Source organism: Notolabrus celidotus, chromosome 6 (genome assembly GCF_009762535.1).
Source record: "Notolabrus celidotus isolate fNotCel1 chromosome 6, fNotCel1.pri, whole genome shotgun sequence".
Lineage (NCBI taxonomy): Eukaryota > Metazoa > Chordata > Actinopteri > Labriformes > Labridae > Notolabrus > Notolabrus celidotus.
The window spans coordinates 25,999,400-26,100,821 of record NC_048277.1 but is presented as its reverse complement, the minus strand read 5'-3'; the positions used below and the strand labels follow the sequence as shown (position 1 = coordinate 26,100,821).

At 40.1% G+C, this 101,422-nt stretch overlaps 1 protein-coding gene across 2 annotated transcripts; it reads right to left on the bottom strand.

Annotated features, from left to right (window-relative positions):
* Positions 1-10,183: 10,183 nt before the first annotated feature.
* Positions 10,184-101,178, bottom strand: LOC117813888 (cGMP-inhibited 3',5'-cyclic phosphodiesterase A-like). Of its 2 annotated transcripts, none has more exons than XM_034684938.1 (14): positions 100,252-101,178; positions 55,149-55,199; positions 44,158-44,418; positions 40,174-40,331; positions 28,643-28,716; positions 26,169-26,317; positions 25,883-26,020; positions 25,545-25,656; positions 25,187-25,318; positions 24,434-24,633; positions 23,708-23,911; positions 20,696-20,857; positions 13,058-13,310; positions 10,184-10,911 (listed from the first exon to the last, which is right to left on the bottom strand). In XM_034684938.1, the coding sequence occupies exons 1-14, from the start codon at positions 101,146-101,148 to the stop codon at positions 10,577-10,579; spliced, it is 3,126 nt and encodes a 1,041-aa protein (XP_034540829.1). In that variant the 5' UTR covers positions 101,149-101,178; the 3' UTR covers positions 10,184-10,576. The 2 variants fall into 2 exon arrangements, with proteins under 2 accessions (XP_034540829.1, XP_034540830.1); XM_034684939.1 differs by having other exon boundaries at positions 25,205-25,318.
* Between the last annotated feature and the right edge of the window lie 244 nt (positions 101,179-101,422).

The following is a 101,422-nucleotide window of genomic DNA, read 5'->3' as shown; positions in this document are numbered from 1 at the left end:
TGCTAAATTATATTATGTTATATTACATTACACATTTCTTCACTACAACTCACGGTCATATTACATACCCATATACTGATATCGACCCTCCACCTCCACATCACATCATAAAGAAAAAAAAATTCAAACAGTAAAATAAAATAAACAAAAATCTATGTCATGTAAAACTATTTTATTTAGATTTAGGGCTTTCCTATGTACATTAAAAAAGGTTTTAACATTAATTTTAATGAAAAACGAGTGAGTTATCCTCATTGAACCATGATCTGTAGAGAATTAAAGAACACCGATGAACTAAATCTTGATTTAAATGGTTAGTAATTGAATAAAAAATTAGGTTTTAAAAATGTGTATAGGGATTTTTTGGGGGTTCTGACACTTTTGGATAATTGAATATGCCCCGGGTCAAATTGACCCAGGAACATTATTGCTGTTCCAGAGAAATGAACATAACAGAAGGGTTAAGTACCATAAATGGGACTGACATAAATTTATACCAATAATAATAATAGTAGTAGTAATCATAATAGTAATGATAATATTCATAAAATAAAATTAATATTAATAATAATAATCATACTACTACTAATTATCATTATAATCATAACCATAATAATAATAATAACAATATTATTATTATTATTATTATTAATATTATAATAAAGATGCATTGTGAAATAAGGTCATAATTCCCTCGTTGATACACACCAGACACACCAGGCAGGCAGACCTCATTTCTCAAGTTTCACTGTTGCCATGGGGATAACTGGTCTATACACAGCAGGCCTGCTTGTATGAACGTGGTACACACCTCTTATACAAAGTCAAATGCAGAATGCACCAAGGTGCTGACAGTCATGTTTTAATGTGTTAAAAAGGGCTTAAATCTACATGTCTGATGGGTTTTCCTTCATAATTTGTTTATGAAAGTGTACACTAAAATAAAAACATGGTACTACTGTTTTTCTTCCCATACTTCAACACAAGTGAGGATCTTCTACACTGGATAATTACAGTCTGGGCAACAACTCTGGGCATGCTCAGCGGTAGCTGTTATCATCTTTTGTACCGAACACATGACAGGTCAGATTTCAGTATTGTGATGCATATCAGAGTCATTAGAACAATTCAATGTATAAAAAACAGACCAATATTTACTTTCTCTGTATTTCTTGGAAGTTAAGTCTTTGAAGTATTAACATGCTTGATTTCATCTCAAATATTTGGAACAATCCTGATTCAAGATCAATATTGCCCACAATCATCCGCTGAGAAGGTAACCAAGGTACACAAGGTAGTTTTGCTGGTCATGACATTTCTTAAGACAACAGAAAAAGTTTTTGCCAAACAGTTAAAAATATTTTGGACCTATTACCCAAACTTGGAGTGACACATTTTCCCCAAATAAATGCAGTCATGGCAGAAAATGACCAAGAGTACTTTTGAGTACTGCACTTTGTAAAATCAAGCTGATGACACATAACGCCAAATCCCAACAAAAGTTATGTCAAAACACACAAGTGGAGCAGGTCCAGACTGTACTCTTTGTTTTATATTTACAGTGGCCAGACATTAACTCCAAAAATTAACATTTGGCATCTTTAAAACAACATTCTTATACAGATGCCCGGTGCAGCCCTTCTTTGCCAATTCTGCTGCTTTGTCTCTGCCCTGAGCCACGTTCCCGCTCCCCCAGGCACCTGCATTACTATTCTCCATCAGTCCACTAGATGTTTTCAGACTCACCAGTCCCAGCCACCTGACTCTCACATCCACCTGCTTTTCCTCTCTCCCTCATCAGTAATGCAGTCTGTATATGTACCTGTATATACTTGCCCATTTGCACTCCATCCTACCAGAAGTCAGTGTTGCTGCATGCCTTCCTTTACAGCATATACAGCACTGTAACCTGAATCCTGAACCTTTGTCTGTGCCTGCCCATCCCTTCTTACACCTTACACCTGCCTCATTCTTGATCTCTTTTTTCCTTCTCATATAAACTTCCACCTTAGCAGTAAGCTTAGTTGTATTTACTTATTTCATCCCATTCCCCTTTATGGCCTGACTGTCTGCATTTGGATCCTTTCCCTGGCTCACACTTGCTTCCATGACATGATATTGTGACATGAGAATACCACACTAAAGCAGATAACAGCCCCTCTCTGAGTTTCGAAGATCTCTAGATGATGTTTTCAGTGCTTATTGTTATTTCAAGGTTTCTAGCAGTTTTGCTGTATAATCACTGAGTGGGCAGCAATCCATTCTGCCCCAACCTTGCATCAACATAGAGAGAGAGGGGATGACAATGGAAGCATTTGAATGAAGAACGATTGTAATGTATTATGTATGTGATGCTGAAATAGGTAGGCAAACTGTCTATAGAGTATTCTTGGGCTGTTTATATGTACAGAGTGAAGATACGACCACACATATAATCCTGTGGTTTTAAAATTCTAATCTCATATGACCCACTTCATTAGAGTTTGATCATTGCCAGCACTTTGAATTGTGACATAGTTAACCTCATATTCAAAGTCAAAGTGATGGAAAATTGCAGCAATTTTGGAAACTTTGGCAAGAGTCTGATGAAAATAAAATTAAAATAGACAAAATTATAAACAATATGAATATGATCATTAGGATTTACAGCTCACCTACATCACTTTTCATGTAAAAAAAATCCTCACATATTTGTCTACGTTTATATTTGGGATATGAGTCTATGGGCCTATAGTCTTTTTTACATGTCTTGGTTTTATTACTCCTGGAGATTTTCCTACTTCATTCTGCAAAAAGGGATCAATTAGAGTCATAAACTATACATCATTACCCATTATTGAAAAAAACAAAACCCCTCCTGTTATGTTGCAGGTCAATTTGACCCATTTTAGAGTTCAAAAATTTTAAAAAAAATGTGTTAAAGGTATTTTTTCAGTATGAAACTACTTCTTCTTGGCTTAAGTAGTGTTATCAACATACAAAATAAAAATAGTTAATTTTGCGTATTTGCAACCCCCCTTGAATGTTTATATACTGTTTGGGTTAATTTGACCTGCAGACAAAGTGGAGGCTAAAAAGGGTCAGAAGGGTCAAATACTAATTGTTTTTTGGGGATTGTGGGTAGAGCAACTTCTACTACTCCATAACCTTGGCCCTAATGTCAAAGTGGATGAAAGGCTAGCTGTATTCAGAGGTTGCTGCCCATTTAGGCAACATATGCCCTTCAAACTAGCTAAATACGACATAACTATCTGGGCTTCACTTCATTAAAAAAAAAATCAAAAAAAAAATCTATGTCATGTAAAACTGTTGTATTTATATATAGGTCTTTCTAATGTACATTAAAACAGTTTTTAGCATGAATTCTTTCATGAAAAACAAGTGAATTGTCCTCATTGGATCATTATCTGTGAGAGGTAAAGACCACTGCACTAAATATTGATTGAAATGGTTAGTAATGGAGTTAATAGTGAGATTTAAAAAATGTTTTTTGGGTTCTGACACTTTTGGATAATTAAACATGTGAGAAACGAAAATAACAGGAGGGTTAAGTGTGTCAGAAAGACTTACTTCTGGGTTTGAGTGCGTGCCCCATCTGCAGAGGCCATGGTCCTCATTGCTGCAGTTGCTGGTTAGACTCCGGGCCTTGTCTTCCCACTTTCTGCTCCCAACATTTCCTGTCTCTCTTGAGCTGTCCTATCCAATAAAGGCGAAAAAGGCTCCAAAAAGTATAACTTATAAAACAAAGAAAGACATTCTTCTTTCCACTGTGGCAAAAAGATGCAATTTTTCTCAAGTTAAAACTCCTGCAAGGACTTTTTTTTAAGCTGGTAATAAAACACACTGAAATCAATAGTGATGTAATTTTATGACTTACAAATGCAAACAAGACCATCAGCAGCAAAACTCACCCTTTCTATCTTGTAAACGCTGTAACGGGGTAGTTGTCACACCAGGTGATTGACAGTGGGCTGAAGAATGAGCCTGTTTTATTTTTTCCCCAGCAAATATTCACAGTGAGTTATTCATTTGATTGTTAAAACACATTGGGATGAGATTTTTTATCAAAAAAAAAAAATATTTACAAGACAAGCTCAGTAAAGACATTAGAGGTATCACTTTGCGCACAGGGGGCGCCAAAATCAACAGAAATAGAAGTTCCCCACAGGAGCTTTAAATCTTCACATTTTGAATTATTTAGCATGACATGGAAAGAAAGAACATGTCAGTGCTCAGAATAGGACTTATTGAGTATCTATAGTGTGTTTCTGATCAAGTCAACAAAGGCTAAACGTTTCAGATGTGCTTTAACTTTAAAATTATGATGAAATAGACCAAGTTGGTTTATATCTGATACTTAAACTACAGCACAGAGTTGGTCTTGATGAAGCAGCAGACATTTCATCACGATGACCTTTGTAGTTTTTAATATAAATCAGACTCTAAATATAGATCAAAGAATTAAAAATAAACACACAACAGGCACAGAAGATACCACAGAAATTATAGTCTTGTAATTCAATGTATTCACATTACAACATCCACATGGTTCAGTTTGTGACAACTTCTATTTCTTCTTCAAATATGTTCACTGTATGATACATAATACCAATATAGGCACTTCCAGTAAGTCTGGCAATATTGAAGCTACAGTATAGTGTCTAAATTACAAAATGGTAAAAATAAATAATGTATATCTAAAAGAGTTTTTGTAAGTTTTAAAATTTCTTCACTGTACAGCATATATGTATATTGTACAAAATGGAGCATCAACCTGCAAGTAAATTAATTCTTTGACGTTCACAAATGCTGTGTATTTGGACATATTCTTCTCTGTGTAAGTTTTAGTACATGTGGTATAAGTGCAAGTAACTAGTGAGAAAAAAGTAATATTTGAATCACGTGTCAACTATATAAAAATACTCATCTCATTTTTTTTTTTTTTACATCATAGTAAAGCTCGTTTGGTTCCCGTTGTTACAATTATGCTACAAGTGTGAATAAGAGCGTCAAATGAAACCAAGATGTGAAAAGTACACTAAAAAATTGGATAAACTCTTTTAGCATAAATGCAAGTATTGACTTGAGATTGATGTGACAAGAGGCAAAATGCATGCAGAGTCCACACTATAACAGTGACATCATTAGCATACTGACAGACTCCCAACACCTTTAAAGCTGGGAGACGTCATGTGATGAATTTTCTACTACTGCTGTCAGTGAGGATCTCTGATCTGCAGGATGAGTAGTTCAGATCAAAGAGGAAGCACAAGAAGAAATATGCTATAGGAACGTCTGTGAATATCAATTTCATCTATGAAGGATTGAGTCACTGCATCACTTAACTGATCATTATTTCATCACCTGCACTTGTTAGTTTACATTTACTCCACTCAAGAGGGAGAGTTAACTAAAAACAGGACTGAGTCACATTAGAGAGGCTGATGGAAGAACTTAAATAGACAAACACACTTCCTCACTCTCTCTCTCTCTCTCTCTCTCTCACACACACACACACGCACACACACGCACACACACGCACACACACACACACACGCACACACACACACACACACACACACACACACACACACACACACACACACACACACACACAAACTCTGTTTACTGTATTTATACATTCTTTGGAGAATTTTACGTGATGTTAATATTTAATTCTACAACCTGGAAGCTTAAAACAGAAACCAAAAGTGAAAGTTTTCTCCTTTTTCTTTTTCTAAATCTGGATTATTTTACTGGAAACTATCAGACTATCATCCAATATGCCTCTGGGAGCAACAGACAACTTTTGAGGTGTCCTTTGTAGCCAGGAAATAGATGGATGACTTCCTTCTAAGTTTCTTTTTCTGCTTGTTTACAGTCCAACAAGCAACTTGAGAAGAAAGAATGGAGTTTTTGAGCAGATGTTAGCTTCACTTAAAAGCAGATATCTGTTTGAAAAGCTAGTAAAACTGGGACTACAAATACAAGCCAGAACACAGCATAAAGATTAGAGCTGCATTCAAGAATTCTCTCGTATAAAACAGTGCTATCTCATCAGGTTTTTAGAAAAGCTAAATAAAATGTATCCATTGTGGCATGATTAGAGTTCATTAGGGACAAGCTGTAGGCGTCATATTGAAAGCTGTAGGCATGTTATACAGTACATAGGAAACAATGAGTGAGACAACATGCTAGCCCACAATGGAAGGAATACTTGTTCTGATTCAGTGGCTTCAAACAAGTTTGGTCATATAAAGAGGTTTGGGGGGTAAATGATTCTCTGTGTAATGCCTTTCTAATCAGCGGGTTGACCAATTATCCTCAACTCATGTGGCCTGAGTTGCAGTGTTGTGTTCCTCCTCCCCCTACACTCTATAGCAGAGTCAGGGCAGTGGTAAACAGGCCATTATGGATGTAGTGCACAATTCACAGCACCCTGGGACATTGTGTTGTGATTGAGCATGTTAATGCAAGGTCTGCAAGAAAACAGGGACATGATGTTCTGCACATCCTATCTCCAGACCAACCCGTGTGCGCTTCAGTTTTTTTTTTTAACAGATCAGTTTAAAGAAATGAGATTATGGAGGCGAGCAGGGGTATAGAATAAGATGAGATACCAGCGCTTAAGAGATTTCAGATGTGCATGTAGGTCATGAGAACTGGGCAAGATTAGCGGTGGATAATTCATTACATATTGCCTCACTGCACTCTGTGTGACAGAGAGTCGACTCGCCAAATCCATGTTGAGGACTGAACTAACTCGGTCTACTTATGGTCCCTAAGACACATTTTCTATGTACATGTGAATTATTTAAGCAAAGTGGGACTTTCATGAGGCATATTTTGCATCCTAAACATGCAACTGTGCAGTTGGATATGTAACTAGGTAACCTTATGTCTTTTTGGCTGCAAGCCAGGTTGTCATGTGACTCTTGGTTTTACATAACGATGAAGCTTTCTTTTACATTTTCTTAACAATCCTGCACCCTGACCTTTACGTTGTTATCAGATTATATGAAGAAGGTTTTGTAAATTTGCCTTGTTCAGAAGATACGTTCTAAGTCTGAGGTGAACAAAGACTTTTTTTCATTTTGTTGCATTTGGCAAAAAACAGTAACAACCATTTTAATTTACAACCCTAATCCACAAGAGTTGGCACCCTGAGTAAAATGTTGATAAAAACAGAATTTGATGGTTTGCAAATCATTTCGAGCCTATATCATTAAAAGTTGTGTGAAGACAAAACTACCATCCCCTTGGTTCATCGCTACAGATTCCTAAGTGTTATTGGTATTCGTATTGTTAATGTACGTTATATCGTCAGTATTGGGAATGTTATTATTACTGTCATTATTATCACAATTCTTATTTTATTATATTAATCTTGTTGTATTTTATTTTACTTTATTTATTTTATTTTATTTACTTGTATTCTTTATTTACTTTTCTTGTGGTCCTGTCTCTTGGCTTACATGACTGTTCCTTGAAATGCAATTTTAAAGAGGGGCCTAGTTGATTTATATGACTGAAAAAAAGAAAAGTGATTTTAGAATTGAGATATTTGGATATATATTTTCATTAAAGTAAATTCTCACTAGATGTGTTAATGACACCCTATTATCAGGTTGTTTTTTTTTTTTTTTACTTCATACCTATTTTGTTTTGTTATAAAAGAAAGAAAATGTCATGTTTTTAAGATGTATTGAAATATGTTATAATGACAAGATATGTCAATAAAAAGAGAATTACAAAAAAAAAAAAAAGTTGTGTAAAGACAACATATCAAATGTTGAAACTGAAAAATGTCATTGTTGTATAAAAACGCTGTGCTCATTTTAAATTTGATTTCAACAACACGTTTCAAAACATTTGGGACGGGGGGCATGTTTACCATTGTGCTGCAACACCTCTTCTTTCAACAGCACTCTGTAAACGTTTGGGAACCGAGGAGGCCAGATTCTAGAGCTTTGAAAATGAAATGTAGAGCCAACCATGCAGCATTCATGATTTCAACAAAAGAATGTCAAATTTAATTTGCTGTACCACACACAGAGTTTTCCACTTCACTTCAATCCATCTTAAGTGGGCCCAGAAAGAGCATTTCTGGATCATTTTTGTGTATATATGGTTTATTTTATGCATGGTAAAGTTTTAACCTTCATTTATAGATGTAGAGAGAAACGGTATTCGCACACAATGTTTTTTGGTGTGAATTTGAGCCCATGCATTGATTTCAACTACAGAGTCATGTCTTTTTTTCTGCACTGCTGTGTGTGTGTTGCTGTCAGATTCAGTTAGAATTTTTCATCAGGCAATAAAATGTTTCAGTTTCAACATCTAATATGTTGTATTTGCATTACTTACAATTAAATATAGGCTTTAAATGATTTGCAAACCATCAAATTATTTTTTAAACAACATTTTACACAGAATCTCAGGGTTGTACATTTATCTCTGTATCACCTAAGTGCTGATATCATTTTTATGTGTTGGTTATCATGGTTTCGTGCCACCCTTAGCCAGCTGCACTGTCACTTTAAGATCAGACTTTTTTATTAATGTATACTTATGTGTATAATCATTTATCTATGGGAGATTGTATTACATGGGAAGTAGTGTAATCTAATCTGAATCTCAAATTAACTACACTGACTTCCTTTTTAATTCTATTGTCACTTTGGTGCGAGGCAATAAGAAAGCAATGACCCGAGAGATTGGCATTTTAAGTACAAAATGTCTTCTGACAACATAATAGCATTGTACTTCTTTAGCATTCTTTCAAAAGTGATGGTTTATCAAATTTTATGCTGAATGTGAAGTAAAATTCACATGAACTTATTACCACAGTGACAAATTATTAGCTGATAGGAAATACCAAACAAGAAACCAGATGACTCAAAGCCCGAGAGTGAAACTAATTAAAGAAAGCATATGGCTGCCTACGCTGTCATCTCAGCCATTACTGTAGATGTGACTTGTACAAGGTTGTCAACTGCATCTCCACTTCATTAAAGAAAGAACCAGTTTTCCTACTTTAATAGTGCCGGGGATTACTTTGGCTTTCTCTGGCTTGCAGCTTCACTGGTGACAATTTTTTCAATCTAAGGAAGATACAACCTCACTTATGACTTACTAATTGAAACATTCTGTTGCATAAAAGTAAAAAAAAAAAAGTGAAAGGATTGGATAAAAAGTCTAGCCTTGTTCAAAGTCTGTCATGAATTCATTCTGAACAAACTTTCTGTCCCTGCACATTTGTGATGCCTTTCCTCACAGGTGATCACATTTACTTTGCATTTCTACAGGTGATGATTTCCTGAGGGTTAAAGGTCAGAATCATTTGTAGTTTTTTAAAAATAAAAAAACCCAGTAAGTCTAGGGTATAACAAAGCACACTGACAAGACCAAGGACACTGTACTGGTTAGTTCACCCACAGATTGCACAGTACACCAATCACTTTGAAGTGATTGTTTAACCGATTATTCTTTCTGGTCCTTCATAATGTTTCAATATATATAATGGCCGTTTGTGTTGTTGTTTTCTTTTATTTAACACTTGCAATGTCAATGTTAGTATATGTTTAGTTTACCATATTTTTCCTTTTGGTTTTGTTTTCAGCACAGATTCATTTCTATCAACACACAGTTGCTTTCTCAGTGCAAACCTTTGGATGTCAACACCTTGGATGGTTGACCCTGAATGACTAAATTTATCATGGTACTGAAGACCAGAGATGGCACAAACACAGACAAACTGCTTCATTTATGTGTTTCGTTCTCTAAAGAACTGTGTTAAACCAGCAGACACACACACACATACACACACACATACACACACACATACACACACACACCCACACCCACACATACACATACACATACACATATACATACACATACACAGTGTCAGTAGCCTCAACTGTCCTTACTTAAACCAACACTTAAGGTACTAAAAACTTAGTTTGGCAACACATATTGAACAAAAAATGTCTGAATATTTGATTTTGTACGTGTGGGTGATAACTAATTTTGGCAGACGTTGAAATGAAAAAAATGTTCCCTCATGTGATTGGCTCCGTTTGTAATCCATATTTATATATTTATATATAAAAAACATATTACGGCCCAAGTGAGACCTCAAAAACTCTTGCTAAAATTGAAACACAAGTACTAGTAACTGTGGTGTTTATATATATAATTGCATTCAGAAAATAATTATATATAAATTGGCAGCAAATTTCTGCAGTCCTGTGTTACCACATTGGGTTGAGGTCTGTGCAACCAGTCTTTCTCTTCTCTTGACAGTAGCAAAAGAGTCTGTTTCCCAAAGTACACAAATTATAATCCTGTATTGCAATATGGAAAACTCCTTTAAATGTTTGGTGCAACCAGATACTCAGATAAAATGTGTAAAGCACAATTTTTCCCACCCTGTTTTTCTCTGTATAGGCACACATTTCCCAAACATCTACAGTGTTGTGTCTAAGTGACGTGCTGGCAAAAACAGGATTCATTTGATAGGATAAGAAAACAAGAAATACATCTTCAGGTCCAATATTTCCCAAGAGCCGTTTCACTGTGGGTCCTCCTCCTCCTCCTCCTCCTCCTCCTCCTCTAGTTCCTCTGGGGGTTTAGAGTCTTCCTGCGGGGACACAGGCCACTCCGGTTCCTCCTCTCCCTCCTCGGGATCCTCTCCCTCCACCAGCTCCTCTCTGCTGCCCGGCTCCTCCTCCTCCTCATGAATAGCCAAGATGGGCTCAGCTACATTGTTTAAATGGACGGACTCCGCTCCCTGGCCCTGTTTCTGGGCCTCCTCTGCGATCACCTTCTTCCACATCTCGTGGTTATCCAGCAGGTGCTGTGTGATCTGGCAGAAGACTTTCCTCCTCTTCTTAGGAGCTGCTTTCTCTGGAAAATAAAAACAGAGAAATTAATTGAGCAACCTAAATTAGTGTCTGAAAAGTGACACAAAAAAACTATTTTACTTTCATTCTGCTATTTTAGGATACTTTTAAAGATTTGTTTTGTCTTTCTTTCAGATGACCACTTAGCTAGCATGTGCAAACTTGAGTTTTAGCTCGTTTCCTGTATCCCTTCCCTTGTATATTTTATCTCGTGTTTTATAAAATTAGATTTTATTTGCTTTCATTTGACTGTGTAGCACTCTGGGAACAGTGTCTGTGAAAAGTGATTTATAAATACATTTTGTTTGCTTGCTAATTGGTCTCTCTGTCAGACTTAGTGGTCAGACTTTATGACAGCACAAATACACAAGAGCATTCCTAATGCCTCAAACACCGTGACTCTACATAAATAAGTACATAAATAAATACTCAAAAACAAAACTTTGCATAAGAACCCATGTTGTTTTGTTTGCTTTCAAAAGTGACTACTTCTATGAAATATACCATTGTCTCTTCTTTAGGAATCTTATTCCCTTTACCTGTGATGAAATTGCTAGATAAGTGCTCATGTATTTGCTTTTATATCCACTATGTATCTTTAATTTTGACTTAATGTTAAAAAGACAGTGACGATTAGAGGTAAATATGATGAAGTGAGATTGGGTTTGACATGCAGCACAGGACCAAAGGTGGACTTGAACTTAGAAGGACTGTGTGGATGTCTGTACCCTGTTTAGGGGCTCCAGCTCTACTAACTGAGCTAAACCCTTCTATCCCAGCCAAGCGGCAACCTCCAGTTTCAAACTATGAAGCCCATGCGGAAGTTTTATAAACTGCAGTTCATCTAGAATCTGCTTGAGGCTGGCTGCAGAAACACCGGAAACCACATAGACACCAATTCAAAAAAGACCATCTTTGCAGCATTAATAAACATGTTTACAGCCTGGTTCAAAAAACGTCTTGGCTCTACGTAGCTAATTTCTCTATCAGCACACAATGTATGGGGGGTGAATTTTTTTATAACGTGACGGTTCTCAAACCCCGCCCCTTTACGTCACACTATGCCTGGTTGAGTTGCGCATTTTCAATATGGCTGCCGCCGTTGATTGGCTTCAAAACAGCGCTCAGGAACAGATGATTGACGCCACGGATAATACGTCCATTATTTATACAGTCTATGATCCCAGCAGACTTTGGACAGAAGGCAAGGTACACCCTGGATAGGTCGCCAACCTATCACAGGGCCCTTCAATTATATGTTAAACTGTATTTGTTTGTATCATGATGTATGAATTTTGAATAAAATCTGTTACGTCATCAGTATTACTTATCAAACATTGCACCTTTTAGTTGTTCTCAATACATAAAGTGTGACCTGATCAGGAGCTTTGTAAACTCATGTTGAACTTAAACTTTTCATAAAAGATCAATTCAATTAATTTATGGTGCAGATTAAAAAAAACTGAAGTATCAAAGAGGTCAGCTTTTACCTTTCCTAATAGCCATCAGATGCTAGGAAATATGTTACCAATGCAAATTTTTATGATAAGTAGATTCTTGTATAAACACAATGTTGCATTTAATGCCTTTGTTTTATACGGTTTAACTCCCCTTAATCCCGTCTACTTCAACAGCCTTCATTAAAGCTCTTAATAAAGGCTACGCTGCAAAAACTCAGATCTTAATGAGTGTGTTTGTCTCGTTGCTGGTCAAAATATGTCATCACACTTAGTATAAGCCACACTGACCTGGCAAGTCCAGACATAACTCTTGTATCAAGATATCACAAGCCAGAAATGAGGACTGATCTAATGAGTATAAATGGCTGCCAACACAATAAGTAGCCTACAAATAAAAGAATCAAATGAAGCCTTGAAATATATAATACATCATATTTTGAATTTCTTTTTTCATATTCATGTTAACTCTTGGAATAACTAGCAGGGGGGAATGGGGCTGTAAAGGTACAGCTTCTGCTCATTGACTGAACAGATCTATGATAAAAAAGGAAACCCTCTGAACTACTGTATAATCAAATCTTCAGAATGAAAACAGGTTGTCAACAGGTTGCTGTATGTTTCTCATCACTTCTGTTAAAGCTTGCACAGCTGCTCTAGGTTTATTACTTTGTTTTAGATCGCTGTGCTTACGTGATTCTTCTGAACTAGTTGATGCATCTTCCTCTGCAGTGTCCTCCTCCTCCTCTTCTTCTTCATTCTCTGGCTCCTCAGCCTCTGGGCTGGGTTCTACCCATCGTCCGGGTAAGAGGTAGGCTGAGTCGTACGAGTTGCACAGAGGCCCCACGATGTGTGTGATGAACGACTCCTGGAGTTTGGCCAGCTGTGGTGCAGCTCGGTCCATGAAGGGGCTGATGGGTAGGCCTTGGCTGGACTCCTCGTCACCCTGCACATACCATGAGACGCATTAGTGTAAAATCATTGTTGGCTAATCTCAGTCAGACAACTCACATTTTAATCAATCAATCAATCAAGCTTTATTTATATAGCACCTTTCATACAAATCAAATGCAACCCAAAGTGCTGTATAGCAGTTGAAAAACAAGAAAGAAGCAGAAATAAAACAATGGCAAGACATATAAGGGGAAAATAATAATAATGATAAAAATAAAAATAGTACTAATAAAAATAAAAATATAATAAAATAAAATAGAGAATAATGCATGCCAACAATAAAATATGTGTAATTAAAACAAGTTAAAGCATCAAAATTAAGAATACAAATACTTAAAATAAATAGATTTAAACTTTAAGGATAAGAAATAAAACTAAGGCTAAAAATATCAATAAAACTGAGTAGATAAATAAAATAAACAAGTTAATGAATAAATAAATAAATAAAAATAGAATAAGATAACAGTTAAATTTACAAAAATAATAAAGCAGCATTTAATCAATATTACAGTAAAATGTAAGTAATACAATTGTATTAAACCCTACATAAAAGCCAGACTGAATAAATGTGTTTTTAGTTTATGTTTAACAATGAATTTAAATGTTTATTGCAGTAGCAGAACGCTGTTTGTGTTTGGAGTCCAGTCTCCCACCTCTTTAGTCCTCACAGTTTTATCTCACGTGCAGAAATTTGAGGAGAGGTGAGATAATATATAAACCCTCTAGTCAGATCCTGCAGGTGGATGCTATAAGGTTAAATACACTATTGGTGAAGGGTAGTGGTGGAAATGACAGGGTAGAGAGAGATCAGACACTTTGCAGCAAATAAAGCCTGCACATGTTGGAGAACACGGTTGTCAGGTGATTTCGAGAACGACACATGTCAAGTGTGAAATTACCGCAGTTTGAGTTGTGTGCCTACACCAGCTCACAGGCGTCGCTCCACTGAATGCATGATTCATATTTCAACACACTTAATACTCACAAAGAACCGAGTCAATCAGGCCAGAGTGTATAGGTGCCACTGTCAAGCCCTCTTATTTGGAATGAGAAATTATTAGGTAAAAAATGTGGAGTTTGTCGCCCACCAGATCAAAGAAAATGCCATTCACCTCTTAAAATATGCAGAAGAATGGGTTGAAAAGTGAGGGAGGCTTACAGCTGGGCATAAACCAGTAGTTTCCCATGTCAGTCAGTGTACTGACAGACTATGTTAAACCTCAGAAGAAGGACAGGATGAAGCCCTTTCTACCAGAGGATGGATTGCTGAGCCCTGTCATCCTACATGCAGCATATACCTGCCTGTTCTTTTTGAAAGTATGTATAAAAACTCAGGTTTTTCTCTGGGACATTGTTGTAAAGCTATACAGTACTGTGCAAAGCAACATTGTTCCCAGATTATAAAACATTATGTTTTCTAAGGCACCGTGGCTTCACTGTAATTATAGCAGTATGAGAAACCAGGGACAGTGATGGCCTGCTTGATAACAAAAAATACTTAATTACACAAACTAGTATATATATATAGATATATGTATATATCTATATTTATATATCTATATCTATATATATAGATATATATGGTTTTTTTTAACATGTTTGCTTGCACAGCAATCTTTTTAAACAAGTCAGGACAGCATTTTATTGGGATCAATTCAAGTTTGCTCAAAGAATGTTCAGCCAAGAAAAGGGAGGACCACTCAGAGTATTAAAATAAGAAGTAGAGGAACATTCAAAAAAGAACCGGGATCCGGGAGGTAAAGAGGAATCACCTTTCCTCCTGTCATTTCCCCATTGTGAGAAATACAGTTCACTACAGATATTAGGCCACCCATGTGGAAGGAGGTAGAGGTTGTAGCAAGGGAAGCAAAGACTTCTCCAGCACCAGAACCAAATGGAGGCCTCAATCCAGGATTATAAAAGTGGCCCAGATGTGCTTGGATTCCAGTAGAGTATTACTTAGAATTGTTTGGTATAAACAAATTATACCAAGAGTTTGGCCTAGAGTAGGGCGAATCCTAATTCCAAAGGAGAAAAAGCCCTTAGGTTTAGGATTGTACCCCAACTGATTAAGAGAGCAAAAACAGGAGGGTGGGAATTGGCGGCTGGGGGTACTGTATCTTGACATAACTGTTTCAATGGAATCCTGATACCTGACTTTTTATCCATCATTTATGCAAATTAATTGTTGGAAGATGCTCCCTCATGTGTTATTTTTTTCAACATCGCACATGTTTTTAAATTTTGGTTATCTCTGTCCCAACTTTTTTTGAAACATATTTCTGGCATCAAATTTAAAATTAGCATATATTTATCATAAAAGAATAAAATTATTGAGTTGCTACGTCTGATATGATGTCTTTGCACGTTTTTGTAATAATATTAATATCAATATAAATATTAATATAATAATAATAATAATAATAATAATAATAATAATAATAATAATAATAATAATAATAATAATAATAATAATGATATTAATATTAATATTAATAATTCATTTTATTTATAGGTGCCTTTCTGGACACTCAAGGTCACCTTACAACATAACAATAAAAGCAACACTCAACAGAAATAAATACATAAATACAACAGAATAAAGATACGATATTAGAAAAATGAAAGGGGAGGGGAAGTCATTCCAGTCCCAAAGAGACAGAGTAGAGTGAGTATGCTTGGCAGAAAAGGTGAGTTTTTAGGCGGGATTTGAAGGTGGTGGGAGAGTTGGAATTTTGTGCGTCCAGGGGGCGTATATATGTTAAATACAGGTTTTAAAGTTATATTTTTGGGGCTTTTTGCCTTTATTCCATAGGACAGCTGAAGAGAGACAGGAAGTATGGGGAGTGGAGAGTTGGGGAGGACATGCGGGAAATGGTCGACCGGTCGGGAATCGAGCCAGTGACCCATGCGACGAGGACTGTAGCCTCTGTATGTGGGGCGCTTAGACCGCTAGGCCACCAGCGCCCCTTAAATACAGTTTTTAAATTATTTGAAAAGCATCAAACTTACACAACATCCAAACTACTTTGGAAATGGGTTATATTATTGGAAACTGAATTCCCAAAAGTATCTTACCTAAAGACAAAGAGATGACAAACACTTTTTTTAGTTTTCTGGCTGATTAGTTGTGCACTGACCAAAAGCATGGATATGTTCATCTATGAACTACAACAACGTACGGATTGTCCTTGTATATAGGATACTACTCAACCATCCTTTTTATATAAGTTATTGACTGTACAACTCAGCAGCATGTGTGCTTCACATGATGCCTGTATGCAAGCGAACAAACACTATAGCAAGGTTTTCTGGTTGCCTTGACAACTAACCCAAGGGTAATCCCATACTCCATACAGTAGAAAGTCTTTGTTCGTGCAGAGCAGAGAGCAGCTAATGTTAGAGCACAAAGAGAGTCATCAAAGAATTGGATATCAGAGGGACTCGAGACTTGGTTGAATTTCCTGACAGGTGAGCAGACACGAATGGGTGGAATACATATGGAGGGGGTGTGACATGGGAATCCAGCTGCCACCATTAAAACATCCTACACAGATGAGGATTGTAAGGTGTAGGTGTTGTATGGTCAAAGGCACTCTGATTAAGACATCCAAATAAGTACAAGGGGAATATATGAATATACAAATATTCCTGTGTCAGTGTGATTTACAATAGTTTTAAAGCATCAGCATTTTAATCCCAGAGATTAATCCTGTATTATCATACTGATTTAACACACCCACATCCTGGTTCACACATCATAATTAAGGTTTAAAAAGCTTCTCATGCAGCATGGTGAATAAATCTAATCCTCAGGGCTATGTCGACATGTTTCCTGATCCATGACAAAGTGTATATGAGCATTATGGGCTGTATTCTTTATATACATGTCTGAACATATTCTGTATCGAGCACACCAACAATTTTGAAAAAAGCAGCAAAGTGATATTTCTTTGCTGCTTTTTTCAAGGCTGTTGGTCTCTCACAGCTGTAATCAGGAGCTGCTGCTGCTGCTGCTGCTGAATGACAGTTGCCGGGGCAGCCTGCATGCGTCACCACATCCAGCAGCAGCAGTAGTATGAAGACTTTTGTAATTGAAGAGCATTTCTCCCGCATTCTGTATTACGATGGTTTGTAACAAGGTGGTTGTGTCCCCCAGTTAAAGGACCAGGCTACATAAAGGCTCAGAGTTTGACCTCAAGGCAATTAGCTGAGATTGGCAGTAAGTCAGAACCAAGAGGACGTATTGTTACACAGGTCACTGAGGGTGGCATTACAGGCTGAATGCTCCACTAGATCCTGTTGTTATAGCACAACTGTACACTCAGTGGCACTTAAGTACTAGGACAATCTAATTTGAATCAATACAATTATTCTGCCATAAAGTTCGCTTTTATGGTGGCTATAATAATGTCTTTATTTTTTAAAGTGTTATACAGAGGTTCATTCAACTCCATGTTTTAGCATTCAGGTCATGATTAATGTTGGGGCTTTCTGCACTGAACTTTCCCAGTTGTGTTTCCAACAGGGGCAATTCTAGGATCGGATGTTTAGGGGTGCTGAGCCGGGCAAGATACATTTCATTGTTTTGTATATTTTAATGTAATTTCATTCCCACATTTGTGAAAGAAAAGTACAACACTTTTTGGGAAAGTCTGTAACTAAACCATCACATCTGATAAAGGCTATTTAAATGCTGAGCCACAGCTAAAGATAAATGGATTGGAATCATATGGTAACCCTAATTTCAGGGGAAAGACAACTCATTTTGATACAGCAGCTCCTCAACATATATACATAAACAGTATGCATGTTTCTGGAGTAAACCAGCCTCCTATAGTGAGTACCAAAAATACCAAAACTGGACATTGGAGGTTTTTTTTGGACTTTCATTTGAAATGCACAACATTTAAAACGCGGTGGAGCTGCTGTATTTTTGTTATTAAAATATTACATTTCAACCAAGTACTGTACAGTTTTGACACTTTTCTATGCTTGTTAAAAAGGACATACATTAAAAAAATATATATATCTCAAATTTTAGGGGGCTGGGAATCAATTTAGAGGAGCTTCAGCACCCCCAAAAATGGGCAAGAAATGCCTATGGTTTCTAATATTTAGAAAGCTTCCTGTATGAAAGGATGACTGAAAAGATTATGAAATTCCCCTGACTAAAATGTTGTCGAGCACTAACACTGAATACAATAACACACATATACGCAAATAGTTACAATTTAAGTGTACGGGCAGAATTAATAGCAGAGCTGTTGTGCAGGATTCAGTGTTTTAGTTGAGTCACCAAATCTCGAGCCTGAGTCCAATCTCAAGTCCAAGCCACAAAAGAAAAATCCACTGAACAAGTTGAGTCTTAATTGAGTCTCCAATACAAACATTGATTTGTGGTGCCGCTTTAGACATCCTGGAAGCAACTGCTGCTAAACAAGACTGGATTTCTTACAGTAAAGTCTTCTGCTCATATGACATCTATTTACATGTAGATTTATAGTATAAATAAAGAATACATTAGCCTGCAGATGCAAAAATCCTGTCAGGATTGAAAGCTACGACAGCTTCTCAGTAAACAGCTCCAACAAGAAGAACTTCCTTTATTATCTCAATATGTCTGTGAGATTAAGGTACAGATGTAGTAAAGCTCATGTAATCCCCCAAGCTGCAATGCAAGGACCGCATGAAGGGAGAACAAATAGGGGAGGCTTGTTTTTATTACATGTACTATAGTCTCTATAGGTTTGAATATACCATGGATTTGTCCAGAACATACAACATGATACCATGAGCTCTCCAGCTCCTCTGTTCTCAAGTGATTTTAAAGAAACAATGTGAGAAATCCAAGCACAGTGAGCTGAAGTATATCTCCTTTCAATGTGGGCGTCAAAAGTGTGGTCAGCAGGACATTTTTCATTGAGGAACTTAAATGTAATTAATCTGCAGGCTCAAAGGTTTGATTATTGAAATAATTGAATAATGGTTATTTTTAGTCTGTGGTTGTGGATGCAAGATTAAGATTACTCATAAAGGAGAGAAGCTGTAAGTGTACTTCTGTTTTATGGTTTTATGCTACTTTCTGTCTAAAATATCAAAACAGGAAATGTACCAGTGTGTTTTGAGTTTGCGCGATCATCGCTAATTGACACTATTATATATTTTAAATATCTCAAATAGGAGTAAACTGTGAGTTTCTTGTGGACAATATTATCAATTAATGTTGTTACTTTTATTTCATTGCATTATCTCATTAATTCAAAGATTCCTCACAAGCAGTTACACAAGAATGCGCTTCCACTGACTCTTTAAATATTCCAGTATCGTCTGCCTGTGTTTTGTCCATAACAAATACTATATATATATATATATGTGTGTATGTGTGTGTGTGTGTGTGTGTGTGTGAGTGTGTGTGTGTGTGCGTGTGCGCGCGTGAGATAAATATTTATCAGATCATGTTGTCTGCAATGCTTTAGTCAGGCCTTCATATTGCCTTTCATTTACATCCTTTGAAATTCTTCTTGTTCACTGAACCAAAAAGACTTGCAAATAAAATAGGTCAAAAGTCAGATCTTGATCATGTTAAATAATTTTTTGCCAAAGCTTCTATAACACCCAGGTTGAAGTTTGGGTCACTAGAGGGAGAGTTAATAATGATGTGCAGTATATCAATTTAACCCCCCTGTTATGTTCGTTTCTCTGGAACAGCAATAATGTTCCTGGGTCAATTTGACCCGGGGCATATTCAATTATCAAAAAGTGTCAGAACCCCCAAAAAATCCCAATACACATTTTTCTAAATGTAATTTTAAACTCCATTATTAACCATTTAAATCAAGATTTTGTCCATTGGTGTTCTTATTTCTCACAGATCATGGTTCAATGAGGATAACTCACTCATTTTTCATTAAAATTAATGTTAAAACTTTTTTTAATGTACATTGGAAAGCCCTAAATATAAATACAATAGTTTTACATGACATAGATTTTTGATTATTTTATTTTACAACTTAAATTTTTTATATTTTTGTGAAGTGATGTTGATAAATTAACACGACACCTCTTCTGTCACATGCTGCCCAGATTTTTATGCTGCATTTAGCTGGTTTGGAAGGCATATATTGCCTAAAATAGACTTTAGAAAGGGTCAATTTGACCCGCAAAATAACAGGAGGGTTAATAATGTGTAACATAAACTTAAAAAGATTAAATAAATTCTTCAACATTTATAAAACTGACTCAGTTAGCGTGTAGGACTGTGGTGTGTTACACAGTGCAGGTGTTCCTCCTTGCCTGCAGACATGACAGCACACTGATCTCCAGTTTAACAGATACAAATGGGGTCTAAGTTCCCATCAGACATGCTTCACACACCTGCTCATAGAACTCGTTCACAATGCCCTCTGTCCACTGCAGGTGCAGGTCCTTACACTTCAGAGGCCCATTGATGTCAGCCAGTTTAATGCACATCTGGCACACCAGCAGCCTGTCGTTCTCATTCGACCAATCAATACCCGTGGATGGGTCATCACCAACCTGGGGGATTAACAAACAGACATATTGATAGATGGCACATTCAAACGTGATGGCAGTAACAGCGTGGTAGATATGTAGATATTATGTTAATGTTATTCACTTGATCTGCTGTTCATAGATTGTAGATTCATGGTAATGCCCGAAATGTTTATTAATCAGGAAGAGGGAATACAACAGCACTTAACTGCTGCATGAGACACAAGACATATGATGCTAGTAGTAAGTCTATTTGTATTTTAGGGTCATTAACAGACTCTCTTCTCCATGAAATCTGCTACATTTCACACCACAGGGAGTGTAATATTTAAATAGGATGTGATTTGATTAAATGGTGGCTGCTTAGAGAACTAGTTATGTATTTTTCATTACTTGAAAAATGGCTTAGTTCTATGCTTCATCAAACACAAGAAGTTAAAGCTTGCATTAACCTCAACGCCATTTAAATGAATTTGCTATTTCTACTTACACTTAATCAGCTTCAGATCTAGTGAAGGAGGAATACTCACTCCCAGGGTCTTATCATTCTCACTTAATAACTCAGGAAGCTGAAGAGATCAAGTGCAAAACTAGATGGGCACTTCACAGAAATCTAATTTCCTTCCAGGAAGAGCAGAGCAGGGTTAGCTGCAGTCAGACACTCTGCTGTTACTTTTGCTGCCAAACTAATGAGAGCAATGCTGGCTGACAGGCCCTGACCATGGGGCCATGTAGCCCAACCACTGTACTAATAATCACAATGAAAAAAAACCTCAAAAAACAAGACCCTCCAATCCAAAGCCAACATCCTGTCTGTACTTAAATGAGTTTATGAAGAGCTGCAGGGTGCTTTGTGTTGTTTCACCTGACAGGAACATACTACAAGTGCTGCAGTGTTCTCAGCACACGGACCTGCTCCTAGAAAACCTCCAGACATTTCGCTTTCAACAAAAGCCTACAGAATCCATGTGACACTAAAAGCTGGTATGTTGGCATTGACCCAAAATCTCCTATTCTAAATTGCCTTGGGTTCCCATGCGACTAAATTAAAGCTCCTGCGAGGAACTTTACGTTTGCAACTGATTTGGCGCCCCTCCAGTGGACAGAGCAGCGCCTCTGACCTCTCTACTGATTTTGTTGTCTCCATGTGTAAGTTGTGTTTTCTGTTTAAGAGTCTGATTCTGCTTTCTTTGTACTGTTAATTATATCACTCACTGTGGATATGGAAAATCTGAGGTTGCTTCAGCAGGAAGCTCACTTGTGAGTTACTCGCTTCAGTATCTCACTTTACCTGACACCTTCCAGCGGCAGCAGTTACAGATAATAAACTAAGTTTAGATAATGATCAGGTTTTGTCACGCATGGTTTTGCTTGCCTTTAGAGGTCATATGGAGGTATAGGTATTTATTTAAGTCTGTTTTAAATCAAACTAAAAACTTCTCACAGGAGCTTTAAATAAATGCATATATACATTTATCACATAGGCTTTGCATTGATTTTCACCTCTACATCGGTATGTGGCACAACAATTTAAAATGTCTCTTTCTAGGTAATCCTACAAGAACTTGTTAGGTAAATCATTTATACGGAAACTTGATGACATGTTGTCAACTGACTGTTTGTACACAACGATGACGTACTAAGATTTGCTATTGCAATGGAAGTCTAGCAGAACAAAATATTTGTCAGGATACCCAAAGGGATAAACCACCAAACATCATGATTGCCAACTAAACAAACTGACTTTGACAAATGGTAAATGACTTTCACAGATCAGTATGATATCAGTGAGTGGATAGAAGACTGGCAAGTGGACAAATATTAACTGGCACAACGTTTTTGGTGGAGAAACCAAGTGTGTACACCAGGGAGAAACTAAAGACACAAGTCACTCAATGCTCATGCTCACATCTTCTGTCCCGTCAATAAGAAATCCTTCAAAGACTAGAAAACCAAACTACTATGTGTGAGACCCGGGTCTAATGAACAGGTCAGAGAACTACATCTCATTACCAAACTACACTGGCATATCAGGGTGAGAATCATTTTGTGTTTTTGGCTTGCTCGCTAGTGTAGTTGTTTGTATGATGATATAGTTGTAATTTATTGATAATCAAAGCTTAAAAACAACTGTTTTATTAACTATGCACAGTGGCAATTGGGTACGAATTTCAGGAGTTAATACTTTTTATTATCAGTCAAAACCTGATTGAACTGAGGTTGGAAACAATCAACACCTCACACACACCGCGGGTGTTTTGGTTCAAAGAGTGACCCTGTTAAGTTGCGACTTCCTGCAGGATATGTCTCTCAGATTTGCTTCTATTTTTTTATTCACGACATATCTAGTGAGTATATTTTGACATGATAATAAAAAAGAAACTAGGATGCATTACAAGGACTCTTTCCATGTTCCAACAGCTGTTGTAACCATGACAACCACTGACAGGCCTGCTGAGAGTCACAAGTTAACAGGGTCACTCTTTAAAGTGAAACACCGGCGGCTCTGAAACACTCGTTATTAATGTCCTTCGCACATATCAAAAGAACTAACAAGGTAGCATGGAGTTATTGGTCAGCAGTTTGTCTTTGAATTTTCTCACACTCTTTAAAGACTAATTCCTATCTGCTACAAGTTATTTGCATCTTCATACTTTGAACATCTAAGCTTGTGGATTCAATCAGAGCCAGACTATCCATTCTATGAGAACTTCAAGATACAGGTAAGCCTCCATAAACAATCTGGGAAGTTTTACACTCAATCTGGTCAAACTGACATTAACAAAGGAAATATTCACAATATCTATACTCTTGTATTCTAACATGTCATGTTTCTTTCCATGTGTAGTGACATTTTAAGTTCTTTAAAACTACCTTGGCATTAAACTCAGCCAGGAAGTCAAAGTGCTTCTTCAGATCAGTTGCGAGTATGGCCTCAATGACCAGGAATCGGAATCGCTTGAACTCTACGTGGTCCAGGTTGACAAGGAAGTTGTACTCCGGCTGCGACATGAAGAGGTTCCATGCTGAGGCGGCATGGTGGTTTTCCAGGACGGATCGATCGTTGTAGAGGACTGCCTGCAAACACACAGAAACTTTACAGGAACGAGTACATAACTGTGCACATGCATTGCAAAAAATAGATACAAAAAGTAAGACTGGGTGATGTGAATGACACAAAAGTTTTGAAGGAAAGCTACGAGAAAGCTATTAGATAAGCCACTACATGACTCTGATGTCTTAGAATACAAAAAGTATTGAAGCCAATATTCTACATTGCTTTTCTCTGATAGGTGAGCAAACTATGTGCTCCATCATAGTTTTTTTAATGGGTCGGGACAGAAAGTACAGTACGTCTACAAAACTGTATGAAAGCCTGTCCCGACAAGAAAGGAGGGATTACTTAAACTGGGACACAAACAGATGATTCCCTTCAGCTTAGTGAAGCAGTTTGGCAGAGACAAAAATCAGAGAAAATTCCTAATGAAATGGTCATCTTGTAGAATACAAAGAAGAGATGAGTCAGTAACTGTAAACCTCTTCAAACAATGGTCCTGATCAGATACTGTGCGGTAGCTATTGCTGTCATAGCCTCAGTACCTGCGGGGCGCTGGTGGCCACGAGGAAAGCGTTGGTCCGCCCGGGGTGGTCATAATCGTGCATGGCGGCGGCCACATAGAGGGCCATGAGCTCCAGGGCAGGTATGAGTCCTGACAGGCAGCCGTAACCGTCCTCTGACACAGTGTAGGTCTTTGAAACCAGGAAGCCCATGTGACTGTGAGTTATTCCACTGTCAGAGTCTGGCCGTAGGGGAGCAGACAGCGTGAGGACGGGTGGCAGAACTTACACAAACACATATAACTGTACTTTTATGAGCACATACTTAAACATAAACACACACCCTCAAAATAACACACACTTGAACACCCAAATACATTTATATGTGGATCAAAGGTAAGGCCCTATTTAAGCATACAGATGAGGATATAAAAATAGGAGTGAGAGGGAATTGTAATCTGCCTGCAATTTCATGCTGTTTTAGACTTCAAATAGTATTTGGTGTGTCAATGAAAGTGCCAAAAGCATGAGAGAGATAAGATGAAGTGTGAGTAGGATAAGAACACACTCTCCTGCAGGTTTGACGCTCTGACATTAATGAGATCACTCACTGTAAAGCTGCAGGCACACAGCAGAATCTTAAAGCCTGGCCTACTTATTGACAGGCTTTAAGGGAATAAATGACTTAAAAAGTTTGAAAAAGTTCAACATTTTGAAAAAGAAAACTGTTCAGAAACAATTTCAAACACACACCAGCACCCCCACCAGGACATGCACACATCTGCATGTATGTACCTGTGCCATCAGACACACCTGAGTCACTGGCAGAGCCGTGGTCGGTGATGAGGCTGGGCAGACCAGGCACAGCCTGCGTGGTGAGGTACCAGACTGCATGAAGGACATCTGTGGCGTGGACCCTGTTGTGATCTAGATCAGATGACAAAACAAGCCTGCTGAGTGTGTGTAATCTTCCCCACCAGGGGGCACTGTTGGGCTATTTATGTGTCCAATAACGACACAAAGGCTGCTATGACCAATGCTTGAAAATAGTGTGAGATCTCCCTCTAGGGGTTGGTTTTATCATTACAGCTGCAAACAAACATACTAGGTAAACAATATGAAAACTTAAAAGGTAAGAGATGTCCAAGCTTACATGGTATGTCTCTGTAACCGTTCTCAAGGGCGTGGAAGTAGTTCATGAATTCTTTGACAGGGATCTTGAAGGTCTCAAACAGGCCGGTGTCTTCAAAGAGCCTGTAGGAAACCTTAACACACAGAAATATGACTGTCAGAAAGTCTTTGAACACCACCAAGCTTGGATAAACCACTGCTTCACATGCAAGAAAGATACAAACATCTTAATCAGTAAATGCTAAGCTGGTTTTGCAGATTTTACTTTATCATGAATACACAGAAACTGAATGTGACTAGTTTTGTTGACACTCGGATTAACCCCTTACTTCAGCCACTGGTGCGGCCTAATGTGCTCACCTGACTGAGGATGCGTCCACATTTCCCATTGGTTTTCTCCATCAATGTAAAGATCGGGAAGTTCCAATTGTTTAGCTGACTCATCAAGGGCTCTAAGTCCTCCATTATTAACGGCTCTGGAGCCAGCATGGGTTTGTCCTGTGCAGGGGACGCATCATGAAGAGTGGTGAGACAAATAGATGTAATGTAAATAACGTATGGTCCAATTTAACAGTGTGATTGCACATCTGCTCTCCCTCTTTAACAGTGTTATATTGCATTAGCAGTGATTCTGTCCTTGCTTTACCTCCGGAGGTATTAGTGGGTGGAGGATGACATTCTGGGCAGGGTTTTTTCCCTCCTCTGTGTCCTCCTCTGTATGTGCTACATCACTGCTGTCACTGTGGTTGGCTTCGTGAGTGCTGTCATAGTCTGATGACACCACCACTTGGTCCTCTGCCAGGAGAAGAAAAACAAAGAGATGTCACCCTGCGGCTTATGAAGAAAAATCCTCTGTAATAATCTCCTTAAAATGATACATATTGTCACGTTTTGTGGGGGGGGGGGGGGGGGGGGGGGGGGGGTTAATTTATGTCTCAGTTATATCCACTTCTCCTAATCCCTTTCTGTTATAGCGGGTAATTTTCTGCTATACTTACCATGAAAGTTCTGAAGAAGGCGAGTGGATTGCTTTGTTGAAATTGGTACATCTTTTTGATTACCAACACTTAAAACCTGACACTGTGTCTGAAAGAATGAGTTTGTATGACAAAAAAAAAAAGCTTATCTGCAATTTTATGCTGGATTTTTAACTGATTGGTAGGTTAATACTGGGTCGTCAATTAGAAGAAAAAAAAAAAAACATGTTGAAAAAATTAGCACAGATTAATCACACTCTGAGGTCACACATCGCTAATTATATACAAGCATCCACAACAGCTTTGTAAACATGATATAAAGCTACTGCGGTTAATTAATTAGCTTTTAACTCTTATTATTCTACCATCTGAGAAAACAACATCATCTGTGGTTGATGAATAAATCTGATCTCAGTTTCTATCCCTCCTGTAGCTGTCAAGTCTTCACACACACTCTAGCAGGAAACACACAAATGCATACAGAGATGTGCCCGGGTAAACCGAACACTTGGAATCAGATCTTTTATTTTCCTTAACACTTCAGTTATCGCTGTTTCAAATGCTTGTAAAAAGGTTAATTCGGACTTGTGTTATTTTAGTCACTTTGATACAACATTCACAGCAATCCTCCTTCACATACACAGGGGCGTGTCCAGAACTTTTTGACCAGGGTGGCCAAACTGAGGCTCTCACATAGGCAGGGGTGGCCAGTGCATTTACAACATTGTCTTCACAACCTACTTTCCTTAAAGTATTAAACAGTTGACTTAAAAAAAAAACATGACAAAGTGGCATAAATCTTCTAAGCTTAATTATTTAGGGACTTACAAAACAGAAACCCCACCTCTGACAAGGCAAACAGCCAATCATAGCTTAGGATTTTGGGGTGGCCCATGGGTTGGCCAATTGGATTTCAAGGGCCACCCCTCTGCACACGCCACTGCACACACAGCTCAAAATATTTAAAAGAAATCTGCAACCATGTAAAAAACTGTACTAATGAAAACCGTCAACACTGCAGACACTTACAGGGGGAGACATAAACAATGGGGAGAATGTGTGTCTGTGTGTTCGGGGGATCAGAAGTGAGGCAAGATGACGGGTTAAGGATGGAAGTTAGTATTAACTATGTAGAACTAGGGCTAAGAAGTGATTCTACTTGTGATGCATCGTTTCATAACATTAGCTATATGCAATTAATTTTGATGAATTGATAACAAAGCTTGTAATTATTTCTATTGCTTCTTTTTTTATCACTTGGCAGCTTTAATATTGATCACATCTAGTCCTGCTCTTGTGAGTTTTTACACATTTTACACTAGCTAACTTGTTTAGTCCAAAAAAACCATTAGCAGAGATTGATTATGTCGACTTTGTGATTATTAATGTCTGAAACTGCTCCTGTGGGGTAAGTGTCAGACTTGGTGATTAACAGTGGGCTGTGGAAACTGCCTATTTTTTTATATTTTGAACAGCAAAGATTATTAATGAAACATTTTACTGTTTAAAGAAAGCAAGATGAGTTTTTTCACAGTCAGTAAATACAATAGGTTTATGACAGATTTTTGTTTATTATATTTAAAAAATATATATATATATTTTTATGAAGTGATGTTGATAAAGTCACACGACACCTTCTGTCACTTGCTGCCCAGATTTTTATGCTGCATTTAGCTGGTTTGAAAGGCATATATTGCCTTCAATAGACTTTTAAAAGGGTCAATTTGACCCATAACATAACAAAAGGGTCAAAGTATCTTAATTTTACATCACAACACCTGAGCCCATATGTGTTTAAGTAACCATATAGATTAGATTAGTGTTCTAGATGTAACCCACTGTGGAAATATCCTGGGTCAGTCCTGTTTGTTTGGACTTTTGTACAGCTTAATAGTTCAGAGTTCCATCTTATCTATTTCTTGGGTAATTTGTATCTAATGATATTATTTAGCTCATGTAAGCTCGTTATAATGGATAGTCTCAGAGAGAGAGAGAGGGAGAGAGAGAGAGAGAGAGAGAGAGAGAAAGAGAGAGAGAGAGAGAGAGAGAGAGAGAGAGTTATAGTAAGTATGACGACAAACACTCTTAACATTGCACTTGCAGATAGAGGAGATGTAAATAGACAGTGAGACTGAGCCCATACCTGGCCGTGGTATCCTGTCTCCCTTGTCTATAGAGCCCTCCCCATGGCTCAGTTTGATGTAGGGTCTCCCACAGCTGTAGACAAGAAGGTTTAACAGGTTAGACAGGGACCAAATAGAAGGAAATGTTTAATATAAGTCCACAGTGTGTGACATTCCCCTGTTTAATGCTGAGATATTTGCTCCTATAGTCATGTTGCATTTTGAACACTGCATTTATATGCCAGAATTTCAATGATTTGTACACAACATCAGTGTAAGAGACTGAGATTCTTTGATGTAAAAAAAAACAGCACATTACCAGGGTGTGTTTTATTTTTGGCTGAGACATTTACCTCCAAATGTGTGTTGAACAATCTACAAATCAAAGCAAAGACTGTCTTTTGTAGTTTTAAAGGATATGATGATATTGGAATTACTCTGGAGATCTCAGTAATGAGATTTCTGCTGGTTTCGTTGGCAGAACAAAATGTTAAAAACTAGTACAGACCCCAAAATCAACACAAAACTTAAAAAAATAAATAAAAGAGCATTGGGAGGCTAGTATACGGAATAGATGCAGGGAATTTGTTCGCAGGGCGCACATTGTGTGTAGCTGCGCCAAAGAATTGGGAATATTGCCATTCACTACATCTGTCTTTGATGTCAAACCAGTCGTCAGAAGTTGTCGAGAAAGAAAACTTAATGGGACTCCTACTGTGCTGTCCCCGCACAAACAGACGCTGCACAGATGCTGGAAGAAAAATACTTATTAATGAATTTAATGGATGCACACATTAACACAATGCAAGGAGAATAAACAGGAAAACAAATGTGAAACAGTTGCTTGAATGGCGCTGTTATAAATGACTCATTAGAGACTGACGGAGCCCAGCGTCTTTGAGATTTATGACAAATGAGCGTGAGACACAGAAACAGCTCACCGCTACAGCCATTAAAATATTCATAGTAATTGACTGGAGTATAAATCAAACAGCAAATATTATCTTTTCCAAAAAAAAAGAGCCTTCAGCTGGCCTGGCCTGGTTAGTTAGCTGTGTGACACCATGGGGAGCCTCCCGAGCTGCTCTCAACAGCTTTTCCGTGTTCCTCCTCTGAGGCCTCTGTCAGGCTGGAGGTGGTTCCAATTAAAATACCTCTCCCTAAATGTTGTAAAACCTGCCTTCTCAGGGCAGGAAATGCCTGCCTTCAGAGCATGGTGTCACAGGGAGCACAAAGGCCTGTAGTGTGTCTATCTCCTTCTGATAAATTGTTTCTTGAACACTTTTGAGCTGTACCCACCCTGGCCTAATGGTCCTGAGGCCCCAACAAAGGCAGTTCTGTTGTGTTTGCATGGCCAGGATGGAGCGCTGTGTGTAATGCCTAGCAGGTGTGGAATATAAAATAGTTTGATAGTTTGGCGGGTGAACAGTTAGTACATTATTGTCAGGGGGGTCTGGGCAGGCAGCAGTGTTTGGCTTAAAAGGTTTACTTTTAATGAAAGTTGAGGAACTGGCAGACACTCTTCTTATTCTGCTAATGCAGCAGAAAGGCCTCAGATACTGACATGGAGCAGCACAGAATGTAAATACTGAGGACTGACATTTTCTCTCGAGGAATCTGTCAGTCATGTATCAAGTGACTCTGCTTTTATCATAGAAAAAACCCTTAAGTGTAGCAGTAGTTGGCGCTGTAGTTACAGTAATTTAACTGTCCCATGAGATAGATCTTCAATATGAAGACAAAATACACATTCCCCTGTGTTTTTGTTTCAACCCTGTCTCCTTTCCTACAAAAATGTCTCCTCAGTGAAGGAAACATCCAAAGTAAAAGCAACAAAAACATCAGCTGAATAAAGGTCATGTTTTTTTGCTAAAATAATATTAAAAGTTAATGAGTCCTTTATAGCACTTCAAGTCTGTGTGTCCAAACCTGAACATTTTCTGACCTTGTCCAATAACAGTGAGTAACTTAACAAGGTCATTGAAACATCATTGTTGATGTAGTTGCTACATGGGTTCCTTAGTTCTATATGAGCAGGCTCTGCAGGGAAAATAAGAAAAATGCTGCCAATCAATATAAGTAGATACTTTCAAGGCTGCAATTAACTTTTTTTTCAATATAAATGTAACTAGCCATTATTTCATCCCCGATAATTCAATAAATGTTGGGTAATAACAATTTCTAAAGTGCATGTTTTAAGCAACAATTAGAAATGTGTGCTTTCAGTTGATGATTAAATGCTGTCACCATTGCATGTCAGCAACATTATCATTCAGATGAGGAATTATCAATATTTCTTTCATTGTAGGCCTGCAATGCTGGTCAAGTGTTGGGTATAAGCTGTACCGAAGCCACCCCCCACTAACTGCTGGGATGTGGCTGCAGTTAAGAGCTACTTCCATGATGGTATGATGCTCTACTACCTGGATGTAAACAACACAGACAACAGAGGGCAACTTGTAGCGTGGCACGGTTTGGCAGTATTTTAAACAGAATTAGCAGATTCACTGTTATCAAAGTTAACGTCTTTGTTCACAGACTAACAGCTCACATGCTTTTGATGAACTCTGTTCACCTATTTGTTGTGTGGTTAAACCAAGCGGCAACCTCCGGTCTCAAACGATGAAGCCCATGTGGAAGTGTTATAAACTGCAATAAATCGAGGATCCGCTTGAGGCTGGCTGCAGAAACACCGGAAACCAAATAGACCCCAATTCAAAAAAGACGATCTTTGGAGCATTAATAAACATGTTTACAGTCTGGTTCAAAAAATGGCTTGGCTCTACGTAGCTAATCTCTCTATCAGCACACACTGTACGGGGTGATTTTTTTCTAACATGATGGTTCAGAAGATATTAAGATTACAAGTTTTTGCCCAAAGAAGGACATGACTGACTTGACTCCCGGTCGGGAACACATAGCTGTTGGCTAGGAGGCTCAAACTCCGCCCCTTTACGTCACACTTTGCCTGGTTGAGTTCCGTATTTCCAATATGGCTGCCGCCATCGATTGGCTTCAAAACAGTGCTCAGGAACAGATGGGTGACGTCACAGATACTACGTCCACTATTTATACAGTCTATGGGTTAAACTGGTGTACAACCACTCCACTGGAGCGATGCATGCGTAATCAGCACAAGCATGTGGAGGGCTGGTGGTGCTAGCTCTGCTAATGTTAGCAGCAGTCGCATTGGAATATCCCTAGCTGAAATTCTCACTTTTATTTTCTAAGAGGACAAAGACTCTGCAAATATTCACACTTTGGCTACATTGACATGCGGTAAATGTAAGGTATTCGTTGTTTAGATCAGGGGTTCCCAAACTGTTCAGCCTGCGATCCCGAAAATATAAGTGCCAAAGACTTGCGACCCCCACTGTCCCTCGAAGTGATTACAAGTTGCTTCATACTGCAGAAAATTAGCCTACCTACGTGCACATGTGGCTTCTGAAGATGCTTTTGTTAATCAAGCTTACAGCCCCAACCCCAAACCCTAATCTTAGGAGTCATCTGGCAACGACAAAGAAAACTAATGAAATGATTTGTTTGCAAGGTCTTACCTCGAATGTAACTACTATTTCTGTCCCTATTTTTTTCAGTAATAGGTCAAATATGCAATTTTTGGATTACTTTACAAAAAAATTATAATTCTGGAAGACATCTCGCGACCCCCCACTAGTGTCTGGCGACCCTCCAGGGGGTCCCGACACACACTTGGAAATCCTGGTTTAGATGATTCAGGATAATCAAAATACTTCATATATGCGATAACTGATATTTAGCTTATAGTACAGCTCTTGTCAGTTCCGTGTAAACCCTTTGGGTCTGTGCAGATCATTTGTTGTAAAATATTGTATCTTCAATAAGATGATATGGAGCATTATTTTGATAGTGATGAATTAAAAAACAACATCTAAAAGCTGTTGTAAAAAATAGGAGCGTTTAAATTAAATTGAAACCGAGTTTTATTTACTTCATTATAGGGTTTTTCATTTGATAGTCAAAGGTCACTTTTTCTCTTTTTACAAATCTAAATACACCTAGAGTGAATTGTTGATCTCTTTGGTAGAAAATGACTTGGGCTCTCATACATATGCACCTTGGCATTCTCTCGAACAAACCTTCATCAAGTTAATGATCCTGCAAACGAAAAACTGTATAAATTGCAGCATTGTCTGCTTTTTCTGAAAACAGCCCTCCTGCCTCTCCTCCGCCCGTGTTTCTTATCTTAATGTATCAAGTCATGCAATAAGCCCTGACTGCTCTCTCCGCTGTAGTTTACTCCCAGATTTTATACTCAGCCACTCACAGCAGGTTGACAGATTACCTTTGGTCCTGGGCCTAAACGGACAGTGTCCAAGCCACGATAAACACAGCAGCCATTATTTCTGCTTCCAGTAATCTACCTACTCTGCAGCCAGATGACGTGAAGAAGATAACAGCACAGTGGCCGGGGCTGAGGAAAATGGAAGGTATTCAGTCGCCCTCTTTTCACTGGGTCTGTCTGATAAAAAAAGCAGATATTGCAGCTTTGATGTTGGTGTTATTTCTTCTTAACGCTGTACGTCACTGAGAGCTGACATGATGGAAAAAGGAGGGAGGAAAAAAAGGAGCCTAATGTCCTAATTAAGATTGTACAGATTTGATGATGGAGCAGGGAGAAGGCAATTGAAGCCATGTGTTCATTTCTCCCGTGCTCCCCTCCATGTGTTCTCTCTTTCTCTCCTTATCTCTAACCATTTCTGCAGCTCACTTTTCTGAGAGGACTCATTTCATATTTGGGATTGTTATTGATTTTTTGCCCAATCAAGAAGAAATAAAGTTCCTTTTTTTGTTATAAACGCTTAAGACTGAAAGTTACCTAAACTAGGAAAACAAAACCTGCTTCTACTCCTCTCAACTCATGTTTGTCGTGTTGAAGCCCACTTGAGAGAGGATGTGTTGGCAAGCTGCCGATTGCAAAGAGACCATCACAGGTTTAATCCCAACAACAGCAAGTATTTGTCAGTAGACATGGGCTCTGTTTACGTGTCTTTTAGCTCAGAACTGTAGCCTTAACAGCTCTCTTTTTCATTTCAGGCATCTGGCTTTCATCCCGAGGAACACATTTTAAATAAAGTGTTACTCAGAAGAGAGCCCTCTCAGCGGCACTAAACTAAACCAAGAGACTATCTGTTCCCTCCTATTGTGCCGGTACAAGCCTGCCAGGAGAAGCAGCTGTGACTCTGTGCCTAAGCGTGCGTGTGTGTGTGTGTGTGTGTGTGTGTGTGTGTGTGTGTGTGTGTGTTTGTGTGTGTGTGTGTGTGTGTGTGTGTGTGTGTGTGTGTGTGTGTGTGTGTGTGTGTGTGTGTGTGTGTTTAATTGTGAGGTTTTGGTGACTGGGGAGAGACCCAGGTGTTTGTTTATACTCACACCACCATAAGTGGCGATGGCTGGGGCCCACTGCTGGGCTGCACTGAGCTTTAAGGGAGCAGGCGACAGGGCTTTGTGTACAGGATCTGCACAGTGTGCTTACATTTACAGGGCTTGTTCAAGTATCACACTGTCATCGTGCAAACAGAGCCAAACAAGCCACTGACAGACGCAGCCCACACACTTCTTTGGAGGGCTTGAGACACAAAACAAAACAGAGTGCAGAGCAGAGCAGTAAACAAAATCATTTAGTACTGAAGGTCAGATAAACTCCAGTCAGTACTTGTAGACTTTTGTATTCGTTTTCTAGTTTATTGCATCAATTTTACAAAATGAATTAAGTGTAAGGGGGAATCTATTACAGGTCTTGAAAAGAGACTTTTTCTTAAAAGTCAATAAAAACAGAAGATAATGAGTGACAAACTTGCACGATGTGCACTTGTCATTCGTTTCATGAGAGTCTACAATGTGGAGGAGGAAGACAGCAATCTTTGTTTGTTGTTATGATCTCAGGAAGGCCAGGATCACAATAGAGTAGAAGTGGGACAAAATATCAATACTGCATTATTTTGTCACCCTGACTTGAGGGATACAAGTATTAACAGCCTACTGCGGCACCAAAAATGTAGATATTTTGATTGTAAAATACGGCTCTCTAAACATATCCTTGCCAATTTGACTCACTGGATCATAAGATACGCACTCATACTCGTCCCCGCCATGAGAAGAAATCAATTTCATTCATTTCTTGGATAAATTAGTTGAAGAAGAAGTTGAAAGAAAAATAGAAGAGGAAGACAGCAGGATAATCAAGAAGAAGGTAAGAGATGGTCTAGTCACTTACCAAACCATAAAAGAAAGAAAGAAAGAAAGAAAAAATGAAAGAATAGAAAGAAAGAAAGAAAGAAAGAAAGAAAGAAAGACAAAGACAAAAAGAGAGAAAGAAAAAGAGAAAAAAGAAAGACAAAAAGAATGAAAGAAAGAAAGAAAGACAAAGAGATAGAAAGACAAAGAAAGAGATAGAAAGAAAGAGAGAGAAAGAAAGACAAAAAAGAGAAAGACAGAAAAAAGAAAGACAGAAAGAAAGAATAGAAAGAAAGAGAGAGAGAAATAAAAGAGAGAAAGAAAGAAAATGAGAAAGAAAGAAAGAAGGAAAGAAAGAAAGAGAGAGAAAGAAAGAAAGACAAAAAGAGAGACAAAAAGAATGAAAGACAGAAAGAAAGACAGAAAGAAAGAAAGAAGGAAAGAAAGAAAGAAAGAAAAACTACTCCAGCTCCTTGTGCTGATACAAGAGGAAAGGTGGAGGATGAACGTCTGTAGAGAGTTTCTCTCACCTTTGATGGGTGGAGTTCTTAGGTACAGGGTCCCACATGATAATAATGACTGCCGATTTCATTGACAGCAAGTGGGAGTGTGCACACTAGCGTGATGTAGAGACTTGCAGCGCTGCTCATATTGCAGTAGTTTTATCGAAGAAAACTGGGAGAGAGATCGGGGAATGACATGTAGCAAAGGGCAACATGTTGGAATCAAACCTGGGCTGCCCACTTTGATGGACTGTAGCCGCAAACTGTAGCCGCAGTACATTAACCACTAGACCAGAAAGAAGCCCTGCACTTTGCCTTTTAAGGGGTATTTTGTATTCTTCGGTTAATCAGATATCATGATGTATTATTATATGAATGTCTTGAAATATATAGATGATCACAGAATCAGTGTCTGTCACACTTCATCATCTCATCCTGTACTGACTCTCTCACTGCTGGTGACATTATAATGCATATTACATTGTATTATATAATTATCTCTGCCATATTATATTAAGTTATATTACATTATTATTGTTTACTACAACTCACGGTCATATTACATACCCATATTTATTTTATTTATTGCTTAATCCGTCATTACCAACCATAATCACACCATGTCAACCTGTCACTACTGAATCATTTTTAATACTGCCTGTAATTACTGTTATTTAATCTAAATTCCATTTGTAACATTGTATATATCTAAATTGTATTCTATCTTTATTTATCTACTTTTATTTTTACTTATTTTATTTTACTTACTGAAACTTCTTCTTGATTGTACTTATCTCTGGTTTGTTCTAACAACTGAATTTACCCCCGGGGATCAATAAAGTAATATCTTATCTTATCAATGTATGGTGGTACACTTGTTATTGTAGGCCACATATTGTATTGTTAAGTATCGTATGTAATCATATTGTAACTTGAGTCACTCGGAAATTCCTACCCTTACAGTATTGAGATGTAACATTTTTTTCTTTTTTCATCCTGTGCCATTTTTGTTCAATATAGTATTCAAAATTTGTTGAGTGTGTCAAAAATGGTATGCAATGTTGAATCAGGAAAGAAATACAAACCATAGCATACAATCTCAAAATATAGTGCATTCACAATGTTGTCCACAGACACATAATGTGTTTTGTTTATGTCTTAAATGTGCATCCCAAAGTTTTATGTTTTTGCATATTTCATAATTATTTTGATCATTCTGGAAAATAATTTGATAAAAACAAACACAATGTTTTCTCTGAATTTGCCCTGGCAGTGTGTAGGTGTCTGAGGTTCTCTGTAAGTCAAAACTTATCACAAAATATACCATTAGTATTAAGCTTTACTGGTATAAAGGTCACATGTCAAGGAGAGCTCTATCTATGTCTTCATCTCAAATATTATTTCCTTGGAAAAAAAATCCAAAATCTGAGTGCAGTTGAATTACTAGATCTGAACTCTCAGGATCTGTAGGTTATTAAAGGTCAGAGCAGAATAATGTTAACACACACTAATGCTATTAAATTAGCAAGGAAAACAAAAACACTGGCAAACCAGCTCAAAGGACATAAACAAGCACATTGAATTCCAAGCCAACCACATGATAATAACACTCATACAGAAGCAAAAATGTTTATGTTGAATATTCCATCACTGGTTTAACCAGATACAACACATGTACATGGAAACTTGAACAAAGTAGTTAATCAAACTGTTGAACATGACACATGTGATTTCTAAACATCTCATTCCAAAACCATGAGCATTACTCTGCTACTGCATGAGCCACTGGTCTTCTGGGAAAGCTTTCCACAAGACTTTGGAACCCAACTTTATTCAGCCGCAAGAGGAGAAGTGAGGTTGGGGGCTGAGTTGGGAGGAACGTATGTAACTAACGTCATCCAGGAGTGTTAATATGGTTCAAGTCAAGGCTTTGTGAAGGGGAATGTAAAACTCCCATCTACAATATTAAGATATTAACCTTGTTTGTACATGGGAGGCACTGTGGAAAATATATATGAAAAAGCATGCTGCAAAGTTGGAAAGGACTATTGTCATAAGTATCACTACATGCTGTAATAATTAGGGGTTTTGGTAATTGCAACAAAGAAGCCAAACCATGAAAACAGACCAGATGCTAGAGTGAGGGAGCAGACATGTTCACATACTTTTGAATTTATAGTGTCTGTATGATAGCAGTATTGTGAATGATTAGGTTACCTATGTTTCACATGATCTGTCCTGATGGATGCAGCAGCACGCCTTTAACTTATCCTCTTAAAGAAACATAAAGAAGCCATTCCTTCTGTACGTGCAATAAGGTTAAAAGCTGGGTGTGAGTGTGTAATAAGCTGCAAGCATTGTCTGGATGGTTTGTTAGCTTGCTACTTGAGCTCTAACAACCACCTCCGTAGAGGAGCCACATGTTTTTACAGAAATGGTTCAGTTTTATAGTTCAGCCATAATCAACTAATAGCATCATAAAACAAATCTCCTTACAAAAAAATATACTAAACAGTACACTTGAAGAAAGGCTGGCTGCCTCTGTGGAAACAACATGGATGAATTAACTTGAGACGGATTAAATCTCAAGAAGGTACACCAACTAAACCCTGTACAACAAGGCAGTCACATAACAAAATGCTATCGCTTCTAGTTTCCGAACTAAAAAATAAATATTGCAAATTATCAGGAAGTACCAATTTTATCCCAAGCTCCAAAATTAGTCAGTGAATTAATCTGAGGTGAGAAATAGGCCATGCAGTTACAGAGTCATGCCTCATTTTACAGCCACAATACCCAGTTTTAACTACCGTTAGGACTTTTCAGGTGCGTTTTAATACATGAGTTATGTTTTGTCTGAAATGCTCAACAACCAAAGTGTGTGTGTGTGTGTGTGTGTGTGTGTGTGTGTGTGTGTGTGTGTGTGTGTGTGTGTGTGTGTGTGTGTGTGTGTGTGTGTGTGTGTGTGTGTGTGTGTGTGTGTGTGTGTGTGTGTGTGGATACAAAACTCAAGCAGCAGAAGTAAAGCTTGTAGCGGAAACTAATCCCATGAGATGTTCTGTCGTTATGAGGCTCAAACTGAAAGTCTTTAAAGCAAAATTGGGAGTGAGGGATGTCTTTACACAAGCTCCAAATACAGACAGCAAGAAACAAAAGACATGTTTTTTGTTTTTTTGTGTCAGCACACACACACTTTCACCTACTGCATCTGAAAAAAGTACCAAAAGCAGCTGTCAGTTGAAACTGTATTGTTTAAATCATGCAGGCTGTTTTCTGTGTCTGAATCACACATGAAATATGGCTTTTTGAAGTTCCACTGCTCATTAATATTTAAGCTCCAGTTTTAGTTTAGAGATCAGATAAATCTTCCTTTGCAACATTTGAATATACACACACACATATATATATATATATATATATATATAAAAAACACAAATCTTACACTATACTAACAGTCCATCTAGTTCGGCACATCACAGACATCTGTGATGGCGCTCTGCAGCAGACAGACTCCCAGAAGTGTCAGATTTTTTTTTGCAAACAAATTCTGGCAGCTATCTGAAGACCTTCGTGCCTATGACACAAACCCAACAAGGGAGAAACTGAAGAAGGTAGATGAAACATGAAGAGACTATTTCTTGTTGAGGCGTATTTAATATTTTAAAGACAGGGAGATGTCTGGTGCTGCTTGTGCACCCACATCATCAAAAAAGAAAAAAAGAGAAAACTCTATGCACGAAAAGTTGTTTTTGAGTGCACGCAAACATGCGCAGCTGAAACACTTCAAGCTGAATCTCCATTTTCTGCCACTTTAAAATTCATATAAACATTATTTCCCCGAGTTGTTCTCAGATAATAAAAACATAACGTCACAGTAATCACAGAGTAATTGTATGGAATGCAATCTCTGCACTGATCACAGTTAATTATGTTGAAATATTTCACTTAGTGATAATGACTACTGTAATAAATTGAGCCCCCTTGTTTACTCTGGATTTAATTCATCAGTGTGATTTAGTAGAAAAACAAAAACAGCTGAAAAGGGCACTGTATTTTCATTGTGTTTTCAACTATACACATGACATGCCTGCCGCATCGTTGCATCCGTATTAGTCCTGTCTGAACACACTGAAATCATCACGATAGATTTTCTTAGCAGCTGTTACGAAACAAAGTGCATCCAGCCATAAAACCTCGCCACACAAAAACGTACTCTCGCGCACACACAAATCCATAGCATCAGAGTCCACACATAACCTGCACACTTCTAAATCTAACAACACCTTCCCTAAAAAAAGCCTTAAACCAAATCCCATAAGGTCCATTTTATAACATGCAAACAGATCTGAACCATGCCGACTCCATGTTGCGTGAGTTTCATGCTATCTTGTGCCCTAATGTGCAGAAAGATGATGTGAGCCTTAGTTATTCAGGTTAATGCGTTCGCCTGTGGGGCTTTTGTCCCATTCTGGCTCCCCCCCGCGCACACATCTCTCTCCCGAAATGCTGTGTCTCTACTGTTCACTCAAGCTGAAATCTTCGGTAAAACTGCAGCCTCACTGCTGGGAATAAACCTCTTCAAAATGATGCGTCATACAGTGGTAGCCTATGTAGGAGTCCTCCTTAAGGAATTTGTACCACAGTCGTATATCGCACAATTTGTGATTCTGGTGTTGTTCCTCCAAAATAGCAAACTTTTTTCCATATTTTTACGTTTGGGGATGGAAAAAGGAACAAATAAGAGGGAAATAAAAATAAGAAGGAGAAATGAGGATGAATGTGCATCTTCTATATCTTCAACTGGAGCATAACACATCAGACTCTAAGACAAGTACCTGCAGGTGAGTGTTTCATGGTATGGTTTGATGCTAGCGCTGCGGTCTCTTCGGACCGGTCCAGGCTCGATGGTTGGCAGGCCGGTGGCAGAGGTGGTGGTGGTCCACGTGGAAGAGATCCTCCGCAGAAGACCAGGGTGGAGGCTTCGCCTTATACGCTGCACAGACACACACACAAAGAAAGAATTAGCTAACACTAGAGGAAAGTCATCTTCATCCATTTCTTAAATAAATGTGCAAAATCTTCATCTTACAGCAGGAAGAAAAATAAAATATGGCTGCTCATTGTGTTCCAGAACAAAAGCCCTAAAAGTCCTCCCACCTGCAAGATATAATTGATGCTTGTTCACTCTGTCTGCAGTCAGATGGATCATCTGAATGAGACAGTTGTGTTTTCTAAATCTGCCACGGATGAATCAAATGAAGCAGGAGGTATAACCTGGTTAATATGTCATGGTTGCAGACACTTGATTTTTTTTCCCTCTTCTGAATCCTCAGAAAGCACTGTGGTCATCACTGACTGCGGCATACTGGCAGGCAGTTGTGCCAAAGATGCCCCTCAGGCCACTTTATTGGACTGAATGTAAGTATTGCACTGCATAGATACATTTCATCATAGAGCCACAGTCTCTCTGCTTCTCTTTCTCTCTGTAATTCTCTTTTGCCTGGCTCTTTCAGTCTCTTTCTGTATCGGTCTTTTCTTTGCTCTTTCTGTGGGATTCCCAGAGCTCTGTGCCCTTGTGATGCCTCCATCTGTTCAGCGCCATGCAGCAGCTTGGCACAGCCGCACTCAACATGGCAGGCTCTCTCGCTCTCCCTCTCTCTTAGTCTTCTGCAGGGTGACCTAGTAAAGTCGCCTCAGAATCCTGAATGAGCCTATTCACAGCAAAGAGTCATACACTGAGTGCAGGCACATACACTCATAAATGCTGTTTGTTTGGGGGCTCTCAAGTGGACATTTCACCAGCATACACTTTCTATATAGGCTTCATCATCAGCTAAATAATAGAGGCAGCTCTGGCTTTATTCAGTACAATTTTAACCAGTTTGTGAATGCAAATGTAAACATACAAAGACACCACACACAATTGACAGCCTGACACAAACAGTGCATACTAAATGAACACAAATATGCAATTACTGACACATTTATACATATGTAATTACATTAACTATATGCAGTTTGAAAGAATGAGGGTCTACGCTCCCAAAATAACAAGAAACCAAGAATAGAACATTTAACTATTCCTGTGTTATTTACAGTGTTTACTAAATATAAATAATTTATTTAATAAAATAAAATAACACGATAAAATCAATAAAAACAACAAGCAAAGTAACACCAAGTTAAAAATGAAGCAGTGGAAATTAGACAGAGAAAGCAGACTGAAACAGATGGATTTTGAGTTTTGATTTGAAGAGGGGTAGAGAGTCAATATTTCTGATGTCTGGTGGGAGTGAGTTCCAGAGTTGGCGAGCAGAGCGACTGAAAGCTCTGCTCCCCATGGTGCTGAGACGGGCAGGGGACACAGAGAGGTGGAGGGAGGAGGAAGACCTGAGGGAGCGAGAGGGGGTGACAATGTGGAGGAGATCGGACAGATACAGGGGGGCGAGGTTGTGGATGGCCTTGAATGTGTACAGGAGGATTTTGAAGGAGATTCTGACTTTGACCGGGAGCCAGTGAAGCTGCTGGAGGACAGGGGTGATGTGGTGAAAGGAGGGGGTTCTAGTGATGATGCGGGCTGCAGAATTCTGAATCAGTTGAAGCTTATGGAGGGATTTGTGAGGGACACCGAAGAGGAGTGAATTACAGCAGTCAAAGTATCCCTATCACTTTGAGACTTATACTACCAGAGCAGTAACATCCATGATGTTGATGTGGTTTTTGAATGGACATACCTGTAACTAGGGATGTGCAGATTAAGTCAACTAAACGATTAAACAGTGTCCCTTTGCTACTCTGCACCAGAATTAGAAGCCGGTTAAACAAATTATTATTAATATTCTTATTATCCTAGGTCTGGTATGCTGTTCATATGATGTGTCATATCTGTAGCGCAGCATAACACTCCTGGAAAGAGCTACTGGCAGAATGCTATAATGCTCTACTGAGATGTAAACAAACTCAAATGATAGGTGGCAACTCGTTGTGCGATTTGTTTCGGCGGTATTTTGATTATTATGATTTAGAAAGTGGAGACAAAGTTGTATGTAGGCTGCGTCTTGTATAAACTGGCATACATCGACCTGACCAGGGCGATGTGTAACCAGCGTGGGCATGTGGACGTTAGCATGCAAAAAGGACTGAAGGCTGGTGATGCTAGCTCTGCTATTGTTAGCCACACCCTGCAAACCATTTGACGTTGTTTGCCCACAGACTTCGCATCCCATTGACATACTGTATATAGAGTTTAGACGCCGCATTGGCTGCTGGGGCGCAAGAAATACGGCCGCCATCTCGTTCCGGTCATCCTACCCATGATCCTAACTGTAAACGTAAACTGAAGCAGCAGAGACTTCAAGATGCCAGAGCACTGTGCAGCAAAATATCTATCATACATCACATATATCACATATCAGAATATTCTATTACTGTTAAGCCCACTATGAATATTAAAATACGTCGAACCATGTGTCCTGTATCATACCTACATGTACGACGTTTGCAGAAAAAAAAAACTGCATGAAAATCAGTTTAGTATTCAGCGAGTTATGATTGTTTAAATGCGCTGACACTTAATTGCACCTGCCAAACAGATTACAGTGAGTGGAGCGGGTGACCGGACCAAGATGGCGGCCCCACGGCTCGTCAGCGCCAATAGGTAGTAGTGGTCGATGTGGTGTCTACTCTTTATATGTGTATGCAGGATCCTGTATTTAGCCATGTTAAATAAATTGTGCTTAATATTGAATGCTTTCTTATGCTTAGATTTGTCAGTGAGTTGGAATTCAAATTTCAGTTTAAGTGACTAAGAAATGAGTCACTTTGAAACTGCAACCGTTTGGACTGAAAACATTATAACTTCAAAGATGATTAAAGCCACTCTATTCTTTGTCATTTATACTTTCTGAAGCAGAAACACGTTTTTTTCTGATGCACTGGCCTTTTGAAGCACAGAGAACATACCCGGTGTTGGATAGAAAACAAGTTATTTTAAAGTGGTTGAAAGGCATCAGTATGCACCAGGATGAACTTCAAACTCTTTAGCCAGGAGGAAGAAAAGCAAGCACAGGACTTTCCACTCCTGCCTCTATTCTCCTCTCGGGCAGCTAGAGCCGGGCACTTTGTCCCTTAGGAGTGGAGTCTTAATGAGTGCAGCCTCACTGGCCACTCCACAGGCTCAGTTTGTCTTAGCTACTTTTACAAAGTTCAGACGCTGAATAAATACACCTGTCAGCCAAGTGACTGGCTTGATGGCATGGCAGCGATTGAGCACACGAGTTTCCTGGGATCGGTATCCTCCTCAGAGAAATAACTTGATCCATAACCACAGCAGGGGTCCAGCTTGTTTGACACACACTCGTCCATCTTTGTTAACTTTTGAGCATTCACCTTCATATTGCCTCTCCTCTTGACACACACACAGGTATACACACACAGTATATATATATATATATATATATATATATATATATATATGTATATGCTGTCTGGCTCTGCACATCTGTCATGTTGACACAGCTGTGGCTGGGAAAGAGAGAACAGAACTCTGAGCAGTAGACGCTCTCTATTTTTCAACGTATGAAAATTCACTCCTCCATTTGATGCTAAAAGCTTGTGGAGCAGGAAACACTCATTAGCTGAAACATGGGCTGAAATATTAACATGTATGTGGAGCACTGCATGGGGTATAAATAATTTGGCCTGAACAAGTTGGACTGCACTTCCATCCAAGGATACTTCTAGAAGAACTACTTAAGATTTGTAACTTTGACCCCTGATATTACAAAATATCATCACTTGATCTTGTTTTGTTTCCTTACCTTGTGGATGGATGTCTTCTCTCCTTTCTCAGGTCCCTCCTCTGAGTCGGAGAAGGTATAAGCATCACTGGGGTTGAGCAGGGGAGCAGGGCGTGGCCGGTGCAGGGGCTGGAAGGTGAGCTGTGTGGTGAGCAGTTTGCTGACAGCCCGCAGGGAGGTGCAAGTGTTGGGGGGCAGAGCTGGGTCAGCCAGCAGGTCTGTGATCAGTCCATGGGCCTCTCCCATCACTGCTATGTCCACCATGACAGAGGTGCCTGACGACTGTGAGGACAGAGAAACAAGACTTGAGCATCATGGGAGTTGTGTGAATTGGAAATTATCACCTGACTAAAGTTTCCCATAGACTGTATAAAACATGGTCGTAGTCTCTGTGACATCACCCATTTGTTTCTGAAGCTGAGTTTTGAAGCCTATCGTCAGCAGTTGCTGTTGGAAACGCTGACTCAACATAACTTTTAGTCGACCTAGCATTATGCAAGAGGAAGAGTCGAGGCGGGCCTTAAGCCTCCTTGCTAACAGCTACAGTTTGCCTTCTTCTCAGTCAAATCAGCATTGCCCTTAATTATGCAAAACATGTAAGTTTAACATCTTCAATAATAACAAGTAACACAAAAATTAACTTCCTGTACAGTGTATGCCGATAAAGAAATGAACTATTCAAACAAAAACCACCGCCTGGTTTTTAACTTGTTTATGTTGCTGTAAAGATCTGTTTTTTTGAATGGGTGTGTATGTGGCTTCTGGTGCTTCTGAAGCCAGCCACAAGCGGACGCACAAAGAACTGCTGTTTTAACACTTTTACATTGGCTTCATATTTTAAGACTGGAGGTTGCGGCTTGGAAGCAAAGTTGCCATTGCAGCAAAATATCACTCACAGTTCATCCCTTCTCCAAAGCACATGCTAATCTATCATTCATTGATAATTGATCTATTTGGATCTGTTATATCTGTCTATATTATCATAATGAACATTATGCTGTATTAAAAAGGACTTGGCATGAGTAGATGATCTCATGAACTCAGTTAGAACATCTTTAGCTAGGTAATAAATCAACCTGGGAACATTTTCTCATAGACTCCAGTATATTTTGACTACCTTTGTCACCCAGTGTGCCCCTGGCCCCCTGCCACTGGGAAGAGTGCTGATTTAACACATTTCTAAAGTGGCCCTACTTTACATACGACTAAGGCCTACTTCCACTTTTTAGAAACAGTCCATGATGTCTGTGCTTTCCTCTGTTTCTTTTTTGTGAGTGGGGCTGAACAGATTCATGTTGATTCACATGTTTTAATGTACTGATACTTCCAGTTTCTAATTTCTCTGTTTGGCTTTTGTTTACAAAGATAATTATTCTACCTTTAACATTGAAGAGCATTTGAAGTGACTTAAATCTTGGGAAGTCATGTTTTTTTGGCCTAATGTTGAGGGTTTTTTTTTTTTGTGATCAAATTTTTACTTTATTTATATTTGTATGCAGGTTGTTAGAAGCAAATTATTGATCAGCGCAAGCAGAAACTTCATGCTTGTGCAATAAGTTGACCTCACACAAATAAGGGGAGAAGAGCAAAAACAAACCATAGTCAATATAATAATACAATATTAATAAATGACAATTAAGCCTAAAAACCTCATCCCACCCCATTCCAGGCCACCATGTATCAACATAATCAATGTAGAAGGGTTTTGAGTTTCGTATAAATCATTTGCCAAGTCTCTATATTTGCCTCTTTCTCCCCGTGAACTCTGGCTGTTGAGAGTTCGAGGTACACGATATCTAAGTATGTTAGAACCCATACTTGAAAGGAAGTATGTGGGGGTTTCCAGCGCGTTGCAATTAGCTTTTTCGCTGCTGTGAGACCAGCTAATATCACCTTTTTTAATTAATTGTTAAGCCTGTATTAGCAAGATCATTTAATACAAGTGGTGCAGGCGAAAGCAGTAACTTGATATCAAACATCTTAGATAGATTGGAGGCAACCATCCCCCAAAAACTGGCCACCGGAGGGCATTCCCAAAACATGTGTGCAAAAGTACTGGAGGCGTTCTCAGAGCAAAAAGTGCAGGTAGGGTCAGAAATCACTTTCATTGAACAAAGCTTCCTTGGTGTTAAGTAAAGTGTTGAGTTATTTTTAAATGTTGCTTGCATCTTAATGTATCAAATATTCTAGCACAGAACCACAGGACACTTCTGCATGACTTACTGTGGATAATTCTAACATATTTCTAACTACAGTTTTCATAATTATAAATATTTGTTTTACCACTAGTGTTTCTTTACTTATAAAATAATATTATCCAGCTACAACTGCAGCTGATACAACAAAGAGTGATGAGGAATTTACCACAATCTGCATGTGGGAGGCTTGATGTCCAGCCGCAAAATATAACATTCTTTTATTCACACATCAGAAAAATGACATCGCACAAGGCCATGACCAAATCATTTCTCAAAAGTGCACTTATCTCAGAGAAAAAAGCAACATGGAGCAAAATAAAGCCAATGTTACCCTCAAACAATAGCCAAAGTGAACAAAATGAAAATAGGAAAACAATAGCAGATTGATTTTGGAGCACTACTACAGAGGACATATTTAATCACTGACTGAGACACTGCCAAGAGCTGTAGAGAGTATTATATTTGAGGTATCACACCACACATGTGCACACTTCTATCCATTCACACATCAAAAGGTTTATTCTACTCCGTATGAGGCTCCTTTAAGTGCAGAGAAAGAAAAACATTGGATGAAGCTGGGAGTGTGACTTCGTAGTGGTAGAAGGTGACATACTTGCACCTTTTCAGATATCAGAACAACAACATGAGGTGAAACATGTTCGGCACAGCTGTGCGATACTTGATGCCTAATGAATGGACTCATTAGCAATGTCTCAACTAGAGCCTGACCTTTGACTTCCTCACTCCTGACCCCTCAAATGGCCAACAGACACTCTCTGTATCTGATCGTCTGCCTCACAGCTTTGAGGCACTATTGAGTGTGATCCAGCCTTGTTTTTGCAAGGCAAAGTGAAAAGTTCACAGCCTACACTCCCTTGCTATGACTAGAAACAACCAAACACACGTTACTGTTGGCTGTGAGCAAAATGTATTGAATTGGCTCATGAGATCCCTTCTTTCTCAAAGAATGTTATCAGATTATTCACCCCCTATATCGTGCTACAGCCCTCACAGTTCTCCCATTTACGCTGGCTGAGTGGCAAGAGGTTGAGCAACACGTTTATGTTTTGTCGCATCAGATAAGTCACTTTATTTTTATAAGTATCCTGATGTTCTGCAAAGATTCCAAAGGCGTGTGCACCAGGTGTGATGGCATTCCTCCATGATGACACACATTTATTGAAAAATGGGACACATGACCAGCACAGGGACTGAACTAATCTCTTCCACAGGCAAGGAGACGTCCTGCGGGGCAGCTGATGGAACATTTCTGGACAGACGACTATTGTGCTCCTCTCTTTCTCATCTTAACTTCTTTCCCTCCTCCCTCTCCCCTTTCCTATATACCGTGCTCCTAATGCACACTGTGAGGAGAAGATGTAAACACCTGTCTCTCAGCTCATTTGCAGGCTGATTTAGGAGTTTGCTAAAGAGGGGGTTCGAAAGGAAGAAAGCCACTGGAGGCCATCTGGCTCCTTCTCTGCATCTTGAAACATGCACAGAAACGTATGTGCAACTCCTGCAAACTTTAACTCTAGTTCTCACACCAAAGCCAAAACAGAAGACGAGTGAAAGCATAATTAACATGCACTAAGACAGACACAAATGTACACTGACATTGGCCTTAAACAAACACAGAAAATTATCCTGATCATGCAACACATATACGCATGAAACCAGACAACTGTAAGGAGGATGGGCATGTGTCACAAAGCTTGACTCACACAACAACTGGACCTTAAATGCCATGAAAGGTGAGACATTAATTAATGTCTTTGGACTGAGTTTAGATTTTGAGCAAGCTCATACATGCTCAAAACCTGACACGAGAAACACAGTGTGGTAAAAAGCTGCATCCATGTGTGGCATTTGAGACATGGGCTTTAACACACGGTGGGTATCTTGCTTCCTCTAAAATTGAATTCTTCTTTTTGACTTACAATGTTACATTACAATGACTTGAAATGCAATATCTGTCTGTCACACTATAAAAGCTATTACAACCTAGCTACCTTTACAATTCCTCCCTCTGAACTAGTCTACAAAATACTTGTTAGAGCTATGATACAAAGCAGGACAAAGAATGTAGAGTCTTGTCCATCCCTGGCTCAGGCTTTTATGAATCTCTTAAAGGTTGCATCTTGGCTTGAAGATATCATCTGGATATTCCTAATCTTCCAACAATCTGTAACCTTAAACTTTGAAGTCACCAGTGGACCTCCTGTAACAGATCAAACTGTGAGTATGTTACATAATATAACAAGGTTACATAAGCATTTCCTGTCAGGACAGATGATCACTTTCGTTCATCACCCATGGCCACCTCTGTTGCAGCAGACTTCACTTGCTAAGGGTTTAGATCTAAAATGAACCCTGCAGAGGGATTTCTGCCTGGGAAAAGCACTGAATATCAAAGAAAAAAAAAGCTTTTAGACAGATGTTATGCTGGAACACTTCAAAACTCTCAATATTTTTTTAAGCACTATGACGAATGTTCTTACCTTGGACACATCTGCAGTATTTGTAAATTCCATTAAACGCTTTGATTTAATTCAATGTATTTTACTCTCCCAGTGAGGCTGTATACGTGTTTAATGACTTACTTCTAAACGGCTCCCTAAGCATACATGCTCTTTTTTTACTGCTGCCTTACACCACATTCATAGCAACACACATTCACATCTGGGAACTGTCAACAACCGTCGGCCACTGGCTCACACTCCTCTCTGAAGAGATTTTTCTGAGAAAAACACCCTTCAGAGTTAGTCAGGGTTTCAGCACCTCTGTAAGTTGTGTGGAGGGGATGTGGGAGAAACTACTTTTATATGGAACAAAGATCATATAAACAACAGCTTTTTTTTTGTTTTACAGGAAAATGATTTGTCATTCCTATAGTTTATAATTAATCATTTGTTTTGAATAAATGCAACATGAACACAATGTAGGTGGCCAGAAAAAAAACTGAAGAAGGAGGTCTGCAAATTTGCAAAATAGCCAAATAACCAACCCTCGTCTGATCAGATTAATACACTAACTGATTAGAGGAGCCCTACCTGCTGAATTTATATCAACTTTTAATGGTTAGCTTTGGATGACCATTAACATTATGTTGGATAGATTACATGCAGGTCACAACAATAAATGTGGTTTTGGCCTTGGGATAGTGACGAAAGCATGACCCACTGACCTGGCCATGTGACACAGACAGGTGACTAGATAGCTAGTTTACAATTTTTAAACTTTAATAATCCACTTTCTACTTCACACTTTTGAAGATTTACCTCTTCATATCTACCTTTACAGTGAGGCTACAACTAGCAACTGTCAATTTTAGCATAAAGATTAAAGAACATCAAGAGATCTATAGCTAGCTAGCTTGTTAGCTAGGGTCAGCTATCCAGTAAAAATGTAAAATGTTTCTAGATTAATTTTAGCCGTACAGGTTTACAAGTTGTATTTACATGTGAAACTGTCTGCAAGAAAGCCCATCAGGATACTTCGGAAAAGTCTTAATAGAGAACATGGAAAATGAATTAATTCACTTTCTTTTTGACATTATGAGGGATTATACTGCATCTTTAGTGTATCACTTATGCAAATATGAAGCTACCACTAGCATTTTAACGAACTAACCAAAGTACTTGAGACCAAGAGGCAACAGAAACTGTTAACCAGTACCTCTTAGCAGAGGTGTGGACTCAAGTTACGTGACTTGAACTCAAGTCAGAATCGAGTCACAATTTTGATGACTTTGGACTGACTTGACAATATCACCAGAGACTTGGAACTCGACTTGGACTTTGGCATCAATGACTCGGGACTTGACTCGGACTTTAGTCTGATGACTTGAAAATACTTTTCAGCATTAGATGAGTTAAAGTGACTGTACAATGTCTCCAGAAGTTAATTTGCTGTTGCACCGCTTAGCACTGATTATATCCTGAATGCTATGTCAACACTGTTTCTGTGCGGTTAAGTTCTGTCGCTCGCACTGGTCTTATTTGATTTTCTACCTCTTTCAACAAAATGTCAATAAGAGTCAATGTAAACACTGAATGAAGACCATTTTCTCCTTTTCTGTGACTAAGTCTTGTCACACAGGTTTTATTTTATTTAAAAAAAACAAAACAATTCAAAATGCATTCATTGTAGTTGTCAAATTTAATATACTGTTATATTGTTAAAATGGCATTTTATTTGGTAAACAGTGCTTATGACTTGTAAGGACTTGAACATTTCATGCCTATGACTTCGGACTTGACTCGACTTGTCTTTATTTGAGATTTGACTCAAGACTTGGGATTTAAGACTTGAGACTTACTTGAGACTTGCAAAACAATGACTTTCTCCCACCGCTGCCTCTTAGGCTCAACAAACAACACATTTAATCTGTTTACTTTCTACACTTTTACCCAGCTAAAATAGCTGTAGGCAACTAGGCTACAGTTAGCTAGCTAGCTATAGCAAAATGGAATAACTTATCTGACGATTAGTACATAATTTCAAAGCCCTTAGATGAATGAGAAACTCAGACGTCAATGAAAATTGAAAATGTGACAGGACAAAAGATAAAATAACCCTTGATCACGCATCAGCTACAGTCTGACAGCAGCTAACATTAGCATTCAGCCACTTACTGGATAATATTACCATTAGCTGATGACTGAACGCTAATGTTAGCTTTTGCCTGACAGCGCTAAAAGGTTATCAGATATGAAGTCTGAGCTTGAAATATGGCATAATATACCTCCATATTTTCACTTGACTACTGTCAGTCCGTGACACACCCACTGATCCTCCTGTGCCAGCATCTCTTTACAAAAGTTTACCACAAATCTGTGTGATATTTGGTCACAAGCCCCAAGCTTTGGTTGACATTCTACATTTGATAAATCTGACCACCAGCATCAATAAACAGTTTTTATGACTCCTCAAACTGGCCAAGTTACATACTTAACCGTGCATGAACATTCTGTTATGACATTTTATGGTGAATAACAACAGTGTACATGAGCAATGGTCTTGATTACCTCTTTGAACACAGTTGGGAACAGTATGTCAATAGACATGCCGTAGATTAACACCCGTGCTGCAGTTCATGTAAACCAAACTGAGGGCCAGTCAAAACAAACCAGCAGTCACTCATGAAGAGTGAAAAGCTGTTTGTCCACACAGCGTCTCTGCAATCAAAGTGTTACTCTGCTGTGTGTGTACCCGTCGCTGAAGTTATGTGCGTCTTAGATTTACCAACACTATTTGCAAAGTTGAGTCAAGCAGTTAGATTTTATCATGAACACACTCCAACCACATTTAATCATGATATAATGTTAGAAATATCTAAAATAAGTAATACTGAGAAGTGATAGCCCTGTGTGAATGTTCATACATGCATCTAATATTTATACTTATACTGACAGACTTTAGAAATGCATATGGACAACACGCAATTTCTCATACCCAACATAATTTTTTCTAAACAACACTATCGACTGTTGCAACAACACTGAGCCATGAAAATATGATTGCTGGTGTTCCTGCTGTGTCCTCATGTTTTTTTGCCAGTAAGTCCGCGGGAGACAGATAAAGTGCACTTGGTGCAACAAACAAAACATTGATCCTCCCGTCTCACGATGATTATTAATGTTATACACAGACAGAGTCCACATTTTTGTAATTTCAGAGAAAGTCCACTATGCACTTTTAACCCTGTGGCTCCCTCATCTAAACACACAGTCCTCTCAGCCTCTGGTGCAGTGTGGGCTTTTTAAATTGTGCAATGGTTAGAGTATAACGTATCCCATGGGAGAGCTAGAGACCGGACAAATGTCTCAGGGGCCTACTGAAGTGAGAAATGTTTTTGATTCTCTTCGTAAACACGTTTTAATAATGTAAGCAGCTCTGGCTCGACATGAGGCACATGGACACACACTGTGGTGCTTATTTTGCAATTAACCCCTCACACAAATCCTCACACTCTGACATCAGCAGAAATGTGCTTAGCAAGAAGCTTGGGAACATATTAAAAAATACTTCACTGAGTCAATTTTTTTTGTCTTAGGTTGATTTCATTTACACAGAACTCTCAAAAAAATCATTACAGTGCAGCTTTCTGTTTCAGTGGCAGTGCAGTTAGTGTAATGGCCCTGATTACATCTGTCGAGATGGATTAGTCGAAGAGGAGCCTGGGAGATGGTGATGTTCTCAACTTAGAATAACAGAGCATTGATACAGTGTGAATCACAGCAGAATGGTAACACAAAACTCCACCGAGACCAACCTCACTTCTTGCCTCAGCTCCTACAGCCAACAGTGCGCCAAGCAGCACTGCACTTCCTCAACCCTTCTGCGACCCAACTCCTCTCACAAACCCCTCCACTGACAGCCCAGACTGAATCTGTGCTGGGCCAGGTCCTAGGCTGCAGCCGCCAGGATACAATTACACGCTGTTATATGTTTTATTAAAAGGGGGTGTGTTGGGGTATAAGGGGGTGTATCAAAACAAAACAATAAGGAATAACTGCCTTGTTAAAACTTTACTGGGAAAAGTCCGGCCAATTGACCCCTAACGTGCAGCCATCCCATCTCCGACAAGAGGGCTTGTTTTTCCTTCCACATATTTTAGGGTGTTTGATTCCAGCAAAAGAGCCAGCTAAGATTAAAGGCACAGAGATGGAGTTAAAGACAGTGGTGGAAGCAGAAGTAACAATGCAGACATAAAGGATAGAGCACAAAAAAGTGATGCCTGAGATAAAACAGATGGCTAATGCTGGGCGATGAGTGAGCGATGATTCACCACATGATACAAGTGGTTTAACATATATCCATCATCAGCACCGCAACAGGCGCAGTCACCAGTTATAAAACTCCTGCGAAATATATAGGCACACTAAATAAAAACCAAGTTAAAATGTCATACTGTGTCTCAGCTTTGCCCAGAGAAATGGAACCAGCTTAGAGGTGTTTTACTGTCGCACGTCATAAAAAGTAGGAGCTTGAGAATAGCTAATGCTCCTGTAACATTTATGGCAGATCCAATTATTTCCGAGCCAGAGGTTAGACAAAAGTGCATGTTTTTAGTCTCCTTTAGCCGTAACTGCTGCTTGCCACACGACCTGATATAATTAGAAAATACTCAGCAATGACAGAAAACCAGAAAAAGCGCAGTGACCTTTTTCAACTCCTAACCAGCAGTTAAAGAAATGCCGATTTCAAATACTTCATATGCTCATAGCCATTTTGAGAAATCTTCAACATGACTGCAATGTCATGGCTTGTCTGCCTCAAAGACCACTCCTCCAGCCTTTCTGTAATTTAGAATAACAGTCACAAGATCCGGGCATACAAACAGTCTTTTCTCCGATAATCTCCCTGCGTAATGTTCCAAAACCAATGTGTTTTCAAGTCGAATACAAATATTTAAATAGCTCTTTCCATACATAACTGCACTGTCAATTCCTAAGCTAAGACATCCACCGCAAGCTTTGGATGGGGAAAAAAAGACGCGGTTTGGAAAATGAGCCTGCTAATGTGTGCATGTTGGCGAATACGACACAGTGGAGATCAATCAAACAGCTCTGGTCACCGGCTTAAGAGCGGAGTGTGTGATTTACACACTCCACTAGGTGCCACGGTGTAGTGAAATGGCACAAGCCTCTTTGACCAACAACCTGGTCCAAGAGAGCAAAGCCAAGGGAAAAAACAGCCCTAAGATTGAGGGCGATGCCAACATAAGCCTTGACTTCTTACACATCTTGTCAGTCTCTGGACTCTGGAATTCAAAATAAAAAAAAGACTCAACTGACCACTGAGTCTAAATGGCAGCTTAGGAGATGCATCAATCAAAGAATATGCTTGCCTACTAACCCCGCATTACAAATTGATATGAGCCTTGGACAGAACTTTAAATGGGTAACATACTATTTGAAAATTCCTTCTGAGATGATAATACTGTAAGACAGATTTTTGGAGAAGATATCCTACTATAGGAGTCTTCAAATCTCAAGGAAATTGTACATGGTGTATTTAATTTCAATCCAGATTCTGTGCAAAGTTGTGATTACCATTCATAAAAAAAAAATCCCTTAATTGTCCACCAAACCACAACTCCCAGAATTTATTTCCACTGAAACATCCACTTTCAGCACAGATTTATTCTCTATTCATCCCAAAAGGATATCCTCCTGATAGAAGACGACACAGAACAGAACATACTGTATAAGGCCGTGCCAACTCTAAGGGCATTGTTTGTTCTCTTTTTACTCCAGTGTCCTGCCCCGTGGCTCCAATACATCAATTCCCAAACACACACACACACACACACACACACACACACACACACACACACACACACACACACACACACACACACACACACACACACACACACACACACACACACACACACACACACACAGAGTCTCCCCCTCCAAAGATGGGAGATGTAATCTCAAAAAATGTGTCTGCTGCCCTCCACCCGCTGTGCCCCCTGTGCAAAGTCCTTCAAGTTTTTCAATTCCCTTGCCTCAAATGGCTTGTTCAGCGCCTTAAAGCCAATCACAGACCATTGTCCAGAGTGCAACAAGGACTCTGGTTGGAAGGGACACCTCTGGACATGCTGTTTAACCACGGCTAAAATGAGTGGGCAAACAAGCCTGTTAGTGGTAGCATTTGTGTCATTTATAAGGTGTGTGTAGGCGAGTGACAAAGACCAGGGAGCTAGCTCCTGAGTGAGTGAGTGTGTGTTTGTGTGTGTTTTCCTGTCAGCTGTTTATCATTATTGTTATTAGTCTCTTTCTCTGTGGACGGGGGGCTAACCTGTGATCCTCGGGAGCCTCTTTTGTGGTCCCAATCCGAGCGGGGGAGCATCTGTGGGAAAAACAGAGACAGAGACATGTTCAAAACCGCAGTCCTGCACATCCTGTTTCTGTTCACATCTTACAACTTGCTTCCTTCTCACAAAGGAAGCGCAATACTGCAGCTATACAGTCCTGTAGCAGAAAAAAGAAAGAACAGACGTGGTGATGCAAAGAGGCAAGGAAGTGTGGGGGGAATGGAAACGCTCATAAATGCAAAAATGGGTTTTGTCTATACATTTTTTTTCACTTTCCATTAAGCGCAGACGACTAATGCTATTTCACAGTCAGGCTTGGTTTACTTTAGCTCTTATTCACTGCCTAAGGGGCTGGTGGAGGCTGAGGATATTTACGCTGCCTAATTACCAGCCACTGTGTCCTCCCACAGGCCTCTTAAACCGGTTTTCCACTTTCTTAGGAGTCACCGAATGCATCAGTGCAGCTCTGTCACCGCTTTTTTAGTGAGCATGTTTCAGGAGAGCCAAGTCAACATTAAACCCCCCCCTTCCTGCCTCTGTTAGAGCTTTCTGGCCCAGAACTGAAAAGCCCTGAGAAACCCAGCATGTCGCTGTGACAAATTGCTGCAGCACACACTGAGGCAAGGGGCTTGGTATAAGAGCCAAACTGATAATTCAGGTGTAATTTAGTGTGTCAGTGGAGGTCATTGAGTTGTGTCATGCTGCGAGTGGAAACACTGAGAAAACAGCAGGTTTGCTTTGGGCCCGTCTGGACAGCAGTGATGTATTTTTGGAGTGTTTCCCACGGTGTTGTTGAACAAATACAGTAGGTTAATGTTCAATTTACTTAGTTATTTGAAACTTTAATGGTAAATATCTGACTGTAAATTTTTTTTTATATTTGTGCTGATTAATTATATGTGGAGGCTTGAAGCTTTTTTTTCACTTTATTTGTGAAACACCATGAGGCAGTGACGGCTGTCTTTCTTAACAACATAGGGACAGGTTGAAGTAAGAGCCTCTTCATTCAGGGTTAGGAAAAATTGCTCTTGTAACCATCGCTACTCTGAACATTTTGACTTTGGGATACTTTATGGGAGATTTATTGTACATATGATCTTCTGGTCAAGGCTCTGGCAACAATAGGCTCTGCTAAACAGAGTGCGGTGGCCCTGACAGAAAGCAAACAAGGTCGCTGACACAACAATAACACACTAAGTGACGCACAACCATTGACAAAGTGTAGTGTTTCGACATTTAGAAGGTATAAAAAAAGCAATATGAGGGGGTGCCCTTTCAAATACATCTACCCTCTCTCATCCTCTTCTTTCTAACCTGAGGGCTGCAGCCATGAAGGCTATATATTGTATAGTTGTCACTATGATAATATCAGTGAGCCACTTTAAGGCTCAATCAAGTGTACATGTAGCTTTTCATAAATTAGAATAACCAAAATAGATGGAAAGGAAAGTAAAAATGTAAGCAGCTGTGACTGTCTGATATTGAAATTACAGTAAATGCAAGTATAAGCGAGCCTGTTTATCTTATTTTTAACTGCTCTGTTTTGCTTTTACAGTACAGGAGCTGGCAGCAGCTCCTCCATGGCCGTGGTGAAGTCCTGCTCCATTAGGGGGTCCTAGTATCACTGAGGCTCTCCAGGCGCACACACATAAACAGCCTTTCTTTCCTACGCTCTTATGCAACCCAACCTTTCATCTCCATGCTCTGAGAGACAGACCCAGACTACACAGAAGTCTACATGCACGCTTTGATGTGCCAAAACAAAAAACCCACACAAAATCAAAGCTGGGCAGAAAAACCCGAGCAATGCTGATAGCCTCTCAAACAGAGTGACTTTACAGGCCACAGTGGAATTCATTTCCTCTGAGGCCGGCTCAGAAATGTAATCAACAAATACATGTGGATTGGTGCTACTCACTTACTAAACCAAACAGTGGACGGAGCCTGGTGCCTCTGTGATCAAATGTTTTAACCAGTGCTGGAAAATCAGTCAACAAAATGTTGATGTTGGTGAAGTGGTTTCAAACTGTAGACCGCCAGTGTTAGGATAAATTACAGTAACACAAACATCATCTATTTTCTTAAGACAAAAGCAACAATGAGTCACAAGGTCTAAAAAAACAACAGAGCGAGAACTAGATAAAATATAAATCACTAATGATGGTAATGATAACAAGAAAAATAAAACAAAAAGTCTTGTTTGATTTGTATTACCCTGTTTGGCCTCAGAAGGATGAGCATATGATACTTAAGACATCTCACAGTCTTTTTGCCAATATTATGTCTGGAAAGGTGAAACCACACATGAATGATTTCTTCGATATCTCCTGTTTTTTCATGGACGCCCTCCAGGCAGCACAACACACAAACTGAAGCAGTGAAATTTCCAAATGGATTTGTTTTTGTCTTAAAGCTCCACTGCACCTACTGGGAAAAATATCAACTTTTTAGAAGTTCTGCCCTTTGTTTCACCCTCCTGCAAGATTCATTTTGCAGAGCCAGGTCTCAGAATATGCCAGGTCTAGTTCTGACTTTCCATTACTTATAGCAACACTCATGATTTATAAGAAACTGGGACCAGTCCTCTTGAGAAAAATGCTTTGTGTCTTTCAAAGTGGAAGTATGTCTTTCAGTTGGAGCTACCAGAGAAACATGACACACTCGATATGAGCAAAGGCATTTTTATGGGACTCTGGCTCCACTGGGAACACATACGGGAGATTTACTGTACTTTTGTGATCCGGAGGGATACACTCAAGAAACAAACAGAATTCTACTTATACACTGATTTTAAACCAGATGTTATTTAAGTCCTAAATTGCACATGCTCAGGTGGTTTTGATTTATACAAATGCCTTTGATTTAAATTGCAATGTTTTGAGACATGGATTGTTTCTAGTCGAAACTACGAACGTGGATAAAATGTGTGTGTTTTGCTAATAACGACAGTAAATCATATATAAAAACTTCAACTCAAGCATTCAAAACCTTCAACAGCAACATTTCTTTCCAGGAACATTGTCCTGGTTACTGTGGATAACCCATAAACCTCACTGTCAACAGTTTTCTTTGGGTCTATGTTCAAACCTTTGAAGTCTGTCTCCAGTGAGGTCTGTGGAACACGCAGGGTCACCATGACATTGTTTCTGGAAAGAGATGATGCAGTTGGATTCTTTGAAAACATAATTTTCAATACTTTGAGCACCAAAACAAATTTCTCTGGAGCGATGTCTCAAAATAAGGACCAATTCAACATGAATGTTCTTCATGACTAGTTACAATGAGGAGTTAGTGAAGTAGTCATAACAGTCAACTGATCTCTTCATCCAGTCACCTCACTCCACGTTGGCAGAAGCACAACAGAGTGATGAATAACTGGTAGTGAGCAGGCCTGGGAGATCTGCTCGTTTGTTTGTTATTCAAGTTTGGTCTATTGTTTGTCAATACTCTGATAGCGGATGTTGGTGCAGGTTGGTGACAGAAATGGTCAGTGCAGTCTGTGGAACTTGACTTTCGGGACATGTAGGTAGTCAATTTGAGGAAGTGCTAATTAAATATATGCTAATTTAACCAGACACAGCCTACATACAACTTGATCTCCTTTTTCAGGATCAAATACTGCAAAGCTGCGCTAGGCTATGAGATGCCATCTGTCATCTTTGCTCTTTTACATCTAGGAAGTAGAGCATTATAGGATTGTGGCAGTAACCATTAATCAGAGCTATGGGCTGGTGACAGGTGATTGTACTACAGCTCAGATGAAACAAACGACAAAACAGATTACTTGGTGCCCATTTAGTAGTTAAAAATGCTTTTTTGATACAGTTCTGGTGAACTGGGACACGACGTGAAGACAAAGTATTTTGTTAAACATTCAGAACTGCCGAAAAACATGGAAGGTGTACTTTTGAGGGAATATGCACTCCTAAATATTTGTTTGTATATTGCACTCCATATAGTGGTCATATTATGGAACAATGTAATGACACATTGTGCCAAACTATTTTAAAACATGAGTGTGTCTGCTTGATGGCAGTTTTGTGAAAAGCGTTTGCTGCATAGACTGTATAAATAATGGACGTAGTATCCGTGACGTCACCCAGCTGTTCCTGAACACTGTTTTGAAGCCAATCGACGGCAGCCATATTGGAAATGCAGAACTCAACCAGGCATGGTGTGACATAAAGAGGCAAGGTTTAAGCCTCTTAGCGAACAGCTATGTGTTCCCGTCCAGGGGTCAAGTCAGTCATGTCATTTTTTGGGCAAAAACTCGTAATCTTAATATCTTCTCAACTGTCGCGTTGGAAAAAATTCACCCCCCGTATAGTTTGTGCCAATAGATAAATGAGCTACGTAGAGCCAAGCCGTTTTTTGAACCAGGCTGTAAACATGTTTATTAATGCTGCAAAGATCGTCTTTTTTGAATTGGTGTCTATATGGTTTCTGGTGTTTCTGCAGCCAGCCTCAAGCGGATTCTCGATGAATTGCCGTTTATAACACTTCCACATTGGCTTCATAGTTTGAGACCGGAGGTTGCCGCTTGGTTTGCTGGCATAAAGATACATAACAAGCATAGTTATCATTAGTAGATGATATGAAGATGTCAAAAATACATTGACAGGAGCCAGACCATATGTGCCTGCAACCTTGTGTAAAAGAGCCACTGCTCTCTTGACTCTTAACAGTGCCAGCCGTGTAAACTCCCAGCCTGCCTCTCACCCAGAGTGTTAAGAGGGCAGCAGTGTGGATGCCAGCATGCAGCCGTGTCCTGTCCACCACCATGGCATCAGGCCACAGCCCACAGCAGGCTGCCGTGCCTCTGAGGTGCTGGGTAAACACCACGGTGTCAAAGCACAAACAAACTACTGGAACGTGCTCGTTGTTTGACTTATTCCCGCCAGCAACCAGTCGAGAACCACTTCCCTACGTGTGGGTGTGAAGTGGTTGGAGCTACAGCGGCAGCATCTACAGCGAGGCTCAGCTTTCACGCAGATCGACCTGAAGCCTCACAGTGAGCACGACCCACTGTCATCCACTTACTACAGAGTACTTTGCTAAGTCTGACTGGAAAGGGAACCGGAAACTGTCTGGTCTTATTATAGCTCAGTACACGTTTTTCTTTCTCATCCATTCATAACCTGGCCCCCATTCATCTTTCTCTTCTCCCTTTGTCCCTTTTCATGCCCCATTACTGGCTTCACATGGGTAGATTTCATGTGTGTTGACTCAGAGCTTCCTTTGCTGAGTTATCTTGTTAGTGACCAGATATAAAGGGACCCAAATTCAGAGCTATAGAGGATATAGTTATAAGAAACAAGATATGTTCCAGTAGTAGAGGAAGGAAGGAGGGGGGAGGGGAAGAGAGAGTGCTGATTTTACAGTATGGTCGGGTTAATTAAGGCAGAGTGTAGAAGGGCTGGGAGATCAGTCTGCAGGATTTCAATTTTTCCAATCAGCTTGACCCAAGGGTTTTTATGCACCACCTCTCAGTCCAATTAAACTCACCATGCTCTCTCTCTCTTTTACAGTGAGCTCTGCAAAGTCATGGATTCACACACAGGCCTGCTGACGTAAGTGCACACACACACACACACACACACACACACACACACACACACACACACACACACACACACACACACTGTCTCACACCCTCTGCCTCCAGTTCTCCCAACATTTTCTCTCATTCTCCCTTTGTTCTTTTATCACTGCTTTCTGTCAGAGATATTCTGACGTCTGCAGTGATCGACTCAGAGAGCCCTGAACATTCATTTCAACCGACGAAAAGAAAGTAGGTCAGATTCTACTAAGACTCCCTATATGGGGGCTTGAGAGGCTTAATTGTAAGGGCAAAACATCAAGGCAACAATTAAGATTGTTACACTCACTTTCATGGGTGTTAGAGCAACGGTAATCTCGAAATTGCTCATCAAGGTTTTGCAAATTTGGTGTAATCTTATTTTGTACCCCCAGGTGGAGGCATTTTCATGATTTGTGCCATACAGAAGATCCCTCTCTGGGTACCAATGAGGTTTTGGTTCATGGCAGTTTGCTTGGATCATTGTGTATATGCAGGAATAATGTTTAAGACAGTGGTTGAATGTTGTTGCACTAGTTGGAAAAACCTATACCTTTAAAAATCTCCACTCATTGCTACACTTTGATAATTTAAAGCTTCTGGTCCATCTGGGACTTGTCATCTTTCTTTTAAATTCTAACGTGACGACAGGTGCAATCTTTTTTTTGCAATTTCAGCATTAAAGATTTCTAAAAATAGCACTGAGACAGCAGTAACAGCCTGCGTGAGCCACTTTATAAAGTAGAAAAATCACAGACATAAAGGCAAGCGAACAGAATTTAAGGGTTAGATTTTTAAGTGATTAAGACATCTATTTATAATGGATGGAAATAAGAAGTGGAGCAGTGTGAGTCTTAATCTCCTGTTCTTATATAATGCATTTACTTTGCTCTTTGTATTTCCACTCTCCAACTTTTCATTGAATAAACTATCATCCTCCTTGGAAAATCTCCTCATAAACTGTCCTTAATTTAATTGACCACAAGGAAACTGTAATGCAAAACGGCAAAGGAAAATGGATAATAAAGTGCTAAGAATTAATAGGGGTGTGTACAATGTACAGTAAAACTGCAGGCATTGAGTGTGGAAAGGCTCTGGTCCAGGCCAATTTTCTGACCTAAACTGTCTGGCCCTTTGTCCCTGTGACTCTAAAAAACCTTCCCCTCTGCCACATCCACCCGCAGCACGACAGCCGCTGGTTAGAAGGGCACTTATAAATCCTTCCCTGCCCGCCTGCTCACTGAGGGGAGGGTATGGAGACTCTTTCTTGTTCACGCTAGCTAATGTTTTACAGGTTTTACCGTAGGGGTCAGTCATTGTGGGTCATTTGCGTCATCGCTGGAGGGAAGGGAACCATTGAGGTGGGCTGCCAGAGCGGAGGGGGCTGTGCGCAGGGAATGAGGAACACACTTTTGTTTGTGTGAAGATTAACACACACACACACACACACACACACACACACACACACACACACACACACACACACACACACACACACACACACACACACACACACACACACACACACACACACCTAAAAGATGCACCAGCCTTTATAAGCAAACACACACAAATGCATGTGCTTTAAAACACTCACATGCACAAATATGATCCCCTTATGCATTTCACACACCAGCCACTGCATCTGCACTCTGGCTTCTGTTTACCCCTCCCCTGCTCTTCACACTTTCTTACTCTTCTTATTTCTGAAGTGTGACTAATGGGATTTCTCGTCTTTATGTTTCCTGGGAGAGGCTTAGCCTGATCCTAAAAGAAACCCAGTATGTGAGTCTCAACCATAGATAGATCCGTCTGTCTCTCAGGGCGATAGCACAGGCCACAAGGAGGCTGCAGCCAAGAGAAAACCTCACAGGGAGTACCCCATATTCTGACCTCAAAAGCTCTCCAACAAGACGGCATGAAATGTGTCACTGACAAAGCAGAAAATCTCTTCAATGGGTAGGATAAGAATATCTTTAGTGCTGATTCCATGTGGTTCATGAGTGAAAGCATCATGTTTTGATTTCTGTTGTATTGAGTAGCCATGGAATTGTGCAACACATGACAAAAACAATCATATTACCAAAAAAATTACTGTTACCAAATCTCTAAAAAAGAATGGAAATGCCCTTAATTGGAAGTCCTCTGTCCCACCTACCCATTCAAGCTGGATTAAGAGTGTACTTTATTTTCTTAAACTTGGAAAGATTAGGCTGACCCTGAGTGGCAAGGCCCATATCTTTAAAAAAAATCTGGGACCCTTTCTTATCTTATGTTGATAGCTCAGCTTGCTGTATGTCTTTAGACTGAGCATCACCATGTTGTACTATGTTTAGATTATTGCTTTCATCTGTTTATCTTTATTACATTTGCTTTTTGTCTTATGTTCTCCATTTTTGGAGTTCTATTTAGCTAATCTGGAGGGAGTATGTGTCGGGGTTGGGGGTTATTTGTTGTTTTGTATTTCGTATGTCATCTGTGTGTTTCTTTGTGCCCAAAAAAAGGAAAATGTACTAACCTCTAATTTTGGCTGTGACTATTTTTCTATGTGAAAATCAATAAACAAAGTTTAAATAAAAATAAAACGATGGAAATGCCCATTACTAAATGTATAACACTATCAGTTTTGTATATTATTGATAAGATTACATCTTGAATTCAATACTTCAGCTGTCAGCAAAAACAGCATATAAAGCAGATTTATCTTGTGTTTGTGTGGAAATGGCACTATGCAGCTCTTGCTAGCTAGCAGCTGCCTGCTAGTTGTAGCAAATATTAAGCCTGCGGCACACAGCGCATGACCATAGACTGTTTAAAATATGGACGTAGCCTCTGTGACGTCGCCCATTGGTTTCTGAAGCAGAATTTTGAAGCCTATGAACAGTGGTCACCAAATTTGAATAGCTGACTCAACCTAACTTTCAGTCAACCTAACAAAAGGCAAAGAGGCGACCCTTAACCTCCTTGCTAGCAGCTACAATGTGCCCTCCTGTAAGTCAAGTATGCAAAGCTTGTAACCATGATTATATATTCTATATATTAGATGTTATGGCTCTATTTCGTTAGACAGTGAATCTGAAATAAACAGGTCAGTAACTACTTCCGGGTTGACTGAGGAGCGAGGAGACTGAAGTTAAGAGTTTGAGACGCACCCAGTGTTTTCAAATATGGATGAATGGATCTGTATGGAGCTACCAGTGCTTGTGGAGCCAGCCTCAACAGCACATTTAGCGCATCTTCATTTCTCAAAACCGGAGCTTGCTCATAACAGAGGTAGCTAACCTCTAGCCAACAATGCTAACTTACAATATTACTGCAGATTATCCAGGCAATCCTGGGCATCCCCGTCCTCCTGCTTAAAGACACCATGTCAGCTACCATGTTAGCATATGCTCATAGCTGGAATGAGCAGTCTGTCAGTTGTTGCCAACCATCATCACAATTACTATCTCTTGCTAGCATGGTTTATCATCTGTAGTTAAGCACAAACTTATTATAAATTACCTTAATTAACATGAAGTCACTTCTAGACCAGGGGTTCCCAACATTTTCAGCCGTCGACCCCCAAAATGTAGGTGACTTGCGACCCCCACTGTCCCTCAAAGTGATTTCATTTTGGCTTAATTTAGCTGGTCTGCAGAAAATTAGCCTCCCTATATGAGCATGTGGTTGTGTTTTCTGTGCCGTTATGAATTCACCTGCTAATACTGATGCTTTTGATAATTAACTGTTCACCAACCCTAAACTTAGGAGTCATCTGGCGAAAAGAAAGTCAGAAAACTCATTACATTTTCTATTTTCAAGGTTTTATTTCAAGGTTAGCTACTATTTTTGTTGATATTTTTTACTACAATGGGTAACATACTATTTTTAGATCATAAAAAAAAAAACCATTCTGGAAGACATCTCATGACCCCCGATTTGTGCCTCGGGCCCCCCCAGGGGGTCCCGACCCACACTTTGGGAACCCCAGTTCTAGACTTTTGAATATTATTTTCTTGACACTGTGAATGACTGTATGAGGCTTATTGTTATCTCTGTATGTGTATACATATCTGTTCTTATTCCTTTCCTTTTTTAAATCACCAAATTACTATTGTGAGTGGGGGTCTTGAGATCCTGCTAGCCTCCTCCCTCCTGCCCCTGTTGGTCATATTACTTGTTTACTCCCTGTTTTTTCATAGTCGTGAGTTCTGGCCGACTCCTTCACAATCTGTTCGGTTCCCATCCCCACAAATTCAGCTGGGTGAAAGACAGGGGGGGTTGGCTGGGGTAGACCTGGCAGCCCACCTCCTACCAGCATGCCAGCACCATTAGTGTATAATAGTCCAGTCAGGATTACTGCTGGGGCCTGGGGAGAGCTGAGAAGCAAACACTGCTCTCACTTGTTTGTTTGTTTTACAAGCTTGTGCTCTATTCAGCCTGCAAGGTGCCAGTGGGCTTTGTGTGGATTAATTCACAGTTGATTCAACAATAGTGGTTACTCTGCGGCCACAGCACACTTGATTCAGAGAGTTATGGGAGAATAAATAGGTTATGACACAGCAATTTATGTAATAAATCTCAGCTAATTCTGCAATACAGGCATTTAGCTCACGCTGTCACTCATTGTGTGGCTGATCCATTCTCTCCCCTGCTTGTTGATCGACTTGTTAGACACACATCAAAAACACAACAAACTCTCTGGTGTGTGCTTTTTATAGCAGACAGCATTGAGATAAAGAGCGCATTCCCCTGTCATCCATCAGCTCCATGCTTCAACCCTTCAGTCTGTTACTTGGTTATTTTCCAGCAGCAAATGGTAATATTGATTTATTTGTCTTCTTAAAGACTTTATGAATTGCATTATGAAAGCCTGGACCATTGAGAGCGCAAGCTGATAAAAAGAGTTAGGCCGCATTCTCCGCTATTTAGCCGCTCTCAGCAGGTCTCATTTCAGTGATGAAAAATGACCACATTTGCGCTAGTAGAGTTCTCAGTGCAGGTTTCAGACGGCAGGGCTGGGTGCTATGGTTCCACTGTAAAATGTTTTTATGAAGCCATAAGTCTGACTGGAACAGCAGGCTGTATTTCATTTTGAGGAGGCGGTCTACGTCAAACAATGGTTTTCAAAGTTGATGAACAGTTGAATAACAAAATAATGTGGATATGGGTTTGACATGAGAACTGAAACAAACTCACCAAACCTTTGATTCCTCTGATTAGTATGACTTTCCATTAATGGCATGTGGAGATTAACGTTTTCATGATACACTGCTCTAACTTTAGTCACCTCTTTGCTGTGAGTGGAAATGAGAACAGAATTCAGTTGAAGGCTGTTGTGTGCAGTGCTGTATGGGAATTTGTGCGTGCATTCTGCCTCCAGTGCATACATTATTTCATGTTTTATTCACAGGCCTGACTCAGCAAGGTCTGGATTCCATGTTTTGTCTGTCCGCATCAGGGAAAGGACCACACACGCACACACGCACACGCGCACGCGCACACACACACACACACACACACACACACACACACACACATATCCCCAACCAGCGGCACATAGAGCATTTACAATCCCATCAAGATTCCCACAGGACTCCACTAAACAAACAGACAGCGACTGCCCGCTCAAGCATATGCCTTTAAATCACATCCCTACATCCTTTGTAAATCACTGAGGTAGAAACATTAACGTTCAGTCACGACAGCACCTATGTTCTGACTGAAGCACTGAAACGTGTGTGTGTGTATGTGTGTGTGTGTGTGTGTGTGTGTGTGTGTGTGTGTGTGTGTGTGTGTGTGTGTGTGTGTGTGTGTGTGTGTGTGTGTGTGTGTGTGTGTGTGTGAATGCCAGCCTCCAATAAACAACATGTGTACCTGTGTGGGGGCATAAATCTCTGCTTCCTCTTTTTGCAGGTGGAAGGATTTGCTTTACAGAGGCAGTTCCCCCAGGGGAGGCTCAGGTCGGCCCCAAGGGCAGGCAGGTTTTCCACTATTAGATTGTAAAACGCTTGCATTGTCAGAGGAATTCACGGAGGGGCTTGGGTTCCCCCTCTTGAGAGGAAAGTGGGGGTCTGCACATGCAGGTATGGGGACAAAAGAGACAGCCTTCCTGTCAGACTCTGTCTATATGAAGCAAAGCTTAGATCCATTAAGAACAGGCCAATCTTTCTGATAGCATCCTGGAGACCTGGCTGAGAGCAAACGGGGATCAGATGGAGGAGGTTCCGGTGGTCCTCCAGGGAAATAGGAAGTAGGCTCCATGAGTGACAGAAAGTCATCTATTTCGATCATGCCCTAGCTGGAGCTCACAAAGGTTTAGGAAGCAATACACAATACACACTATCTTAAAGCTCTATGTCCCGCTCGCCCCAGGATAATAACTGAAGATACTGTAAAAGCAGCTTTCTCTTCAGCAAAGGGATATCATGATGTATGGGTTTAGCTGAGCACCACTCAGGTGACAACAGTTCCTTCACTGGACCACAGGGATTGTTCTCAGGCCTACTTCTTTATTTGCAACTGTGAATCTGTGATAAAAAATTACTTTGTATGTGTTTATATGCAACCAGAGGTGGAAGACATACTGGGATAGTTGTGTGCAAACGAGTAATACGGCAATGCAAAAGTATTCATAAAGATATTTTGCATCCAATATTCAACATAAAGCAGCATTTTAATTTTCTGAGGCTCAGGAGGCAGGGGATGACATAAAGAGGAAGCTGCAGTAGTTCCGGTATGTAACGTTTACAAGACATCCAGGATGGCAAGCGAACATGATCATGACTTTTCTGTCTTTAAAGCTCCTGTGAGGAATTTTTAATTGGTCATGAAACAGATAGAAATTGACACTAATGCCTCTCTTTGTCTTTCAAAAGCAAATGAGACCCCCATCAGTACAACTGACGATTTCTATATTGTAATTTTCAATGCCTGAAACTGCTTTGAGGGGTTGGTGTCAGAACAGATGATTGACAGAGTGCTGAAGTATCAGTCCTTTTTTCACAATTTGACAGCAGCAATATTTATTAGATTTAAAAAATTAATAATCTCTAGATATAAAACATCTGAATAACTTAATGTAAAAAATGATATATATTTTAAATCATTATATATTTTTATGCAAACAAATAATTAAGTACAAGTTTGTTAGTACAAATTAATTTTTCGACACAAAGTGCCACACCCATTTTACATTCATTGCCATGCTCACAGATTAAATCTGGTTTTAGTAGTTGGTGTGCATCCTGTAAAAACAGTAGCAGAAAGTTTTGCAACAGTTCAGATGGTCTGCAACTTTTTGTCCCGGCCTATGGTTCATGAATTATTTGTGGAGAAGCAGCAGGAACTTAATCCCACCAAATGTTTGGTGGAACTGAAAAGATTATCCAACAAAAGAAGGGCCGGCCAATATTCAACACAGTGGGCAATTAACAGATCCAACTCTTGAAGCTGTGAGCAACCAGTGATCTAATAGGGCAACCAAAGCAAAATAATTGATTGTTGTAATTGACGGGCAGTTTGTCCTGCATGTCATTATGCTGGATGACGTATTCTGCCTCACAAAAACCCTGTCTGATCACAGACTTCATAACAAGGGGCATGGTTGGCAAAAGGCCACATATTTGGAGCTAGAAACCACCAATGATCTTGTTTATTCAGTTGTGGATACACTCAATGATGAAAAAAATGCTGAAATGTGGGATACCGCCTGGAAGTGTGCCAGTTCCCGGGAGCTTTTGGAAAGTTTGGATGACTATACCGTGAACACTGTTTTTTCCCACTTATCAACCGATTAGTTCGTGATTTGGACAAACACTTTGCTTCTGAAAACAACCACATCCTGAGAGGTGCAATGGCCCTCAACCCCAAGCACAAAACATTCATGGACAAAGATAGCATTTAGCTGGTGGCTAAACACTAAGGCGTGATGGAGGAGAACCCCTCCGCTGAACCTCACCAGGCAAAGCGACTTATGGAAATGAAAAACACTAGGTGGGAATATCGTCTGCACACCTCTGCTACAGCTGACAGGCGACTGGAGAATAGTTCTGTATTCCTGTTTCGATAACGAGGAACTGTTCTACTTATAACTGCTTCAGTTGCAGTATTGTGTTCATCCAGAGATGATGTTGTGGTGACGAAGATAAGCACTGTGCATGTTAGTTTATTGATGTAAACTTTTTGATGCACTGAACGGTGCCTGTGGGAAGTATTTAATAATGTGCATTTTGTTTGGCTGCCTGAAATACATGAATCTTGATATCTTATGTGCTCTTGTTTTTCCCGTCTATTCTTCCGGCTATTACTGATCAAGCCTCCTCCTTGCCCCCCTATTCGCATTTCCCTGGAGCTGCTGCTGGTGTCAGTGCTACATAAAAACAAAAAAGTTAGTAAGTAACTTACATTTTTTACCATGAAATATATCACATAAGAGGTTTAAAACTTTATGAGATTAAATACTCTATGTATGTACAATCTCAAACTGGTGTAAGCATGACTGGTTAAAATGTATGCATTACAAACACCTGTGATTTCATCCATGTTCATCCATGTATAAGTGAGCAGTAAACAAGTGTGTATAACCCACTGCTTATTCATGGCTGTGTTCATAGCTTTGTGTGCATACAGATGTGTAACAGGGTCCATGTATGCATGTGCGCTCAGGAACAGCATGAAGGCCGACCACAAGCTAGAAAAACATAGTTAAAAAACTTTGTTAGTCTGCTGTTTAAACATGGAAGGAATCCTAGTAAAAAAATAAACAAGCCTGTGTTTCCTTTTTTTACACTTGACAACATGGAGGGAAAACACTTTGCCCCTGGATCCCCCTGTCAGAGCTACTGGTATAACCCACTAACACACACACACACACACACACACACACACACATGCACATACACACACACAAGGCAAGACCAAACAGCTACTTGTGTTTACCTCTCCATGTGACTCAGACTACAGTACGTCCAGTGACGTCAGCACACATTCCTCACATTCATACGTTTCAGTTCTCACTGATACTGTCTCAGATGGGGAACAGAGGGAGTACAGATCAAACATAATAAAAGCAGCAATCATTCACTGGGCCTGTGTTTGCTATATTTATCTTTTCCTGATAAAATAAATAGGCTCTACTCCGTGTTTGTCATCTGTTTTTATAAGCAACGTGTGTGCTCACGAAGAGCTGTTGCCTGAAATAATCTTCTTCTTCCACTTCCAATATGAAATCACCACACGTGCAAAACTGCTGTCTAAAAATTCAGAGTTAATTGGACTAATTGGATACAAATTAAACACTACATTTAAAGCTACAGCATGCTTTGTTGTTTCATTTGCTTGTTGTTTCTGCAGCTTTGTGTCAAATTGGTGTTTCTTTTTTATTGCAGAGGACAACAGTGTGGACGAGGTTCCCACAGTTTAAGGTATGTGCGATAGTACAGAGAATAAATCATTGTGTTTTGAGGGGAAAGGCATTGGGCTGTCCAGGCTGCCAAAGCTAGCAGGAGTTTAACTTTCTCTTGTAATACAAGGCTTCCAACCTTGTACTGGAAACCTGCAAACATAATAAAAGATGCATAGATGGCGAACTAATTCATGTACATACCATGTGGTCTCCATGTCCCATAAGAATCATGTTTAAATATGGGCAATTCAAGTCAGCAAAGGTACTTTAATGATTAAGTTTGAAAACAAAGTATTTCCAAAGCAAGTACTCCAGTACTATGAAACTTTCAGCTGTATTGGAGTATCATTGACCAGGAGAATTTATACTTTGGCTCAAGTAATAAAGTTGTGTACTTCACCACTGAAGACCAATACAACCAACCAAAGTGAGAAGTATTAATTAACTTATCAAGTAAATCACAAAATGCTGATTCTGAACATATTAGCAACACAAACAGTGGATTTAATTTAAGACAAAGTGTATCACATGAATACAATAACGTTTCAGCAGGTAGCACCTAAAGCACGAGTTAGTTGATAATTCATTGAAAGCACTTTGCATAAGTTAAAGCTGCAGTGTGCTGCCTCAACTTTCCAAGTTTACAGAAGAACCTCCAATGGTCCTGAAACCACCTGAAAAAGCAAAGGCTCACTTCAGAGCCATTGTAAGGTTTGTCTATTCTGGTCTACTGTAGACACAATGGGCCAGTACCTGCCAATACCAGTCCTACACTTTGCACCATCCACATTAACCTATTCAACTCGAAAAGATGTGCATTTGAAAATAAGGCAGCATGTCTCCTGTAACATGGACATTTGGAAAGTGTATCAGGAACACATCACAGTCATGTCTTTGGCTTGTAAACATGTATGACTGTGAAGGAACCATGAGCAGGGGTCCTGCTCCACATCATGGCGAGTTATTCCTTTAGTAAAATGGCAGCTTCGTACTTGTGTTCTGTTTTGAAAGCTGAAGACAAACTCTCAGAGCACAGAAAGTTTAAAACAACAAAACAACTCTACAAGGGCTTCTTTTTCTGAGCCTTTCCTAAACAGTCCACTCTGCTGCACAGCTGAGGAAACAATTAGTTGAAACCTTTGCCTTTCACATTCTGCTCCCCACGCCATGGTCAGAGGACACGGCAGAACAGCAGGCCCATCTCGCTACCGAAGCAGAGAAACATGTTGGAGGCTGTGTTTAACCTCAGTAACTCACTACACTGTCCAAATCCTCTTTTGTTGTTCTCTTAATTGGCCAATCAGTAATGATGGCAGGATCATTCATCAAACAGTGAAAAGAAAAATGAATCCTGGTTTTAAGATTGTGTTCAGCACAGGTTCACATCCCGTTTTTGTGGGTCTGTAGCCTGAAGCTAGTGTGACTTCTCTTCTGTAATTGCTGTAATTGCACTTTCCACAGAGCATGTAAAAGCAGAAACAAATAACTCTGCTGCAACTCCGGATAAATGACGACCATCGGGATTGTTGTTTTCACAATCCTGGCTCGAAAATGTAATCCTGTATAATGCAAAGTACTTCAATTAATTAGGGAGGCAGTCCAGAAGAGAGGTATCATAAAAACAAGCCATAAGCAGCATTAACTGCACGGTTGATAAGGCTTCAGTGTGTGGGACTTGTAAACACAAAATGGCCACCCTGCAGTTAAAGAAAAAAAAAATCAGCAGATGGTCATTTTTGCCTTGATTTGAAAAATCTGCATATTTATGATTTGTATGTGCACATTAATCTAATGGAAAACAGACTCCAGAGCAAATTAGTTCTCCCCATATAACCTGATTAGTACAGCTGCATTACCCTGAACCAAATGGATCTGGTGCAGACACTTGCAAGGATAATGAGGGGGGTGAACAGAGCTCACAGATCTGGCCGACACTCACAAACTGTAAAAACCCTGAAGACAAGAAGGGAGGAAGAAACTGCACTCAGACCTCACCCATCCTGCATCCACATCCAAAACATTCACTGTCAGTGATTGCAACATTACAGAAATAATCACAGCAGCAATTACGAGCTGTCAGAGGTTGGATGCCAATTGCCAAATGATGCCTGTCAGAGTGATGGGAGATTGTTTCAGAAGAACAGACCATTTACCATGTGTCACATTTCATTCATATCTTTAACATACTGAGATACATACTAGCAGATTAACAGTGATGGGCAGTAACAAGTAGTCTTAGCCTAGAATACAGACAGGATGACTAGGGTCTGTATTGTTTAAAAAAATGAGATATACATGTTAACTTGTGATATTTAGATAAGATATCTTAGCTTATTTAAACTCACTTTAAATGCAAATTTTAATTGTATTTTTAATATATTTCTAATTTTCTTTTTCTTTTCTAGGTTTCATTATATTTGTCATTTTAATTGCGCTCTTTTATGCTTGTCTGAATGTTACCGATGCTTTTAATCTTTTAATGTAAAGCACATTGAGTTGGCCTTGTGTATGAAATGCGCTATACAAATAAAGTTGCCTTGCCTTGCCTTGCCTAAACAAAAAGATAGACTGTCAAGTCACACTTAGCTAAGCTAACTGTCGCCTTACTGAAGCTTCATAGTAAGGGCCTGTGTCCATTGAAGGTGTGTTTTTGCACTGGTAGTGTCCACGACCTCAACTTTAGAGTGCTTCTCACTGGCGCTTATTGTTGCTAGGAAATGTAAGTTGTCTGACAGCACTTCTGCACTCCCCTGAGTGTTATGGCTGTTTTTTAAAATTACTCTGTGTTCTCAATATTTTCTTTTATTCAAAGACATTTTACCAAAAACATAACATAAAAACAATACAAGATAATCATATCCTGGTGTTAGCGGCAGCTCAGACCTGGAAATTGTTCCCTTGTTCCCTCAAGCCTGATTACCTTTTTACCTGATTACCTAACCTTTCTTCCGGCTATTGTTGTTGACAAAGTTGATAATTGAGGACTGCGCCTGTCTGGATTTTGACTGGTCGCTGAGTGAGAAGTAACATTGAGCATGGTGTTCTGAAAGTTTAGGGTTTTTTTTGGGAGTACTGTGAGCCACGCAACAATAAAAAAGCTGACACTGTGCTAAAGAGCGTTGAATACATTGAACTGCAATGGTTCATGTAGAAAATAAGTGCTGCCAGCGTAAAAACTGATGGTAGTGGACACAGGCCCTACAAGACAAATATGAGAGAGGTAGGGAGATATATATTTAACTCTTGGCAAGGACACAGAAAACTATATTTTTTATGTCAAACTCTTTGAAAATGAGTTTAAAAGTCACCTTGTCCTCTTCCCCGTCTGTATTCGATCTCTCTGCTGAGCTGGCAGTGCCATGCTTAACTGTGGGCAACCAGGGGACCTATGCTGGCAGAAAAAGCCTTGCCCCAGGCGATAGCACCATCAGCTGTGGTTCATTGGGTTATGGTTCGATAGTGCTCCAAGTGTTTGGGTCACTACTCCAGTCACGTTCCCCAATGAGTACAGCTCAGTGTGTCCCTGGGCCTCGGAAATAAAGTCAAGGCCAAGTCAGCCAGAAAACAATCGTGACTCGAGGCTGAGCTGTAGGGCAGTACTTTTTTAATGGCTGTCTGGTATGGCTGCCTTTCTGGGAAACACACACCTAAAGTATGTATCACCCTTTTTGTTTCCTGTCGGCCCTTTTTTCCTCTCTTAGACATATCCAGTGAGAAAATTCACATTCACACATGCACCTGTTTGCAGCCTGTTTTTCCACTGGGTTCTAATTGATTCGAAAATGAAGATGGACGCTTGTACGAAGAAAGCCCTGATGATCAGCAAGTGACACCAAGTCTATCACAGTGATCAGGCTCCTGACCCAAACACATTAGGCTGACAAGCAGTCAGCCACCAATCACACTCCTGACTGGATGAGTGACAGGGCCGAGCGTACACATGACAAAGAGGCGGCCGGCCGTACATCAGTGCTGGTTTGGGAGACAGCAATACCTCTTTCCTCAGCAGCCATACAGCACTTTCAATAGGGGGAGGAAATGGGCTGGAAATGGGCAGTGTGATTCTTTCAGCCCAGACCTTTCTGAGCAATGACAACAGACATAACAAACAGCCCCTTATGGATTGTGTGTGTGTGTGTGTGTGTGTGTGTGTGTGTGTGTGTGTGTGTGCGTGTGCGTGTGCGTGTGCGTGTGCGTGTGTGTGTGTGTGTGTGTGTGTGTGCGTGTTTGTGTGTGCGTGTTTGGCTAACCAGATAAACCCGTATGTGCTAGCTAGAGATTTAGGAAGGCCTGTTTTTGACAATTTGATGTCTTCAGGGTTGGAAACAGTGTGACTTTATGGACACATTTTGGCTATCATGATCAAAAAGTTTTTATAGTACTTGGGATAACATAATCTCTGGCAATTGGAGTCCAAGTGTTTTATGATTTAGTGTGAAACTCCATAAAAGTAAATTAAGAGATTATCTTTGCACTCCAGCAACCATAAAATTAGGCAAATGATCATTTTCCATGATAGTCCTTTCCATTTCAGTGATAAACCAGAACCTGAACTAGCTTCACTGTACACTGTTAGCACTCTAGGGATTCCTGGAGCTGTATTAGTCTCACTGTATGTAGGCACAGTTACACGAGGGAGTATGTTTCCTTTTCATCAGAGTGAGGAAAGTGAAAGGAAAGGGCGAAACTGTACAGAGGAAGAGCCTGTAGAAACGAGAGGGGTCGGTCGTTCAGTGGAATTCAGCAGCGCATGAAAGGCAGGGAGAAAAATGAATTCATCTGGCGTGGAAATAGGAGAGGTGGTTTGTCGGGCATTACAGAGTTTGGAGTAGAGAAGAAAGGAGAGGGAGAGGACAGCGAGTAAAATGGGGGCTAATCATGAAAGAGACAGAGCTGGGAGGCAGGAGGAGACAGAGGATGACTAAAATAGGGACAGCGAAGCATAGAGAGGGAGAAGCTCAGAGTGACACAGAGATATGAGGATGAAATGAAAAAAAAGAGGAAGTGGATGGTAAAAGTGTGCGGCTCTGATCATCTGGGCACATTTTGAAACTTCAGATTAGGGGGGAGGTGATTTTAGCTCCAGGAGTAATGTCTCCATCCAGAGAAGGAGCTTTGAGCACACACAGGACGAAATGTGGGGGAAAGAAAGAAAGAAAGAAAAAAAAAAGAATGAAATGCACCTCCCTAGAGTGGGGAGCACTGTGTTACCATGGAAACAGCTCTGACGTCAGAGCAGGCATTATGTGATTACTCATAGAGTCTGTTGAGGAGCGGGCCAATAAAACAGGGACCATTACTCACACACAGGGAGATGGCCGAAGCTCATGTTACACACATACATGCACACACACACACAAAAGCATACACCAGACACATTAACAAAAGCATATGTACTGTGGTAGTAGAAACTCATTCCAGCAGCTCCACCTTAAATAAAAATCAGACTGGTGATAAAGTGTGTGAATATTTTTACAATCCAGACTCAGGAAAATCGTCACACTTTTACAAGGGCTCCTGGTTTGGAATGCAAAATGTGCAAATTCAACGGTTGTTTAATAACCTTGGTGCTCAACACAGAGGTAATAACCTGAACAGTCATTGTTCGGTGCTAAAAACTCAACGCGAGTGTCACAAGTCTGAGTGTGCGTCCAAAAAACGAGAAGGACAAACATCACCTCATCAGCACAGCCACAAGCAGCAATATCACCAACAGAATCTGTGTGTTCTGCATTCCACACACTCTGACCCATGTCTGACAAAGAACATCAAACATGCACGCTGACATGTACGCTATTGTGCGTCACTATACACACACACACACACATACACATAACACACACAAATGCACGCACACTTCCTTTCGCCATCTCCCACACATTCTCCTCTGGGAGTTAAAACACTGTTAAGGCTGATAAGGATCCAAGCAAACAGTGTGGATAAACAGTCACTCTGGTAATTAAGAACAACGGGCCTATCAGAGGAGAGTACGCCGAGACAAACATGTGACCCAGACTCCATTACTGAGGCCGTATGCATTCCCACCACAAAGACCATTAGGTGAGTCCAGACAGGCTGGAGAAGGGGTGTCACACACAACTCAAAGAAGTGAGACTGCCTCTGGTAAGTTTTAAGCTGTGAGTGATCATATTAGCCATGCTTTCATCCAAACTGCACACTGTGGATCTGTAAGGTCACAAAAACAAGATCTTTTCAACATGAAATCTTTACTTGTAGTTTAAGTACTAGCTTTTTGTTATACAGAGAAGGTGAGTCAAGGAGGTAAATATTCCATGACATCTTGAAATAGATGTGTAACTGGATTTTTCAGGTTATGTGGCTTGTAATAAGTGTAATAAGATATTTTTGACTAGAAATTAGATAAAACTGATTTGAGGCTTCTGCATAAGATACCTATAAAGATTTCCCCGGAGGCATGACATTCAGTGATCTTGACTGGTCTTGATATTAAATCCGGTGTCCCACAATTCTGAGACAAAACCAATAAAAATGCTTTCATTTCGAGACAAGACTGAGACCTTAAAGAAGTGGTCACGAGGCCAAGATCAATCCTGAGCTGACCATGAACAAAGGACTGGATTAGCTTGTTCCGTATTTTATGGGTCAGTGGATACTCTGAATACCCATGTATATGTGCACAAAATACCCCAAAAGTGGGTTATTCATCATAAGTCCCCTTTAAATATATGTCCTGGTTAGTAGAAAGGGTGTGACGTCAGTCCTGCGGCTCCACCAGCGGGGTTCTGCACATGCCTTGACTCCACCAGTGCAATATATCAGCGCCTACTGAGGTGGCCTTTTGGCTTCACATCTCACAGTGAGCAGAAATGAAGGCACATTGTCCATACAGTCATGCAATAACAGAAGGTGGCATGCACTATATGGCCTCCCCACAAATAATTAAATATGCTCAGCAAATGTATCTGGGTGGGCAAAGGTTTACTTGACAGCTTGTTCAGTTATTGTCTATGTGTAGAAAATACACTGAGCATTCTGCCATCACATTTTTAGGGCAAGGTGCATCTAAAGGTGGGCTTCAGGCTAACTTATTCCATAGTTTCACCAAAAGATACCCAATTTCTCTTGAAGAAGCATGTAGGGTTTAATCAGTTTTTAAAACCCAAGAAAAGAAGGACTGTTCGGCATATTTAGTTGTAAATGAGTGTGCTCTGCATGAGCACAGTTTCAAATACTTCTCATTTATAAAAACTTTGCAAATAAACTGTTAATTGTTCAACACATTACAGTACACAGTAGAACGCTTGTGATTTTCACCCCATTCTTCACTCATGCTTCGAATGCAGTATTTATAAAGAACGTGTTATAAAACGATGAAATAGAAGATAAAGAGCTATAATTGTCAGCCAGTACTTGCCAAGATTATTTTTACGATCCCAGATCGTAGTCTCATCTCATAAACACATTTATCAAGAACTGTAGACTGGTAGGTTTCTTTGAAATAAGTGCGGCTTCAGTCAAAGGTATCTTTGTATCTCTTTTTGATCCTACATGAAGCTGCAAGAGGGAGCCTCATCCAGCGACAATCTATCCTCCTCTGCAGTAGTTTCATTTTCTGTCCTTAATGTGCATGACGCACCCTCTCTTATTGCATTTGGGACAAGCGCTCCATGTCACTTGTCTGCCACAAATGTGACTAAGCTTTAACAAAAACCTGATATACTACACTCTGCACCATCACTAATGTGGTTACAATGAAACCAAATCTGAGTTGATCAGATTAGAAGCTTACAAACCCAACAGCCCCCCTTCTTCTGCCTGTCCCTGCAAAGTGTGTGAACGTGTCTCGTTTGTTCACCTTTAGAAAAGGCATACATGTGCATGTTCATCCATCACAGTGTGATTGTGTGTGAAAAAAACATGTTTGTGTATGTATGTGCCGTAACAAGCTGCAGTCCACCTGGCAGACCAGTGAACTTAATGAGTCTCATATCCACACAGCATGCATGGCCACATCCGCTGCCTGGGGCTCCCACCAGGTGCTCTGACACACGACATATTCCATCCTCTCAGAGGGCCGAACCCATCGTAACAACCCCGTGACCGACAACATACCACCCAGAAGGAGCAGCTTTCTCTAAAACTTCACTCCAATAGCATCACCTGACTAAAACAAACTTTTCAAAACATGGGAGGCTCTTCAAACAGGGTGATTTAGTTACTTCCCAACAGTAATTTATTATTAATTTACTTCTGTGAACTATAATCACATTATGTATAATCATTTTGATTCCCTCTGCAGTTGGAATTGTAGCACATTAAATTTAATACCTACATTAACTCTGATTCTATGTCAGTAAAGTTAATTTACTTTGAAAACTACATGTGAAGTTATTATATTAAGTCTCTAATCCTTTTAGTCAGTGCATCTTTAAACAATAAGAGTCAAAACCAAGAAATCAGAACCAGAGACAACAGGTTTCACCATTTTCACATGTTGCCTGTGCAGTAGTGGTGGGTGTATCGATTCTGTGGTATCGATATATCGATTCTCACACACTACTCATTTGAGAATCGATTACTCTAATGAAACATCGATACTAATTAATAAATGTGAAATAAAAGCGCACGTTTCACTTCTGATTCTTTTAGGGTAACTTACTCCAAAGTTTTGTACCGAAGAGGCAGTTTTAAGCTTTCCACTCAGAAAATTTAAGTAAAGGATGTTCATTATTTATGTGTTTTTCTAAATGTATTTCATTGTTTAAAAAAAGGCCCCAAAAGGATTTGCATATTCAAGTTGTTAAATGTTAAATGAACAATATTTGGCATGGGAGTTGTCTTTCAAGCGTTGCATTTTATTATTATTTTGAAATCACTGAAAGTATCGGCATCGGTTTTGGGTATCGAATAAATTGCCAAAAAAGTATTCGGTACCGTATTGAATCATAAAAGTGTGGTATCGCCTAGCATTACTGTGCAGTAAAACATTGGATTCACTTGAAAATAAATAATATACACAATGGATGTGCACATTTAGTCAACAACACATCATCACCATCGCTAGTCAACACCAAAACACTGGTCAGTTAAATATTTTTCTAATTGTAGGCCTGAAATGCAGGTCATTTGTTGTGTCTGAGCTGTAGCGCAGCCACCTGCCACTAGTTGGAGTCCGATTAATGACGACAACTATCTGAACGTAAACAAGAGCGGATGACAGAATGCATCCTGTAGCGTAGCCCAACTTGGCAGAATTTAGATTTAGAAATTGTAAATAAACTTGTATAAATATTGTGTTGAGTTAACTCAATTCAGGCGATGCTTTACGAACACGCACTGATAGCTACACTAGGGTAGCCAGTGTTAGACAAAATACACAGCTTTATTACTTAAGTCAAAGTATAGATCCTCCGTGTCAAATATTACTCCAATACAAGTGAAAGTTGCTCTGTCAGATTATTACTTGAGTTAAAGTACTGAAGTACTTGCTTTTAAAAATACTTGAGTATGCAAAGTACTTCTTAAAAAATCTCAAAACTCTGTATTTTCAGAATACACAAGTGCAGTCAAGAATACATAGGTGTACATTCTGTTACATTATGTTTATTTAGAAACCATTACTTGAAATCTCTAAAAACAATTCCATGGAATAAAAACAGAAACTAAGTTACTCCAAGCACAGACAACTTAGTTTGAAATGTTCATCTGGAATAAAACAAATGTTACGTAGCTCAACACGCTTTCTCAGGTTGGACAGTGAATTTTTGTATGTTTGGGCAGAGTGGGAAACAAGGAGAACATTTCAAATGATACGTATCATTCATCATTTCAAAAACCTCTAACACGGGCTGAAGATATGACCATGGATGCTCAGGTGGAGAATTATATCCATCTTTACCACCTCTAAATGAACTGCCTGATCTGAGTGAAATTTGCTCTGAGTTTGCTCCACGTTCAACCGTGGAGACGCACGATATACAAGTACAACTAAACCACTGAGACAAACAGAACTACACAAACACATTTTACTGTCTTAGGGATCAGATTTCAGAAAAAAGAACGAAATTCATGAGCTGACTTCAAAGCAAAAGCAGTGAGTAACTAGAGCACTGATAGAAATTTAGTGGAGTAAAAAGTATAATAATTGTCCTCTGAATGTAGTGGAGTAATAAGTACCCCTAAAATATAATACTCAATTAAAGTAAAGATACTCAAGATAGATACTGGGTTGGGTTAATTATTTTTTGTTATTTTTTTGTGTCTGTTTAAAACATGAGCCATGAGATTAGATGTATTGAAATTGTTTCTGGTTCTCCTTTCTCTTGAAAGGACACAGGTGCATGTATTTCAAACTGAATGTCTCTGATCTTTCTCGTTCACACTTACACACTGATAGCTTTTTCTTTCATATTTGACCTTGAAAATAAATCAATTTGTGCATCAGGTGACTCCCTCTGTTTCATAAAAAAAAACCTCTGAATCAGCAGTGCAGAATACTAGCTTGCCAACATAGAATTGATACGTCACAGTAGATATACATCTGCTACTGACATCGTTGATGGCACATTATTAGCTGATTGGTCATTGAAACATCAACAGGGCAATTAGCCACCGACACTGACGTTCAAGCATTACATGTGTTTCCTTTCCGAAACATATGAACTAGGTCTTTCAAAAGAAACAGAAGATATCCAATGCTACAATATAGCATGATAAAAAGGCCCTTAAGTTTTTCTGTGGCATCTTATCTTGATATTCAAAATGTATTCTGATAAATGTGGATCATCTTACAGTCTAGACTTTTGGTAAAAAAAATTGAAGCCACAGAAATAATGTAACACACGCCTGTTAATCTCCAGCACACTTAGTAGGAATGTCTCAGCGCACTCTGGATTTAAAACAGTGAAAAACAGTCAGCCCTGCAGGAAGTATCCCGGTCTGGCCTGGCCTGGGTCAATACATGGTCCAGTCAACTCAGACGCAGCAACATAAATATAATAATGAATCACAGCTGCACAGTCTGAAGAGCAGACTTTACTTCTCTGAAAGCTTTGCAAAATATCCTTATCCCCACTCCCTCCCTTTTATTCATTACCCGCTCTTCTTAGCAACGTCAAACATGTAGACCTGCAATCCTGAGAGCAGTTTCAGCCATCATTACAGTAGCTTTTCCCGCAATGGTGACTGTGTTGCAACTGATAAGAGCTCAATTTCTTCTGTCCCTCTTTACTCACGATCCCAGACTTCCTTAGACCAAATGTCAAACTTCTCACGGTTTATGATCCAAAAAGCAACCCAGGAGGATATGACTGTTAGATTTTGTTGTGGCTCCAAATGTGTGAGAGTGAGGGTTTATTTTGCAACGAACAGTGTCGCTGTCTGCACAAAGCTGCAGCCAGTGGCACCGTCGTAGATACTAACGACTTGGCCAGAGCAACACTACCAGGTTAGCGGTGAAGGGCACTACAGGACTTTAAAGAGTGAGTGTGTGTGTGTCCACCATGCATCATCTCCCCTAATGCTTTCTCTCAAATGTGACCCCTAGTTCCAGTTCCTTTCCAGCAGCTGACCACCATATGTAAAAAGCCCGCACAGGTCCACTGAATCCCCTGTCTAATGGGCTGCACAGATGCCACTTTCCTAGAACAATCCCTCCTGTGTGTGTGTGTCTGTGTGTGTGTGTGTGTGTGTGTGTGTGTGTGTGTGTGTGTGTGTGTGTGTGTGTGTGTGTGTGTGTGTGTGTGTGAATGTGTATGTCCCTTTCTTCCTCCATGCAAACACACGTTCCACACATTTCCCTCAATGTGTTTCACCACTGTCTGGAAACAATGCAAGGTGCTGGGTGAGAAGAGGGGAGGGTAGGTGAGAGGAGAAAAAGTGGAAGAAGTGTGGAAAATGGCACAGTGGGAGAGAGGGAAACACATGAGGGGAAAGTTATGCTGCTGTTTGGACAAGCGTTGTTGAGGGTAAGTAAAAAGGGAAGTACGCAAACTAACAGCAGGTCAGACTTGATGGGAGGAGGAGGAAGAGGAGGATAGAGAGGGCAGATTATTGACTTAATGGCAGAATCGAGGCTGTCAAGGGCCTCAGAGACGCTGTTTGTGTAGTTTGGATAGGGCCTGGCTGAGCGTGCGGCGTGATGATGGAAATCTTACACTCACTCAAAACAAGCCTGCTGACCTTTTCATCTGCCGGCCCCCTGAATCAATCTTAACATTCTGCCAACATGGAAATGAATGAGAGCTTATTACATCTGTGGCAACATCACAGGCTCCATCCTGGTTCATGCAGGTGTGTGCGTGTGCTGTGAGTGCGTGTGTTGTTGAGTGCATGTGTGCAAGCATGAAAGTTGTCTGTTTGTCGACCTAAAAGTGCATTCCTGCTGTCGAGCAACAACCTCGGCACACGTGAAAAGGTGCAGGATTAACTTTTAGAAGCATGAAATGTTGTTGTGCCTGGTCTTGGCTTGATGTCTCAGCAACAAAGTGTACAATCAAGGAGCTGGACGTGATGGGAAACGTAGAGACCTCAGTGACAGTAAATGGATCTGCTTCTTGAAGGCGACCAATCGTCATTAGCAGAGACATTCCAGAAATAATAAATAGATCATTGACAAGGACGGTAGCAACGCACTGGAGGAGCATCCATTTTGTTTTCTGGACTTTCTGAATTCTAAACACAAGGAAAAAAAAGGCAAGACTAAACATCTGCCTGAGGTGATATATCCTCTGACTCGTCCTTGGGGGAAAAACATGACAAATGAAGAAGACACACCTTTGAAAGAGGAGCAGGGTGGAAATCGTAACAATATCGACATATAAATAACGCACATTCAATTTTATGATTTACATCAATAGCAGTTGATGTTTTCTGTTCCATAGATCTGCTATGCTGAGCTGACTTTTTCAGAAGTCCCTGTCAGCTGGGGTTTGGCAGGAAGTATAGCAATAAAGTTTTTCTAAGACTGGTACATTTTCTGATCCAGTTATGGACGGATGCAACGTAGCTGAATTCCTAACATATCTATCAAAGTGATCCTAATTACTGTAAAGAAACATTCCAGGGAAAATGACCTTAAAATTAGTTGTTTCTGCTAAGAGAAATTCAAACCAGTGATGTTCCTATACGCATCACATGAAAGCTCAGATTGCAGTCTGGACAGTTCTACCCACTAATTCCCAACGAAGGAATGCGGCAAGCATTGTAAAAACACAGCCTTCATGATTTGATTTCATCTACTAAACTCTGAATGTGCATGAGTTTTCCCCCTAATTACAACAAGATATGTCGAGGATCGGTTGCACCACAAATCATGATGTGTGTATCAGGTTTAGGGGGTGAAATCAGTTTAGATGGAACATTATCATCTCCCACAGGGAGTTCAGATTCACATAATGACACATGAAAACTTCCAACTGAAAAAGAAACCTGATAGGCAAGCAGAACAAACTGAACTTTCAACAAAACTGGCAGCAGCTTTGTTTTCAGCCACTTGAGGCAGCAGAGACAAGCTCCAAACATGCTGACAAATCATTTTAAGGTTTCTATAAACTATCTGAATATGAATGTAGGTTCTATAAGCCATGACATCATTGTAGGTTCCTGATGCTTTGCAGTTTATGTTTGTTGTTGTAGAGTATTGACAAGTCATGTCTGAGCGGACTTTGTTAGCATGCATGAAAACAGTGAGGGGAGTGGAGAACAAAGAGGAAGCAATCATTGGCGGGCACACTTCTGGTACCCAATGCTGGACCAAAGTTTAGCATTTTTTCTCTTTATAAACAACTATCTTCAAATGACTGCAGATAAAACTCAGTTCCTAGATGTCCACGCTTAACTTTCATTCCATTCTTGCATTTAAACATCAACATACTTCATGCTGAAAACAGTCATCAAACACAAAACGAGGTGGTAAAGTAGTGGTCTGTAAAACTATCACAATAGGGCAAAGGATGCTAAAACTTGAGCTTGTGCTTACAAGTTGAATCTATCACATAAACATGGTCCCCTCGTCAGTTATAAAATATGGATTATAGATGATTCATTTTAAGAGAGAGAGAGACCTAAAAGATTTGTTTTTTGCATTTGTGAGATTTCAGTGAGAATGTATGTCTGCCTGGAGCTGTACAATCTTTTCCCCTATCTCTTGGGACAAGCACTGGGACAGGCACCTTTACAGTTTCAATAAAAGGTGCAAATAACAGAGGTGGAATAGAGAGATGAGAGCCTATTGAGCTGTAACATGTCTAACTAACTGACAGACCCAACAAAAAAAAGGCTTTACGTAACATCTGAGAGAGCCAGAGTGATGACAGAGAGGAGGAGGAAGAGGAGATTGCCCCTGGCTGATGTGCAGAATGGACACAGTGGAGAACTGATAGTTGCTCTTCCCTCCATTGACCTTACATAACAGGAGCACCGCTACCGAAAGACAATCTGCATAAGATGCTTTCTACCCGCCTGAGAACGATGTACGGAAAAGCCTTAAGGTATGACCTGAGCAACAAACAAGCAGCCTCCTTTCCTCCCATCAGTTCACACCTGTCCACAAACACGAACTCCATCAAGATCCAGCTAAAGTTCCTGCACTGTCAACTGCCTTCTTTTGCTAGTTTGATGGAAAATAAAGGCAGAGGAGAAAGTGTGCATTCCGGGTGGGGGCACATGCATGTGTGTGTGTGTGTGTGTGTGTGTGGGGGGGGGGGGGGGGGGGGGGGGGGGGGGGGGGTTGTGTGTGTGTGCAGGCTCATCTGTGCAACATCTGCTCAACCAGCCCAAGGCTCCTCGCCTCTTGAGAAGTGGGTCACGTTTCCCGATGACGTCAAAAGTCCTTCTGCCTCTCCAGTTTGTGCTGCTTTGCCAAAACCACCACATGCCATTCCTCGTCCTTATAATGGAAACGCTCTCTCCAAAAGCCATGATGAATCACCTGCCAAACCTCACACAATTCTTAAACTTTATCGATGAAGTCTGTCTGACAATGAGAGCAAGACAGAAGGTGAAGGGCTGGTTATTCACAGAGGGAATATAGTTGATTAAAAATGTTAAACATTCCCCAAAAGGAGACAAAAGAGAGTTTTAAAGAAGGGTGAAAAATTACAGACGGTCTCCTTAAAATGTTTCAAATCTGTACTGTGTGGTCATGGAGTCATCATTGAAATCCAGGATGCAAGGGCAACTGCCTTGAGTCTTAAGATCTGACACTTTTTTCCACACAGAGAAGAAAGATCAGAGAAAAAAAGGGAATAGAAGAGGTCAGGTGTCTGCTACAGTAGTATCGAGATTTCATTTAAGCTGTCCATTCCCTGAGGAGACAACGCAGGGATCAGTGGGAGTATGAATGGAACTGCAGCTAATGGAAAACATTATTGAGAGTGTGTGTGGAGAGAGGAGCATGAGGCAGCCTAAGGCACTCAACCATTCAAATAAAGGCTCAGTGCGCCTGTTTCAAACCTCAGTTACACTGTTCTGAGTCCTGGTTTATAATTTTCACCCTCTCTTTGGACAGAGTATGTGGCTATGTGTTATCTGCAGGAGCAGGGTACTTGTTTGAAGTTTTCTGAAACAGTGCCATGTGTCTTATCAACTAGGCTCACATGTTGTCATGGCAAGTCTTTTCTCACTTCTTGTTCTGCATGTGAGGACGTGACGTGGACCCGCTTACGTGGATCAGGGTTGGACCGTGATCAGTAAAGCAATTAGCGGGCGAGCCTTTCTATCCTACGCAGAAGGAGGTGCTAGGAACCAACATCCCCACTATCACACATACACAGTACAGGTATCACAACAAACACAGACACACACACGTACGCACGCACGCACGCACGCACGCACACACGCACACACGCACACACACGCACACACGCACACACGCACACACACACACACACACACACACACACACACACACACACACACACACACACACACACACACACACACACAAAACAGTGGACCATGACTCAAAACCAAACAAAATCTGGACATTTGTAAAAACCCAAACTGAATAAATTAAAATAAAAATGACGTGTCTTATCCCTTAATATTACTGAAAGTTTTGGAGAATTTAAATTTAGAGAAGAGTACAGAAGATAGAGCAGGAAACTGGCAGAGTGGGTAATGACATGGGGTAAAGGGACACAGGTTGGATTTGAATTAGGGCCGCCGCATTGTGGACTATAACCTCTGAACATGGGGTGTGCAACTTAACCAAAAGACCAAACCAGCACCCCCGTAGTTTTAATAAAATTGCCAAAAGGGGAGTTGCCTCCTTCCTTCCTGAGGTCTACTTAAGGCTAGCAACACACTAGATGACCTTAGGCTCGATTTAGGGCCTGATTTGCCAACCCCCAATGATCAGGGAGAATGGCCTGATTCAAGGCATGTCGCAACCAACTATATGACCACATAAACCTAAAGTGTGTGATGTAAACACAACTTTTTTGCTGCTTCGAACCTTCAATTCCAGGTCCGACTGCCCCTGATGGAATCCCTGTAATAACCAATGAGAGGAGCAGACTGCAAAGCATCACCAATCAGATGTTGCATACTTTTACAGCTTACTAAAATGGCAGTAAACATAAACAGAACTCTGCTGCACCTAAACCAGCCAGGACTTCACTCATATTCTTTTTCTCTATTTAGGTTTTCAGCTGCAAAACAGATCACACACCAGGACAGCAAGCTGACGACGTCGACTGTCCTCCATGTTTGTTTGTCTTTTTAAGTCACGTTTGATCATGCAAGCCTCTGTAAGATCTTGTGTCCGTGAAATCTCCGCTGTGAGATGTTACCACAAACGTTAAGTGTCTGGTCTCCTTTGTATAAACATTTTATATGTATCTTAAAGAGTGTTCCCTTCAACTTATTAATTTGGGCCCGAGCACCGACAAGGTTGGCAAAGGCCCTCTTGGATTTAGATTCTTTCTTTCTTTCTACACCCAAAGTGAATTGCCCTTTTGGAGTCTTCAACATGCCCCAAAACTCGTCAAACTTGACACATTCATCAGGCCTGGTGAAAAAATGTATATTATTTTGGTCCTGCACAAATAATCCTAAAAATGGCTCAATAGCGCCCCCTTCAATTTTGCACATTTCAAAAGGTCAGACCCTCAACACGGTTCAACCTACGTGCATGACGTTTTTTCCCCCATATCTATCAGGCCAAGACCTACAAAAAAGGCTCCAAACGTCGTGGTGAAATCCCAACAGGAAGTATGCCATGTTTTTTGAAATTCTGACACCCGAATTCGCAAGGGTAAGTATTTAAAAGAACTTGCCTTGGCCTTTTCTCTGATCAAGTCCAAACCACGCACATTCTGTAGAAACACATTGAACATTCAAAGTTATCAAAAGTAAATCTATATGTCAATGAGTGTGAGCGTGACAGAGGGTCAAAATTTGAGTCATTTTGGCAATCTGCCAAAAACGTCAAACCCTCATTAAAACCTTAATAACTGTCACATACAGTGTTGGATCAGGTCCAAAACACTCAGGTATGATGAGTGTCCCAGCCTGAAGGCATCTGTATGTAAAAATTCTAACGCAAATGCAAGACTAACTACAGTAGATGTCACCTGCACCATGACATGTCAGCTGTGACATCATGAAGTGTCTCCAAGCAAAGCAGATGATAGAAGCAACAAATCAAAGACCTTACCTTGCTAGGATAGTATGTACAGTATATGTGTGTGCTCGTACAACAGTGGTCATATTGTAGAGTAAGATGTACTAGAAGGGGTCACCATGTTGTCATGTATTCCATACACACAAATCCCTCTTGACCTGAGCTAAAGCTGCAGCCTTCTTCTCACAACACAATTCTCTGACTCCTTTACAAAGACTCACAATTACAAGCTGAATAAAACAGCGTGAAGCTGAGCTCCTCTAAGTGTTACTAGATCTCAGGCTCTCTGAATGTCTCATCTTAACCCAGAACCTAACAAGAAAATGTTAATGTTTGGTATATAAACAAAGATACATGTTTTGCACTTAGCTCACGGTAGTTTAAAAAGATACTTTTAATTATTCAGTGACCTAAATGACAACAGGATAATTTACAAACTTTCACACATTTTCCACAGAAACATCTCTTTCCATTAGAATTGCTGCTTACAAAAAAAAACCCACTCAATTCCTAAAGCAAAGTGCTTTAAAAACTTCCACAAATCCAGCTCACTGCTTTTAATATACCAACTCTTTCCCCATGTTTTGCTATTTTTGACTTATAGAAATAACTCATTTCCTTTGGTTGACCATAAGCAGTGTTTGTTTGCAGAGTGGATTAAAAATGCGTTGACCAAACTCCAGAATATTCATCCGAGCATCATAACTAACATTCCAGCATTGGTTACATATCCTTCATATTTGTATATACTGGGTACAGTGAAGTCCATACCATCTCACTGGTTCAGTGCATAATTAGAGCTATACACTCACTTTCAGTATCCAACTAATTGAATGTGACTTATCGAAAAACAGCCCTTAACCCAAACTCTAAGACCCTTGCCCCATTAAGGGGGGATATACTCTGACTGACAGACAAATGTACAGACAGATTTTTCCCCCCTCTAACATATTTACAGAGTAAAACTTAGCATTGAGCAGGGAACAGCAGAAGCCTTGTTGGCTGCAGGGACAGACAGGCTCATGGCGAGCCAGTGAGGTAGCAGGCTGGAGAGACGGAGGGGGGGCTCACCAGGCAGAGGTTACGAAAACATATTTCCTTCAACCACGCCATCGAGCTAGACAGACATGCAGCCCCCGACAGAGGGAAACACTGGAGGTTTAACTCCCTTGTATTCAATTTGGAGCTACAAATGTATTTGTTTGTTAGTATTTTATACAAAATATACATTTCGTGTATGAAATATATTGCAATGCTGCAGATTACACTGCCTAACAGTAAACAATATTCTCTAAAAGCCTGATCTTGATTCATGATTTAATTCATGGTATAAATTTGCTGCATTAGAAAAAAGGTTTCTGTTTCTTGAAGTACAGTTTCTTTGTTAAACATTATCTTACTTTCGTGAGATTTTGCCACCATGAGAATATGTTATTGTTGATGTGCTCTCACTTTATCAAAGTAAAGGAGCTTTAAACTTCTTCTACTAGTATTTTAAAAAATAATGAGCAGCAGTCCTGTGGTAAAATGAAGATGTTGCAATGTTAAAGAAGAAATTCTATGCTGCATGAATGATTCGATCGAGATAAACAATTGCAATAGTCTGCCCTTTGTAGCTAGACTGAGGATTACCAAATACCACCATCCATCAGTGGAAACAGACCCCTTGTCTTGCTCCTGAAATATATAATCAATTAATAGCTGAACATGTTTGGATTTATTGTACAGTTCCAGTCAGAGGGATTCAAAATGTTCCCTCTCGGTAAATAAATCATGGCAGCAGCAGCAGCAACTGTGGCCTGGTTTGTTTCTTGAGGAGACACAATGGCCAGACTCAACCTGAGGGATTAGCTGCACTTCCTCCCTGAACTCCGGTCGCCAATCAAAGGCCATGAGATCAGTTTTTAAAACGTGAACACTCTGATGACAGAAATGAACAGTTACATCCATTTGTTTTTCACACATTCTACTCACTGCAGATACTTACATTCAGGATGCTCTTCCCTCCTTTCCCCCCTTTCTGCTTCTATGTCTCTCTCCCAAACACACAGACACACAAACACACAGACACACACACACTTGAGCACACTTCCTGGGGCGATGTGAGAGTGTCTATTCATTCTGCAGAGGCCAGCTGCACACCTGGTGACAGCTCAGGATGGTGGTGTTGGCTCAGGTCAGAGCGTGCAGGGGGAGAGGAGGGCCGAGAAAGGAAGAGCTGCAGAGTGAATGAGCCCACAGGCCTGTCCTTCAGGGGTCTGCCTAACCTGCACATTCCACTTCATGTAACGCAGGGGCAAGCACAGGAATGTCCTCCAATGTAAAGGATCACTGTCTGAAAGGTGGGTTTCTCGGGTGTGTTGTGTTCAGTTACCAAAAGCGATGCGATGTCATACCAGATATGGGATTGCACCAACTAACCTGCCCATCCTACAGAAAGGACAAACCCAGCTGCATTGCATTGCATATACAAGTCCCTATTTTGCTGTGGATCAATCTTCAGTTAATACAGAACCCTCTTTCACACATGCACTGCACTTCTGAGAAATCCTTGACATTTTAAGGTGGGTTTGCACGTGTGAACCCAAACTGCTCAACATGAACAGCAGTAGAAGGAGCTGTACCCTCAACTTTACCTGGATTTTATTCAAACTTAAAATGTCTGTGCCAAGTCAGGATGAGCTGAGAGGATGAGCGCAATAGGTAACAGACAGGAACATTTACTGCAAATGTTCTACTACTGTATTTGTGTTGTAGGAAGATCCTTATACATGTATATTAACATGCAAGTCCTCATTACAGAAGACGCTTCCTCTTGTTCCTTGTTACACACCACCCAGCCACCCCCTTTACCAAAACCAAAACGAATAAATCCAGTTATGAGTCGGAATCCGATCCTGACAGCTTCTAACTAGGGATGCACTGATCCCACTTTTTAGGTCCCAATATCGATACCTGGGCTTTGGTATCTGCCAATACCAATACTAGCCGATCCGATCCCAGGAACTGATTTAACAATCTCTATTCCTTAATGTGAGGATAGAGTCATGTTTTGGCAACTTCAGGCTTTTCTGACTTTGTTAACCAAAATAAAATGAACATTTTTAAACTGACAGTATCATTATTCAAGAGATTATAAATGTGTACCAGCAGTTTGGTGCGTTAATCTTCATAACGAACAGATATTACAATTCAACTGTAAACCTCAGCAGTGGATAAGAGGAATTAAATATTCTGTATTAAAAAAAACTGCTTCAAATGAGAAAATAAAAAATATGTAAATGGGATAAGGATCATTGAATATATTATTTCTCTACCCAGCTTTGCCCTTACTGTTTCACTTCTCCGCGTCTGATATTATGACAATATTAATCAGCAGCACATTATAAAGACGCTGATGCCGTAGGAGACACACATGGCTATTGTAAACACAGAAAAGCATATAAATGAGATGAATAGATCTGCCATATGGATCGGCACAATATATCGGCCCCTTGTCATCGATATCCGATCTAGCTTTTTGAGTCTGATCGAGCCGATATCCAATACCAGGATCGTATCGGTGCATCCCTACTTCTAACTGTGAGGTGCATTCATGAAATGCAAGTTTTTGAAAATACCAGGGCCCAAATGTCCTGAAATTATCTAGAAAATGTCAGGAGTTCATGTGTGAAAAGAGCTAATGGGGAGGGGGAACAACACTTCCTGGTGTGACCTGTTCCTGGCAGTAATGTTAGCAATGTTAGCCAGGGGACAGCCATTGGAGGGACAGCGCAGCCTTCATTTGGCGCTGGAATGTTCTCCTCTTTGAATGCTTTATTGCAGAGATGTTTACTGCATTTCCTGGTTGAGTGGCTGTTTCCTGGGGTTGCTATTTTATTTTCCAATAATTTCATTTTTCAGAGTCTATTTCTGTATCTACCTTCTGTCTGCAACAATGCATCACATCTATTAGAGCCCTGAGACCAGCTACTATCCAGCTACTATCATTCATACAAATATAAAACATCCACATCAATATTTTCACAAACACACCAAAACTCTCCTCTCCTTCTTTGCCTCACACACACAAAATTCATGCAAAAGCACACACACCCACGTACTGTAAGCGTACACACGTGTGCCAGGAACATTCTGTTCACCTCCATCACTGAAATAGTTGGTCTCTTATGGTAACACAGAAAACTTGAGTGACATAATTACCTAAGTGTAGAACAGAAAGCAGAAGAGTAGTACAGCATGTAATCTCCCCTTCAACACACAAAAATCAATAATTTTTTTCAGATTCTACTATTCCATTTGCATGTGAGGCATGTTTTCGGGAGACTGAGGTGTTAATATGCGTGCTGTGTGTCAGGACTGGAGGCCTGTGCCTGTCTAGCAGTTCCAGCTGCGTTGGGTTGTGTCTGTGGTTTGAGGCCCTCCGTGTTTCTCCGAGCGGATTCAACCTCTCAGCCTTCAGCAGCTGGCAGCCATCAAGCTGCTGGCAACGCACACATACACACACTCACTTACATGCACACACATGCTCACACAGACGTCCTTCCATAATTTCCATGGTAGTCAGTAGGGAGCCAGATTGTGGTCGTGCCAGGGGTTTGGAAAGAGAAGGAAGAGGGGTACTCAGCTAAGTCCTGGACCTCTGGTTCTGTTGGCTTAGGTGATCAGAGACTCAGAGTCAGGATATGAGCTGCTCTTGTTGCTGTGAATGATGGTAATGAAAGAACTGGACACAGATGGATGATCCATATAATGAGGAGAATCAGCTTTGTCACAACTTTGTAATATTTTTGTTATTTTGACCACCTCTGTTATCCCAAAGTAGTTGTGTAGTTTAAGTTCAGCACAGAGCATCATCACTAAAAAGAGTTCAGATGGGTCAGTTTGCAGGCAATCAGATGTTAACCCTTCTGTTATGTTGTGGGTCAAATTGACCCTTTTTAAAGTTAAAAAAAAACCCCAAAATTGCTAAAGGAATTTTTCAGTATGAAACTTCTTCTGCTTGGCTTAATAGTTGAAACCAACATTTAAATGAAAATGGTTGATTTCACATATTTGCACCCCCGTCCCCCCTTCAATGTTTATAGATATACTGTTTGTGGGTCAATTTGACCCGGCAGTCAAAGTGGAGGCTAAAAGGGGTCAGAAGTGTCAAACACTAATCGTTTCTTTGCAACTGTGTGACATATTTCAACCCACTCATACACACACGCACACACACAACCTTTTAACATGAATTTTCATTAAAAACAAGTGAGACATCCTTATTAAATGATGATCTGTTAGAATTAAAGAACACCAATTCACTAAATATTGATTTAAATGGTTAGTAATGGAGTTAATAATGAGATTAAACAAATGTGTATTGGGATTTTTTTTGGGTTCTGACTCTTTTGGATAATTAAATAAGCCCCACGTTAAATTGACCCAGGAACATTATTGCTGTTCCTGAGAAACGAACATAACAGGAGGGTTAATACAGGTGTTAGATAAATGCTCCTGTTGGGGTGGCGCTAGCTAGGCTCTGTATAGAGATTTAAAGTTGTCTATCAGCCCGTCTACATCACGATATGACGTTCTTGTTACTTTGTTACATCATGGTAGATTTTGAAATATTTTGAGCCAAGCTGTTTTCCTGTTTGCAGTAAGAATGCTAAGTTAAGCTAAGCTAAGCTACTCAGTCGCTACCTGTAGTTTTGTTCTTGCAGGACAGATTATGCAGAATCCTTGGAGACAATGCAAAAGGGCAAAAATACAGAAGTTCCTTGAGTGTCCACTTGACGCTAGCGCCAAAAAGATAGGATACCTCATTAGCACCCATATCAAAATGCCCATTTTGACAGTAGTATTACATGTTTATAGCTTGGTACAAAAAGGTTTTGGTCTCTTAACCTCAATCAATTGTTAATGTAAACTGTACAGGGGGTAGCATTTTTATAATTCTTTCCGATCATGTCAAGGCCAAGAGTTGATTAACAGATAGGCAAGTTGTAGTTGTTTGCCTGACTTAAGGCCTGCTTAAACTCCACCTGTTTGCTTGTCTATTAATAAGCCAAATGGGAAGAAGTTGGAGTGAGCATTTCCAATATGGCGACTGCCCTCTTTGGGCTTCATAACACACATTCAGAAACCAATGAGGGAGATCACTTAGACCAGTGCGGTAGTCCAGTCATGAAACCTTAAGTATGAGTCCAGTCTCAGTCACTAAAGAGGAATCCAACATCACTAATATGACTATTAATCATAAGAAGGGCCGCTGTTGGACTCTAAACTATTCACTGTATGAATCTGGACTGACTATGTGAGACATGGATGTGAAGAAAACACATTTAATTTCTAGATTAATATGATCAGTGAAGTAACAGTGCTGTGTGCCGAGTATAAGTACTCTTTATGTAATGGGGAGACAGACTTATCGGTTCTGCTGCAGTGAGATCTCTGCAGGTGTCCAATAAACTCAAGAAAACCAGAAGCCTACACGCTATTAATGAGAGTTGTAACTAACCAGACATCTTGGACCCAGTGGTTGAGTCACTTTAATTGCTAACATCACTGTTAGCTTGTTAACAGTAACATAACCAACAGTCCAATTCACTTACTTTCCTGGGTGTATCATGGACAGAAGTCAGTTAAAGTTTGAGTTTGTCTTCCTCAATGGTTCTTTTATGTACGTATCTCACATGTTACACTGTTCTTGCTTGCATTTGGTGAAAAATCTTTGCAAGCAAAACTCATGATTCGTGACACCTCTTTAAACATCCCGGCAGGAACTACTGCTGAACAAGACAGCACGGGAACGCGTGTGAAGTTGAACACACGGGCAAGGCATTACTCTCAGCTGAATAAATTATTACAATGTTACACAAACAACAACAACAACTAGTTCTCATCAATAAATAAATTAGAGTCCTATTTCAGTCAATGCTGGAGTCCGAGTCCGAGTCGAAGTACGAGTCCAGGTCCGAGTCCAGGTCCAAATCCAAGTCCAGTTAACTCCAGTCCATGTCCTGGACTCAAGAACTTCAACAGAGACTGAGACTATGTCCATTTTTTATCCAGTCTACGGTTCAGACCTGAGAGCATCTCTCAACTTACTCTTTCCAAAACGTTAATATTTTACTGAAGCTTCCAATATTTAAATTTTAGATTTCTCACAGATGACAGATACTTTTGGTTTATTTTTGACCAAGCATGCTTAGTTTAGTCCTCCAGTGTAAAGGAGGATCTTAAGCATTTTTGTTGTGCTCACTTCAGGTTTTAACTCATGTGGTCTACATTATCTCATTGGTTTGTTTAAAATTTCTCTAATTGTCTGACTGCTTATTTTGTGCCCAAACACACTTTGTTGTAGTGATGTTGCTGTGTTACCAGGTTGTAACAGTTACTTCTCTTTGTACCAGGACATTATAACCATTTGAAATGATTCCCAAAGCTTAAAAAGAGGACTTGGGTTGCAACAAACCCAAACTACACTTGGGAGCCAGCCATTTCAACAACCTGTCCGGATCCCATCTGCTTGGAGGGACAATTTGGGTTAAGAAGCTCTTGTTTTTTTGCCGCCACAGACCCAATGCCAGCCTAATGTGGCTTTACACAGGTTAGCCAACATGGCAGAGGTAACACATACAAATCTGGAGCACAAGCACACTTTAAGTTTCTTCACTGCATCAGTCAAACAGAAGACTCTTCCACCATTCTGGGGGGGTTTGACTAAGCCTGCTGTTTTGCCTGGCTACTAAACAAAACCTCGAATGACCTACTTTCATTCCTACACCAATTCCTTCAGCTTTTGCCTCCTCACACGCAGAGTGGAGCTAATACAGTGAGACCAAACTGGGATTGAAAGTGTGAAGTGGATCGCCCCAAACACAAGACATATAAAGCCACGTTTGATATCAGCTTCCTTTCCAAGACAGGCTTTCAACAACACAGGTTCAAACCCAGAGGATGGCCCATCAGAGAAAAAACGTTAAAACATATCATATCCGAAGTAATGTGCTCCGAATATAAACAAGCTGCTTTCGATGAGTGAGTTGTAAATCACTGGCCTACAGGCTATCAACAACTTCCTCCATCCAAAACACAATTCAATTATGGATGGTGTAGCAAATACAGAGTAACAGGAAACATTTACAACAGCAACAGTAATTATGTTTGGATCTCATTCCACAGGAAGTCATTACCATAGATTTTATGAATATCTTTATCATCCGAGTTAAGAAAGAATTTCCTCCTCTGGTTGGGATAATATTTGTGTTGGTGTCAGAGAGAGGACAGAGGGAGGGGGAGGGGCTGGTGTTATTGACGGAACAGAGAAGGGCTTCCAACGCCTTGAGAAAATTGGCTAAAAAGCTGACACGTCTGACGGACATCCATTCCCCCCCGCCCTTGCTGCACAAACTTTGCAGCTCAGGTAGATCTGGTTGGAAACATTCAGTGTGTATTAGCCGCACAGCTGACAGATTTTTCTGCTTGAGAGGAGAGAAAGTTCTGTGACAGTGCTGATGTCTGCAGCAGGGGAGCCTTGGACTCAAATTTCCTTACACGCTGTGAAAAGCGATCCACACCTCTTCCCCCAGTTCAATAACCCCAGCTGAAATACAGAGAACTGGCCTGTCATTGTGTATTAACCCAAGATGAAGAACTGTCCCACAGAGGCCCCGCTAACCGCTATCAGATCAGCTGATAATGACTTTCTTTTATTACTCCTCTGATGGGAGGGAGGACCCCAGCGTTTAGAAATGCACCTCCTTAGCAAGCTGATAGGCACTGGAAGCTAATTTGTAATCAAAAGGAAGGAAAGGCTGTTTATTAAACCTATAGTTGTACTGACTTAAGAACAGCCTCGGAGCATGGCTTTTGCAGAGCAGCAGAGGGCAACATGGCAGCTTTAAGGCCTGTGAGGGGGACGAGGCTGAAGGATTCCTCTTTGCTCTATTTATTTTCTGCATAAACTGTTTTTACACTGTGACTATTAATCTGAAGGGCCTTTATATAAGACTCTAAAGGCTGTGGGAGAAGCATCCTGAGAAAAACAAAGTCAAGTATCAACTGCAATCCTTCATCCAAACTCAAACTAATCTTCAAACACTTCAGACACAGCACTAATGCAAACATCTTCACATAAGCAAAGTGCAGACCTACTTCTTGTCTGCTCCTTTCCAAACATCATAACTCTATGGATCACAACAAAAGGGCAGAGCTGTTAAAGCATCATTCAGGCTCTCTCCAGCTCTTTAAATAAAAGCAGTAGCTCAGAAACATGGCTCTTCCTCCGCCATGCAGATTGCGTGTATTTTTTTCCACCGGGCAGAGTCAGTTGGATGTTTGACATTTTATGGCGTCTAGCTTCTGCTCTGTTCCCGTCACCATGTGGTGGTTGCATTGTTGCCCTCAAAACATGCGTCTGACCTCCCCCGTAAGGAGGCCAGAGTCCCGTGTGAGCGAGGTGATGACTAGCGTGTGTCAGCATGGGCTTGTTTACACATTAGAGACCACACAAACAAGACACAGTTAGGATGGGGCATATGTACGCCATGTGTGTCTCAATTACAGGCAGGCCATGACTGGTCAACCACTTAGCACTGCAGCTGGAGATGAGAGTGAGCAGTAAAACACTCAGAAAATTACAATCTCTTGTATTCTCAGCTTAACTTTTATATTATATCATGACAGCCGGAGCACTTCGGTCTTTATGTCCCACAACAACAAAAACAACATGTAATAGAGATCTTCTCTCAGCAGAGGGCTCCAGGCTGAGCAGAGGCACAGATGTTGTAAAGGTTTGCATCATTGCGTGATGCTGCCGACTTTGTTTATAACTCTCAGCTTTGATTTGGTCATGGGGGAGAAAAAAACCCAAGGCAGACTAAAAGGTGTTAACTGCTGCAGTTGCTATAGACTTTTTAAATAAATATCTGCATTTTTAATCTTTATTTTTTGGTTGTCTGTCACATTCTGGATGTATGTTTTTAACCATCTGCCTATATATTAGCAGGGATGCATACAGAAGGATGGTCAGAGGTGGCACCCCTGAAAAACTGATTGGCCACCCCAAAATCCTTGACAATGATTGATTATTTGCCTTATCAAAGGTGGGACTGTTGTCAAAATCACTATTTGGGCTGTTGTAAGTCTTCTTTGCATTTAAATGAAGCACATTTTCTTTTTTTGGGACATTAACTTGTAGAACAAGACAGATGATCAGGAGAGGAATCAGTCCATCAAAGTTAACAAGAAACTTCTGCACACAAACGTCCAAAAATACAGACAGTGTGAGGGAGTTTACTTTTAAATGTGACTTTGGAAAAGCAACTGCTATTTGAGTCATTGAATTGAGTTTAGAAGGTTTAAATGTTGCCTCTCTATTGTGTCACTTGTACAGTAAAAAAAAATTAAAAAAGGAATATAACTTTTTTTTTAACTCTTCATGCCACCCCTGCATAAATCAGACCCTAATTGGGCCACCCTAGTCAGAAAAGATCTGGATACGCCCCTGTATATAACCAATCCAGATACATAGCGACGTTATATTAATTTCATCATCATTTTTGCTCCATAGGACTGAACAGTGTGGGTATCTGGTTTTTGTGTCTTAAAAAATAGCCTTATAAGCCAGAGTCAAATTGTATGTATGTGTGCATGTACTTGGCCAGTAAAGCTGATTCTGATTTTGATTCATTGTTCTTTAAAGTAATGTAGCCTGAATCTGAGAGAAGTATCTATCCTGTGATTTTTACACTTTTACACCCAACTCTCAAATTATAATCTCATCAGAATAAGCTTTTTAAACTTTCACTCAGATACATGCTTTATCATGTATGACCACAAGTATGAGATTATTAATGGATAGTAAGGCCATATCTTCATACAATTAAAACAGAAAAATATAAATGTAAAAAACAATGTCTAATAAAATGAATGTACATAAAGACACTTTTCATTTATCATTAAAAAAATAGTTTTTTTGCAGCACTGCAATTTAAAACAGCTGAGTGTAAAATAATCTGTCATGCATGTGCACACACTTGTTTACAGCCATGCAGTTAAAATAATTCAACATAAACTTCAGAGCCAGCCATTTACAGCTCATCACTTATTCCAAAACAAAGATTCCTCCTCTTTCCATCGCTGCAGCTAACAGCCCACTACATATCAGAGTAGAACTGATTGACAGTTGAATGGGTTTCAGCTGAGACATCACTCCTTCATCAGAAGTGTAAACTGTAAAACATCTATGAGTCTTTTCAAAACCATGCACAAGTGTGCGTAAAGGTGTGACCACTAAGTAAAAACAAACAAGCACACTACAACACTAACTAGCCCTGAGAGCTGGGGGCACCTTTCAAGTGGCCGGGCCGACACTGCAGCCTCTCATCCCCCCGCCTCACCCCACTCACAGGTCACAACGAGAGCTTTGATCACTGCCCAAGTCTGTTTCCCATTCACACGCTCAGCACGCTCATTGATTTTCCATAAGGAGGGCTGAGGAGCTGATAGTAGCCCCCCGTCTCCTCCACCTCCTCCTCCTCATGTCTCCTCTTTAACACAGGTAGGCATGTGTATCAGTATCAGAGGAGGTTTAAAAGCCAGAGCTGCTGCATTCCTGCAGGTTTAAGGACAGCAAGCCACAAGAAGTGACGACAAGCAAGTGGTGTACAAGTGCAGGACAGAAAGATTAAAAAATGCATTAGTCAGATTGTGGCAGTGATTCAGAGATCATCTGGGGAAAATGTTTGACATAAAAAAAAACAGGATTGAGATGAATCACTGATATTGTATCCTCAGCCTCCCTCTCTAATCAGCACTTGAGAGCTACTTCAAAAATAGCACCCCTTTGGCAACAAAATGCCTCATTTGGGGCTTTATTTTTAGAGAACAAAAGAGACCTAGACTAGCATCTATCCTGCTTATGTCTGCCTATCTATGAACTGTCTGTCTATCACCTTTCTCCGCCGAATGAAATGTTTTAAAGGGAAAATGTGGAAAATTGGACAGTTCTGATCAACTCAGAACTTGTGTTAAACAATTTTTAAGAGCCATTAGAGGACAAAGCCATTCTAATTTTGTTATAATCCCATGTTCGCCTGCCATTGGCTGCTTCAGAATATCAGTTCAGAGATGATCAGAGCAATATAAATAAAAAAATATAACAGCATGCCTCATATCCAAACTGCAAGAGCAAACAAAATCCCATCATGTAAATATATAATTATACACATATTAATATTATTTATTTATATTTTTTGATTATTGTTGTTGTTTTTGTTTTTGTGTGTAACCCCATAAAAAGTGTAAACCCTTAATATTGTATGCGTTGCTGAACAGTCATTCTGATATTAAAGGAATATTGAAAATTATAATCAGAGCCTCAAAAAGCCACCAGTCCTTAATTTAAAGCTATATTTCTATTCCCTTCTTTCCTCCCTTGCCCCTCACAGAAATATTGTCATTAGGACAGGGAAAAAAACACAAGGCAGAAATAGAAAGTTTAACGGGACAGCGACTCCTTACCTGGTCCCTCTGGATGCATGGCAGAGAGGTCCGGCGATGTGACTTACTGTTGGACTGACTGTTTGCCATGTCTGAGGCTATCACAGAACTGGACCTCCTGCGCCTTTTAAATACAGGAACCTCTTCCCTGCCTCCAGACACGGGGGTGCAGCCCTCCTTGTATCTCCCTTGGTTGGGAAGGAGCTTATCAGCATACCTCGCCAGCAGGATGCCCAGCACTCCAACCAGGTACGCCACGTACGGTCTCCAAGTGGCCCGGACTTTGTGCAGCGAGAAGAGTGAGATAGTCCTAACAAGGCTGATGAAAACGATCACAGATATGCCCTGGTTCAGCCGCGCTACCATGAGTGCGCCGGTGGCCACGCAGACGAGCACGACCACGGCTGCTGTGGAGAATGAAAGCAGCTGCTCATCTGTCCCGTCCAGCAGAGACCACGCCGCCGCTTCACCCAGGTGGCACAAGGTTAAGAGGGAGAGGGCGGTCTGGAATAGGACCCCACAGCGGATCAAGTAGACCCCGACCCAAAAGAAGGCACATACGAGGGTGAACAATGGCGAGAGCACACTCCAGCAAGTTTGCAACAGCTCCGCCGCGCAGCCTGAGACGAAGTGAAGGGGAGACGATGAATGCAGGAGTGTGTTGTCAGCGCTCCAGTCTGCACATTTGGCCAACAGAGCGAGAATAACCGAGAGCGAACCCGCACACACCGCACTCCGGAGTCTCTGGGAACTCCATATTTTTGTGAACATTAGCCTCACCCACGACTCGTAATCTCGGTCACGGCACAGTGGGATGACACATGTTTTCACATAACCATTGCGATCCTGTGCGTTGAAGCTTTTTTCAGGAGCACTGCTCTGCGCACCGGTACTGTCAGATTCTGCAGGCATCGCCATCACTCATGACAGATATGAAGTATGAGGAAGTCTATAATGTATCTATATCAGAGGGGTCATGAAACAGGGTATGAGTTAGTGAGGAAACAAACATGATTTATTGCACGCATGTTGGAAAAAGTACAACGAATACGCACCGATGCGTCTCCATTTACGCATGGAGATTTTGTACCTCAGAAAGCATTCTCTTTGTTTTTCCAGGTGCGGGAGGAAATGCTGCTGCTTGAGACAGCATGAGAGGATCTGAATGACAGAGTAACTCAGATGTTGAACA

Coding starts and splice junctions, on each gene's coding strand:
- LOC117813888 (XM_034684938.1), bottom strand. CDS start 101,148: ATGGCGATGCCTGCAGAATCTGACAGTACCGGTGCGCAGAGCAGTGCT. Junction 44,419..55,148: donor GAGGCTCCCGAGGATCACAG/GTTAGCCCCCCG, acceptor CTGTCCTCACAG/TCGTCAGGCACCTCTGTCAT. Junction 23,912..24,433: donor TGGCCACCAGCGCCCCGCAG/GTACTGAGGCTA, acceptor GTGTGTTTGCAG/GCAGTCCTCTACAACGATCG.